This window comes from Lytechinus variegatus, chromosome 12 (assembly GCF_018143015.1).
Source record: "Lytechinus variegatus isolate NC3 chromosome 12, Lvar_3.0, whole genome shotgun sequence".
In the NCBI taxonomy this organism is placed as follows: Eukaryota; Metazoa; Echinodermata; class Echinoidea; order Temnopleuroida; family Toxopneustidae; genus Lytechinus; species Lytechinus variegatus.
Window position 1 is genome coordinate 18,474,490 of NC_054751.1, and position 121,896 is coordinate 18,596,385.

The 121,896-nt window shown below is 35.8% G+C and overlaps 2 protein-coding genes across 2 annotated transcripts; both read left to right on the top strand.

Moving 5' to 3' along the window:
- The first annotated feature begins 54,611 nt into the window (after window positions 1-54,611).
- On the top strand, window positions 54,612-85,378 carry LOC121425407 (G-protein coupled receptor GRL101-like). Its single transcript, XM_041621452.1, has 15 exons — window positions 54,612-54,708; window positions 57,813-57,943; window positions 64,986-65,205; window positions 66,724-66,852; window positions 67,544-67,654; window positions 68,808-68,970; window positions 69,435-69,506; window positions 71,431-71,502; window positions 73,093-73,164; window positions 74,114-74,185; window positions 77,943-78,017; window positions 79,620-79,691; window positions 82,012-82,083; window positions 83,005-83,076; window positions 84,081-85,378. Exons 1-15 carry the CDS (start codon window positions 54,660-54,662, stop codon window positions 85,135-85,137), a joined length of 2,439 nt encoding a protein of 812 aa, XP_041477386.1. The 5' UTR covers window positions 54,612-54,659; the 3' UTR covers window positions 85,138-85,378.
- A 7,384-nt stretch (window positions 85,379-92,762) lies between these two features.
- LOC121425507 (ornithine aminotransferase, mitochondrial-like) lies at window positions 92,763-110,942 on the top strand. The gene is made up of 9 exons (XM_041621582.1): window positions 92,763-92,854; window positions 97,059-97,268; window positions 99,403-99,627; window positions 100,838-101,061; window positions 102,949-103,071; window positions 105,028-105,156; window positions 108,032-108,145; window positions 108,869-109,013; window positions 110,721-110,942. Exons 2-9 carry the CDS (start codon window positions 97,082-97,084, stop codon window positions 110,882-110,884), a joined length of 1,311 nt encoding a protein of 436 aa, XP_041477516.1. The 5' UTR covers window positions 92,763-92,854; window positions 97,059-97,081; the 3' UTR covers window positions 110,885-110,942.
- The last annotated feature ends 10,954 nt before the right edge of the window (window positions 110,943-121,896 follow it).

The window sequence follows — 121,896 nt, forward strand, 5'->3', positions numbered from 1 at the left end:
CAAAATTAGTCGATTTATTTGTTAATATCTTTCAGAATCTGGGTTGATATTGGCCTTCTTCATCGGTCTGACACAAATTCACCAACAGATTCTGTGACTAGTCCTTTTTTAAATTATGGGGGTAACGGTATTCTGTCTCTTCTCTCTCTATCTCCCCCTTTCTCTCACTTTCTCTCATTTGCTCTCTCTCTCTCTCTCTCCCTCCCCTCTTCCCCCTCTCTATCTCTCTCGGGGGGGGGGGGGATTCATAGGAACTGATGTAAGTTAAGACTAACAAAAAAACGATTCGATCTTCACTTATTTTTTTCCAGCAACATGAAAGACAACGATCAGCTGATGTAATCGTTGTTATTACAAAGTGTACAATGTGGGGAACAAAAATATTAATGAATGGTAAGAGCTGGATCATTATTATTAAAAGTATTCTATCTTGAGACCATGGGTATACAACCAGTTTTACAATGTGATGCATTTGCAAAAAAAAGGTTACGCAATAGATCCATTTTATTGGATATTTTCTCTTTTTGTTGTCGTTTTTATTGTTTTTGTTTTTGTGACGTAATGTTTCAGTTAAGTGTATTTCACATTGATATTTGGTGATAAATTCAATTCAATTCTTTGTCCATGATTGGGTGTATAAAATTTTGTACGAATCCTTACATGCATGGTGTACATTACTCCTGTTTATCATTATCCCATAGAACGTTTTATAAGTATGAAATTGGATTTAGCACGATAAATTGGCAGGAATGATAATGTGATAATGCATTTACCTTGCAAAATCATGTCAGAATGAAAATGACTGTGTAAAAGCAAATCTAGGCGTAAATTTATTAAAAGCAGTCCCACGACGACCAGAAACTTAACATCTGCACGACCAGGAAATATTCAGCGACAGACATTTAAATAATGTCAATTAAAAAACGTCTTATAACCGATGCTGTGTTATAAATCAAGACTGCTCTCCGGGTGCCATCTTTTCTTGGGGGAAATTATACCTATGTCGCGCGGTTAATGCAGATCTTTTGGTATTCAATATAAAGGTCAAGTCCACTGTGATAATGCATTTACCTTGCAAAATCATGTCAGAATGAAAATGACTATGTAAAAGCAAATCTGGGCGTAAATTTATTAAAAGTAGTCCCACGACGACCAGAAACTTAACATCTGCACGACCAGGAAATATTCAGCGACAGACATTTAAATAATGTCAATTAAAAAACGTCTTATAACCGATGCTGTGTTATAAATCAAGACTGCTCTCCGGGTGCCATCTTTTCTTGGGGGAAATCATACCTATGTCGCGCGGTTAATGCAGATCTTTTGGTATTCAATATAAAGGTCAAGTCCACTCCAGGAAAATGCTTACTTGAATAAATAGAGAAAAATCATACTGGCGTATTGCTGAAAATTTCATCAAAATCGGATGGAAAATAAGAAAGTTATGACATTGTAAAGTTTCGCTTATTTTTTCACAAAACAGCGATATGCACAACTAGGTGAGTTAGTCGATGATGTCCATCACTCACTATTTCTTTTTTATTATTTTGTATTGTTTGAATTATACAATATTTTTGTTTTTTATAGATTTGACAATAAGGACCAATTTAACTGAACTATATAGTATTAAACAATGCTAATTCCACATGTTTAGGGAGGAATTAACCATTGTATCACTTGACAATGAGGAGAAAATTAGAATATTTAATATTCATATAATAAAATACAAAAAAGTAGTGAGTGATGTCATCAGTTCCCTTATTTGCATACTCGCCAGGATTTGCATATAATTATTTGGTGAAATTAAGCGAAACTTAAAAATGTCATAACTTTCTTATTTTACATCCGATTTTAAAGAAATTTTCCATGTTATTCTTGTTGGATTTTTCTATTTTTATTCAAATCAACTTATTGCTGCGGTGGAATTGTCCTTTAATCTCATGTTGGGGCGGGTGACATTGTCATTTTTATTTACGAATCGTCTAACGACTGCGCGCATGCATCTCATGATGACGTCACAATACTTGTTCCTAAAATCACAGAAGGTAGATTGACATTTCGTGCGCCATCTGATGGGAATTTGGGTATAAAATTTGATCACTCAAGAAAGCTCAGAAGATGGCCATGCTTTTACATTAAAAAAAAAAGAAACTTTAATCGGAAATGAGATTTATGATGTTTATAACCGAGATATATAACACAGCAAAAACTGTGGTGTTAACCGGTGTACATAGAGGACCACACCAGTTATTTTACACCGGTGTTAAATTGGTGGTGTTAGTTTTACACCTATAGGTGTTATTACAACACCTATGGTTGTTACATTTACACTGTTTGGTGTTATGTTCAATTTCTAGGGTGTTATTTTAACACCTCAAGGTGTGGTCCTCTATTAACACCAATTGGTGTCAGTTTTAACACCACAGTTTTACAGTGTACCTCTCCAGACTCCAGGGTATGTAATTCCGATGACTTCCAATAAAAAAAAACTTTCTTTCTTCGAATTTCGGCAACGGATTAAACGAGTCGGCTGTTACTTCTGTCGTTCTGTCAACACGCAGGATCTATTATAGCTACACGAAAGAGGAATTCCCAACTTTCTTCATTGTTTATATATACACATCAAAACAGGAGGTGAATTTGATTTATTTTGAGTTATGTATCATCGAGCATGCCAAGCATATATAGACCATCTATCTACAACGTCAGTCAAAACAATCAAAGCATTTTTAATAAACAGTATGATGTACGTGAATTTATATTCATGGCAGTGCATGCATGCTGCCAGTATGCCGCGCATCGTGTATTCAATAAACAGAATAGCATGGCATATACAAAGCAAAATAAAATGGGCTTTAACTACAAAATGCGTAGTGTGGAAAGAGCTTTGGATATTACTAGTATGCAAAAAGTGACTAAGAACTCGTATGATTTAGAACAAGCCTTTGCAATGAAATGAATAAGAGGTGTGATCACTTACCTGAGGTGTATATTAGAAGGATGAATAATGTAAAAAGGAGAACTAAAGTCAGATCTGCGATTGTAAGCATTTTCCCTTCTCTTCTCGTTTTCACTGACGACCTTTGCCTGTATTCAAGTTGTACATACATATCCGTTGTTTTACCAAGAGAATCAAGTTTTTTAGTGGCCTGTCTAATTTGTTAACATGTATTCCATCAAAATGTACTTCCAGAATCATGAATTATTCCCAACGAATATCCACCACTGGCTATTGCAAATCGTGTTCATCGGTAACACACCATGCATCACGGGTGAATTCATACAATAGTTCTTTCACGCAGGAAATCTTGCAAAATGTTTTGATTTGTCATTACATCAATGGCGTGACTTGTTATTACCAAGAAAATCATTAAAAAGTAAACGCAAAGATGAATTGCATTGATACAATCTGACCGTTACTGTCAAAGTCCCAAGGCGGAAGTGCATTTTGATACCTTCTGAAAAGCACACGGTCAAAGAAAATTGTGCTTTGTGGTCAAATGTAAACATCGATTGTCCTGCATGTGCGGAGTTTTCTTGACACGTTTTTTGGATTCTTCCTAATCACGTCAGCTCTTTTTTAGAATGACAGTTGCACTGTTCCTTTCCTTTCTTGACTTCAAAACAATCCATAGAGCACCATGTGATAGAAACAACCTTGAAGTCACACTGGCACCTTACAAAAGTAAGAAGTTCCTTTTGTCTCGCTCCTTTTCAAAACACCCTTTGTTTGCCGGCAGGAAGGCGGCTTTCGGTCAACCATTCAAATCTGCCAAATAAATTCTGAACTTCGAAGCTCCATGGAAATGCGAGTAGCTTCACTTGCGTACACTTTGAAATGTTATTGGCTGGAAATGTCTTTCATTTGAATTGGTAATTCACATGCATGGATCCACTGCCAAAAGGACATCTGATCCACAAGTTTGAGTCCAATCGCCCAACTTGTTCGTAAAGCAAGCGACCGAATAAAGTGATTATACGCGTGGTTCGAAAGTACACACGCCAGATAGTGTCCACGTAATCGGCATGCTTGTCATCACAACATGTGGCGCTGTATACATGCTACACTACGCATAGTATGTACACTCGTGGCGCCTTTCTGCAAAAGAATGCTGCATTGACTATTTACAACAATGGAATGGGGTAGGCCAAGATTTCAATTTTGATCTCATTCTGAAACAGACTTTGAAAAATCCAAAGTATTAATCATCGTCAAAATGAAATATAATTGTGTGGATTATTGTGTAGGCCTTTACTCATATTGTTATTGTATGATAACAATAATTGTTTCAGATCATAATCATGCATATCGAAAAAATGATAAGGATTACTTGATTCAATTTTATTGAGTATTTATTGATTATTGATGAACAAAATATACATGCTTTTACGTTATTCAAATCATTTCACACCTGTCACTTATCATTCGTGTTCTAACTGTTGCTTCATTCGTCTTTTCTTTCTAATCGATTTATTACATTTACTACAGGGGACGCTTTTTCGACGGCGACGTCAAAATTAATCTTAACCTAAGATTAAGTTTTTGAAATGTCATCATAACTTAGAAAATGTATGAACCTAGCTGATGAAACTTACACAGAAGAGTAATAAAGTATTGCTTAACATCTTGCCTTAGTTTCAGGTCACATGGCTAAGGTCAAAGGTCAATTAGGGTCAATGAACTTTAGGCATGTTTGGAGTATTTGTTGAATTTCCATCATAATTTTACTTTTTTACGGAACTTGTTCATAAAACTTGGACATAAAGTATCACTAAACACCCTATAAGAGTTTCAAGTCACATGACCAAGGTCAAAGGTCATTTAGGGTTAAAGAACTTTGGTCATGTTTTAGGTAGAGACTTTAATGAGCAATAATGACAATTGTTGAAATTGTGTGTCCATTGAAACATTTGAAGGTCATCATCAATCGAAGCCAGGTCACTGAAAAATGACCAAAGATAACACTAGCCGAGCTTACCACTCCTTATACTGATGAATGAAGTACACAAAATAAATAAATAAATACATTAAAAAAATATTTAAAAAACTCTTCCAAATTCGCAATTCAAGTTGATTAAGATTTGAGTTGTTTCAATCATTTAATTAATAAGTAATCCTACACCATTTTTCTCTTTTTCCCATTCTGATAAAAGTTAATCAATTTTGGGGCCGTGCTCCATTTTGTTATATTAAGTGATTTTAAAAATGGCGACAAACGGAAATTTTAATTTCTTTTGTTTTAGCTAAATTTCGGAACGTCTAGTAAACTTTAAGCTATTCACCAACGGAATAAAATCTTCAATATTCTAATCTATGACGAATCTAATCTTTGTAGCATAGAAAATCATATATGTTAAGGAAACTGTAAACATTCAATTTACCTTTGAAGGATTTAGTGACAATATATATGGGTTATATACGACCAATTTTAGAATATTATGCTCCAGTTTTCCATAGCAGTCTTACAGTAAAACAAAATAATACTATTGAAAGAATACAACGGAGAGTATGTAAAATTATCTTAGAACATATTCACATCACATACACAAATGCGTGTCAGGTATAATTTACGAACACTTGAGGAAAGAAGACTGGCACTGTGTAAAAAAATTGCGAAATCACTTTCAACTCATCCTCTATAAAAGAAAAAAAAAATTAAGTGTATCGACTAGGAAAGGCAATGCACAATGGTCACCCCCACCCCAACATACAATTATTTTTTTTTTCATTTAAATAAGTGCCAGTCTCCTCTCCTTCAAGCCTGCCATCATCATGTTAGTCATTCATTCAGTCATTGCCTTTTATGCCTTATCTAAATTGTATTAACTTTAAATTGTGTAGCCTCTTTAATGCATTTTACTGTACTTTTTGCTGTTTATTTAATTGTGCCAACACCAACTTGTAAACATGATTTTTCCAGCCCCTGCTGTTTTTTCATGTGTGATTGTTAACATGTTTGATAATCAATAAGGACTATTTTGTAATTGAATTGAATTGAATTGAGCATTTTAAGTTTTTTCATCATATGATTAAATACAACAGATGTACAAATCATAACATCTTCATATCATGACCAAAGATTGATAACAATGAAGAGAGAGAAAAAAAGAAGACAACTCCGAAGGAATAAGGTATAGGTAACATACATGGGGGGCAATATAGGTAGGCAAAGAAGCTGAATGAGATGTTTGGGATGTACTCTGAAAGCCGGAGATATAGTTGAAAGTAGAATATTTATTTAAAATAAACCATATAATTCATTCATGCTATGCAAAAAGATTTTGAAATTAAAATCCAAATCAAAATAGAATACGGTAAGCTCAAGCTTCATCAATATTAACTATAAACCACGCTGATGAGTACTAATGGAATGTAATGTGGAGACAAGGTGGAGAAAAACAGTCACTATGATGTTAAAAAATTTGTGATTTTAGGTGTATTTTTTTCAACTAGAGTGAATAATTGTCAATTACTCTCTGCGATTTCCCCTTTCCGTATGAACCTGTATATAAACTATGTTTAACAATTACATCAACTTGTATAAAGTCATTGAGGGCTATTACACTTGAACTTTTGATCTAGCCTATGCCAAACGTAGGTATGGAAATCCTCTTTGTGCTTTAATCCTATTCCTCGATATACAATCAATAAATAGGAGTAAATGGCAAAACGGACATTCACCTAAAACAATCATCACACAAGGAGCAGAAATTCGTATTACGCAATAAGATTTTGTTCATGATGCGATTTAGAAGGGGAAATCGTTCTCTATCCATTAAGTCGTTTGCAGAAAATACAGGATTCTTTTTGCCTAGCCTAAGGGTTGACAGTAAGATATTTGATTACCGGTATGTAGAGATGAAACTAATTTCTTTCATTTTACAGTTTAATTTGTTACTTTGTTATCACCCTACGACCATTTCGGGTGTGGTGAAATAACGTCACAGACGGCGGAAACACAGCACTTTTTTTTGTCACGTCGGTCTGGTATCATTCTACTGAGGAAAAATAGTCCTCCCCATTTCTATCATTATCTTATATTGTTATATTGTTGTCGAAGACATATCAAAGAATATAAATATACAATCATATTATGTCAAGTAAGTTTGTATTCACAGGTATACTATATTTTCAATGTAGTACAATATGGCGTCATGAATTTTAATGCGGAGCTTTATCGGGCAAGTCTTTGTATCTGGGTAGCAACCTTATCCCGCGCACAACATTCAACGAATTCGTCAAGACTGGTAGTTTTTGAAAGCTGGAAAGCTACACCGTTTCATATTCGAATGTGTGTTCCGGGGTGTTTTCGCAGATAGTAATTTATTCACCAGCCGCCGAGGCCGTTATTTTACAGGATGCTGGCCATGGGCGCAGCTGACCAGGCGGCGCATGTAACTTTATCCTGGGCAAGTAATAAACGAGGGAGCTTCGGTTTCTGTTTATTGTCAAAAATAAACGGTATATTTACATCGACTTTGCTACCACCTGATCTGCGCCCTCTGTCACTCTTCTCTTTCGCTTCTAGTGTGAATGAATGGGTGTGGTATAACTGGCACCGCCAAAAATATATACACAAATACAGAACTAGAGCCTAGAATTTTTCTTTTCCCCCAATACTAGATTGAAAGTTTTTGTAAACAATCTATTGGTTGTCGATATGCTGCCGCACACACGACTTTAAAGGAACGATACTCCGTGACACAATTAACAGTTTATGGGATTATACCAAACAAAAAACAACACGCACATGCGAGAGTAACAAGTATGTGCGCTTGACCTTTGGAGTACTTTCAAGAGTTTCCGGCAGCCTCAAAAACAGCGCGCCGTTGCTCTTTCCATAATTTTTGTCTCACCTGCGAAGCAAAGTGAGACTATAGGCGCCGCTTTTCCGACGGCGGCGGCGGCGTCAACATCAAATCTTAACCTGAGGTTAACTTTTTGAAATGACATCATAACTTAGAAAGTATATGGACCTAGTTAATAAAACTTGGCCATAAGGTTAATCAAGTATTACTGAACATCCTATTAGAGTTTCATGTCACATGACCAAGGTCAAAGGTCATTTAGGGTCAATGAACTTAGACCATGTTGGAGGAATCAACATCGAAATTTTAACCTGAGGTTAAGTTTTTGAAATGTCATCATAACTTAGAAAATATATGGACCTAGTTCATGAAACTTGGACATAAGGTTAATCAAGTATCAATGAACATCCTGCATGAGTTTCACGTCACATGACCAAGGTCAAAGGTCATTTAGGGTCAATGAACTTTGGACGAATTGGGGATATCTGTTGAATTCCCATCATAACTTAGAAAGTTTATGGATCTGATTCATGAAACTTGGACATAATAGTAATCAAGCATCACTGAACATTTTGTGCAAGTTTCAGGTCACATGATCAAGGTCAAAGGTCATTTAGGGTCAATGAACTTTGGCCGAATTGGGGATATCTGTTGAATTCCCATCATAACTTTGAAAGTTTATGGATCTGATTCATGAAACTTGGACATAATAGTAATCAAGCATCACTGAACATTTTGTGCAAGTTTCAGGTCTCATGATTAAGGTCAAAGGTCATTTAGGGTCAATGAACTTTGGCCGAATCGGGGGTATCTGTTGAATTACCATCATAACTTTGAAAGTTTATGGATCTGATTCATGAAACTTGTACATAAGAGTAATCAAGTATCACTGAACATCCTGTTCCAGTTTCAGGTCACATGATCAAGGTCAAAGGTCATGTAAGGTCAATGAACTTTGGCCATGTTGGGGTTTTTTGTTGAATAACCATCATATCTCTGTAAGTTTATTGGTCTAGTTCATAAAAAGAGGACATAAGAGTAACCATGTATCACTGAACATCTTGTGCGAGTTAGAGTAGTATGCAAAGTCAGCACTGCTGCTATATTGAACCGCGTGATGCAGGTGAGACGGCCAGAGGCATTCCACTTGTTATATCGATGACTCCGTTTTTTGTTCACAAAGATTATCATTTATTTCATAATGTTTGAGGTACAATGTTATTTCAACAAACAGTCATGACAATTGCAAGCTTCATATTCATGTATGTTAACCAAGTTATTAAAAATAGTTTGGAGAGTTGTAGGCCCTACTTGTCATGATTTTTCATAATCATCAGCACTCAAGATATCGTAAATGAGTGGAGTAAACCCCCTCTCTCTTAAGAAAGATAACGCACTAAGGGCATCCAGAAGCAAGTTACCAATTACATTTTCATCAAGATCAGAACAAACTTTAGATCAATGAATCTGTCAGGTTATTCAATTTTCAAAGTTTCGGTAATTTTCACAAAACATACGACCTGGGAGGAGTACGAATCAGTGAGCTGAATGGTTTGTTACGATCATCTGCGTTGGCGGAGCGGGGATGGCCACACCCTTTTGAGAAAACCGGTGAGCTTTTCTCGAAAGGGTGGGTTGAGGGAGGGAAATTTAAAAAAAGGGATGGTCCGGGTTGAAAATATTCATATCTAAATAAATAGAGTAAAATTCACAGAGCAAAATGCTGAATTTTTCATCAAAATATGATAACAAATAATGAAGCTATTGAATTCAAAAGTTTATCAATAATTTGTGAAAACGGCTATAATTATGTGCATCGTCATAAAATTAATATTCATTAGGTTTGGCTGATGATGTTACATCCCCACTTTCCCTTTTCTTATTTTATTACATGAGGTCATATAGTTGTTTATTTTTTTCATAAACGTGTAAATGATGTGTCTCCAATATGATGAAATAAGTTGCGGTAATAAATAACTCATGCTCTTAATCAGTTGTCAATCCAAATTGTTTTAGTTCTTGGTAGAAACATTTTAATGAACATAATTTCACACAATAAAGTACAAAAGAACAAGTGGGGATATGACATCATAAGCCCACCTAATGAATATTACTGAAGACATGCCTAGAACTATTTCACTGGAATGATGCAAATCTTTGAAATTCAATAACTTTGTTATTTGTTATCCGATTTTGATCAAATTTTCAGAATTTTGCTCTGTGAACTTTACTCTATTTATTGATAAATAAATATCCCAAGCCTCAACCATCCAACGCACCTTTTCGAGACAACCGGGGGAGCTTTTGTACGAAAGGTTGTGCTGAGAAGTCTCTTGTACCAGTTGGTTGTGTCTGTGTCATTTTGTGTGAGGGTATGGAGGCCTAATTGAGGTGAGGTTGGGGGGTATGTAGGTGTTTGTATGTGTGTGTGTGGTGGTAGGGGTCAGTGCGTGTGTGTGTACTTGAGAAAGGAAAGAAGAAAAATACATATTTTGTGTATTTTCATTACAGGCTCATTCATTTTTAATAGTTTCGGCGGTGCATGCGCGGCGCGGCCACGTCGTGTCCGTACCGACCAAAGACGTTAAGCCTAGCGCACACTCTTTGTAATAACATATGATATGAACGTTCCAAAAGTAGTAAACGAACAGAGTTCAAAATCGAACAAATAGTAGTAGAATAAACTGCAATTGAAAATCATTTAAGTCTGTTGAGTCTGGGCCTCTTTGTGGAAATAAAAGTTCAAGTTCAATTTCAAATCGTAATGACGTCACCATCGGCTGCTAGTTTGAGCAGGTTTGGATTCTACTCCGACCACAGGGCTTGCCTTAAAGTAAAATTATGATTTTATTATTGCTAACATTAGGCTGGAATTCAAATGAAATAATTTTACTTCTAAATGATAATTGTATATCTGATTTGTAATGCGCCAAATCCACTCGGCCTAAGGCGCAGAGAAAGAAAGAAAGAGAAAGGTACAAATATAATAGTAATAGATTCAGGAACAATTAAGAGTAGGAAGGATGGATAGATGAGTCTTAGATCGGAGGCATCTGTATCCTTTGAACACGTCACATTTCTTGATATGGCGTAACAGGCAAAATTATTTAATGTTATGAACGAGCGAGCAAAATTTCGACATTTTATTACAAAAATCAAATTTTGTGCCAGATTATGACATATTTCACGCTTCTCTCTTTCCTTTTGTTTCTTGGACGTTAATAAACCCCCTCCCATTTGTACGCCACTGCTAATAATCTATTGGTATTATATTGTTGTTATTTCGTTAAAGAGAAGGTCCAGGCTGAAAATATTTATATGTATAAATAGAGTAAAATTCACAGAGCAAAATGCTGAAAGTTTCATCAAATCGGATAACTAATAACGAAGTTATTGAATTTTAATGTTTATCAATATTTAGTGAAAACATATTTATGCATATCATCATGAATGTTCATTTGTTGGGCTGATTACGTCACATCCCCACTTTCCTTTTTCTTATGTTATTACATGAAATCATAAATGTTTCATTTTTTCATACATGTGTTGTGACTCCATTATGATGGAATAAGTTGCGGCAATAAATAACTAATACACTTAAAATCAATTGTCAATCCAATTGTTTTAGTTCTTAGTAGAAACATTTTGAATAAACCTAATTTTATATAATAAAATACAAAAGAACAAGTGGGAGTATGACATCATCAGCCCACCTAATGATTATTCATAAAGACATGCCTAGAACTGTTTCAATGGAATAATGCAAATGTTAAAATTCGATAACTTTGTTATTTGTTATCCGATTTTTATCAAGGTTTCAGAATTTTGCTTTGTGAATTTTACTCTATTGATTGAGATGTAAATGTTTCCAGCCTGGAACATTTTTTAATTAATTTTCTTAGAAACGACTGGTTCAGAAAAACTACTTAACACAGCCTTTCGTGGAAAGCTCCGCCGGTTGTCCCGAAAGGGAGCGGCCGCCCCCAGCCCTGCGAACGCAGGAGATTGTAACAAGCCCTACATAATCTGCCCCCCACATTTGCATACCGTAAATGGTGTGAATAATTTTGATATAAATAAAATAAAAATGAATATAAGTTTTAGATTTATTTCGAAATTTTATTTTGATAAAATGTCCACTGTACTGCATGTATTTTTTTATTTCTTCTTTTTCGGTGTTCACCCTATTCCACTCTCGTTTTTTGTTATGGGGGTGTTGTGCTCTCTTTTTAAAACATGTGACTCAATTTGCTTGTATTACATTGCCAAAGTTTCTAGTGTTAATTTAGCATGAATTTGATGTTTATATCTATGTTTGGAAACAACATAGGTTTAGTTTTTGGCTTACACCAAATGTGTGTTTGAAATTACACCAGTCGGTGTAAATACAATAGTGATTTGATTCTAAATTGGTGTTTCAACATTTTTTGGAGGTGGTCATATAGATACCACCCTGGTGTTTAGTGCATGTGTTATGAATTATCATATCCTTGTTCGTCATGTTTGTTCTTTTGTTCTTTTTTTTTGGGGGGGGGGTCGTTTGTTTGTTGTTGCCTTTTTTTATTCATCAAAGTATATATTCGTTATGCAACTGTCTTTTTATGTAGATCTTTATATTATTAATTTGTTTTTTTAGATGAGGTTTTTTTAAAATGTATCAATTTCATATTGTTTATTTGATAGTTAGAAAGCACGCAATCATTCATAAAAATTATGAATAGCTATAAGAAATAAATATATTAATTCTTTTATTTACTTATGGGGACATTTTAGACTATCGTGACGTCACAATCATTTGAAGGATAATGACGAGCTTCAGTCTCCAGAAGGGTCTCATTGGCATTAAACTAAAGAGTGGTACACACGATACTCTTTGTTTCTTACGCCCTTTTTACCACCTGGGGCCCGTTTCACAAAGAATTACAACTGTTGGAACTTTGCCATTTTGGCAACTGCCATGGTAACAGGGCTCAGCAGCCAATCAAAATCAAGGTTACCATGGTAATTGCCATTATGACAAAGTTGCAACAGTTGCAACTCTTTATGAAACGGGCCCCTGATGTTTATTTTTCGGTCTGCAGCCTATAATTACAATTCAGTAGAAAAAGGAAGCTTATTTCCAACATCTTGTAATGGGCAGCACATCTGATCTATATAGTAACATGTTTCGAATGCTTAAATTGTACGATAATGAAAGGTAGGTCTGGGAAGTTGAAACGTTGCTGGTTAAAAAGCGCCGCAGCTTGTGGGGTTGACGTCTCTCGGAGGCGACGCGTCTTATTAACGTCTCCAAGATGTCCAATTAAAAAATGACCGGGGAGTGTTTCATGGAATGAATTATCTGACGTTTCATCCGACAAAGTCTTTTTAATCGACATTGACCATAGTAAGTATAGTCCATTTGGACGCCAAAAGGTCGTTGAAGAGTAGCCGTTCCAGCGACGATGCTGCCCTGTTGTCGAAATAATTCTAGTCTCTAATAATTTAAGGGACGTTTCAAAATTGCTGTTGCGGCTCACCAATTTTTTCACAAAGACCTTCTAGCTGTTCATTGTCATTTGATATTTTAGATACATTTACAGTGTGTTCTTGAACCAGTCCTGCGTCACGGTGCAAAAACTCTCTAATATGAAATCTAAAACGCAATATGAAGAAGCCACCGGTTGGAGGGGAAGGTATTCTCACTGATGTCCAAAATATCGGTCTTGATTCTTGATTGCGGGAATAGAACATTATTATTATTGTTATTTACGTTATTGTTGTTATCATTACCATCGTTGTCACAACTATTGGTAAAAAATAATCATCATAATTTATCATCATCGTATTCGCCACTAGTGTTTGTTGTCATAATAGTATATGTGGTGATGATGGTGGTAGTAGTATTAGTAGTAGTAGTAGTAGTAGTAACAGTAGTAGAAGTAGTAGTATTAGTAGTAATAGTAGTAGTAGTATTGGTATTTTTGTTATTGGTATTTATTTTCCATATCACAATGTTAAAAAAAACAATACAATGTAAATGTATGTACATAATAAAAAAAAATCAAAAGTGAGATGGCTGGATATACCCACTAAGCTTTGTTAATGTAACAAAACTGTTCTTCCCTGGGGTCCAGAAAATATGTAACAACAGTTACTGTACATAACATATGACATAACAACAGTTACTGTACATGACATATAATAGAATTAAACATAAGAAATAATTGGGCTAAACAATAATGAAAAACAACAAAAAGAATACAAGAGAATACATCCATACCTTAACGTGACCCCCCCCCCCATCCCCACCCACCCACTTGTCGCTACTATTTATTTTAAAGGTCAGGGCAAGACTGAATTAACTGATTTAAATTTTTATCAAAAGTAAATAGGCTATTTGACAATTTTATTGTAGATGGTAGGTTATTATATTCTTGTGATCCTCTATATAAGAACGTTCTTCGACAGCATTCACTCTTGGGTTTGGGAATTTTAATATTTCCTTGCGATCGGAGAGAATACGAATGATTACAATATTGAAAAGACTCTTCTAAATAAGGTGGGGCTAAGTTATGAAAGGATTTGTATACCATTATGTTTAAATGTGATTTACGCCTTGATTTGAGAGACTGCCATCCTAGTTTTATATGAATATCATTGTTTGAAACGTGATTAAACGGATTTATTTTTAAAATGAGACGTCCGGCCCTATTTTGTAATTTTTGCAAACGTTCAGTGTGTTTTTTGCTTGCCGAATCATAAATAATATCTGCATAATCAAAAAGTGGAAGGATAATAGAATTGTAAACTATCTTAAGATTGGATTCTGATATAAAATGTCTAAGACGGGCCAGAAAGCTGACTACCTTACTAATTTTAGTGCACATTTCGTCAATGTGTATATTCCATTTTAACTTTGGATCAAGGTACATTCCCAGATATTTAACAGTATTTCGTTGATCAATACGTTTACCAGATATAGTTACATTTAAAGTATCACATTTAGATAGCATTTTCCCAGTTCCAAATAACATGCAAATGGTTTTATTAACATTAAGACTTAGTTTATTACAACATAACCAGTTATGAATTTTACGAAGATCAAAATTTCTATGAGAAAAATACAACACTGTATCATCTGCATATAAATGCAATTTGCAGTTTTTTACTTGTGTTATGAGATCATTTATGTAAATTGTAAATAAAATTGGTCCAAGTATAGAGCCCTGAGGAATTCCATAATTTATATATGATATATTTGATATTACAGAATCTATTAAAGTACACATCTTCCTATTGTACAAGTAACTTTCGAACCAGTGTAAGGCGTCCGTCGAAACGCCAATTCTTGAGAGTTTTCTAATAAGTATTGTAGTATCTACGGTGTCAAAAGCTTTTTTCAGGTCGATGAACACAGCACCAGTATAAAAGCCATTATCCATTTCTTTCAACCAATCATCAGTAACTTTCAATAAAGACGTTACAGTCGAATGCTTTTCTCTGAAGCCCGACTGCTGTGTACAAAGTATATTGTTTTCTTTCATGTAAGATTTCAATTGATTACTAACAAGTTTCTCAAGAATTTTCGAAACAGTTGGTAAAATTGAAATCGGTCTAAAATTAGAAGGGTCATCTTTGTTACCAGATTTAAATAATGGTATTACTTTAGCAGTTTTAAACTGATTAGGAAAAACACAGTCTAGTAGTGACTTATTAAAGAGATAAGTTAAAGAAGGAACTATAACAGCAGAAGATAATTTTAAAAACTGTGCTGTTATTCCATCAATTCCATAAGAAGGTTTATTTTTCAAGAGATTTATTTGTTTTAAAACAGCTGCCTCTGATAATACTCTAAAATTAAAAAAAGATACGGCTTGATACTCTTGATTAGATATGGATTCATTTGTAATAGGAATTGTGGATGCTAAATGATTGCCAACGTTTGCAAAACACTCGTTAAATTTTTCACTTTTTTCGAACAAACTTTCAGTATCTGTTTGAATTATATTTTTATTACTATTGGTGCGTGGTAATAAAGATGTCAATACTTTCCAGGTGTTACCAGAATTTTCTTTTATTTTCAATATCTTTTCCGAATAATATTTTTTTCTCTCTTTTCCTTATCTCAAAAGTAACATTATTTCTCAGTTTTCTGTATTCTTACATCATTTTTTCATCTTTATTTTTCCAAGCTTTTCGCTTTAATTTATCTCTTTTTCTTATCAATTCAAAAATATATGAATTCATCCATGGAGACTTCTTATTACTAATTTTCTTGCTCTTGATAGGCATATGCTGGTTAACAACATTCATAAGTAAAGCCTCCCATTTACTGACTGCTTCACTGATACATGTACAATCAAGAATTTCATGCCAAGGTTGATTACTTAAATCATCTAAATAAGATTCTAAATCAAAACCAGAAAATTTTCTATAATTAATAACTCGAGAAGAATTTTCAGTCTTTGACTTCCATATTAAATAACTTAAAGAGTGATCACTCATTCCAACATGCAAAACACCATGTGATTTTATTTTCTCAATTGAGTTAGTTAACATATGGTCAATGAGTGTCATTGTTTTTGCTGTAATCCTGGTATAATCTCTTGTATTAATTTGCTGTAATGAAAATAAGTTATGTATATCACTTAAACGTTTTGAATCGGACGATCCAGATATTTTCAGTAAATCACAGTTTGTATCTCCCATGACAATAATTGAATAATTAAAAGTATCCAAGAATGATAACAAATTTTCATATTGAAGATATAAATGAACATTGCTATTAGGTGGTCTATACCAAGTAAGAAAAATGATTGGATTAGAGAATTTTGGTCGAATTATTAATGGGATGATTTCTAAGGAATTTACAACAACATATTTAACAAGTTCAAAAGACAAAGAATTACGTATATACACGGCCACTCCGCCACCATTCCTATTTCTGTCTTTTCGAACAAGGTTAAAATTATCAATATTTAGTTCACTGTCAAAAATAGAATCGTCAAGGAATGTTTCATTTAATGCAAGAAGATGAATATCGTTACTATGTAAAAACAATTTGATTTCATCTATATTACGGAGAAGACTCCGGACATTAAGATGAGCAAATTTAAGGCCTTTTCCTTTCAAACATTCAACATTTAAAGGATTTTGAATATTCATTACATGGGTGGAATCATAATCAGATATATCATGAACATTTTGAATATCATTTAAAAAGTCATCATCAGTACCAAAGAAGGGTAAATGGTTAAAAAGACATTTCGAACATTCCCAATTAAAGAAATGGTGAGAAGGATCATTGTAAGTTTTAATACTTATATCAGTAGTAACAGTAGTAGTAGCCGGAGTAGTAGTAGTAGTTGGTAAGACAGATAGACAAGTGCGATTGGTTTACAGCGCGTCACGTGATGTGATCAAAATCGGTGTATTTTCCCAGCTGGTCCACCTTATTGACCAGTCGGTCGATGAATATTTTTTTTTCTTCGTGTATGGCGCCCCCTTGTGGATTAGATGTTACCAATTACACGGAAATATGGGAGACTAAAGTGTTTGCAATAAGACGATCAACACTCGAACAGACCGCGGAATTTAAGTGAGTCCGACCACGACGTAGGACTAGGAGCCTACTTTGAATTAGGTTTAACGTTAGATCTAACGTTAGGCCTTCTTCAGTTACTAAAATGGAGCCTATATTTTTTGTGTATAGGCCATAGACAGGAATAACCGTCGTTTTGAGGTTCTGAGGATTTTTCTTAAACAATTTCTGGATGTGTACTGGTGAGTGGAGCCAACGTACCGGTAGTTTAATAGCAGATAGCCCAGATCTAACAGTTAGATAGAGATCTAGAGACTGAAGCTTAGGTTTAACTTAGCCTTATTAGGTCTAACGTTAGACCTAACTTAAATTATAGCCTTAACGTTCGTTTTAAAACTTTTAGTTTTGGAATTGGTGTAACTTCATTCCTCAAAAATTTGTGGTGATGTCTGATTAGCAATGACGAATAAGATCAGCCTTTTGACGATAAAATTTAGTAGATCTAGATCTAGGCCTAACGTTATCTATAGATCCAAGTTAGATCTAGATCTAACTCTTTAACATGTTAGATTTACGACGACATGCATCATCTAGATCTTGGCCTAGGCTAGATTCTAAAAAGTTAGAGAAATCTAACGTTAAATCTTGTTAACTACAATGTAAGTTAAACTAGATCTAGTGCTATCGAAAACATTAATAAAACTTGGTCCTGGACATGGTTCGACAGCAGAAAGATCAGGACCATTGCCAACAGTACAGTCGCAACCTAGTCTGACATGGACTAACACTTCAGATCTAGATCTAGAGAGACTCTATAGTCATGTTTTTATCTCATGCTAAATTTAGATCAGAATCTGCACCTGATCATTGCTCAACATTCATTCTCGCCATCTCGGTCTGTCCTGGACCTGGACCGGACTCTAATTCAGATCTAGGCCTAAACAAACTCGATTTTTATTAGAAAAGGTCATTCACCAGGCGCGGATCCAAGAGGGGGCCGAGCCGGCCCCGCCCCCCCCCCCCCTATTTTTTTGACAACCTGCAGAAAAATTGTACACTTTATCTTGATAGAAACTACGAAAAACAGAAAGAAAAGTAAGAAAGAGGTATTATACCCATGATGTGTAACTTACAGTCTCGCAACGGCCGGCCCGACCCCGAAAGGAAACAAGAAAAAGGTTAGGGAAACAATTGCAAAATAGACTTTATATGAAAAATTTCGCTCGCGCTTCGCGCTCGCATTGCCTGTGTAATGAATCCCATTCAAGAGGATTAAATGACACTTCCTATTATATCCACTTCTGAAATCAATTTGCACACAATATTCGCACATCAAGCTTTCATTATTTTGTTTGATTTACACAAATTGTTATATCAAAATTCTCAGCTCGCGCTGCGCGCTCGCATTGTTTGATTTGTGAGATACCTATCTTCTTTGGAAATTATTTCCAAAATTTGTCAAAATGCTCTTTTATCATGTCAGTATATCAAAAAATTAAGCTCATATGCTCGCGCTCGCATTTAATTGCTTGAGACACACAACTTGTTCTTTATTTAAATAAAAACGCGCTTAGACAGTCCAGTTTTCAGGTCGGAATATCAAAAATTTTGAGCTCGAGCTTCGCACTCTCATTATTTATTGCTGATAACCTCTTCATTAATCACTAAAAACAGTCCTAATTGAGTCCCTTTTCACAATACTATAATCAAATTTCGGCTCGCGCTTCGTGCTCGCATTGTTTAGTTGGATACTTATCTGTTTTTCATGATTATAAAAACTGCTCAGAATCTTTAGTTCTAAGGACATAAAATATCAAAGAATTTTAGCTCGCGCTTCGCGCTCGCATTATATATTAAGACCACATGAGATACCCTATCTTGTTTATAACAATAAAAACTAACATATATTTAAAACTTCAGTCTTTAGTTAGGACTACCCCCTGAAAAACAAACAAAAAATCAGATTATAGCGGCTAATCGAGAAAAATTTTGATGAAAATATTTTCGGCCCCCCCCCCCCCCTATTGGCGAAAGCTGGATCCGCCCCTGTTCACTGTACCTTGCGTTGGACTAATGTTTCTCATATCAGTCACTGTAAATATCACAAAAAAATCTTGATCTACTGCTTGCATCCTATACCTAACTTTAGATCTATCTCCATCATTCTAGGCTATCAGTAACAGATACTGACTGATAAGGTGTGTAAAAAACATTCTTGGACCGCCGAAAAGATTTATATTTCCCTCGTGATCATATTTTCCCTCATTTCTGCGTGCTTCGGGAAAAAATAACCCCTTGCGGGAAAATATAAATCCGATGGTCCAAAGAATAATTGTATTGCACACCATATCAGTCAATATCTGTATACTATGTCACGACAAAAACTTTTAAACAACCATCGATAAAATGTGATTTACCTTGACTGCCATCCCCGAAAGTGATATTTAGTATTATCTACCTGTTTCATATACCGTCGTATCGTACATGTACCCCTTGATGTAGGCGTGTGTAATTTTCTACTCAACATACTCCTCCCCCCATGGGTGTCGATCACGGGGGGGGGGATGGGGGGATATATCCCCTCCAATATTTCAAGTGGGGGATGGCCTGTATTGTCAACCCCCCCCCCCCCCCCCCAATAATTCAGGGTATAAAAGTAATGATAATGATGAAAAAATGAAAAGTTTGATCATGATGATTATAGTATGTCATCAATCAGTTTGTTTCCCTCGCAATGTGTGTATATTGTTATAAATAAAACCTTCTTTTCTAGGACTTTAAAACAGATGGGTGGAGGTTCAAGATGAAAAAAAATGAAATGCTTATGTATATGATATTTTTAATACATGACATAAAGGACCCCGACGAAAAACAACTTTTGTCCGATTTACCCCTCCCCACATCCAAGTGCATGATGTTTGTCCCATTTGAATCGGCTCGCGGTTCTGAACCGCGAGCCGATGCAGCATCGGCTTTTTCATAGCGTGTAAACGCGAGTAACTTGTATCGGCTCGCGGTTCAGAACCGGCAATTTGCACCACCAAAGTAGTAGGTTCTGAGCCGCGAGCCGATGCAGAATCGGCTTTTTTACTACGTGTAAACAGAAAGCCGATTCTGCATTGCAATTTGTGCGAATTTAATTTACTTTACCAATTTTCAAGAACATCATGCATATTAACCACTCCCAAATGTCCTAACTTGTGATTTTAGTGGGGGTAATGTTGAAAGATCCCCATCCACAAGAACAATTGTGTCAATTATCCCCCCAACCAAGAATACCGATCGACACCCACGCCTCCCCCCCCCCCCCCCCCATCCACTACTCGGACCAAGTTTTGTCACCGACAATAAACATGATTTTGATTAAAAATAGAGATTTTGATTGATATCTCGTATATATGTAAATCGGAAGTCTTTAAAAATGTCAATGAATGAATGCTCTTCTGTTATCCATTTTATCCATTGTGGGCATTAATCGTGGATAGAAAGAGGGCGCTGTGTTGTTATTAAAACACAACAATATTGCAAAGCAAAGGCTCTTTTGCGAAAGCTGTAAGAAATTGCTGCAATATGTGAAGGGACTGAGGTTCAAATCTCGTTTTTTTCCGGGATTAAAAAAAACAAAAAAACATTGCAATCTGTCTTCCCATTGCGGTGACTTCATTTCTCAGAGCTGACCCGAACGATATCCATTTATGTGTATATTTACCATTATCTCAGTTCAGTTATTGACCGTACGCACCTCAACCCATCCTTGTAGATTTATTTTTAATGGTTGACCTGTGGATTTTCATTTCTATTTTCATTTTTTATTGTGTTATTCATTCAGTCATTTCCCAACAAACAATAGGGTCTACTTCAAATGTTGACCGCATGTAATAACTGCCACAGCCAAGGGGAGGGTGTGATGACTTGTTGGTCAAGTGGCAACTTCTTAGATACATAACTCAGACAAAGTAACAATGGAGACACTATTTTGAGGAAATTAGATTTGATTTCAATCTTCAATTTCAAGTGTTCCTTGAACAAATTACATTACTTCAAACATAAATATGGAAAAGTGTTCAATACAAAACAATCATCAAATTCAACGGAGATTGTATACCTTGCAATACAATCCAGTAATGCAACCATTAACTATTCCTGATCAATTCATTACATAAATGATCAATGTATCCAAATATAACCAGACAGTTTACTTTGTTAAAGCTTAAAGTCTAAAAGTTCTTTTATTTCTATATCTTCATTTCTTTAACATATGGAACCTGATCTGAAGAACTTCTTGGGAATATTGGAATCAACTCGTTGACCGTCTAACATGGCCGAAGTCCTTTGACGCTCGCCTTGACTGGCTCAACTTGACTAGTGTAGACTTTACATCATACTGTAGTTTACATCGGGTTTACACCTCTAATGCTTGAGAAACGCCTTCACTCAATGGACATCATAATGTCGTCCTTATAACTGTCGACATCAACGTCAACGTGGTCAACGCCATCTAAAGATAATGCAATACCAAGGCATAAAAACTACCTATCCCTAATAAGACATAAGCTTCACCTTTATACTATCAATACCTCAAATATCACAAAAACAATCAAGAATATTCAGCCTCAAGCTATTTCCATAAACATAAAACAATTTCTGATTTCTAGTTACATCATGACAAGCAAAAGTTTATACTAAGCAACATCAATTTTTGACAATTAAGGATAACAATCGAAATTATAAGAATATAATTTTTCAAATGTTTGCAATAACATACCTCAGCTTCAAGTCAAATGACCTTCTAGATATCTATAATCTCTTTAATCCACTTAATGGAAAGCATTATGTATTACTACAAATTCAAATCAATCATTAATGATTTGAATGATTGGAATGTACCAAAAAAACTTGATTTCCTTCTTCATAAATATCTCTCAGCAATTTGCCTAATAAAACTATTATAAAGAAGTAACAATTCAAATTCACTTAAAAGTTTAACTGGTGACAAGAAAGCTTGGAAGACCGGAGCAGCCCATGTCCAGTACAGCCAAATGTGGTGCAACATAGCTAGAAAAATATAAGAAACTGCCACGCCTTGTTTCTAGATGGACAGCCTAAACAAGCTGTCGTCGCCCGACCATGTCGACCTAGCTGATGTTACCAAACCCTTGCAGGCTAGCTGCTGCGACTGCTCTTAGAGAAAATTTGGAGGTCTTGCCTCTCAGATTCCTAAGCTTCAAGTGACAACTATAAATTCTAACTAGGGCTCCTCCCAACTAAGAATTCTAATCTAAACCCTAGACCAAAAGCTTCAGTCTCTGTATTTTGGTTGTTCCGCTGAACTACGTTGGCTCCACTCACCATACATAATGGGGATTACAGTAAAATGTCAGAAATTGTTGAATAAATCCCCAGAAACGACGGTTATTCCTGTCTATCAAAACCCTAGCTACCTAAATATTGCATTCACCTGCTAATAACAAAAACCTTGCAAGAAAGCTATAGCTAAATCATCCTAACATTGAATAGGGATCAGAATTTAGAACTTGCAAGAGAGTCCATTTAAAGCTGCCTAACACCGACTTATGCAAGGTATGAAACACACAAATGAAAAAAGTGCTAATAGCCAACTGCACTGCATAACTATGGACAAAAGGAAAAGATTCATGACCAAGACAAAATATTTGGGTCACTCTCATAGATAGACATGACCAAGACAAAATATTTGGGTCACTCGCACAAATAGACATGACAAACAATCACGGTGACCCGACAATTGCTCCGGACAGTTGCTCTGTCGACACTTGCTCCGCTGATATTGCTCTGTCGACATCTGCTCCGCCGAAAATTGCTCCGCCAACATCTGCTCTGATTATACGAGAATTGCTCCGTCGATATTTGCTCCGCCGACATCTGCTCCGCCGAAAATTGCTCCGCTGAAAATTGCTCCGCGACAATTGCTCTGCCGATGCCGATGTCTGCTCCGCCAAAATCTGCTCCGTCAATATTTGCTCCGCCGACATCTGCTCCGTCGTAAATTGCTCCGATAATGCGACAATTATATATCTATTTATGTAGTCGTACTTTCGTACACAACAATTGTAGCACAGGCTGAAGACGTCAATTTGTATATTATAATATACTGCAAAGTGAACCTAAACTATGCTAGCATGATATATAACATGACATACACAGGGGCCGCGGAACGGTTTTCAAAGTGGGGGGCTGACCATGCTAAAAACCACAATATGGTAATTTCTACGTTTTTGTACACGGTTTTGGAAAAAAAAAGTAGGGCTGAAGCCCCCCAACCCCCGGTTCCGCGGCCCCTGATACATAACACAGAAAGAAATAGAAAAAAGATAAGCACAAAGAGGGGAAAGATATTCTTAATTCTTATTCGCGGGGGGGGGGGGGCATTTGTGTAAGTGTTACTACGTGCCTGGTCACTATTTTTTTTCCTGAATACTCGTGTTCATGTAATTATTATGACATATGTTTATTGTCGGCAAATTTTGTCCCACACAAACATGACCAAGACATTCAGTAAGTAAAAATTAATATTCACGAAAATACCAACTTGTGAAAGGCTTCATGTCATGTCACCTTCTCGACACACCCCTCCACTCTGGTTTCTATATCATCTCGTATACACAGTGCTCTGGTCTCCACATCCACATCATGTCATATACACCGTAGGATCAGGGGCCGCGGAACGGTTTTCAGAGTGGGGGGGGGCTGAGCCAAAAGTGTGGGAGCTGACCATGCTAAAAATTACACAATTATATGGTCATTTTTACGTTTTTGTACACGGTTTTGGAAAAAAGTGGGGGGCTGAAGCTAAACTATGCTAGCTGAAGCCCCCCCCCCCGGTTCCGCGGCCCCTGTAGATAAATATGATAATATGATAATATATATTATGTATATATAATAGTGAGTTGCTTTTGTGTTTTATGTTGATCATGATTGTATTCTTCTTCAAAAAGGATAACTAAATTTTTTTTAAATCCAAAAATAAAATCCGTTCGGTCCGCCAATAGTCGAAATGTATCATTGTGATGTTATAATTGAAGTAACAATTTGTTGTTGGTGGGGAATATAATTTCACACGCAGTTTCAAAAATAATTCAAATCAATCAAAGAAGATTTTCTTCTGTAAAGGATATACCTTCATCTGTATATAGCCGGCTTTGTATTTTCCAAGAATGAACTTTATGAGAAGAAAACGTGTGTTCATGTACTTATTATCATTATCATTGTATAACCATTATCATCATCAGCATCATTATCATCATCCTCATCTTCATCATCACCATCATTATCATTGTCGTCGTCGTTTTGCTTATGCGGAAATCAAACAAAAATGTGAAAAGGGTTATGGAGGGGAAGAGAGGGAGAGATAGAGAGGGAGAGACACAGAGAGGGTGAGAGGCGGGGAGGAAGGGGAGTGAGTGAGTGAGTGAGTGAGTGAGAGCTTGAGAAAAAAGGGAGGTGTATGACTTATTATTTCTGAATATCGCGATTTCTGTTTATTCATGGGGTTCGAAATAGAAGGATAAACTTAACAAGTTCTAGTCTTTCTCATTTTTTTTTATTGTCCTGTTTGTAAGCTTCTTTTTTTACGTAAAGAAATCCTTCATGTCCGAGTTTGACCCCCACCCTGATGTTTTCGATTATTTCCATGGTGTATGTACACTGTACCAACCCCTTGTCTTCATGTAAGACGTACACGCTGTGACTGTGTAATGAAAATGACTCGGCTCCCCCCCCCCATCCGATATAACACTCATGCCTATATCCCATCATACGTTCCTTGAGAAAAAAAATCGCAGTGGGGCGCCCCAAGTTCCAGGGAATATCATGGGCGTCCAATGGCGTATAGATGGGGGAGGCTTGGGGGGCATGTGCCCCCAAATGTTTCACGACCAAGAAAAAAAGAGAACAAGAATGAAAATGAAATGGAAAGGGTGAAATGGTATATTATTTTCTGAATATTATGTCAAACTCTTTTTTTTAATCGATTTCTGTATTTAAAATGTCAAAAAAATTGCTCTCTCACATCATTTTTAGAACTATTGTTCCATCATCCATTTTTTGGCTCATTATGCCACTATGAGCGTCAGACCAGTAGGTCTATAAATGATCCCAGCTCGCATATCGCGCTGTTTACTAAGATAATGAACATCATTGTGTGTGTTGGTTTTTCATATTCCGTTTTCATAACCTATGAAAAAATTGGCGATATGCGTATCTTTTTTATTAATTCCTGGAACGGATATCAAAATATTATGAAATATTAAAAAACAAAATAAAAAGAAGGAAAATGAAATGTAATACAATTAATACTACTACTAACAGTAATGATAATAACATCGGCGGATCCAGGGAATGGCGCAGGGGGCGAAGGCGCCGCTCAAAAAAATAAACAAAAGTAAAAGAAAGAAAAGGCGCCGCTTGAAAAAATCAAAATAAAGGGAAAAAAAAGAGAACTACCTTTTTTCCAACAACTTCGCCGGTAGCAGTGCGCTGCCTGCATATAACTCGCTCCAATCAAGAATAATCAGCGCCACCTAAATCTAAATCGACGCCGGACAAGAATAATCAGCGCTATTTGGTTATAAATCGGCGCAAGTCAGGAAAAATCGACACTTCCAGAGTGTTAACCGGCGCCAATTAAGGATAATCAGCGACACCTAAATCCAAATCGGCGCCAGTCAAGAATAACAGGCGCCAGTCGATCATTAATTGCCGCCGCCTGAATCTTACGTGACGTCGTCAAAAATAATCAGCACTACTTGTTTAAATCGGCGCCGGTCAAGACAAATCGGCGCTGCCTTTGTCTTAACCGGCGCCACCTAAATTTAAATCGGCGCCGGCCAAGAATGACCAGCGTCCCCTGGTTCCAATAAATAGGCGCCGGTAAAATAATGAAGAAGGGCCTATTGCCAACCAAATCTATACACAAAAAAAAGTAAGTCCCCCCCTAAACAAACATCAATAATTTCCGAACCAATGCGAGTTTTTGATATATTTTTACATGAACGTGTAGGTAATTTTATAAGCTACCCTCTGAGTAAATATTGTGGACGTATCTTACGTCATGCTTCAGTGTGCACCGTCAAAAGGCAAAAATGTCACTTTTCACAAGTCACAAGCAAAATATCATGACTTTGATTCCATTTTATTAGAACTAATTCCACATTCTCATCATGAAAAATAGTCAGAAGGCTTGTAAAAGGTACTTTCTAAAAGACAATACAACTTTTTTAGCTAAATTTCACGATTGAATAAACTCAAGTCTAAATTTGCTATACGTTGGATTTTTACATATTCCTAACAATAAAAATGCTAGAATATGATGAATGTTATTTTGGGGAAGACTATCTTCAACAATGTTCATCGTTTCACGGTTCAATGAACATTTATTGGAAACAAAAAATGCGATTTTCAAATATCGTAGGCAAGTACTGCTTCATTTTGGTAACTGAAAATGATCTTTTCTCAACTTTTTTGTTATGTTCATGACCAATTAACATGCTTCAATGATTCAAAGGTGTCAAATTAAACATTTACGCTTGAATGAACATGTGGAATGTGATTAGCTCTTTTTACGTTATTGGAAAAAATGCAGTTTGTAACTATGGATATCTGTCACAAAACTCCTTGTACAGTTCATTTGATTTGATTTTTATGAAAATCCCGATGTTTAATGCATCAGTGAGCACACAATATTCGAAAATTATGCAAATGAGAAGAAAGTTCAAGGCCTTGGCCCCACTCTGTACCGTATCGAATGGTTATTTTGGTGTGCGCATCTTTTGGATAGTGTTACTCTGAAGCCATGTGCGAAGTTTCATGAAATAACTGTTAGCAGAAGTAACAAAAACCGTCCATGAAACAAACCCTCATTTCATATCTGTTAAAATTTTGACTTCCTCTCTCATAGACTTGTGTACATTATGGGTGCATGTGTTTAAGCATACGTAACCCCTTATTCAATATGGTGGAACTTTTTTTCAAGGCTGTCTTTAGCAATGTCGTTTGGCAGTAATGTTTATCAACCTTTGGGCAGAATTCTGTGCGAAAATGAAATCGATTTGTTTAGTTATGGATGAGTGAGCACGCATGAAAGTGGGAAAATTGGTATTTTCAATGTCACAAACTTGGTTTCAAATGTGTCTTTAATTGCTATTGTTTTTATCATCCATCAGTTCAATCACCAAACACTTTCCGAACTTTAACCATTTTCATGGTTGAGCGAGCACATTCGAAAACTTAGGAATGAATACTCTATACTGCATAAATCTATTCTTTTCCTAACAATTTCTCAGGATCAGCTGAATGTATGGACAGATCAGTGGTGGATCCAGAATTTTAAATGGGGGAGGGGCCTATAATCGGGGGAGCCATCAACATTTTCAAATTTTAACATGATCTAACAAGTTGTAGAAGATACTACCCCCCCCCAAAAAAAAAAAAAAACTATGATGATACGTCACAATACAGGCGCCACAGAGCAGTTTTCAAAGTGTGTGGGGGGGCTGACCATGCCAAAAATCACAATCGTATTACATTTTTGCACTTGCTTATGGAAAAAAGTGGGGGGCTGAAGCCCCACAGCCCCCCCCCCCCCCCGCTTCCGCGGCCCCCGCAATACATCGTGCTCACTCAACCATGAACATACGATATCAAAATTTGGTCTGAAGTGGTTAAATGATGGATAGTAAAACAGCATAACACCATAAAATTCACCTAAAAACATTTTTTGCCCATTTTTTTATTTGCACAATCTGAAAAACGACACTTGTGACTTTCAAAAATGGTCATTTTTAATTCAATCTTCAATTACTCATGCATGACTCAACCGATCGATCTCATTTTTCCCCAGGAGTTGCTTAATGAGTGTAGAAAACCTCCCGTGAAATATCATATCTCAAAATAATTTGGTTCAAAAGTTACAGCAATTTGATTTAGGGGGGACTTACTTTTTTTGTTGTGTATAGTTCGGCGCCGGTCAAGAATGATCAGCGGCACCTAGCTGGTTATACATTTTATTGTTGAATGGTCATAACGAATAACAAAGCTTATCGCATGCCCTTACAGAGTGGACTGGGGCGGGACAGTTGCCCACAGATGTCATTAAATCTTTAATTTGTTATTAAAAAAATTCCCATGTAGAATCATAAAAAAGTGTAAAACAAATCCTTTAATTTTGATCTTATTTTCCAATGCTTTAGTAAAAAAAGGTCAGTCACTTTTCTACTTTACACATTCCACATTGTGCCACCTCTATGGCCTTTAGTGTAAGACAGCTACTATAGTGTTTTATGAAGATGATTTGATATTTTAGTCCAAAACGTTGCTTATACCGGGAGTGTATAATTACGCAACCAGACGAATATTCGTTAGACCTTAAACTACTAAATATCATTTTCAATGTATAAATACAGTTTGTCAATACCTTTGTTTTAACGTTTAAATGTTAACGCAACAAAATTTGATTTATTTTCATCTTCCATTAAGTTAAATATTGTCGCCTGAGAAGCATAGTGACGTATGATTTCACCCGCGCAAAAACGATTTCGAGAAAATAGCATTGAAAGTTTGTACACAACGTTTGAAGATGGATTTCGCAATGTTATCGTTAAATATTTCCTTTAATTTTTCACATGAGAAAACTAGAAGATGTCTTCAAACTCATATCAAGAAATTACGAGCAAATATAAGCAAGTCCAGATAATACAGTCGATTGAAAAGTTAGTGCCCTTAAGCTTCTTGAATCTTTGTGGATCAGTGGGTGCGCGTCGGGGCGTAAACTGCTTAGCGCCCTTATGATTTTCAGTGATTATTCGCTTCATAAGAATTTTTTAGGGCGGAAACCCGTACAGTTCATGCGCATTTTGAATCGAGTGGTGTATACGGGCGAGTATACCACATGATTATCATTGTTCCGTTCTCCCTTTTTAAATTTTAAATGTCAGTTGTATTTTCTGTTTTCTTTCTAATCTTCATCTCCCTATTTTTATCTTTCTTTCTTCCTGAATTTCTTGTTTTTATTCTTCATTTTATTTCTAACATGTTCGTCTTATTTTCTTCTCATTAGTGGTAGACTTTTTCCCCATTTATATTCTTCTCTTCATTGTATGGCTTCGCCATAATCCCACTTATATAATTTCCCTCTTAACTTTTTTTGCTTTGTTTTCATTCTCTGATATATAACCTTATGTTCTATTTGTATGCTTGTTATTATGTTTCATTTTTTCTCCTCTTTTCACTCTCTTTCATACTTAATATCTTTCCTATATCAAGTCAGTTTTTTTTCCTTCTCACATTCCTTTTGATGCAACGTTCTTTTCTTTTCTTGATTTCAATATCGTTTCTCTTACGTACCCCCTCTTTCTGAAATCTGAAATACAGATTATTCTCATTGTAATTGATAACATCTCATAATATAATGCAAATATTTCGGAACTTTTTTGTTCTTTCATAAATACATTCAAGAAATGAAAATAAGCTAGCTGAAATAAATACATCATTTCAGCTATTTTAAAGACATTGTCCAGGCGATCCAAAAATAAGGTGTCCTGTATAGTGTCATGTATACCTGCACATAGTATACAGAAATGTGAAAGTGCATCAATCAACTATTGTATAAAAAATGTCTTGGCGCGGGAACTATTAAGGGCATTCCACAATTAGAATAAAATTTATTTCATTTTCACCAAATTTTGTACAGTTTCTTTAGCAGCGGAATATTTAATATATTATGCAAAAATTGATATGGGTTGATGAGCTTGATTTTTGCGTATTTAGCTTTTATTTCTACCGAGTTGAAACTTCTCAATATTTTTTTACTGCGCATTAAGAAAAAATTGGCATTTGTATCAATGTGAGGAAATATTCCAAACCACTCCACCATTTTGATTGATTGATTGATTTTCTTTGGCAAGTCACCATAACATATATACAGTAGCATTTAAACAACAGGCTTGCACAGGATGACCCACGAAAGCTCGAAAGCTTATTTCCAGTGGGGTCCTCACCGGGGGTCCTCAATTCAAATTTATTTGAATACGAGGTCATACTCGTCAAGCTATTTCACACTTAAGATCAGAGTAACGTATTCGGAAATTGCATTTAAAAGCATTGGTCTGTGGATCATTTTCGGCTAATTAGCTAAAACCGATCTGCAGTTAGATTGCAAAACATGTGAAAAATCAAATGATGCCTATAGCTGAATACTAGAAGTCGCATGTTCAATCGTGAAGTCAGTGTAGCATAGCGTAGCATTGTTTGTGACGTCAGTGCGCGTAGCGTAAAATATGCGCAGAACATGATGCGCACAAACATATTGCCAGTTAACATCAGTATGCTTCTCAGGAATTGTACGAAAAAAAGAGTTAACGTCAATATGTTTTTGATAGATATCTTGATAAATATTTGAATTCGTGATTTATTGATTAGACCAAACGAAAGAGAAATAAAATATCTAAAAGATGATATGTAAAACAAAAAATCAACCAGGGGACGAAATTTTTGAGTTAACGTCTCTATTTTTTTTCCTTCTCAGGCGACGATTATTATTCATCTGATCACTCAGGAAGAAGTTTAAAACAAAGATAACGATACCTATAAAACTGGAGAACTATTTCCAAAGCTCTATTTCGAAGGATCTCTTTCTGAATTCAGGTCATAAGCATTATATCCAGTTTCATCAAAGTAACTAGATAAAAATTACTCATCATTACAAATTGCATTAGATTTAGTGAAAAGCATCACAATATTTACATACCAAATTCTGTATATAGGATTATACATCATGTACATGAAAATTGAATGATAATAAAATTTATGTAAACCTGGATTGGTGATGTATTACAAATGATTCATGATGTAGTATCATTCTATATGCAGTGGCGTCGATCCGGGGGGCAGGGGGCGATCGCCCCACCAATGAAAATATTGGGGGGAGCAAACATATCGTTTTGCCCTCCCCAAATAGTTCCGCATGTGCAAAAATAAAATAAGATGGTAATGTTACACAGAAATCAGCAAGTGAGATAGAGCTACACAACTCGTTCGTTATTTAAAATCGTGCAAATTGTCCGCTTTTCAGATTGGAATCTAAAAATTTTCAGCTCGCTCTTCGCACTCGCATCATTTCTGTAGCAAAACCCCGTACTTTTCATGATTAAATATGTGAATTTAATGTCTCGTTTTCAGTTCTAATCAAAAGAACTCCCACTTCGATTTGAAATAATCTTTTGTTGGATATAATCTTGTTTATTATTAAATACCTCAATTAAAAACTGTCATTTTTTCAGATCGAAATATCAAACCATCTTAATCAATAGTACCAAAAATGCTTAGAATATCATCCTTTCTGGTCAGAATATAAAGAAATTTCAGCTCGCCCTCGGCACTCGCATTATCTGTGTAGTGAGATACATGTAGGGGAAGGCGGGGTAAGTTGAGCATAGGGGCAAGTTGAGCCACCAGCCCCAGGCCAATAATGAATGAGTCAGACATTGTGGTGGTGTCGTGTATTGATGACCCATAGCATAACCCCTAACCCCACCACATTGTTTTCAACTTTGAAACAAAAAGTAGTTTTTTAGAGGGAAAAATATGAATTTCAGCCAAAAAAGTAAAAAAGAGTGTGAAATAGATAAGTGCTTTATAAACACACACGTCTTTAAATATAATAACGACATGATAACAACATTATTAGTCCAGGTATGGATCTTCATTCTTGTCATAGTCTTTTATATGATGGATGCATAATAAATGTGTGGATACATAATTATCGCACTAAGTTCGGACTGGGGTAAGTTGAGCCAAACAGCATGGGGCAAGTTGAGCCATGGTAATTCCTATGGTAATGTATCTTAAAAAACAAACAAACCATAAAAATCGATTGAAATGCTGGCTGAAAGGAGCAAATTTACATGACTGCTCTTTTCCTTTTAAGGGATGTTAGTATTTATAGAGAATTAGCAAGTGAAAAGACTTTAAACAAAAAATTGACATGCTGGTTCTCCCCTCATACATTTTGTACAAAGTTTTTGTGGCTCAACTTACCCCAGAAGGTGGCTCAAACTTACCCCATATATGGGGCAAGTTGAGCCATTTGACATCGTTTTTTTCAAAGGTCACGATGACTTTCAGTGTGGGGATAGAAGGTTATATATAGGTGGAAAATATTTCAGAAGAATTAAATTTCAAGGCAAGGTACTTATTTCGACAAGATTATTAATCATATCAATTCTAACATGCAAAAAGCAAAAACTGTCACAACTTACCCCGCCTTCCCCTATGTATCCTCCCCATTAGTTACTACAGTCCTAAGTCCTAAACAGGCACCTTTTTCCTGTTTTCAGGTCAGTATACTATACAAATTTCAGCTCGCGCTCGCATTAATTTGGTGGTGAAATATATGTGTCTCTATCTCATGAGTCATATAGATAAATAAATATATATATATGTATATATATATATATATACTTAAATGTTATGTTTTCATTTCATGTCATGTTTTCTTTTATTTCTTTTTCCCATATCATTGTCTCCTTCTCATCACTTAGTTATATCTCACTACACACATGCAATGCACTATCTAGTCCCTATTTCCAAATGTTGGGATCATTATCTGGCTTGCTCAATTTGAATTTGAAAGTATTTATAACCAAAAATATTTATGTAGTATTGGGATTCGTTCCTCAGTCTCTCTTGCGTTAGCAACAGAATTTCCTTTCAATTCTATTGACGACGACGAGTTTTTGCTCCAGCTTCATGCAGATAGAAAAATCACTAGAGCTATACATAATCCCGAATACGACAACAGCATCTCTTATGATTTAAACACAAACTCAGAAGAGTTGTCCCTTAACTTTGATGACAATGACCCAGTACAATTTTGCTTCATCTAAATACTATACGGTAAATGAATACAAATCAAATAGTTTGAACAATGTAAATGAAAACACGTTTCTTTTACATTTAAATATAAGGAGCCTGAACAAGAATTTTGATCAGCTTGATCTACTTCTAGAACATTTTAATTCACATAATAGCCCTATTATTGGTCTGACTGAAACGTGGCTCCAACACTCTAGTAACTCTCTTTTGAATATTGATGATTATTATTTACTCACAAACAACAGACCTAATAGACCAGGAGGCGGTGTTGGTATGTATATACCGAACCGACTAGATTACTCTTGTTTAAAAAAATCTTACCCACATGAATGACAGTCTTGAATCACTTTTTATAGAGGTTAAAAATAAACACAGTAGGAATGTAATAATAGGGGTGATTTATCGTCCTCCTCAATGTCCCCATGATGATTTCTTAAGAGATATCCAAAACATTTTACAAAGTCCAATTATTCAAAATAAACACTGTTTCTTAATGGGTGACTTCAATGCCAATTTGTTGCAGTCCAATGCTCAAGGATTTCCTCACGATTTTCTTGAAATGATTCTTTCGGCTTCTTTTTTACCTACCATAACTAAACCTACGAGAGTAACAGATCGATCTTCCACATTAATTGATAACATTTTTACTAATATGCAAGCTATGCCTTTAGAATCAGGAATCGTTATTTCTGATATATCTGACCATTACCCTATTTTCTGTAGAACTACTCTTTTAAACACACGAGATGAAAGTCGTAATTCTAAAATAAAAACTCGATGTTTAAATGCCAGAAATTTAGAGCGCCTGAATGAAAATTTAAGTACAGTTAACTGGCAACAAATTTATGATTCTGAAGACGTGAATGAGGCTTACAATAATTTTATTGATATTTTAAAGGATAAATTTGATATTTGTATACCATTTAGAGAACGAGTGAATAACTATAAAAAATACCCTAGATCTCCATGGGTGACTAAATCTATCTTAAGATCGATAAACCGGAAAAATAATCTGTTTTATAAATACAAAACTAATCCAAATAATAAGACTCGTGAAAAAATACACTCGATATAAAAATATTTTGACCAATTTACTACGACAAGCGAAAAAACATTATTATGCAATGCAATTTAAGCTTAATAAAAATAACATGAGAAACACATGGAAAATAATTAACAGAACATTAAACAGAAACAGTAAAACGCAAGATATTATCAAAATTAAATCAGAGACTAACGATCTTATTGAAGAACCTCAAGCGATAGCTGAGATTTTTAACTCGTACTTCTCTCAAATTGGAGAAAAACTTGCTGAAAATATTCCGACAACTGGCAGTAAATTTGATAATTATCTGGGGAATAATAACCAATCTTCTTTGTTTTTTGTCCCTACTGACCGTGAGGAAATTATCGGTATAGTGAATAGGTTAGAAGGAAAGAAAAGCTCAGGACACGACGAAATTGATAACTGTCTCCTCAAATCCATAATCTTAACAATAGCGACTCCGCTGGCCCACATTTTTAACCTATCACTCACTAGTGGCATTGTACCAAATAACATTAAAATTGCGAAAGTAATCCCGATATTCAAAAAAGGAGACACATCTGAAACAAAAAACTACAGACCAATATCACTGTTACCATCCTTATCCAAAGTTTTGGAAAGAATCGTATTTATTAGAGTAACAGACTTCTTAAACAAACACAATATTTTTTGCGAATCACAGTTTGGCTTTCGAGCAAATCACAATACAACTCAAGCGTTATTGAAATGCATCGTTACATTATCACATGCCGTTGATCAACATTTACATACAATTGCAATATTCCTGGACTTTTCCAAGGCTTTCGATACAATTAACCATGATATCCTATTAGTAAAGTTGTCACACTATGGTGTTAGAGGGAAAGCCTTGGAATGGTTCAGGAATTATTTATTGAATAGAAAACAATTCGTAAAAATAGATAATCACAGTTCTGCATTGCGACCAATAAATTGTGGAGTTCCACAGGGTAGTATACTAGGTCCCTTGTTATTTATAATATACATAAATGACTTTTATAAATCTTCAGATGTTCTATCTTTCACTTTATTTGCAGACGATTCGACCTTATTTTATTCCCATGCGAACCAAAATACACTATTGTCTACTATAAATCGTGAACTGAGACATGGAGTTGAATGGGTTAAAGCAAACAAATTATCCCTTAACATCCTGAAGACAAACTTTATGTTATTTAGTAACACTTTGCAAAATCTACTTGGAGACATCCTTTTGGACGATACTGCTCTAAATAGGGTCTCTTCAACTAAATTTTTAGGTCTCATGATTGACGATAAATTGAAATGGAACATTCATATTCAAAATATATCCAAAACTATATCAAGGAACATTGGTATAATGAATAAAATAAGACACTTTTTTCCAAAATCAACACTTTTTACACTATTTTCCTCCCTAATACTTCCCTATCTGAATTATGGAATAATGACATGGGGTAACGCCAACAAATATCTTACAGACAAAATTCTCATCTTACAAAAGAACATTATAAGAATTATACATAATGCTCCTCCTCGTTCTCATAATAACAATTTATTTTACAAGTCCAATATTTTAAAACTTCCAGATCTATTTCTTTTTCAAACAGGGCAATTTATGTACAAATTGAATTCAAACGAACTCCCAAACATATTAATTAACATGTTTACAAAAAATAACGCCATTCACAATTACCCAACAAGACAATAACTCCGTTTTCACCTTCCCCGTACCCGCACTCAACTCGCACAAAAAACAATTTCCTTTTACGGTCCTAAATACTGGAATACACTCAGTCACGACATCATTAACTCCGTAAGTCTGAACTGTTTTAAAATCAAGCTAAAAAAGCACATTCTCGAATCTTATAGAGTAAGTCCAAATTGAGCGCTCAGGACCCAACTTCTCTCTTTCTCTCTCTCTTCTTTCCTCTATGTCCTTCCCTTTCATCTGCCATCACCCTTATCCCCCCCCTTCATTCTCTTTCATCCACACAGGTGCACCAGTCTTTCTTCTCGGTTATCTATCTTTTCACTTTCATCCATTATTTCCGTACTCCATCCATCACAATAGCTTTCTTACGATTTTTTTTTCTCGTTCTTGCATTTATACTTATACCTACAAACCTGTCTTTTAACTTATTCTTTGAGGAATCCACACTCAACAAGCCCTGCTTTTTAGTGGATCCCTCCATTTCCTCAACATTTATTTAAATAGTAAAGATGAATAAAATAAATCATATGCAAAACTCTTTAACATGAATAGTCTGCAGCTATTATGATTATCTAGTTCATCGTAAATATCATTATTATTATGATTATATTGTTTCGTGTCTATTGTATATATTTACTTATATATGCCACATTGTCATACTGTATATACTTGCATATTCATTTATATTTTTGTAATGATTTCTTTTGCTGTTAAAATTGATTTGAGTTGAAATGAAATAAAATAATATATATATATATATATATATTATATATATATATATTTATATACCTTTTTCAACATTTTCTTTTATGGCGCCGGTGAAGTGCAAAATATGTGCGCCGCTCGGCAGTGCGCCCCCCCCCCCCTTCGCCAAAAGCTGGATCAGCCTATGAATAATAATTATGATGAAAATAATAATAACAATCATCTGGTTATCTATAATGCGCTTACGACATTGTATGTATCTAAGCGCTTACATATTTATCACCCCAGTCATCATTTTAATCAGCTATTTCCGCACATAACGTATGCACATCCTCCACTCCCTGTGGAGTATTCCAGCCTGTCACCGATGACATTGCAGGAGAAGCTACAATGACTTTCACATCTTACTAGCACCTGGGTTCATTGGCGGCGGAAGCCAAAAATTCTAGGGGGGACACAGGAAACAAAATTGGCCATAAAATAGGTTATCAACCATTTTTTTTAACAAGCAAAACAAAAAAAAAAGGTTATCATCAACCAAACTTTTTTGACAAGCAAAAAAATTTAAAAAAAGGTCATCAACAAAAAATTTAGGGGGGATCGTCCCCCCACCCCAAATTTAGGGGGACACCTCCCCCCCCCCCCCGCTTCCGCCGGCTATGCCTGGGTTGAGAATGGCAAAGTGTGGATTAACGACTTGCCAAAGGATGCTACACCGCGATGGGATTCGAAAACACGGCCCATTAAGTACAAGCCAAGAGTCAGAACCGCTACACCACACCACGACGCTTCCACTTAAAACTTTAGTCTTCAGTTAGGAATAACCCTAAAAAGAATAATAATAAAAATCCACTTTTATCGGCTGATCGGCTGAAAATGTGGATGGATATTTTTTTCCACCTTCCAACACCATTGGCGAAAGCTTGGTCCACTGAAACCAATGATAATAGTACACAGCAAAAACTGTGGTGTTAACCGGTGTACATAGAGGACCACATCAGTTATTTTACACCGGTGTTAAATAATGTGGTGTAAGTTTTACACCTATAGGTGTTATTACAACACCTTTTGGTTACATTTATACTCTTTTGTGTTACGTTTAATCTCTAGGGTGTAATCTTAACACCTCAGGGTGTGGTCCTCTATTAACATCAGTTGGTGTCACTTTTAACACCGCAGTTTTTACAGTGTATATGAACAAAAATCCAGATTCACAATTTCAATGGGGAGTGTGTCATTTCCCTTCTCAGTTATAGTTTGTCAAGTGGCAGCGGCAGGAGAACATTTTTTTAAGCAGAAAGCTGTGATGATAGGGGGAGAATGAAAAAAAAAATAATAAAACATTAACGAATAACAAGAGCAAAACAACAACAAAACAATTTGTAAGATGTTCATGGAATTGTATCATCGGAGCAGATGTCGGCTGAGCAATTTTTGGTGGAGCAGATGTCGGCGGAGCAAATATTGGCGGAGCAATTGTCGTATAATTGAAGCGATTTTCGACGGAGCAATTATCGGGGGAGCAAATATCGGTGGAGCAATATTTGTCGTATAATCGGAGCAGATGTCGGTGGAGCAGTTGTCGTATTTTGCGTAGCAAATGTCGGCGGAGCAATTGTCATTCAACCGTAATAACAGCCTCTGGTATTTTAGCAAAGGTCAGTCCTGGATATGTGCATTTAATTTAGTGACAGTTGATGATCACCTTCCAAAAATGTTACGAATACAGTTGTAAAAGATATACAATTGGAAAAATTAAACCAAAATCCGATTTATTAAATCTCATAAAAATACTTCCTGCATCCGACAATTGGCCGAGGATTTCCGCAATGTAAAAGATACTGTTATTTCTTTGAACTGGGGGTCGTTTCATAAAGCTGTTCGTAGGTTACGAGTTACTTTAAGAATTAATGACTGGTGATCCTTTCTTATGGTAAAAGATATTCTTCATTAAATGTCTATTGGTGATTATTTAGCGCGTACGAAATGTTCACCAGTCGTTCTTACCCCCCCCCCCCCCCCCCGTATTACTTGATTAGAATGAAAACTGAAGACAATAAGCTTATACCCGTATGTAATAACGAACATGTACTCTGCCGAAAACACTTGAACACACATTGCTTTTCATTCGAGAGTTATAGGTAATGACATTTTGAAGGATTGATTTTTTCCTCATGATACTTGATAAACTTGATGAAGCTCTAAGATATTATTATGACTGTATCACAAACTTCATATAACGAAGTTTTAAACAATATTCTTTTTATAAAACCAAAGTGCTAAAGAGGCTGGATAAATCATTTTACAATAACAATAAGTAACTAAAGCCACTATGAAAATTTAATCATAATTACGACATATTCTGGTTTTCTATTAAATTGACTCGAATGTCGCAGTAACACTTGAAATTCAGATATAATTATCTTGCCCATTGAAAGGGAACTTAATAGAGAGGCACTTGTATAACTTATTACAATTGTCATTAATGAACATGTATTTTCTTCGAATGTGCCAATCAAATTGGGGGTGATGTTGATGTTCAGATCCCGCAAATTTATTATTTTTTCGATGGACATGAGGAAGTAGAAGCATACTCTCATTTTTACTTATTGGAAATCAGCTTTGAATAAAGACATCCTGAAGCTTTAGTTTGTCAGTGTCCAATGCTATTTTCTCATTATTTCAGGGTATCTGGTCATCTGTATGAATTATGCATTCATAGTGCGTAAGGGGTCAAAACGATCAGCCACACGTTTAGTTGGTAAAGAGATATTATAAGAACAATAAAAGTGGTAATTCATGATCCGATTATTGATTTTATAAAGGACTTACGTGACTACAGGCGAATTATCATTACCCCGGTTATTGGATTAATAAGTTTGACAAGCTTACTTATATACAGTATCAAAGAGCATTCCTATTCTGCGATTTTTGTATTCTAACTAGACACGCTTCTTCCTCTAATCAACCTTTGTAATAATCTTTTATCCATTTCTTTTTTCATGTACAGTTATGTGCAAAAGAGATTATTTCTATTTCAGGGAAAAAAGTCATCTTTTACAACATGTTACAAAGCTTGTTTTTAATTGTCGATTGATATGATTTTTTTTTCTCTCTGATATTACATTGTTAGGGAAGAGAAATTGTGCAGTTGAATTAATTTGTATTAATTCTGAAAAATTGTAATCTCATTGATATTGATACATTTCTTTGTTTCGTACAAAATATTGATTTAGATGAATTTTTACTGTAAAATTATTGATTTGAAAGAGGAAGAAAATTATTCAAAACAAAAAACATTGTACTCTCTCTTCCCCGTGTGATGTGTTAATTTCTCAGAGCTGACACGAGTGATATTCATTTAGCATTAATTTTTGTATATTCACCATTATCTCAGTTCAGTTATTGACCGCATGCACCTCAAACCCATCCTTGTATTTTTTTCACTGTTGACCTGATGGATTTTCATTTCCATTTTCATCGTTCTTTATCGTTTCATTTATTCAATCATTTCCCAAACAATATTTCAAATGTTGACCGCATGCAATAACAGCCTCTGTATTGCATTTTCATTTCATTTACATGACTTGTACTTAATTTCCAACAAAATTCAAATCAGAAAAATAAAGTTTGGTCAAAAGAATTAAGCCAATGCGATATCAAAGTACGGTCATCATTACAATTGGAATACTAAATAGGATTATTTTAGTTACAATCAATAACTGAAGTATATATGATAAAATATAGATTTTTATTTTATGAAAATTTAGGGACCCACTGAAAAGCAATGGCCTGTATTTTGTGGGCCCCTCAAAAGTAACTCAACATAAGTTATATTGACATCTATAGCCACAAGGCAAAAGAGCATGATGTTTGCTAACAGTGACAATGACATAAAAACATGAAGCAACAGAGAAGTACACTAAATGAAGAAGGGGGGGGCAATTGAAATAATTCAATTCAATTCAGTATTCATTTCCAAATTCATTGTAAAAACAAAACAAAACAAAATGAGAACAGGTCTCAGATAAATCAACAACACAGTAACCATAATTGAGTTGATGAATAAGAGAATGAAAGTGATCCACATTCTTATTGAGACTTCTCACATTATGGTGCATGAGAAAGAGTTCGTCCTTTGATTTTTGAGTTACTGATGACGTTGTCAACTGAAAAGTATCTGGACGATAATTTGTGCAAGGGTACATCGTTGGAATCTCAGTCAAATAGAAGATCAGGTGTTTGGAGGTTTAAATACCGTGAGAGATCACCACGGTCATAAACTCATTACCAACTACAGCTAGTTGAGATTTTTTCCCAAAAAAGTTTCAAACCGCCTCGATCATAAGACGTTTAAGGTGTCATGGTCACAAGATCTAGGAGAAGAATAATTGTGCAAATAAACTTGGGAGAGGAAAAGAATGGGGGAAAATCAAGTGATTTTGGAAAAATGAAACTTCAACAATAATGCAGCTGTCGCGTAAAAATGAGAATCACACCATATGAAAACATTGATTCGTGATTACCAGATAATCAGAAAATACAAAAGCTGAAGATATACCTCACAACATAACATTGAAGTTATGTTTAGAAGCCAAATTCTACAGTGCGTATCAAAAAAAAGTTTACACTTTGAAGAAATCCTGTAAAATTACACATTTGTAATATCCTAAAGATTTTTCCACATTTTAACATTGGTACAGATCCATTTAAGCACATGACATTATAACTGTCGAAAAGTATTTCCGCTTGAGTGAGCACCAGTTACTTTTGAAAAGTTAGTGAAAAATGATTTGCGCAGAACTTTAAAATAGTTATGCAAATAAAAGTAGACCTTAATCATGAAGAACACATTGAATTTAGCTATTTAAATTGATTTGAAGATATCTTTTACCTTTTAAAACTTGTTTCCTTGCCCAAAATACTTCGAAGAGTGCATTGCGCCCCACCCCACTCTCCCACGCACCGAGGCCATCGAGACGTTATTTGCTTTACACTGAGCTGTGATTTACATGAAATGGCTTAGGTTTAATTTTCATTTAGTTAATCATTGTCAAGCTTGGGAAAAGTGTGGAGAAACAAGTATTACATGAAAATGATATGTAAACCCACTCAAAAAACTGATAAAAATTAGTGAAAACGTGCTGGAGATGTCCAATATAAACTTTCGTTCAGATTCAGTTATGTCCTCAGATACAGCTGGCACAAAAAGGGTAAAGATTGTGCTTACTAAATGTTAAAATTTCAGTTTGGGTGGCAAAAATGCTTGAATGTATCCGTTTTACTTAAATTGACTAAAATTGCAAGGGAAATGTATGAGAAATGTTTCGCAGGGTAAGTTTGATTTCGCCCTTTCCCTTGACACAGCATGAAAACGAGCATCTCTGCGCAAACAGATTTCTGCGAGCTTTACAAAAATGGACAGTGCTCACTTAAGTGTAACATTCTGTCAAAACTTTTACTTTTATTGGATAAATGAGACCCAAACCCAAGATCATAAGTGAGAAAAATACCAACATGTATATTTTTTAATTCCCAGGGCTTTTTCAAAGTGTAAACCTTTTTTGATACGCCCTGTATAACAATTTTCAGGATTGATTCTTTTTAACAAGCTATGAAGGAGGGATAAATACTGTTATTTGTGAGAAAATCGTTATGTATAGTCTCAACACTTCAAGAGCATTAATTGAAGTTCCATTTTACAAGCAATACTTGATGTTAAAAAGAAATATGCCAAATTTGCAGTGTAAAAATCGCTGACCAATAATTGCCAAAATAAGGGTTCCAAATCCTTGTAGGAAACAAAATGGTCAAACTGTTGTAATTTACAAGAAGTATTGAATCGTTCTGAAGGAAGCTTTTATACAGGCAATAATATAAACTAAGAATTAGGAAAATCATGCAAGTAGGAAGATTCGGAACATGGCGGCAAGCTGAGGTAGTCTCGCACGGTGGACGTCTGTTTTTATTCAGCCTTAGTTTATTCTTTTTACACTTTCACGGACCTTTGACTTATTAGATATATTCTGTTAAACATCATGAGTCACCTTAAACACCAAAGCCAAAGGGATCCAGGTTAGTCACCTGTAAAGAAAAGACCTTCTTTGAGTTGTGAGAATCGCTATGAGATTTTGGGGGATTTACACGATGCCAACAACGAGAGCGCTGGCGCTGCTGTGGAGAATACTCCCCCTCCTTGGTTTGCAGAATTCGAAAAGCGGCAGCAGGCACGACTCGATCGTATTGTTGATTTGTTTCGACAAGAACAGGCAGCCTTGAAATTCGAGATGGATACACTGAAGGAGGAGGTTACTGAAGTTAATAAGAAGCTTGCCTTGGCGGAATCCAAGATTGATGACTTAGAGAACAGAAGTAGGCGCAACAACCTGGTTAACTACAATGTTCCTGAAGGGCAAGAGGGATCTGATTGCAGTAAGTTTGTATCAAATTTTCTGAAGTCATCCAATGCCGTAGCTACTATTCAGAGAGCTCACAGAACTGGACCAATGAATGATGCCAAGTCTGCAACATCCACGGGAAAAAACCAACGTTCAAGACCAATTCATGTCGGCTTCTCTTCTTATGTGGAAAAGGAAAAAAGTAAAAAGGCCCTAGTGGAATGCTTCAAGAAAGAGAAGGAAAATAGATTCTTCGTGTCTGATGATTTTTCTCGGAGAGTTCAGCTGCTAAGGAAAGAAAAACTGCCAGAGTTAAAACTACTACGGGAACAAGGAAAGAATGCCTTTTTTGTGTTTCCAGCGAAGATTGTGGTCCGAGAATCAAAGCCTAAAAAATGAACTTTGTTTCGCTTCTTAAACTTTGTCAAGTAGTTTTGATATCTAAAAATCACACTTCCACTCAGTGAAGCTTCATATATGTTTTTAGGTGCTTAATTTTTTTTTTTCGTTTGTTTTTAACTTGAAAATTGTTTCCGTCAAAATATGCTCTGTAGGCCTTATTTGGCTTTGATCTAATTTTCTTTTTGGATGTCTAAATTTTCTTAATTGTAACTTTCTCTGACTTTCTCCCCCCCCCCCTCCCCAGGCTGGCATTGTAGATTTTTACTTGTATCTATCTTTTCTAAACCATTATCAATAATGTTTGCCAATGTGACTTGATTTATGTCATTCTAGATTAATACTTTTTCTATTTCACTGCTCGATGCTCTACTTTAAAGATGTGTTCTACATGTATAATGTTTTAGCTATCTTGGCTCAAATTCATGGTGCGCATGACAACTATGTTTATAATCTCTATATATCATGTTTCTATTTCTTGTCATATGATTGTGCACACTCTGGTCAATGTGTTTGGAAAGTCCGTGCAGGTTGTTTACTTTTTAGAGACGTCGACCTACTCTGAAAACATGAGTAATACTTTTTTGTGTGCAGATTATGCTGCGCGTGCGAGCGGGGCTGTGTTTGATTTGAAGCCCCGCTCTCCATCCTGCACGCTTGCGTTTCTTTTTCTTTTTGTGATTTTAATTCACTTGTTATGTTTTTTACATATCTATTGTGTTGTTACATTTATTATAGCGGAATTTATTTTTCATATCTATATTTTTCTACTCAGGTTTATAATAGGTATCCTTGTGATGTCATAGGTACATGTATGCACTTAGGTTTTTTCCTGACTTTGCTGTCCATTAATGAGAATGGATGCAGAATTAATTTATCTAAAACAGAAGCCATCTGGATTGGTTCTAAGCGGGGTTGCCAAGAATTTCCCCTTGCTAACCGGGGAATAACGTGGAAGACAAATACATTTAAATCTTTGGGAATTCATTTTTCACTTAATTTTGGTTCACTGTTTGATCTCAATTATAAGGTAAAGTTGAAAAGAATGGAACAGACTATTAACTGCTGGCAAATGAGGAATCTTTCTCTGATTGGTAGAATTTGTATTATCAAGTCTCTTATTTTGCCTCAACTTTTATACCTTTTTTCTGTTCTTGGTATCAAAGTTCCTTCTAAATTTTATAAGGACTTGAATAAAATGTTTTTTTTAGATTCATTTGAAAAGGAGGCAAGGACAGGGTTAAAAGAAAACTGATGTGCAATGATTATAGCCAATGTGGCCTTCGAATGGTAGACCCTTATGCATTTGCCCTTGCTCAAAGGATGTATTGGGTGCAATATCTTCTTGATGACAGATATACTTCGACATGGAAATATATTGAATTGTCCTTTTTGGAATCTTTTCATCAAGATTCAAATATTCTTTGGAAAGCATATGCCCCTGAATGTGTTTTAAGATCTCTGGGATGTACACAACTTGCTGATTCTTTACGCACCTGGTATATATATCGAGAACAAGCCACTTTTGATATCTTTGATTGTAGTTTCTCTGACTTAGGGGCATGTCAATCATTATGGTTTAACAGATTGATTCGTTCTAAATCCAAACAATATTTTTATTATGGTACATGGTATGATAACAATGTTCACACGATATCAGATTTGCTTAATCCACCCCTCCCTGGCCATAAATTGAACTTATCTTGGACTTTAATATACCTCGTTCTGACAGAAGAAAATTTAATTTTCTAATCCAAAATATCCCTAAAGACTGGCTTATTCCCAATCTTCAAAAAGCTGACGTCCATGACAATGATGATGTTCATCATATGTTAATTCTCAAATTGATAGGTATTAAAAAATTACCCAGCTACGCCTATAATATCTTGAGTGGCAAATCTAGCCCTGACGCACGTTATGAATATTGGAGCAGTATCTTACCCATTCCTGACAATATTTCATGGGAGAAAATACATTGCAATAACTTCAAATGTTCGATAGACACTAAAATTCGTTCCTTTTATTTCAAAGTTTTTCACAAATGCATTGCTTTTAATGATTTTCTTTTCAAGATTAAAAGGAAAGATTCCCCTTTGTGTGAATTTTGCAACAAATTCCCTGAAACATCGGTTCATATATTTTGTGTTTGTGAAAAGGTTTTACCCCTGTGGCAAGATTTATTGACTATTTTAATACAGAAGTTTGATTCCAATTTTACTTTATCTAATTTCAGTAAAATGTTTGGTGATCCGGATGACAAGTTCATTTTTATTGTTGAAGTACTTCATTTTCATTTGTAAATTCAGCAAAGTTGATCCAAACTTTGGAGCCTTCAGATCATTTGTTAAAAAGCAAAGGGAAATTGAATATTGTGTGGCCAAAAAAAGACATAAACTCACGGCTCATTTTAAGAAATGGAAGTTTGAATTATAATTTTTGTCATCTTTACATGTATCATTATATGTATCATGTTTACCCTGTATATATGCATACAAATACTTGCCATCAAAGTTGTATAAGATATCATGTCTGTGCCATTGCATAAATCTTTCCGCTCTTTTTTTCTTTATTATTTATTTTTTCTTATTTATTCTTTTTATTACTATATATGTTTTTTTTTCTAATGATATTATGATCACTTGTAAATATTTTAATTATGTCTGATTTGTTATTTTTGTTTATTTTTGGTCAGTGTGGACCCAATAAAACATATAAATACAAAAAAAAATCATGCAAGTACAAAATCATAAAACCTCTCAATTAAGAAAAAATAGTAAGTACTTTATTTTCATATGAACATCTTTATGAGATATAGCTATAATTGGTATAAGAAAAAGAAAAAAAGGGATGCGTAAACAGTGAGCATGACAGGCTAAGAGAGCCAAACAAGATAACTTGGCGAGCCGAAGAATTTCGGCAAGCAAGGCTTATCTGTGATGAGAATATAGATGAACAAAAAAATATGAGAATATAGATGAACAAAATAATGAATGGAAATAAAAGGTGCAGTAGAGAGTTACGGAGAGCTGGGGGGGGACTGGGAGACTTGATACAGCGACAATGAAAGAAGGGACCCCGTTTCATAAAAGAATTACGACTGTTGAAACTTTGCCGTTATAGCAACTACCATGGTAACATTTGTCAACAGCCAATCAGAATGAAGAATTTCATGGTAGTTGCCATATAATGGCAAAGTTGTAATTTTTTATGAAACGGTCCTAAGGATTGAAAACGAAAGCTGAATATAAATTACAGAGAAAAATAATCTTGTAAAGAGTAAGCGCACAAAACCAGCGAGAAGTTCGCGAGGGAGGGGGGGGGGGCGATAACATGACAGGGACTGTGATGACGATTTTTTTTTGACATGATTGTAAGACTTGAGTAAGATTTTCTTTAATTCACGTTTTTAGGTTTTTTGGTATGTATAGATGGGGATGCTTTGCCAGTGGCGGCACCAAGGGGGGGCATGGGGGGGCATTTGCCCCCCCACTCAGAAACTTTGCCCCCCCAGTTGCCCCCCAGAAATTTTGAGGACTTAAAAGAAAATTATACAGTAATTTGTAAATAAGTAGATGCTGTCGTACTACATATTCAAGCTCAGCTGTGAAGTGCTCTAAAATACCATTTTCTGCTCTTCAAAACTTGAAAATTTTCTCACTTAGTCGCTGTTGGCTTCCTCGCACACTATTAGTTTGTAATAAGTTTATATCGCTTGTTATATCTTGCATTAAGGCAGACATTTCAATGTGTGATACACAAGCTAATGTAAGTGTTAAACTACAGTACATGGCGCGTATTCTGTCGTCAGCAATGTTTATTCTTTGGGGGGGGGGCGTGGAGGACAAATACTCAAAGTCTGCCCCCTTCCTTGAAATAAATATGCATCTACTCATGTAAAATTTGGATTAAACTCATCGATTTGCTTCATTAACAAATAAGAATGCTTGAACTCTTCGTTCATAATTTGTCACCGTCATGGTTTTTAGTGAAAAAGTAAATAGGCTATGTAAAGATGTGCAATCTGCGATGGGTGTTCTGTCCCCTCCCTCTTAAATTTTCGACCTTTCCACGAGGGGAATGTCTGTATTTATTAGGCTATATTCTCATAACAAGACACCCAACTATAGTATATTTGAAAATAAACTTTACCCTGTGTATTAAAAACTTTCCTGTCTTCGGAAGAAAATTATTAGGCCTATGTATGAAAAAAATAAGATATGAAAAAGAGAACAGAAATTAAATATTGAGGTCTTTTACAATGCGATCAGCATTCTTCAATGGTACATACAGTTTGTGATGAAGGCTAGTCAAGAGTGAAATGTGGCTAAACTACTGAACTACACACGTGGCTGTACGTGTCAGTGTTTACGTATTGACTATCTACTGAAGATGGCAGCCAGAGAATGCGTTGAAATTTCATGGAATATTGTGCATTTTTTCTGATGTGATACAAAAATGTAAAAGTAGAATAGGTCTACGCCTTAAGATTACATATATGTAAATGTTCAGTTCATGATCTAGTTTTGATCAATAACTTTGCCATCGGCGGATCCAGGGGGGTGCGCAGGGTGCGAGCGCCCCACCCCCCCTAATAATTGAGCGGCGCCGAAGGCGCCGCTCAAAATAAAGAAAATAAAAAAAGTAAAAGAAAGAAAAGGCGCCGCTTGAAAAATTAAAAAGAAAGGAAAGAAAGGGAAAAGGCGCTGCTTAAAAAAATTATACACTGATATAACATTAGCAACAGTAAAGGAAAGACTATCCCCAGCAAAGCGTAATCATATCATCTTCCTTATATTTTCTTTTAACTACCCTTTTCCCAACAACTTCGCCGGTAGCAGTGCGCTGCCTGCATATAACTGGCGCCAATCAAGAATAATCAGCGCCACCTTAATCTAAATCGGCGCCGGACAAGAATAATCAGCGCTATTTAGTTATAAATCGGCGCCAGTCAAGAAAAATCGGAACTGCCAGAGTCTTAACCGGCGCCGATCAAGGATAATTAGCGCCACCTAAATCTAAATCGACGCTGGACAAGAACAATCGGCGTCATCTGGTTATAAATCGGCGCCGGTAAAGAAAAATCGGCGCTGCCTGAGTTCTTAACCGGCGCCGATCAAGGATAATCAGCGCCACCTATATCTAAATCGGGGCTGGTCAAGAATAATCAGCACCACCTGGTTAAAAATCAGCGCCAGTCAAGAATAATCGGCGCCTCCTGGTTCTAGATCGGCGCCAGTCGATTATGGATTGCCGCTGCCTGAATCTTACGTAACGTCGGTAAAAATAATCAGTACTACTTGTTTAAATCGGCGCCGGTCAAGATAAATCGGCGCTGCCTTTGTCTTAACCGGCGCCACCTAAATTTAAATCGGCGCCGGTCAAGTATGATCAGCGTCCCCTGATTTCAATAAATAAGCGCCGGTAGAATAATGAAGAAGGGCCTATTGCTAACCAAATCTAGATCGGCGCCGCGGTCAAGAATGATCGTTTTGCCCTCCCCCAATAATTCCGCATGTGCAAAAACAATAAGATGGTAATGTTACACAGAAATCAGCAAACGAGATTGAGCTACACAACTCGTTCTTTATTAAAAATCGTGCTCAAATTATCAGATTGGAACATAAAATTTTTCAGCTCGCGCTTCGCGCTCGCATCATTTCTGTAGCAAAACCCCATACTTTTCATGATTAAATAGGTGAATAGAATGTCCCGTTTTTAGTTCTGAACCTCAAAAGAACTCCCGCTTCGATTTGCAATAATCTTTTGTTGGATATAATCTTGTTCTTTATTAAAACGTACATTAAACTGTAATGTTTTCAGATCGAAATATCAAAATTTTAAGCTCGCGCTTCGCGCTCGCATTTTTTTTAGATACCCATCTTAATCATTGGTACCAAGAATGCTTAAGCTTTCTGGTCAGAATATAAGTAAATTTCAGCTCGCCCTCGGCACTCGCATTATCTGTGTAGTGAGATATGTATCCTCCTCATGAGTTACTACAAACAGTCCTAAACAGGCACCTTTTTCCTGTTTTCAGGTCAGTATACTTTAAAAATTTCAGCTCGCGCTTCGCGCTCGCATTAATTTGTCGGTGAAATATGTGTCTCTATCTCATGAGTCATGTATATCTATATGATATGAGTCATATATACATATGTATATATGCATGTGTGTGTGTGTGCGTGTGCGTGTTATGACAGGGTCAGGCATTACCCCTTTTTCTTTTTCAACATTTTCTTTTATGGCGCCGGTGAAGTGCAAAAATATGTGCGCCGCTCGGCAGTGCGCCCCCCCCCCTTTCGCCAAAAGCTGGATCCGCCTATGTTTGCTCCATTAAGCATTACCTGATTTTACAAAAATTTCTGTTTATAACAAGTGTAACAAAAAAATGTTTATTGGGGCCACTAAAACTCGCGCTTCGCGCTCGATTTTTCCACACATGCAAAAAAAATTTGACTGCCCTTGCCCCCCCAATATTTTCTTTTGCCCCCCATTTGCCCCCCCACTTTGAAAATCCTGGTGCCGCCACTGTGCTTTGCAGACACTATCGACGGAATTCCAAGATTTAGGACCTTCATAAATATAGCTTTGAATGTCCTCAGAGGTAAATGGAATTCATCTGGCTGTCTTGTTGGGTATTTATAGACGCTCTGATTAAAAAAACATATCGTGAAAAGCTTGTGGTAATTGTTTCGAAACATAAATTGGCCTATTTGGTAGAACGGAAATCCTTTACTTTTAGAATGGTATTTTCAAAGAATAAAGGATCAGTATGGGAACGCTGTCTTGTTGGGTATTTATGGACACTGATTTAAAAATCATATCGTGAAAAGCTTGTGGTAATTATACCGAAACATGAATTGGCCTAGTTGGAATGAATGTAAATCCTTTACTTTTAGAATGGTATTTTCAAAGAATAAAGGGTTAGTATGGGAACGCATTGAGACATCGCAAATAATACGAATAACCCTTTTTGTAAGATCAAAACTTTCGATTAATGTATGATGTGTATTTGCCTAGACCAATAGACCGTAAAGTAAAATCAGTGAAGAATAAAGCATAATCAAATACGATTTTGGTGACAGAAATTTTAGTCTATTGATGACATCAATGTTTCGTGTTATTACCTTGCAAACATTATCAATGTGGAGTTTCCATGTAAGTTTGTTGTCAACTATTACCCCTATGAATTATTTTGAGAAACTTGTTGTAATGGAGCATTATCGAAAAGTATGTCGGAGGGTAAAGAGTCCGAAGAGTTGCTGATAAGCATGCAACTAATCTTTTGAATATTAAGTGAAAGCTTGTTACCGCTTTTCCACTGCGATATATTTGACAACTCCGTATTAATTATATTCACTAAATATTTCGATCTTTATGTGAAATGAAAAGATTTGTATATTTCAGAAAAGGATAAAGTGTGCATTAAATTTATTCACTGTTGATAAGTTTTCTTTTAACACCTTCCAAAATGCTACGACTACAGTTGTATAAAATATGCAATTGGAAATCTTAAACCAAAATCCGATTTTTAAATCTCGTAAAAATAGTTCCCGCATCCGACGAGTGGCAGAGGATTTCCGCAATGTGTAAGATATATGTTTAAATATTAAGTTAAACTTGTTAGTTATTATCCACTGCGATATATTTGACGTCTCGGTATTAATCAAAACATTTGTATCTTTATGCGAAATAAAAAGATATGGCATATTTCAGCAAAGGTCAATCTTGGTCCTGGATAATATGTGCATTAATTTTATTGACGGTTGACGATGTTTCTTTTATTAACACATTCCAAAATGCTATAGACTACAGTTGTATAAATTATGCAATTTGATTTCCGCAAATCATAAGATGTCTCTGTTATTTCCTAGAACTGAGGGCAGTTTCATAAAGCTGTTTGTAAGTTGAGAGTGACTTTGAGAACGATTGGTGATCCTTTCTTGTAGTAAATGATATTCACCATCGTTCTAACTTAATTTTAAAAATTGCGAGCGAGAAAATATTTCGTCATTTTTATTACAAAATCCCAATTTTGTGGTAGATTCAGAAAAATATATTTCACCCTAGGCTTCTCTCTTTCCTTTCCTTTGGTTTTCTTTTGCTTCCCCGGTCGTGATTTTTATGGAGAGGGGGGTGGCCAGCCACAAGCCCCCCCCCCCCATCTGCACCCTACTGATTATAATTGACAAATCTCTAAGACAAAAATAATTATGTCAGGCGTATCTGGTCATCTGTATGTATCATGCATTCATAGTGTGTAAGGGTCTAAGCGATCAGCCACTCGTTTAGTGGATATTATAAAAACAATAGTAATTATTCATATTATGATCCGATTATTAATTTCATAAGAGGCTTACGTGACTACAGACGGATTATTATTACCGCGGTCATTGGATCAAGAAGTTTGACAGGCGTACAATGTCTATTCTACATGTACGCAATACAATATTCAGGTAATACTTCGATTTTTTTTTTTAATTACAACTGGACACGCTTGTTAGTTTGTATATTATTTCGCCAAACTCTTTCATCAAATTTATTTCTATTTTGGACCTGACCTTACTTCCTGCATTCTGTCTCTCTTTCACACGCACACCCATGCACACACACACACTCACGCGCGCGCACACCTTACACACTCTCTCTCTCACATACACACCCTAACCCTCACCCAATCTCTCACTCAAACTTTCTTTCTCTCTTTTTTTTCTTTGTATCTGAGTTGTTCTCTCTTTGTGTCTCTTCCTCTCTCCCTCTCCATCTGACCTCCTCTCCGCTGATTCTTTTGTTTTCTATTGGTCACCTCTCGCCTTCCTCCAGTGTGCCAGAATTATATTGATAATATAACTATAATGATAACTATATCATTTATAAGATTTATATCATAAGGGAAGTTCCCCCCCCCCCACCACCAAAAAAAAATACATGCCACTTGACAAAGATACGCATTAACTTGAAAGAAATGAACTCCTAACAAGATTGATATACAGAGTCGTTATATAGAATAAATAATCAATGGAAATCAGCAAAAAGGTTATTCGAATTCTTGAAAAATAATTTAAAAGGGTAATTAAAAGTTCGACAATGTAACCATTCTCATGATAAAACGACAAGAACAATTCTGCAAGGCGCATTTATTATTCTTAATAGCTCTCGTTGCTGTAAAAAAAACCCCAATCTACCCTGAGTGTTCTTTATACATTTCGTGTAATAGGGATGTCCTATATAGATGGTACTCAATTATATAATACAGTATTACATAAGACAAACAAAAAAGAATTGTTTGGTTGTCCTACACCAACAGACCCATTTATTTCATTTTTTTTTTGGGGGGGGTGGGGGTAACCGACCGATTTTTTTTCTTTTTGTTTTCTTCTAAATCAAGTATCGTCAAAACTTACGCCGATTAAAAGACAGTCACTGTCAGCGTACTCAAAACCCTGAAATGAAATACAGATCGATCTCGAAGCTTTAGGTCTGCCAACTTACCGTGAAAAGTGATATGCTCTCTTTAAACGACAACCAAATATTTTTTTTTTGCATTTAAACCCCGGTTTTCGCATTTACTACGGTGAAACTCTTTCCAACGCATCGATTCCTTTGAAATGCAATCAAAATCACATTGGAGCGCTGAGAGGCTTTTGTCGAAAGATGGTCGACAGGGACAGCAGATCATCCAAAGATTTGCACCGGACGAACAATTGCAAATATTTATGTCGTTGTCCAGAGTCAAGAGATTCCGGTGGTGTACCGGCCCACTCTCCATTGTTATTTGACGTGCATTTTCAATGTTTTTATGCGGTTCTAGAAAATACTTTGACAAAGAAATCAATATATTGTATATAATAATTTATATGTTAATCAGCACATTATACTAAATATGCTTACAATGACAATTACATTGGTTAAGCTGAAAACTAGCGTCATAAATGAATTCCTCGTCATAGAAAAAAACATGAGAAGGGCTGTAATATCTATGTTTATACATAGATATTTCTAATTAGATCATTATTTTTCTGTGTAATTCATGTTTTATTGATCCTTTTCATCAAAATATACATAACAAAACATTCATGAAATAGTGGATCACATATAAAAGTTAAGATGACATCGGCATATGAAATAACATGTCTAATATACAAAAACAGTATAAAATAAATAAAGCATATATGTTTGTTTACAAGAACGAAAAAGATCAGGCACTTGGCCTATAAAAAAATAAACATAACAAAAACAGCCTTCTGCTTGATTGGCTCATTAGCTCATTATGCTAATTATACGCTGATTGCGATAATTGCATTACTTAAATATAAAAACTATAACAATTGATTTCTTGTCACAGGAACCCTTTGAAAAATTGTATAATTTATGTTTTCAGTCTTTCTGATTTAAGATAAGTAGCATATTACATTTTGTTTAGATAGATGATTATGCTAATTAGGCTAATTAATAAAAATTATCATGGTTGCCAAGGTGGCAACCAAGCTAAATTTACTTCAAAACCCCTAGACTTAACAATTTTTCCAGGTCTTGTATAAAAGGCCTATGAGACAGTCTACTGGACTATATATTGTTTAACTCCTCCTCTTTCATCTTTCCCATAATCTTAATTCCTATTTCATTGAGGAATCGATCATTTATATTGGGATATTTTTGTCTAATTGCCTCCAAAATCAAAGTAAGAAACAAATTTCAAGACATTTCCGAATAAAAAGAACGAACAGGACAATAGAGTATGATAGACCCTATGATTTATTCAACTATGCTCTGACGTAAACCGTAGGTATCATCCAATCACAACAGACCAGGTAGTGATAGGTCGCTATAATACTGCAGTCACATTTTCCCTATTTGGTGGTCGTACAGCGAGTCGAAAATAGCCGTTTGAACATTTTTTCTTTACCAGCTACACATAAATGGTAATAGATAAATGGTAATAGCTTTCGACTCGCCGTCGGTAGCCGTAAAGGAAATATGACCGAGCTATAATTGGCATGGTATATAAACCTTTACTCTCATACGATAAGCCAAGTTGGCAGTGTTTCAAGCACGATTAAAACACGACTTCTTTGCCCAGTTGGCTCACCGGTTCTTTTTCCGCTATCATTGTGGTTCTTGATTGTGAGGAGCAGAAAGAAAAACAAATATATTTAATGAGGAATGGAATCGGTGTATAGTCTTTTCGTCGTGTTCTTTTTATCTGCATCAGGTAAGAAAGAGTTGTCTCCTTACATCCCGACATGAAATGTTTCATTTCATTGTTATTCTTTCCATTCACATTTAAATTCATTAATGAGCTAAGATCAAGGGAAAAGGCGGTTTCAGGTAGGGGCAAATACGGCACCTGTCACCCTACCTACAACAAATGACTTCTTAGTGGAAAATTTCTTATATGCAGACCTTTTTCTTGTCATTTTTTTTCTCTCAACAATGACTCCCCCCCCCCCCGCACGTTTTGAAAATGCCTGACTGCCCTTATTAATGGGATCCGTTATATTATTTCAATACCACAATAGCTCAATTTGATTTTGCAGGTTATCAAAAGTTGACATTAAATAAAAATGAATGTTTTATTTTGAAACATAGGTGCTGATTTTCGGCAAACTTTGTTTGTGCACACTTTGGTTCTTAACAGAAATACTGATAAAAGATTTGACAAAAAGTAATGTTTGTCAGTGGAGTAAATCCATGCACCAAATAAGCTTTGATTTCTCATGCCTCACTTTGTTTATTTGTATAAACATGGCAAAGAGGTTGTTGTATACATCACTAATTGTAATGCCACATCTTAATTGTGTCTGTTCACAACCCTAGAATCCTATATTCCAATCCTATCCTTTATACGCATTCAGTTGATGCAGAAAGTGTCAATTAAAATGTTCAATAATTCTGCGAATATGTTTCTGCATTTTTGTTCTACTTGTATATATATTTCACAATATATTTTGTTTTAACTTTTTTATTCAATGTGACAAAAGTGGGTACTCGTTTCACTCCTCCAGCATGTGCATCGGACGGCCGATTGTACCTAATGAATATTTCATTCCAGGCTTTAAATTGTGACATAATGATCTGTAATGCCAATATAATTTATTTTCTCAACTCTGTACTATCAGGGATAATAATGTATTATGTGTATTTTGTCATCTCTGACCATGCGTACGCCAATGTGGATTTCACGGGCGTAAATACAGGGGATCGGGGATATATCACCCTTGACTTTTCGTTAGAGGGGGTGGCCAGTGTAGTCATCCCCCAAATCGTTTTTCCGTCGGACATCATAATATATATTGTGAATCATAATGAAAATTATAATGATAATATTGAAATTGATATTGATATCATATAATAATAATTCAATAAGCGGGACTAAAGTGATTGCCCCCCCCCCCCCCTTATTGGTGGCGCAACAAATATAAAGGGGAGAAAATGGGGAAAGGAGGAGAGAAAAAAGAAGAGATAAAATAAGAAGATGAAGACAATTGAATATAATAACATGGTAAGAGAAATACGTAGAAAATATATTCTTCCATATCATATGAAATTTTTGGCTCGCTCTCCGCGCTCACATAATTTAATAAGGAAGATATCCATAATGTTCATCATAACTAAATGAGTTCATTATGCCCCGTTTCTAAGTCTAAAAGGAGAAAGAATACAGCTCGCGCTTCGCGCTCGTATTGTTTGTCGAGTAACACAGATTGTTCCATACTGAAAATGTGATTAAAATCTTCAGTTTCAAATCGGAATATCAACAATTTTCACCTCACGCTAGTCGCATATTATTTTGAAAGAAACCCATTATTTTGAATGTTACAAATATGAATGGAGTGTCCCGTTGTAAACAACAAAAAAATCAGATTGATTATAAAGCGAAAAATCACTGTTAGGATCACCCCTTCAGAGACCCCAATAAAAACAGCTCATAGCGGCCGAGCGGGTTAAATGCGGATTAAATCATTTTTCCACCCTCCCCTTATTGTTGAAAGCTGTATCTGCCCCTGACAGTAGTAATACTACTATAGAAGTAATGATTATCATAACATTAATAATAACAATCATAGTAGTCATGCATGTAGTATAGTTATAAAAATCATCATAGAAATAATAATTAAAGTATTTATAGGTGCAGATCGGAGAGTTCGCGGGGGGATTTGAAATCCCCGAGCAGATTTTTTTGTGGCGAGTGACGCATCAAGCATAGATCCTATCCATTTGCGGATCGAGCTTTTGCTTATGTGGGAGGGAGCTCGAGAATTGTTCATTCGTTTGTATATCTCCTGCAGGGGCCGATCCAGCTTTCGTCAATCGGGGAGGAGCAATATTTTTACCCATATTTTTCTCCGATCGGCAGCTCAAAGTTGATCTTCTTTGAAGGGGTAGTTCTAACAGTCACTTCTCAGCTTTATAATTTTTACATCAATATGTAGCAATCTCAATAGCCCTATTTAAGCGAGAAGTGCGAGCTATAATTTTTTTTCATGTCTTTTGTACAGAAAATGGAATATTCTGAGCGATGTTTTTGATCATGTACAAGATGCGTATGTAACTAGATACTGCGAGCGCGAAGCTGGAGCAGAATGATCGAAAAAGGACCTGTAACTGTAGTTAACCATGAGGACGATCAATTTTTTAACAATTAAATTTTTTAAATGATATGTAGACCTAAAAAATAAACATTCCGCTCTACCGACTGTGCTATAAAAACGAAAAAATAAACGAAGCGGCTATGAGACCAACTGGTTATTAGACGGGATGGTAATTAGACGAAATGGTTATTGGAATATGTTGATAGTTGACTAACTAATGGTAGACGAAATTATATCATATCATGCGATAATGGGGGAAAAGTAGACGAAATGGCAATAAACCGATAAATATCCATACAAATAGTAATCCTAATTTCCAAATATAATTCTCTTTCTCGTGTCTCAAGATTCTTAGTGAAAGCATATTTTATATCTTATCTGTAGCTCGAGTCCTGAAGAAAATACCGCTGCGACATTATGCGTTGCGACATGACTATGCGTTAGAAAAACTACGACATTATGCGTCGGACGTATGGCAAGCCGTCTTATCATTTAATCCTATTTCTTGATATCAAGAAATGAATTCTTATTCTTGATATCCAGAATTTGATTTTTTGATATTAAGAATAACCATTGCTTAACTACACAAAACCATTTCTTGATATCAAGAATTCGATTTCTTGATATCAAGAAATGAAATATTGATATCAATGAATTCTTGATATCAAGAATTGAATTCTTGATATCATTTTTCCAACATTAATTCATCCGTCTCTCTTCTCAGGTTCGTTTGGCATAAACACCTGCAACAATGATGGCGCCTATATCACTACACTAGTATCACCCGACCATCCGGGGAACTATCCTGCTGACACCCAGATGGAGTGGACAGTTGTGACCGAGCCTGATCAGACAGTAAGCCCGAGAATAAGTAGTTGTGTTTGGTCCTGACCTGCGATCCCGGGGCAGTACAGAGGCCTATGGGAAAGGGTCGCCCCCCCCCCCCCATCCACCACTATAGAAAGTACCAAAAATCATCGGGGAAAATGCGCACCTTCGTCCCATTAATGTTCGCACGCACATCCACACATACCTGTATAACAGAATAATGTGAGCAATGATGACCATTGCAGAAATATACCTTTCTATTTAATCCTTATTACCGTGTTCACACGGTGTCACGGTCCTTGGAAGCGGGGTGCTGGGGGTGCTGAAGGACTCCCCAAATTTTGCTTGAGGGTGTTGCGTGTATTATTCTCCATAGGCAGCATCCACTGGAATTTTGTTATGATTGGTGTTGAAAAATGGAGAACTGTAACCAAAACGACCTATATTATGTAGTGAAACCTTTTTTTCTTCTTTTTCTTCTTTGGCTTGTCAAATTTCTCGGAACCCAAATAACCCTCATTTTGTAATGAAACTTTTTTTTTGCTCATCAAATGTACTTCAGAGCCCCTACTTAAAAAATTGTTTGTAACATGGCCCTGCACGCTGCCCTGCACTGTAAAAACTGTGGTGTTAAAACTGACACCAATTGGTGTTAATAGAGGACCATATCCTGAGGTGTTAAAATTACACCCTAGAGATTAAACATAACACCAAAGAGTGTAAATGTCCCGGGGGGGCCACTTCCATTCACGAGTGGATACCATGCGCGACCATGGGGTCTCAAAAAGCACCCTAAACACGTAATTTCCATATTCTGAAAATGCACCCCTTAACAAGTATTGGCGTGTGAAACCCTACCCTTGACAAGTATTGGAAACAAAACGATACTCTTGGCAAATATTCCCTGAAATGAACCCCTAAACAAGTACAGGAATGTTTTATTGTTACGGGTCCTTTGGTTGTCGGCTTTACCTTATTTGGTTTAGTACGACCCAACCTTCTACACCGCGCGCAAATAGGACTCTAAACACGTAGTGTTGGGGCAAAAAGGACATCCTTTATAAAACATTTTAATTTTGTTTTATCATCCCCGCAAATTCTACCCTAAACACGTAAATTTCCTAGCGAAATAGATACCCTTTTTTCATTATTTTTGTGTTTTTGACACCCTTTTCACGTTACGTACGTAACGTGCCCTATCGTGAAAAGGACATCCTTTTTACGTGTTTTTTTGGTCGCGCATGGTATCCACTCGTCAATGTAAGTGGCCCCCCCGGGTAAATGTAACAACAAAATACTGTAATAACACCTATAGGTGTAAAACTAACACCACCAATTTAACACCGATGTAAAATAACTGGTGTGGTCCTCTATGTACACCGGTTAACACCACAGTTTTTGCTGTGAGCGAGCCGGGGCAGCGTGTAAACACGGTTATATGCCAACCAAATAAATCAAACGCGTGGAATGTGGATTCATCGTGATAGAATGAACTGAACGACAAAGAAAATTAATCTTAAAACATAAAAACGAGGGACAACGTGAGACATTAGAATTTCAAAATTTCATTGGCAATTACTTTGCATGCATATTGTGTGAAACCTAATTTATTGGTGTGACCACAGTCCTGCGATTCCGAAATAAGCGTAGCAAAATTATATTGCTGGACAGTTATTGTCAGTACTGGTATTCGCATCAAATGCACTGAGGCTCTTGATCACGGAGTTCTGTCAGAAATAAGTAGGGGAAGGCAGGGTAAGTTGTGACACTTTTTGCATTTTGCATGTTAGACTTGATGTGACTAATAATATTGTAGAAATAAGTACCGAGCCTTTAGATTTGATTCTTGGGAAATATTTTCACCTATATATAACTTTCTACCCCCACACTGAAAGTCATTGTGACGTCTGAAAAAAAAGATGTCAAATGGCTCAATTTGCCCCATCTGTGGGGTAAATTGTGCCACCTTCTGGGGTAAGTTGAGCCACAAAAACTATGAACAAAATGTATGCGGGAAGAAACAGCATGTCAAATTTTTATTTAAAGTCTTTTCACTTGCTAATTCTCTATAAATACTAACATCCTCTAAAAGTAAAAGAATTGCCATGTTAATTTGCTCCTTTCTGCCTGCATATCAATGGCTTTTTAAGTTTTTTATCATCATACATTACTATAAGAATTACTATGGCTCAACTTGCCCCATGTTGGCTGGCTCAACCGAACTTCATGCGATATTTTCACATCCACACATTTCTTATGCATCCATCATGTAAAAGACTATGACAAGAATGAGAATCCATACCTGGACTAACAACATTGTTCTTATTTCTTTATTACATTTAAAGACGTGTGCGGGTAAAAAAAACATATTTATTTCACACCCTTTTTAAAAAAACTTTTCGGCCGCAATTTGTATTTTTCCCTCTAAAAAAATAACTGTTTGTTTGAAAGTTGAAAATAATGTGGTGGGGTTAAGGGTTATGTAATGGGTCATCAATACATGACACCACCACAATGTCTGACTCATTCATTATTGGCCTGCATGGGGGTGGTGGCTCAATTTGCCCCTATATATGCTCAACTTACCCCGCCTTCCCCTACTTATGGTTGGTGTTTCATACAACTGTTCATAAGTTACGAGCGACTTTACGAACGACTGGTGATTCCTTCTTGTGGTAAATATAATACACACGATATTTTCATTGGTGTTGTTTTATTTCCTAAGAATGGGTCAACCTGTGCTCCGTTTTTCTTTAAAATAGTGAAACATGTTTTCAAAAAGGCTTTGCAAATAGTCATTAAAAATGTAGGATTTTCAGATTTATATGAGGTTTCACGCGAGCAATATGCCCATGTACACCCTAATGTGTAATACAAAAAGCTTTTTCAAGGTAGGTAGGAACTTAAGCATTGTTTTATCACAAAACTTTTTTTTCGTAAAGAATCATTTTCCCAAGTTACCGAATAATTACTTTATTTGGGGTATTTAAAATAAACCCATGTTTTTGTGCTAGCTTAAGGAAGGATATATTCATTCACAATGAACTATAAAAATGGCAATTCAATTCATGATTACTACATCAGATATTATAAGTTGCTACACTTCACGCGCTCCAGAATTGTTTCCTATACCTTTTCTGTTTTCTTAAAATCAAATTATCCGCGCGGGGGGGTGTATCTCTAATGCCAACTTTAGTCTCGATTAAAGGTCATTTCTAAGCTTTCTAAATCTTTCAATTTCGAAATCAGAAAAATATATATTCCCACAGTGAATAAATAATGTTGAATAATAATTCTGTAAGTAAAAATCATAGATATTTTTCAAAAAAAAATGGCCTTTGAAAACTATGATTTCAAATATTATCTGATGATCTAAATAAATGAGGATTGTTATAGAACTACACGAACGGGATATTTTCCATAAGCTTTTTGGTTTGATGCAAAATAATTAATTAAAAAAGTGATTGGAAAAACGATTTAACCGTTTTTAGGTAATGCATACCTTCATAGATTTATCTGACTTTGGAGGAGGAAATATCATGGTAGGCCTATAAATTATGATCTAAATTAAGAAGGGAAATCCCGATCTTGACGTTTACACAGTGAGAAAAACATCCTTTCTAAGGAAGGGGGCATGTGATCGCATGCAATACTTACCAAAATAATGCTACACCTTTATATGAAATATATCTACCGCAACGCCCTGGGTAAAACCCAATATGAATAAGAGTGCCAAGCATGCGACATATTTATTATTAACTAAAAACGTATTATAATATGATAAATGTGCAACATTTATATAGCGCTTAATACAAATGTTTCCTAACGCTGCATACTATTACCCGGCTTTGCCACGGCTACCCTGATTGGGCGCTCGAGCATTCAAGGAATTCCTTCCTATCGATGATCTGGGTGGAGAGTGGCAAATGTAGATAAACGCCTTGCCAACGGACGCGAGTGCTGCGGTGGGAATTGAATCCCGGACCTTGCGATGCAATGTCTGGAGACTTATCCACTGAGTCGCAACACCTCTCCATAATGATCATGGTGATTTATTACAGGTGGGTGTTTCATAAAGCTGTTCGTAAGTTAAGGGCGACTTTAAGAACGATTGACGAACCTTTCTTACGCGCTAAGGAGAGGATACCGTAGACCATTGTAATACGGGGCAAATATAACCGAGGCTCCTATTAATAGCAGAAAGAATACGAGGACAAGCTTTTTACAGAGCATGCGCATTTCATCGATCCACATGCTGTTCGAGTGTAAGCAAACTTTCTGCACCAAAATAATTGTTTTTAGTAGGAAAGTGATATCTCACCATACATAATGTTTTTCTTCTGGACAAATATGTAATTCAGCTATAGCTGCCATTTTTATATGTTTAGAATGTATGTTCCTAGGCCTGTATCTGACCAACATTTCAACGACGAATACCCATGATAAGATGGGAGGGGGGAAATATTTCCAAATGTGGCCACCCCCCCCCCCCCCCGGGGGGGGGGCAAATGTAAAACCATGTTACTATTGCCTCTGGCACTTTATGAACTGACAAAACTAAAGCTCAGAAAAGAGAACTGCATAACTTGAAACGTATTTATTTGTTTACAAGGAAAGGGTAGCGTTAAAAGCTACCGTATATACGTTTAGAAAAAAGAGTCTACATAACTTTCAACATATATCTGTTAAATTTGTTTTTTTTTGTTACAATACAAAACATGAAGTTTGTCTAATAAAGTTTGCGTATTATTTGTTAAATTATAATCAGAAACTTCCCTGTTTTTTGTGCTCATTTCTATTTTTCATAATCTTTATCACTTTACTAGAAAAGAATACGTTAAATACACGAAAAGAGTGTACTATTATTGGTTCTTAGGCCAAAATTGTAAATCGTAATAAAGGCTAATTGGAAATAAAACCACAGCACAGAGTAGCCTCGTCGATATCAAAGATAAAACACGAGAACGTTTTGTCAATTATAATGCTTTGTTCACAAGGAAAACGACAATCTTTTTCTACACTGTAAACAAATTAGTAGTTAACATTTAATGAATATAAGTAGAATTCATTGTTTTTAATTATTTCTCGATTTTTTTCCAGTAGATTTAACTTTCCTTTTAATTTACTTGATTAACTTGATTTATTTGGGTTTACGAGAATTCACGTATTGCTAGCTTGCTTCGATTATGTAAATTTTAGTTCAAAGAGGCAAAGATAATTATTACCTATAAAATCATGTAGAATGAACTTATATTTTTCAATTAACGCCTTAAATAGCACCTGAATACTCATTAAGAGCAAAAAAAATATTAAGAATTTTTAATTGATTTCATATCTATTTGTGTTTGAAATTGGTTTGGATTAGGGTGTGCAAAATATTGTATTCTTTTGTTGAATCAAAGATAGAGCAACATGAAATAGTAACTCTTTAGAAAATTTCCGATTTCTTTTTAGGTTTTCGGAAAATTTTAATATTATTCTCACTGTTTTATTTGTTAGGATGAACCGGTCGCGTATCATAGAAAAAAAAACGTCCGGCGAATGATGAAAAGCTTTACTTTTGATAATTTATAAGACATGTCTTAGTTTATCATAGACATAACCATTGTTATTACATATCAAATAATATTATGCAGTGCTTTGCACTTTTCCTCCTCATCTTGTGTTTATTAACGGCCTTACTTCTCAAATCTTGAAATGTAAGGCCTTATCTCCTGAAAATATTAAAGTGAATACATTTCTTGACATGACGATTTCAGTGATGGTTCTACTTAATTGAATTAATTTACTTGAGTAAAATGGATGCTAACAAAAATAAATCAATTTTACTGAAAATTGCAATACTTATAAATACTTGGAAAAATCAAGGCAATTTTTTGCCTCAATTTCATTGAGGAATTTCAAATAATTTGTTTATAGTTTATAAGCTCAGACATGAGAATTTAAATATAAACATAATTTAAATGAGTCACACATTGTCATATTTCATTATATATGGAGCTTGTGTTGTTTAAAAGTAAATGTTAAAAATCTTGCATCTGTCAAGTGCATAAACTTTGATAAAGAAACACAAAAATGTTACAATTTCAAGTGTTACAATTACCCCGTGTTGTGGGGCAAAATGATACTAGCTTCTAAATCATTTCTTTTAACTTAGTCCAAACATATTCATATGTCAAGCCAAGATATGCATCTTTCGTATAGTTTCAGCAGGTATTTAGCTTTAATGAAGGGATTAACTCGAATTTAGTAAATTTTGTTACAATTGTCCCCAGTCTTCCCTAATCATCAATGAACATATAATGGTGAATATCATTTACCACAACTAAGGATCACCATTCGTTCTTTAAGTCGCTCTTAACTTACGAACAATTATGAAACGGCCCTCGGTATATGTTTGAACGGTATGGTTTGTTTGAGTCCCTACTTAATAAACGGATGGTCTGGGCTGAAAATATGTATAGCTTAATAAATTGCGTAGAATTCACTAAGCAAAATGCCAAAAATTTCATCAAAATCGGATAACAAATAACAAAGTTATTAAATTTTAAAGTTTAGCAATATTTTGTGAAAACAGTCGTCATGAATATTCATTAGGTGGGCTGATGATGTCACATCTCCACTTGTTCTTTTGTATTTTACTACATGAAATTAGGTTTATTCAAAGTTTTTGAAAAATTGGATTGACAACTGAATAGTGCATTAGATATTTTTTGCTGCAATTTATGTCATTATAAGGGCGACATATGATTCACACAAGTATGAAATAATGAAAAAATATGGTTTTATCTAATAATATAAGAAAACGGAAAGTGGAGATGTGACATCATCAGCCCATCTAATGAATATTCATGACGAATGTTTTCACATAATAGTGCCAATCTTTAAACTTCAATAACTTTATTATTTGTTATCCGATTTTGATGAAATTTTCGGCATTTTGCTTACTGAATTCTACTCTATGTATCAAGCTATAAATATTTTCCAACCCGGACCATCCCTTTAGAATAGGAAATAAAATACCAACCTAACGAATACAATCTCGTCACTTCCATCATTTTGCGATCAGGTATTGATTGACGTCAAAATTCTGGAGGTTGAGTTTCCTTGGGATAGGGTGCATATTCGCCATACCACCTCCGAAGGGATAACTGCTACCAATCTCTCATTGGCCAGTAGTTCTGTGACGTCACTTATCCTCCCGGGAGGGTCCACAGTCGTGAGTCTGTGTACTGATTCCATGGAGCAGCGCCAGGGTTTTGCGATGGAGTTCACGTCATACAGTAATGGTAATATCTCGGGCATATTATGACGTCAAGGCTTGTATGTTTGGACGATTAAGAAAATCCTATTTATTTATTTCATATAACTGCATGCTTTCTTAATTATAGGGAAAGAAACGAAGTCAGAATGAAACACTTATTGATTAACTTTTAAAAAAAATGAAAATCCATATTTTATTGTTCGAAATAGACATGAAATGAAATGTTCCGAAAATTTGCTTTGCCTAATTGATCATGGGCCCGGCAGCCACTGTGCAGCGCCAGATCGACGAGGCACTATCCCTTTAATCGTTGAACGCCAAACAGGGTAGCAGCAACTCCCATCTTTTAACGTCTTTTGGTCTGACGCGGCCGAGGTTGAACCCCCGACCTCCCGGTTGCAGGGTGACCAGATTTCACAAAATGAAATACGGGACAATCAACAAAGCACGCTACATGACCGGATGGTCTTAACAAAAGTAGATCAACAAAGAAGGCTACAATGTTAGACTTGCGAATAAATATCAGAGAAAAACACAAAAGACCGGGGGAAAGGAGGAAGGAAGGGAAATATAGAAGAAAAGATAAAAGAAAGAGAGGGAGGAAAGAATAAAAAAAAATAAAGGAAAAAATGAAGAAAATGAGAGGAAGGGAGAAGAAAGCAAAGAAAAGTTTAAGGATAGAAAGATGAAGGAAATAAGAAAGTTAAAAAAGAAGCCGAAAGTAAGAGAAAGAAGGAAAGAAAGAAAAATGAATAGAGGGAGACAGATAAAGGACCAGGAAAGAAAGATAGGAAATGAAGAACAAAAAAGAGCAATCAGGATGGATAAAAGGATGAAGATCGAAAGAAAGAAACAACTATGAGAACTTATAGTAAACTTGTTCCTCTGATTACATCTCCAAATCAGTAATCTGATAATCCATAATATGATTATGAATATTTCCCGCCGATTTTGTGATTATTTTGGTGGAAAAAGTGTTTATCATGTGAGATTGTTTGCGCCATTGAGAATCTGCTCCGATCCTACATGCCTAGCTAGTAGCCTGTCACACACAGGCAGAAGGCCAGTTTGTTTGCGATGCATTAAGTTCAGAAAATTACCGCAGACCTGCCAAAATGTTTACAGGAGTTCTCGATTTTATTGTCTGCTTCGTCATAATTATTTTGGTTATTTGATGAAAATTTGTCACTTTTAAATGTATTGACTATATTTTGTTCAATATTCTGAAATACGGGACAAATCGGCGTCCCGGGAAGGTTTGTCGGGACGCCGAGACAAAGGAGCAAAATACGGGAAGATCCCGGGAAATACGGGACGTCTGGTCACCCTGCCCGGTTGTGAGACGGGCGCTCTACCAACTGAGCCAACACACCGGACAGGTGAAGATAATTTAGGTTTTATTACAGTTATCTACCACTGTCATTGTTATAGTGAAACGGATTTCAGGCCTATACATGTACTTTTACATGTTTTATATAGAAAATGATTATCAGGAAGGCATACCTTTACAGCTATTTAAAATTGTATATTGTTGTATCCAAAGAAACATCGTTGGTTGACGCTCTGGGAGATTATTTCTCATGTAACTCTAGTATTGAATACATCCGGGTCTCTGCAAGGTGTGATGGGATAGTTGACTGCCATGACTTCTCCGATGAAATTGGATGTGACGGTAAGACTGAAAGCATTTAAAGACATACATATTCATGCTGATGAAGAACATATAGATGATGACCCATATGTACCATGGTCCAACTTTGGACTTCAATTATTGGCAGCTGAAAGCTATTAGATGTTCATTATGTCTACCATGGACCTAGGTCCATGTGTTTACCAACGAAGAAACCTATTTAGGCTACCATTACCAGACAGGAGTGAGACCAGTGCAAGATAAGCTGACAAATTAAACCTACAATGTTAAATATCTGTGTAAACTCTGACGCTCCATTGATAAACCACAAGTTTAGACCAGAATTTTTAATCAACCCCGAGTTCATAATACAGGCCTAAAAGTATTGATTAATGTTACAGCTGACATTAACCTAAACGCTGCATTTTCAAACCGAGGTGTAAAGGTAATGCATACTTAGATATAGCACTATTTGCTTGCGCTCAATATAGAGACTCCATGGGCTCGAAACATTCGATTCTTCTCCAACAATTCAAAGTCACGTATTATGGAATAAATTTGGATTGTCATGTGACATCTGAAACGTGATATATACGTTTCGAACACTCATATGGCAAAAGAAAATAGCCCGAATTGTATGATTCCTTAAACATGTATGCTACAATATTATGAATAACACGAATATTCATGACTAAATGGTATTCCTTTGTTACATCACTTTTTCAATCCCAAGAATGCAATTCTGCTTCATACCGATGTAACGGAAGTGATATTTGTCTTATTCCCACATTGCAATGCGACGGAAAAGTCGATTGCCCACATGGAGACGATGAGATGCTTTGTGGTAAGAATGAATTATTCAAATCAAGTTTTTGTTGGGGTGGACTTGTCCTTTAAAGTTTAAAATATTACTCGACAATGCAACGACTCCGGTGTTGATTTAACACCAGCCCGGAATCTATATATGTCTACACCAGAGAATTATTGAAACGACAGCAGTTGGGAATCAAACCGATGCTGTTTTAATACTAATTTGTGTGTATATATCGGGAGGGGGGGGGTGCGTTTCATCAACATTTTTGTCCGACAAGTTGTCAGATCTGACATCTTTCCTTGATTTTGATTGGCTGAGAAGCACTGTAACTATGGTAACTGTCGGATAAAATGGGACTTGTCGGATAAATCATCTGACATGTCCTTTCATGAAATGCTCCTCTGGTGTTAAACTAATACCAAAACCGGTGTTGTTTAACGCCTCTCTGGTGTGGACATATATAGATTCCGGGCTGGTGTTAAATCAACAACGCAGTTTTGAAGTGTATACATCTAGGAAATTTAGATTATGTCCAGATCCATACAAAGATTTAAAGTCATGGGCCCGTATTCTGAAATGTTTAACTTAGAACAAGGTCTAACTCTGTGCTAAAATTATGGGAAGCCAAAAGTTCAAATATTCTGTTTTGTATTGTATATTTCTTACGTTTACTATTTTGTTTCCTTTTGCTTTCATAATGAAGAAAAATACTTCATTTATGATTCTCAGACAATTATGGACAATGTGGGTGTTATTATGAGTTAATATATTGAATGTGTGTGTAGGGATTTGTGTTCCTATTGGCTCTCCTTACTTAAACCACAACTTTGAACTAGGGTTTAGTTTAAACCCGAGTTCAGAGTACGGGCCATGGAACATAAGTATATCTAGGATGGTGACAGATATTCACCTTTTTCAATGAAAAATAACATCTGAATATAAATATCGTTATTACCCGTCTACTTTACGAATTCTTTCATTTATGCAGAGAAACCCCTCATAAAATACCCCAACACCGCCCCTGATGATGACGGTGATACTGACGACGACGATGATGATGATGATAGTGATGATAATGATTATGATGATAGTGTTTATGATAATGATGATGGTGTCCACAGCACATGTATTCGCTGGTAATCCATTTATGTTGTTGTTGATTTCTTTTGCTGTCTCTATACAGATACACTTCGATGCCCGTCGACTTGTTCTTGCGGTGAATCTCAGAAAACGCCCCCGTTATCTTTTGGATGCACCGATTCTGAATGGGTTCCATTTTGGGTGAACTGCTCGGTTGACTGGAAGAAAGACTACGCCAAAGAAATTGCTCCAAAGGCTGTATTCATGTAATCGGGATTTTTTAAATTTTCATTTAATTATATCATTTTCATTTATTTTCGTTTATATATTATTTGCTTATTCTTGTTAACCGGTCATGTTGGCTCAGTGGTAGAGCGTCCGCCTCATAAACGGGAGGTCGTGGGTTCGATCGCTGGCCGAGTCATACCAAAGACTTATAAAAATGGGACCTTCTGCCTTCTTGCTTGGCGCTCAGCATTTAGACTGGAGAAGGGTAATAATAACATATTATGTTATGCAGGGCCCGCTGGAAGAGCAGTCTTATGATTGAAGTGGCTACCCTGGGTAAATAAAACGTTATTATTATAGTTCTTTTTTTGGGGGGAGTATTGGTTTTGATTCAATTATTTATAGAAAATGGGCAGTTCTTCCATTTTTCTATGTTACTTCAGAAATATATTAGTAGATTCATCAGAATCATCATCACCCCATTATCATATTGTCATTGTAGAAATCTTGCTGGTGCTTCCATTGGACATCTGGAGAAGGGTTCCTTCTCCGAACTCAGCAATGCATATGATTTGTAAGTATGTTGATTGTTCTTATGCAATTACTCAATTTTGTGGTGCCGATTTGACAAACTATCCCGAGTGCAATATGGTTTGATATTTTCTTGTGTTTCAGTATTTATTATTATTTTTATTATTATTAATTATTATTATTCTTTTCATTAATATTATCATCATTGTTATCATTATTATTATTATCATCATTATTATCATCATCATCATATCATTAGTTTTTTTTTATCATCATCATTATTATTATCATTAGTAGTAGTAGTAGTAGTAGTAGTAGTAGTAGTAGTAGTAGTAGTAGTAGAAGTAGAAGTATAGTAGTTTTGTTGCTGTTGTTGTTGTAATGATGCTCATTTGCAATTTGCTTCTCCATGTTGGTGACCTTTGATATTGTTATTTGCTTAAAAGAATATTTTATACACCCCCCCCCCTTCCCAGCCAATCCGGCATCAGAACTTGGTTCAGTAGTCTATATTAATTGAAATACCTTATGAATTGATTCTCATTTTGAATATTATTGAAATAGATGAAATGTGATTTTCAAGGTACATTAAAACATAATTTGGGAATTTCACAGGAATTAGAATATGAAACTACTTGAATGACCATTTCCCTTAAGCACACAGCACACATGCACAAAATCGAAAGATTTACAAATGGCGGTAAAAGAAAGTTTATTTTTTAATTAATATTCAGGACGCCCTCAGCCTGAAAAAAAAGGGCTGAAAAGGCTCGATATTGAACACTCTTCAGGGTTAATGTACTGAGAAGAAAGACATTTTTATTTTAAGTACACTTATTGAATTCGAATAGATGGGAAAAGCGATTAACGAAATATGAATTCGTAATAAAGAGGTGATGCGTGATGGCAAATGAATTTTAATGATCCGGAGGGAGCTATATGAAATTGTACATGCATGACAAAATAAGGAAATGTAATAAAAGATATTTACATTTTTTTAATGAATGGGCCATATTAAGCAAAGTAAAATAAGCGTTTCGTCAATTGAAAGATATCACTTGAATAACAATATTGAGCTTTATATTGGGGAATGAAGTGGAATAAATTACCAGACAATAATGGCTTTATCATGTTTATGACGGCACAACTTACTATAACAGCTTTTATTACATTTTTGGCCAATTCAAAGATATTTTTTTATAGAGAAAGCAATTAATGAAAGTTAGATACTGGATTCTATGAAGGGAGTAATTACCACTAAACTTCTTAAGGAACATGGAAAAGACCATTCGTATCTAACAAAGCTATACTTACCCAAACAACTCTATTTGTTTCATTCTGTGTGGAATAACAGTCCACCCCCCCCCCCCCCCTCTCCGTCTCTTGCTCCCTTTCTCGTCCTCTTCCTTCCTCTCATTACATCTGCACTCTATGTCTTCTTAAAAGCGTTGAGTACTTCTACCAATGTGGAAATGGCGCTTCAGTTGAAAATGCCATTATCATTGTCATGTTGATTATAAATCATTCTAATGCTGACAACATCTTTTAGAAATAATATTAGGTAAACGATGAAATGTTTTTCAGGGGGTATTTCTAATAACGATAAAGAGTTTTAAAGAAAGAAATATTGCGGATGTGTTATAGTGTACAGGGGTTTTCAGACCTTTAACAGTAGGTATACACACAGGGGGTTCTCTAATTGCTGTTTAGAATATTAAGAAAAGCAGTTGAATTTATTTCACAGACTTGAACGTACTAGGTACTACCAATGTTCTCATGGGGACTTCTTCTGTTACAATGATGTTAATATCTGCGTTGTTTGCGGGCAAACATTAAATTGAATTGAGTTTAAAAGAGGAGTTGGACAAGGGGGGGGGGGGCACTCCATATTTAGTTATTATGTTGAAAATTGCTTCAAAATAATTGCGATATTACACAAATTTCTTCCACTTTCATTTTCTCTCCAGGGAACTGAAATCGACTGGACTAAGCCATTTACCACCTGGTATTTTTGTTGGACTTCATCGTCTTTGGAGATTGTAAATCGGCATTTTTGTAAAATCATACTTTTCATGGCCCTGGGAAGCGGGAGTGCTGGGGGTGTGTGTATCATTCTCCATTGGGAAGCTCCCCTGGAATTCTGGTAGATGTGGAAAATAATTGGAGAAATGCAAAGGAAATGACTAACATTTTGTGTTGAACCACCCCCCCCCCTTATTTTCAAATATATACATATTTTTTTTGCCTGTCAAATTTACTGCAGCACACCCTGCGAAAAATTTACTGTCAATAACTGGGATATACCCATTTGATTTGCTAGTTCATTACAATGAACCTGCGTGCCGAATATAGAGTACACAACTTTTCCTGCGCGCGCGCTGCATCTCCCTATCAATTGCTTTTATCATATATACATATATATGTTCTGTTATTATCCTTTTGTTGCCTTCATTTATGCCATATTAGCTTTGTCTGATTGAGAAATATGTCATTACAATTTTGGCCTTTAATTCAAAAAGAAAATATGTACCACTTTTTCTTCCAATAATAGAAGACTATTTACGGCTTGACGGGCGGGGCTTTAATCAATCTCACTGAGATTATAATAGTGCGCGTACTCACAATTAGCAATGACCTGTAATATTATCACATTTAATTAATAATTTCTCACCCGAAGACTGGGATTCCTTATTATTCATTCATTTACATTTCCGTCGATCGGAGGCTTGGTAAACTGTGGTCCCCTCAGTGACGGGAATGCGACCATTATCTTTCGGGGCTGCACCCCTCAGAAAAATAGTCTTATTTCGGTGTAACTCCGGGAACCACAGTCCCAACCACTTCCTCTGACAGCCGTATTATATTTTGTTCAATATCATTTCCAAGGCAATATCGCTGAGGTATGCGCTATTTTTGCTCAGGTTTGCTTTTGGAAAGATATAGCTACATACATATCGTTTGGGAATTGGTACACAGCAAAAACTGTGGTTTTAACCGGTGTACATAGAGAACCACACCAGTTATTATACACTGGTGTTAAATTGGTGGTGTTAGTTTTACACCTATAGGTGTTATTACAACACCTATGGTTGTTACATTTACACTCTTTGGTGTTATGTTCAATCTCTATGGTGTTATTTTAACACCTTAGGGTGTGGTCCTCTATTAACACCAATTGGTGTCAGTTTTAACACCACTGTTTTTACAGTGTAGCGTCTCCTGTTACCTTCATCAACGATAATTATCAAGATCGTATGCTCGGGATGCACTTGCACCCACCCGCTGAGGCAGAGGAGTTCCGACACTGTTAAGCAAAACGAAATCTGCTACCCCTTCTGCTTTCAACAGTTGATTTTCCAAACTTTACTTCCACCTCCCACGAAAAAAACCAGTCTAAGCCCTTGCTTATTATCTTAACTTACCTCAAAATCTGAGCACATTGGAAGATCCACAGTACATGTACGCTACAACCATTTTGAAATTTATTATATTTTTACATTTGATATCGGATATCCTCAACTAAAAATAGCAGTATGAAGCCAAATGAAGACGGCAAACATAATTATTGGAAATCGGACGATGCTAGCTGTAAATTCAAATGGTTTCAAGATTTATTTCCTTTGTTACAGGTCACTCAAAAACAATAGTCTGACTGTTCTTGAGAAGGGCACATTTGAAGGTCTTCGTAATTTAGGGAGATTGTAAGTATTCGTCAGGCCTGCATAAATGTTAACTCCCTAATCATTGGTTTTTCCCTTTTCACCATAAATCTTATCAGAATTAAAACTATACATTGTGGGAGAAATGTAGTAATATCATACCAAAAAACAGCTGACATCCAAATAGTTTTACATCATCACTCCGTTACAATATATTTTGTTCACAAAACAAACATGTGCTATACCGCTCGAAGTTGCCTTCAGTGGAGTGATGGGCCAACAATTTTGAGGGGGAGAGATTTGGGGTATCCGTAAAAATAAAATTAAAAAGTCGCGAGCGAGCGAAAAATGTCGACATTTTTGTCAAAAATCAAATTTTGTGATAGATAATATTCAAGAAGTAATATCACATTTCACCTTCCTCTCTTTCGTTGTCTTCCCCATTTTTTTTTTCTTTTGTCGTGAAAAAAAAATGGGGGGGGGGCAAGCGCTCCCCTGTCTGTATACGCTACTGGTTGCCATGGTCAGTGCACACTTTGGCAACGGAACCAAAACATTCAATAAAGATAAGCAAGCATAGCGTTTAAAATGTTATTCATTTATCATTTGAATCTGATTTCGATGAAATTTTCATCGTTGCTTGTTTGATTCCTTTATGTTCATTCAAATCAAATGCTGAATTTCACAATTTGTTCCTCAGAAAGTTAAATATCGAAGAAAACTTCCGAGCCCCAAAATATTGGATAATCACACCTTTCGGCATTGACAACGTACTAGTATTAGAGGCAAGCGTCTAAATGGCAAGCCAGTGAAATCTTTATCAGAAAATAGCAGTAACTTTATTAATACACGGTAGACAGACACTGCCTTTGCTGATTATAGATAATGTATTTTGTCATTCATATCCTTTTTAGAAAAGGAAGTTTGCAAACTAATTATTTATTTAAAGAAAAAAATATCGTTATGTACCTATTTCTGTCATGACATTTAGACGGCTGGAAATGAACCGGATTACTCAGTTGGATGGCGGCTGCTTCACAGGTCTGGATCGACTCTCTTTCATGTAAGTTGGAGGATTAAGTTATGAATTACAATGTAGATCCATCAACCCTGTTTCCATGGTTTTAATTTCAATTACAAAGTTTTCAGTTCAGATACAATTAAACGACGTAATATTTTAAATGTGGAAATACTGGGGGCGGGTGTGGAGCCATCTAATGTGCAAAGGCCGGGACAGTGGCGTAACTACGTGGGGGCATGGGGGGGCACGTGCCCCCCCAATCGGATGGCCAAAAAAAAAAAAAAACGGGGAAAAGGAGAAAAAGAGGGAAAAAGGAAGAGAAACGTAGTGGGGGAAAGAAGAAATTGTTGTTTATCATAGTGTTATATTATGTTATATAACATAAGAAGCATTTTTCACAACTTTATGAAACATTATTTGCTTAATTGTGTCTTCATTGTTTCTGGTGCTCGCATAGACTTTTTATAGAGACATATAAAACTGCTGTACTAAAGCCTCCCGTTTTCAAATCAATATACAACAAAATAATATATTTCCTCGCAATTAGAGTAATTATTGTTTTAAGTAGTGATATATTCTTCTTTTTCATGACTACTGAAAGTTATTGACCTATTTCAAGGTCTTAATATAAAACATTTCCTGTCCGTGCTAACGTTCGCATTAGTGGATTGGTGAGATTTCTGCTCTTCATGAACTCCTAAAATCAGTCCTTAAAATGTCAATTTTTCTGATCTGAATATCAAAAAATTTTAGCTCGCGCTTCGCGCTCGCATCATTTGGTTAGTGAAATACGTGGGGTCTTAGTGAATTCCTACAAACAAGCCTTGGAATGCCCCTCTTCATGTCTGAATTTCCTAGATTTTCAGCTCGCGCTTCGCGCTCGCAGTATTTCATTAGTGAGATGCGTATGATAATCATGATTACAATGACTTCAAAAAGTGCTCCATGTGTTTAGATGTAATTCTAACAAAATCAGCAAGCGCTTGGCACTCGCATTAGATGACTATGGTGAGATATGTATACTCTGACTTAATGGATTCGTAACTATAGTCCTTAAAATATCCATGTTTTGAGGTCAATATATACAAAAATTTCAGCTCGCGCTTCGAGCTCGCATCATTTGGTTAGTCAAATACGTAGGGTCTTAGAGAATTCCTACAAACAACCCTTAGAATGCCCCTCTTTAGGTCTATATTTCCTAAATGTTCAGCTCGCGCTTTTGCGCTTGCAGTATTTGATTAGTAAGATACGTATGATAATCATGATTACATGACTACAAAAGGTGCTTCATGACTGTGTTTAGATGTAATTCTAATAAAATCAGGAAAGGATGGCACTAGCATTAGATGACTATGGTGAGATATTTATACTCTTAATGGATTCTAAAATATAATCCTTAAAATTTCCTTGTTTAGGGTCAGTATATACAAAAATTTTAGCTCGCGCTTCGTGCTCGCATTGTTTGTTTTAACGAGACAGTTAAGTATCATGATTACAAAACAATTTCCTTATAATGTCAATTTTTAGCCCTCAATATCAAAAATTTTCAGCTCGCGCTTCGCGCTCGCATTATTTAATCGGTGAGATACATATTCGTTTGATGGCACTCACTGCATGTCCTTAAAATATCTCTATTAGGTCAGTATACCTGTCATCTGAGCGCGCTTCGCACGCTCCCTAAGTGACCCGAAATTTTTGCTGGTGCCCCCCCCCCCCCCAATGCCGTGACCCACGGTACGCCACTGGGCCGGGATATGTGCAAAGAACGGTATGTGTGCAAACGCCACGCCGGGAAATGTGCAAATCTGTCAAAATTTATCAACGGCATCTGTGCAAATGAACAATTTTCAAAGCAAAATTGCAAATCTGCAGGATATGTGCAAATCACTGTTTTATCAACATTAAGGCTATTTCTCATGAAATGTTTCATATTACATTACTGTTATAATGATAATATAAATTCTGTACATATTGAAAGAAATGCGTTTTGTTCTGTTAAACCAAGCTTTTTACCTGACTGCTAAGAAAGCACGAATGCCTGTGAGCAAGCAACCTGGGGACCAACGGCTTCCCTTTGAAACGTAGAATTTAGCACTATACAGATTGTATTTAACATTGGATTAGATTAATATATTTTGTTGAAGTTAAATGACCATCTCTTGGCAATAGATATAGAATTAATTTATCATACCGATTGCCCCCCCCCCCCCACCAAAAAAATCTTTTGAAAAGACCCGAAATGAAATATCATTTAATCATTCTTGAAGGAATTTTATAATGATAGAAATTTGATGCTTTCTATTCTCATAATACCAAAATGAACGAGGATAGTTCAAGCTTTGCTGAGAAACGGCCATGAAACATGACCTGATCAGGAATCGGATTTCCAATTAACTTCTGCAAAACGCCATCCAACTTTAAAATTGCTCTTCGTAGGTCTTGATGGATATGGGACTTAATTTAATATGACTAGATTCATCATGGCAATGAAGGAATTAGTTTATCGTAAGGTGCAGGTCTAAATTTGGTGTTATATGTTTTTTGTGTTGTATTGTATTTTTTTTTGGTCAGTGCTCGATCATTAATCTTAAACAGTTCAAAATAAGTAATGTAATACGCGTACGCACAATCATTTGCATACTATAGTTCCAGTGGCGGAGCCGGGGGGGACATCCGGCCCATGGCTCCCCCCCCCCCACCTTGAGAGCCATATGCCATTCTTACACAAGTTTCGCCCCCCCCCCCTTTGAATGATACAGCCTATATTTCAAATGGAAATATGTCATTATTACAGAAGTGAGGACCCTTTTTTATTTGCTGGTCAAATTTTCCTAGGAAAAATGTGCCCTGTCCCCTTTGGAAAATCTTGGATCCGCCCTTGCATTGTTCATTAGCAATAACTATTGTTTTTTCCTAGTTCAGTAATTAAAATCCGCCTTGGGTCGTTGCAAGACTCACATCGCCTTTCAAGTGGATTCAGTCCAGTTCGGCAGTTAAAAAAAAACAGTGAGCGTATGTCCAGACGCCTCCGATCTTTCGGTCATTCGTCACAAGTGTGTCATATCATGAGCGTCTTATTGTGAGAGAATATTGTAATACATGATCTGTGCAACATGCAAGTTATACCAAGAAAAACGACTTCTGACCTACCAAAAGCTTACATGTTATGTTAATGTTGTATCATTGCTCGATTCTGATCCGGATTCAATGGTGTGACAGTAACATTATTATCACTTATGATTTTTTATCTTGTCTTTAGTAATCTGACAGTCGTATCGTCAGTATTGCTTGCCCATAAAGGATCGCATAGTTTTCAAAATTCTTCTTTTGGTTCATCATATCATCAATAGATCCGCACCCGATTACAACAAGTCTCTTATACACCTGCACGCACACTGCGATCTTGCATATATCCCGCTATCTAAAAAATCCTGGGGCGATCGAGCCTTTGCTCATGCAGGACCAGCCATGTGGAATTCACTACCACAGGAGCTGAAGAACTCAAACTCTGCAACATCCTTTAAGGGCAACCTTGAATTGCTTTTGTTCACCAGCAGGTACTAGGTTTGAAGACAGTCATTTTTCCTCATTTTTAAATTTGTCCTTTTTTGTACTTCTCTTATATAGTTCTCTTTACTTTTATGTCTTACTCCCTTCAAAGCGCCTTGAGCATTTAATAAAAATGGAAAAGACGCTATATAATTCATATGTATTATTATTATTATTATTATCGTATCTTGTAGGATATGTCGGTGTGAGAATCATAACAAATGTGATCTTTGATATGATTAATTTTTAGAGATTTTGAACACAATGATTTGGCAACAATACCACCTGGAGCGTTTGCTGAAGTTGGAGACAACCTTAAATTTTTGTGAGTAGTGTAAAATAACGTAAAAATTCGTTTTTTCCATTATAAAGTTTGTTCACTATACTTAGGTAATAATACTGATAATGGTAATAACCATAATAGTAAAAATGATAATAATGATACGAATAATAGTAATAAGGTTAATAATAATAATGATAATATTACTAATAATAATAGTAATAGTAGTAATAATGATAATAATAATACTCACAATGATATTTAGCATTAATGAGGCGCCGATAATCTATATGTCCATTCAATGATGCTCAGTGTATTACCCCGGCTTTGGCACCAGCTGCGAAAGGCACTTGGTGCATTCAGCACGTTCAGGGAATTAATCCCACCAGGGAGCCGTTTAATAAAGCTGTTCCTAAGTTATGAATGACTTTACGCACGACTGGTGACCCTTTCTCGTGCTATATAATATACACCTATGTAGCTGACTTATGTATAAGAACATGTTCCAGTCGTTAGTAAAGTTGTGCGTAACTTTACGAAAAGCTTTATGAACCTCCGCCCGGGTTCCCAGTCACCCCACCTGGGTTGAGTGCAGCACAGTGTGGGTAGATTTCTTGCTGAAGGAAAGCACGCCATGGCTGGAATTCGAACCCACGTCCCTCTGATTAGAAGACGAGAGTCGTTACCCCTACTCTACAGCGCCCCAAAGATATTTTGTATAGGTCACAATGGTGATGACATTTTTTGCAGGGTAAGGACAGGATAGTCCTCCATTTTGCCAAATACTTAAAGGACAAGTCCACCCCAACAAAGACTTGATTTGAATAAAAAGAGAAAAATTCAACAAGCATAACACTGAAAAATTTCATCAAAATCGGATGTAAAATAAGAAAGTTATGGTATTTAAAGTTTTGCTTATTTTCAACAAAATAGTAAAATGAACGAGTCAGTTACATCCAAATGAGAGATTTGATGACATCACTCACTTACTATTTCTTTCTTTTGTATTTTTTTATATGAAATATGAAATATTTTCGTTTTCTCGTCATTGTCATGTGAAATGAAGTTTCATTCCTCCCTGAACACGTGGAATTCCATTAACATTTTGTGCTTCAGGCAATGAGGTCCTAATCATCAAATTCGTAAAAATTGAAATATTGTATAATTCAAACAATAAAAAACAAAAGAAATAGTGAGTGAGTGACGCCATCGACTCTCTCATTTGGATGTAACTGGCTCGTTCATTTAACTATTATGTTGAAAATAAGCGAAACTTTGAAATGTCATAACTTTCTTATTTTACATCCGATTTTGATGAAATTTTCAGCATTGTGCTTGTCTGATTTTTCTCTATTGATTTAAATCAACATTTTTCTGAGGTGGACTTGACCTTTAAACTTGCCTAATTATCTTTTAAAACTTTACTACAATTTTATTGATGAGCACAAACCCTGTTTCTGTAACCGTACATTGCAGATTATGATTGTGTCACTTATATCAGTTTGTTATGTCTACTATTTTCATTTATTCTGTTACAATAAAGAGTAATCAACAGTAAAGAGCTCTATAAATGACATAAACATGATAAAACTACTAACGAAGGATTAATATTGTTTGAATTTTTGTATGTGCTTTTATTTTTTGCAGGATTATCACTCATAATCGTTTGACATCACTTAATTCATCCTATTTTTACGGGCTTAACAATATTGATATCTTGTAAGTATCTGACCAAATTTCGACCAATGCCTCCCTCTCTGCTTTCTTTCTTTATCTCTCTTTTGCTGTTGCCCTCTTTCACTCCCTTAAACCTATTCTCCCTCCGTATCTCCTCCCTATCTCCTACAACCTTACCCCCTCCCCCTCTCTCCCTCTCTACCATGTCTACCGCTATCCTTTTATCCATCTCCAGACCGATTTATTTCTCTTTCTTCCTCTCTCTCTCTCTCTCTGTCTACATAATCTCCTTTACTTTTCCATAATCATTAATTTGACTATGCCAGGCAAAATTCATCCCGTAGCTTAGTGCTGATAATTTTATCAAACGAAATTCTGACTATTCCAATTGTTTCGGCTCAGATTACTTTCGAGAATAGCTGTCATATCAGAAGGCCAATCACTCAGTTTGTAGTCTGTGATAAGTCCCAATCTTTGAGCGTCATTTGTGATGCACACATCGTTTAGTATATGAAGATATTGGTCTAATGGTGTGGAGAAAATTCCAAATTGTGGACAATTCTACAGCTTAAATGTTCCTAGTGTGGTCACAGGATCACGGGCTAGATGTGAAAATATAACTTCACAGGTAAAACGCTCAAAACAGAGGGTGAGGATGATTGTGTTTCATACTGTGAACACACTATAGGGCCTATGACACTATTAAATAATGTGTTTCATACTTTGGTCACAGTAGGTAGCACACTGTAAGATAATGTGTTTCATACTGTGGACACACTATAAGATAATGTGTTTCATACTGTGGACACACTATAAGATAATGTGTTTCATACTGTGGACACACTATAAGATAATGTGTTCCATACTGTGGACACACTATAAGATAATGTATTTCATACTGCGAACACACTGTATGACATACTATAACATAATATTTTTCATACTGTGGACACACGGTAAGATAATGTGTTTCATACTGTGAACAAACTGTATGACATACTATAAAATAATATATTTCATACTGAGGGCACACTATAATATAATGTGTTTCATACTGTGAGCACACTGTATGACATACTAGAAGATAATTTGTTTCATACTGTGGACACACGGTAAGATAATGTGTTTCATACTGTGAACACACTGTATAACACACTATAAGATAATATGTTTCATACTGTGGACACGCGGTAAGATAATGTGTTTCATACTATGAACACACTGTATGACAGACTAGAAGATAATTTGTTTCATACTGTGGAAACGCGGTAGGATAATGTGTTTCATACTATGAACACACTGTATGACACACTGTAAGATAATGTGTTTCATACTGTGAACACACTGTATGACATACTAGAAGATGGTATGTTTCATACTGTGGAAACGCGGTAGAATAATGTGTTTCATATTGTAGACACACTGTAACAGAATGCCTTATCAGGGGGCACTTGATATAAGTTAGCAGATTCTTGGAAAAATGTTTTAAAAAATCTCTTGAAATTTAAAACAAATCTTTTCTTTCTGATGAGACTCCAGTTATTTTTTAAAATTTTGATCTGGCAAGGTTTGTCTTCAAGCTTGAGTACTAGCATTTTTTTTGTAACTAGGTTTATGCGTATAGGCCAACCCCTTACTTTTCATAAAATAATTAGACATTGTCTTGATAACCATTTGGTTTCATACGTATTTTCAAATTGTTAATATATAATTTTGTTTAAACAAAATATGTCGCAAAGAATAATGGAAAAACTGTCATTATTCAAGTGGGTTTATAAGACTATGCATGATCAAAATTATGCATTCATGATAATAAATCTCGGACAGTGTCCATGATGTCAGTGGTTTCTGAGTAGTTCGGGATTCGTAGAGCCAGTTTTATTTAAAAGAGTTAAACTTTAGAGCAGACAACTAATGAATTCTATTTCAGGATTAAGTAAATGTTTGTAGGCTCGTGTAACATTAACCTAATTTTGAAGTCAACTAGAAGATTTTATGAAATGATTTAGAGAGCCATACATTAGAGTGATGCATATATTTATTTGTTTATTGTTTCAAAATGTATCTATCGATCTTAATCCTCTCTCTGCCGGGCACCATATCTGTTCCATTACAAATTAAAGACACAGTTTCTGTTGTGGACTTCTTTGATATCCACGTTCCAATCGATTCTGTAATTTTATGAATTATCAAAATGCAAAACAAAAAAATCGTCAAGTTTCTATCATTTTATATTGTTTTATTGTTTAAGTGGTCTCATTCATTTTTATTGTTTAAGTGCATCTTCAATATCATTAACAGAAGATATATGCGCTGTATAAATCTTGAATCGTGATTAATATTTTTGATTTATTATCCACAGATCAGTTCAAGGGAATCCAATCACAAACATCGAACCAGGAGCCTTAAATGGACTGCCTACATTACGTGATGTGTGAGTGTTATGGAATAGTCGCTCATCCTAAAGGGAAATTGAAAGGGGGAGCATCAGTATCGAGATATTTCCGTAACTATTGGCATTTGCACCTGATTTTTCTGTTATGGTTTTGTCGCCATTTATCTATTTCATGCAAATGTTGGGGAAGGCGATGTAGGTTGATCCGCACTAAATTAATTTCTTATTCAAAGAACCAAATAAATAAACAATCGTTAACGTTTATAGATTCTGCAAGGCTACACAGTCATTCCTTAGAAAATCAATGTTCAAATCAGGATCATATTGACATCTGAAAAGATGCGACTGAATATTGCACTTGGCACACCTCGATAGTTAAACATGGCATCAAGGAAGAACTTCTATTTAGGTGCGACTTAAAAAGAAATCAGAAAAGGCGTGATGTTTCTTTTGTTTTTATAATTTGGCGAGAATGCGAGTAAAAATATATTTCTACGTCACGTTTGGTATTTGTAGGATATTTTCCCCCCAAATCGGTCTTGATTTCAGTGTTATCATGTGACCATGTTAACTATTCCTTATACGTGTTACACTTAGAAGATCTCGTTCAAAAGAAAACCTGAGGAAATACATTAAAAATTATCACCATCTTTTACATGTATGTACAGTTAATAATAGTAACGACAATAGGTTACTCTTAGGGGTGAAATCTAAAAAAGATGGTAAACGATATGACCAAATTTTGTATATCAGGACCTCTATTAAGAAAAAAATAATTTCAGCAATATGCGGTCTGTTTATTGTTCCTACGCTTTGTGTCGTCCACTATCTCTCAGAAACACAATTGATCCATAGCTATTTTGTTTTCAGACTCATTTCAAAAGTTGAAATATACTTACCCTTACAGTTTTGTCATATCCATTGGTTATCTTGACGCCGTGGCATTATTTCTTTTCCCAGGCGACTTCTTTCATCAGACAGAATCCGTCTTCAACCCGATACATTCGTGGGCCCCTCCAAAATTGAGCTATTGTAAGTACAGGTATCAAAAGCCAGGAGACGATTACACGAAATGGTCGTTACAAGTATTTTCTTTCTTGTAGCCGACGATGCGCCGTGTATAAAAGACGCCTTTTTAAAATACCTTCATTTATTTATTCATCCGTCAAATTAAACAGAAAAGTCATTGCCTATAAATGATTCGTATCTCAAGTAATTGTTTAAAAAATAATTGAAAAGTGAGCTAAATAGATTTGGACCTTTTTTAATGCGTCTTCTACGACGCATCATTATATATAGATCGGCGACGCGAAAAGACTGTCCTTGAAATACCCTTTCTTGCAATGGGGCCTGTGATTCGTTTACACATCATTAAAGTCATACTTTTTATCCTAAACAGTCGCATATACAGAAATAAAAAAAAGCGCAAAGGAAATTTATGTATATATTCTTAAATCATGTCCCTGATCAATTTATCACTAAAATAACACGAAAGAAAAGGGTTATTAGATATGACTGGCATGACTGAAGCAAATTGATTTGGTAACTAAGGGTAAGAAATGCAATTTGCTATAAGTCACTACTGATTGCGTGCTAGAACAGACCCATGTAGGCTTATACTCCAAGAAAGGACAATAAAGCATAAGTTTCACTGGTCCCAGTATTTGGAATAGTCACCCCAGCAACATCCGTTCAAGTTCTCCTATATATACAAGTACATGTATACTGAAATAAGATAAGAACATCTATTTTCTCAATAATACAAACTTAATATATTGTAAGCACTTGGAGGGCAGAATGATCACTTGTTATATTGTTAAAAAAATGAGTGTTTACATGAAGAAGTGCCGTGTACATGTATTATGTATAAATGTATGTATGTCCTGTCAAGAAAAACAGTGTTTCACAATGGAAACATGTTTTCAAATAGACCTACCTATGTAACATTATTTGGTGACGTATATTGAACACAAAGCAATGTCTTCATATCACGAGAATTACTTTCCTTACATTTCCTTTGCTTTTTTGTTACACAGGGTTGTTCGAGACGAACGAGTTTGTTGCATTGCTCCTGAAAGTTTCGGGTGTATAACGCGAGAACTGCCAGATCCACTCTTCACATGCCGCAGAACGTTTCTCCAAAACAGAACCATTAAGGTATTCATCTGGATCCTTGGTATCAGTGCACTGCTCGGTAATGGCTTTGTGATCGTCACGAGGTTGAGGAACAAACCTTCAACAGTCACTGGTTCTGTGCAATCAACCTTGATCAGCAATTTGGCCGTTTCGGATTTCCTGATGGGTGTTTACATGTTGATCCTTGCAGTCATGGATATGTATATTGGCGAAGCCTATTTCTGGGATGGCATCGGTTACGAGTGGCGAACCAGCTATCCTTGTCAGATTGCAGGGTTCATCTCGTTACTCAGCACCCAATCGTCCGTTTTCTTGTTGACTCTGCTAAGCGTTGATCGCTTCATTGCAATCCAGTTCCCATTCAGTCCGAAGCGTCTGGGTATCAAGTCCTCCCGTATCTCTGTTGCGATTGTGTGGGCTATGGCGTTGATTCTCAGCGTAACCTCTCTTCTCTTGAATCAGCTGGAGCTTGGTGCCTATGGCCTGAGTGACGTTTGCGTGGGCCTTCCCCTCATCCGGAAGTTTTCTTCGGTCTATTCGGAGATTGACGCCTACACCTTGTCTCGCTTCGGTCAGACCACCCTTAATTATCTTGCTTCTGGAACAGCATCGACATGGCAATTCTCCATTGCTATCTTCCTTGGAGTGAACCTAATCAGTTTCCTAGTCGTGTTGTTCTGCTACGCCGCTATCTTTGTCAGAGTTCGGTTAAGCAGGGAGGCGGTAGGACAGAAGAACAAGGTTACCTCAGAGGTAAAGATGGCGCTCAAGATGTTTTTCATCGTTGGAACCGACCTTTGTTGCTGGATGCCAATCATCACGATGGGTATATTGGTCCAAATCGATGTAATCACTCTTTCCTCCAACGTCTATGCTTGGTTGGTGGTCTTTGTCCTGCCTATTAATTCCTCTCTCAATCCTTTCATCTATACCATCGTCGAAAGAGTCACGAAATAGACGACATTGTTTAATTTGTAAATCGTGATCATTGTGATTGAATTTTTATTCGATATTTTTGTTTTGTTCAGAGTTTACAATCTACTATGACTTGCACACATCATAAATAATCTGCTCGTTCATAATTTTCTCTTGATTTTCTTAAGTAGATTTTATTTCGAAAGGGGTAATCCCCTTACACTTTCGGATGCCTCTCCTGTATTGAATTGTCCGTGGGATCGAATTCACTTGATATTTTATGTATTGATTTATTCAAGAACAATAAAAAAGGCTTGTAATGTTTTATTGTTATTTTTTCATCATAAAATGATGATATAAAAAAAATGAAATGTTACATCAAATGCATTTTCTTACAATTAAGGGAATACTCGGTAGAAACATGTTTATGATTATATGATTGAAACAATTATTGTTACATTATGATAAACACAAAATGAACAATACTAAATATTCTCAATGATTAGTCACATATTCATACAAATAAAGAACAACATTGAATAATGTTTCAATTTTAAGAAGATTAAAAATTAAAAATTCAAGAGAAAAAAAAGTATTTTATTAAAGATGCGCCACTAATGCCAGATCAGTATCCAGTTGAATGAAATGATTCGAATTCACTGAGAAGTAGTCAAAATGACATGATTTTGACCCCCCCCCCCAAAAAAAAAATATATATATATATATATAAAATATATATATTAACGACAAAGATTTTGAGTACGATTTTGCTCTTTGAGTATATTTTACGTACTCATATTTTATATATTTACCATTTTCACTTGGAGTTTAAAGAATGCTTTCGTTACACTCTGCATACTAATAATCTTGCTATATTATTGGTCAAATGAAAATCACAAGATAAAGTTTAGTTTCACCATTCACTCACTTACACTGATGTAAGGCTTTTTGCATTTCGCTGATCATTTCAGCACATAGGATTATAAGACGTCCTCAATTATGTAAGACGGCAAAGAAAATCCCAGTGGTATTGCTTGCACGCGCACGTGACATATTATTTGTTTGACATTATCGGTGATGAGCGGTCATTAGTAAAGAATTAATTACCGGTCATAATTTGGGAGAGGATGGCTTATCAACTTAAAATTCACATCCCTATCTTTATGATCTTAGGAAAAGGAGACTATATAGTATTGGCTAGCTTTTTTAAGTCAATCGGGTAGTTGGCTAAACCTTGCACTTCGTTTATTTGCACTAGTACATATACTAGCATTAACTATATAGTTAGTTGCCAATACATACTTGTAACATTTTTAATTTGATCAGTTAGTTTTGAAGTTTCTCATTATTCTAGTACTATAATCTGTAGATTTATATGTTGATTCGACTTATGTTAAAACTGCTTCAAAGAAGCAATGAGAATAAAGGGAACCACCGAACCAGTCAGGTCAATGTGCAGTATATCTATGACAACTATATGGTTTGATGATTTTGTATCACTTTATTCCATTATTAAGTAAAGTATCATAGTATATATTTTATATATGACCTTCATAAAGCAATTTATAGAGACAATGAACAGAGGAAGTAAAGGTACTTTGCCGAGGCAGGACATACAGTAGAAAACATATTACAAGACAAAGAATGGAGGATAACATATCAATTAATATCCTAACAAAGATCATGATTACGATTAATTGTATAATTAATAAATTCTGTAGTCAAAATGAATAAGTCTTGGAAACAAGAAAACGAATGAGTTACTGGTTGTTTTCAGTACACAGTAGTTATTAATTTTATTGTTTGTTTTATTATGCACGGTCCTTGTTATCGTCGTCATTATTATTATTTATATTGTTGCTATTATTATTATTGTCATTATCATTTAATATTTTTATTATCATTATTCATTGCTGATGTTGGTGTTATCATCATTATCACAATCATGATTACTATAAATGATGCTATCATTGTTATCAACATGATGATTATTATATTAGCAATATTTTTCTATGTATAACGTAATTTATGTGAAACGGTATAATGTAAGTAATCACTCTCTTGACAGCTATGGCTGAATAAACATCACTTATAATTTACTCAAGACGCCTACTCTGTCTTATTATACCAAAAGGGAAATCAAACCTATCATGTTCAAACTGTCAAATGAATAGATAAAGGGATGGTCCAGGTTGAAATTATTTATATCTTAATAAAATAGAGTAAAATTCACAGAGCAAAATGCTGAAAATATGATCATATTCGGATAACAAATAGCATGCAAAGTTATTAAATTTTAAAGATTTGCATTACTCCGGTGAAATAGTTCTAGGCATGTCTTTATGAATATTCAGTATGTGGACTCGTGATGTCATATCCTCCTTGTTCTTTTGTATTTTATTATATAAAATTAGGTTTATTCAAAAAATTCTACCAAGAACTAAAACAAATGGATTGGCAACTGATTATGTGCATTGGTTATTTATTGCCGCAACTTATTTCATCATAATGGAGACATCATCTACACATGTATGAAAATAGAAACATATATGATTTCATGTAATAACATTTAAAAGGAAAGTCGGGATGTGACATCATAAGCCCACCTAATGAATATTCCTGACGATGTGCATATAATTGTTTTCACAAAATATTGATAAACTTTGAAATTCAATAACTTTTGTTTTTGTTATCCGAATTTGATGAAATTTTCAGCATTTTGCTCTGTGAATTTTACTCTATTCTTTAATATTTTAATCCCGAACCATTCCTTTAATTCATTGAATGATAAAGACAAGTGCGTGTAATAAGATATTCATTTGAATAAACAACACTCATAATTTACCTAAGACGCCTAATCTGTCTTATAATTATATCCAAAGCGAAATAATAATAATAAAAAAATAATAACGGTATATTTACCCAGGGTAGCCACTTCAGTTCCGAAAACTGTTCTCCTAGCTATTAATTATTACCCGGCTAAGCTAGGCTACCTATTCAGGGGAACACAGCTTTTTGAGGAATTGCTTCCTACTCTTTTACCTCACCTGGGTCGAGTGCAGCACACTGTGGATGAATTCTTTGCTGAAGGATATTACGCCATGGAATTTTAACCCAGTGCACTACCCTCTGTTTCAAAGTCCAGATAATAATCCACGCTCCACGACCTAAATTAAACCTATATCATGGTAAAAGGAATGGTTAATTCGTTGGGTGATAAAGTACGTGTAATAAGGTATTCATTTTCTCCAACAGTACCACTTGGTTAAGACATAAAACTGCTGTGCGAGGTCAGCCTGTGAATGAAAAAAATCACAGCAGACCTGGACGGGATTCGAACCCACGACCCGGTCTACCTGTGAATTTGTTCACAGGTTGACTTCACGAAGCAGCTGCATGTGTTACCCTTGTGGTATTGTTGGGAGAGAAAAAATGAATACATTATTACCAGACCTATCATGGTGTTTGTGGAATGATAAGAAAAACATTATTGTTAAACTTTGAAACGATTTGGACATCGAGTAAGAAAGTTATGGCTTTTGAAAAATGAGATCCCAAATATTATGAACAATTCAATTAAGGCAGGTCGATAGGTAAGCCATGATACGTTTTAGGGACAGTTTTTTTTCATATGTTGTGCACTTAATTATCAGGAATTTGTGAATAATTATTCATCTGGAACTATGAATAGAAAAGATATGGTGGAGTATATTTTTACCCTAATTCGGAGTTTTAAAAAAAGGGGAACAGAATTTTAACCAATTCATCCATCCAAAAAAATCTAAAGGTAGACGTCATTCTACATCATAATGCCATCATAGACATTGATATCATAATAATTATCTCTGACAAATCTTGAACATGTAATGCTTTCTTATTTTTGCCCGAAATCTTAACTTCCATTTATCTGACCGTCTGTTGTTAAAGTTCCCCTTCGAAGACCATGTTCACTTTGGGTTAGATCTCTCCCCCCCCCTCCCTCTTTAGTTTTTCATTATTTTAAATTGCTTGTCAAATCTTCAAGTTCAACTTTCAAATCATGTTTTATCACAAGTCAAGAGAAAACATTTTAAGAACAATTTCAAAGTGGTGCCTTTACTTGAAAAGGTGCGAATGTGTTTGTCTGCAATGCACGTAATTGTGATTTTAGTGAAATAAGTGGATGAAAACATGATTGCTAACGAAATGTATCATTTTTTATGTCATGTAAGTAATAAATGAAGCATTTTAATATTCAAAAAGCCACCTAATTCCCTAATAGTTTTATTTACAATGTTAATGGGGTAAAAGAAAATCACAAGAGTGCGTACTAAAATGCATATTACTAGTATTAAGATAAGCGAGTGGAATACTGGCTGAAACATAATCTTTAATGAAGTATAAATGCAATTTATGTGATAAATGCTGTATTTTGACATTCAAAATGGCCGCCATGTAGGCCCATTCTAATTATACAAATTATGCATGCAGCCGAGTGCGTATAGTGGAAATGCAGAGCACGCGAGGTTTCTTTAGATAGATGCTGCACTCTGCACGAGCCGCTTGCGGCGAGTGCCCAGTGTGCATCATCTGAAGAAACCGAGCTTTCTCTGCATTTACTTTAACGCACGACAGAGCGAGTGCATTATTTGTTTTATAAAATAGCAAAACAAACAAATTTTTAAAAAGTTACAGTACAGTTTTGTTGTACTTCTCCCGGGACTTTTCAGACATTACGTTACTCGGTGATCACAATTACATGCATTTTTTTTAGTTCTAACTCTTGTGAAAATTAAAACAGCTCTGTATTTTTAAGCATCGTGATTGCACTGGTTTGCTCGAGCGTGCAATATCAATTTTCGTTGCGCACCTTTTACACTGCCGTGCAGTGCAGTGCACCAAAAAAGTTGGATGTCATGTGACGCGTATTGGCCAATCACGATGCTTAAAAATACAGAGCTGTTTTAATTTTCACAAGAGTTAGAACTAAAAAAAATGCATGTAATTGTGATCACCGAGTAACGTAATGTCTGAAAACGTGTTTTCTAGCAAAACATTTCATTTCTTTTGCCATCATGGTCATGCATAAGATAAATGCTGTATTGTGAAATTTAAAATGGCCTCTATAGGCCTTAATAGTATTATCTACAGTGAAAATGGGGGCATGTAATAAAAAAATTGGATTTACTTCACTTTGAAATCCATAAAATCCTGTTGTATCATAAAACATTATTTGCAAACGTGACGATTTTTATGAAATATAGCATTTCTTCTGCCATGTAAGTGATAAATACTGTATTTTGATATTCAAAATACCTGATACAAGCCCTATCTAAATTATGTTACATGCGTATAGGGAATCTACTTTTTACAAGAGTGAGAATCATAAAATGCATGTAACTGTGATGTACGAGTAAAATATTGTCTTAAACATGATTTCTAAATAAATACATCGCATATTGGTCCTGGAGGTTATAAATGCTGTACTTTGAAATTCAAAATGGCTGCCATAGGTCCCAAAAGTATGTACATTGTAATTTGGGACATACAATTTACACAGAATTTGGCTTTGCTTGACTATAAGTATTACATAGAACTGTGATGTTAGAGTGATATATTGTCTAAATGCATGGTTCTTACAAGGTATATCATAATGTGCATTTAAGGTGATGAATGCTGCATTCTGAAATGGGAAATGGCCGCCAAGGGCCCTTATTGTATTATGTACAATTCGAATGAGGACACATAATTTTCCAAAAAGGGCATATGGCAGCCATTTTGAATTTTGAAATATAACATTTATCACCTTAATTTTAGATTATATGATATATTTCGTTAGTAATCATGTTTTCAGACAATATTTCACTTATACAACACCATTTAGTCAAGCAAAGCCAAAATCTGTTAAAATCATTTATCCCCATTCGCATAATACTGTTGGGGCTTGTAGCTGCCATTTTGACTTTCAAAATACAGAATTTATCACCTACCCGACAGAAGAACTGATATATCTTGTTAGAAGTTATGCTTTCAGAAAATATAGATCACAAAAATGTGCATTTATGCTGCTCACTCGTGTAAAAAAATATTTCCTACTTTGCAATGTATATGATACAATCAATGTCTACGGCGGCCATTTTGAAAGTCAATTTACAGTATTAAACACAAAATTTAAACCTGAATGACATATTTCGTTAAAAATTATGTTTTTAGACAGTATCCCATTTATTCTTCACAAATAAATGTATTTCAGCGCTCACTCTTGTGATTTTTTGGTCCTCTTTATCATGATTGTACATAAAACGGTAAGGGCCTTTGGCGGCCTTTTTTAATATCGAAATGGTGGTGTTCTTTATTTAGGTGACATCTCATCCTACATGTATATTATATAATTATACAACTACCAGGCCCGTCTTACAAGGAGTTGTGTTGAGCTAATCAATTACAACTATGGACGGCCAGCAGCGTCAACAATTATTATACATGTTTGTTCAGAATATGATTTATATTCATGCATTCATTTTTTCTTGAAAATTCACTGTAGTTCTTTTAGTTCACAAAGGACATTGTGCAATTAAATTTCAAGTAGAAAAAAATTATGACACTGATGGATTTCCATATACAGTTACGATCGATTGGATCAATTGTAAGTCTTTGTAAGACGGGGCTCAGGTGTCCTGCAATTAACATGCTTGCATGCAGTCGACTACAAGATATGTCTGTCGCAAAACAATCGACAGGTTTACATAGAGCCTTTAACAATAAGTATCATTACAAGAAGCATATCAATGATTCATTGCTAGTTTGCAATTAATTGCAAGACAGATGATTGCAAGTATTTTGTGACAAGTAGGCCCTACCCCAATTGTCAATAATTAAGGACGTCGTCCAGATTCCCAATGGATTTTTTTTAGAACTAGAGTTTAATCAATATTTTTCTATTTTTGTCCCGCATTACTTTTCTTGATTTTAATTGGCTGAGAAGCATATGGTATCTGTTAGAGAAAAGTCATATGAAGCATATTTTTTGGATAAAATGTCCAACTTTCCTAGGCCTGACTTTTACATGGTTTTTTTTGTGGGGGGGGGGCAAAGAAACCAGTGTTAAGATCCGTCAGAAACAGTGGACTATTTAGGATTTTCCAAAGGGGGGGGCAGGGATACGACCCTTGCATGGGTTGTGACTCGTCGGGGGGGGGGGCAGTCTGCCCCCTCTGCCGCCCCCCCCCCTCCATAGGTACGCTAATGGTCAGAATCCATTGACATTAATTTTAAAATGTGATAATTAGGCCTCTGTTTGACGCCTGGATCGATCAGTGAGACTCGACGTCAATCACAGAGATACGATCTTACCTAGACGCAGGGATACGACCCTTGTATGGGTTGTGACTCGTCGGGGGGGGCAGTCTGCCCCCTCTGCCCCCCCCCCTCCCCCCATAGGTACGCTAATGGTCAGAATCCATTGACATTAATTTTAAAATGTGATAATTAGGCCTATCTGTTTGACGCTTCCAATCGATCAGTGAGACTCGACGTGAATCACAGAGATACGATCTTACCTAGACGTGAATCACAGAGATACGATCTTACGTATACGTAAGCTCCCGAAGGGAGCGACGTGAATTTGGAAGAGCGCCAGCATCGGTAAGATATATGTCAATTACGTCGTCGATCGTACTCGTCGTCGATCGTACTCGTCGACGCAATTACACATGTATCAGCTACCTTTCGCATACACATCATTGCACGATTTATCTGTTTCTCTACATTTGGACTTTTGGTAAGTTAAATATCAGTTGGATTAGCCCATTAGCTTACATGAACGTAAGACAGTGCCACAGTTAATCGTTAGACTTTGTAGAACTATAAATATTTCATTTGATAATTGATTCCTAATTATTGAGTGAGTGTGTGAGCAGCAGCGGGAGCCACCACCATGACCATGTCAGCGCCAGGCACCGGCCAGCCACCGCAACCGACCCCCCAGCGGTACCGGTCGTACGTACTCGCGTCCCACTGGCACTGCACTGGTCGCTGTCAAGGCTGGACTAGTCGACTAGCCAGGGGCCGATTGCACGAAAGGGTCTTTGCAAGGACCGTCCTTCGTGTCGCCCATCTTTTATGATGCGCCATGTGAAACGCATTTTAAATAAATCACCTGCAAACATATTTCATTCGTCCGTTAAAATTAACAAAATATTTGTTTATAAAATGATGTGATATATCATGAAATTGTATAAAATTTGATTTAAAAGCAAGCTAACAAATTTTATTCTTTATCATAAATTTCAGAAACACCCCACTTATAGCGTATCATAAAAGATGGGCGACACGAAAGACGGTCCTTGGAAAGACCCTTTCGTGCAATCGGCCCCAGGAGGCTTCTAGAGAATGAAAGTCATTTACTAACCTAGCTTACTCTCAATGAAGCCAGGTATTCCTTTCCATTCATATGCACAAAGGGCCCCAAAACCTGAAACTCTCACCTCCGATGATTTGATAGAGATTTTAAGAAAGGCAGTGTATACAGCCACACGCGTGTGTCTTTACCATCCAGCCACACGCGTGTGGTTATATCCAGAACACCTATCTGTGGATACCGCCACACACCGCCAGTAATAACAGTAAAACGCGTATGTAGGTCTGACCGTCTATATCACGATCAAAATAACCTCATTTCTTCATTAAATTCTTACATTCTAAACCACTCTGATTTCTTTAAATCGTTTCAATTTCATTCTCACCGTCTTCTCTCCTTGCTTTTCTTGTCTTGTTACAAAAGGCCGCCTGTTAAATAGCAAATTCTCTTTTTCTACTTGTGTCGATTCTGGCTTCCTTCGCGGTGTCAGACCCATACAGAGTTAGCGCAGCACAGTAGTTGACATACACAGTTTGGGTTTACGTTTGGTACGAATTATGAATATTCATAACTTAGTACTACGTCTTGGTAGTGCTTGCATGAATATGCATGATTTCATTTTTACGATCTCCTGCTAACGATATCGATAGCCTCAGGAGATGAAATGAAAACGAATACTTAGTAGATGGATAGACAGATAAAATTTAGATAAACAGGAAACAGAGAGTGATAGACATATAGATAGATAGATAGAAAGAAAGATAGATAGAAAGATAGATAGATAGACAGAGACACCGGGGATAGTGAACAGATAGATCTGACAGAAAGACAGAATATATAGGCCTGGCATTAGAATGAAATATGAAGAAAATAAATGAATCTATAAGTATTAGATTTATAAGTACCTACATTACTACTAAAACAAATGATTGGATAAATAAATAAATAAATGAAAAAGTAGACCTAGGTAAACTTAGACTTCTGGTGATGGTAGAGGGTCATAATGTATACATCATAACCACTGGCGTAGCCAGGAATTTTCAACAGGAGGGGGGGGGCAAGGAGAATGTAAATTCAAAATTCCTGGCTACGCCAGTGGTTATGATGTATACATTATGACCCTCTCCCATCACCAGAAGTCTAAGTTTACCTAGGTCTACTTTTTCATTTATTTATTTATTTATCCAATCATTTGTTTTAGTAGTAATGTAGGTACTTATATAGTTATAAATCTAATACTTATAGATTCATCTATCTATATGTCTATCACTCTATCTGTTTCCTGTTTATCTAAATTTTATCTGTCTATCCATCTACTAAGTATTCGTTTTCATTTCATCTCCTGAGGCTATCGATATCGTTAGCAGGAGATCGTAAAAATGAAATCATGCATATTCATGCAAGCACTACCAAGACGTAGTACTAAGTTATGAATATTCATAATTCGTACCAAACGTAAACCCAAACTGTGTATGTCTACTACTGCGCTGCGCTAACGCTGTATATGGGTCTGCCACCGCTCCGCGAAGGAAGCCAGAATCGACACAAGTAGAAAAAGAGAATTTGCTATTTAACAGGCGGCCTTTTGTAATAAGACAAGAAAAGCAAGGAGAGAAGACAGTGAGAATGAAATTGAAATGATTTAAAGAAATCAGAGTGGTTTAGAATGTAAGAATTTAATGAAGAAATGAGGTTATTTTGATCGTGATATAGACGGTCAGACCTACATACGCGTTTTACTGTTATTACTGGCGGCGTGTGGCGGTATCCACAGATAGGTGTTCTGAATATAACCACACGCGTGTGGCTGGATGGTAAAGACACACGCGTGTGGCTGTATACACTGCCTTTAATTTATTTGAATTCGCATGCATTTTTCCCATTCGTCACCCTTCGTCTGCCTACAACATTTGGTCAGGTGTGAGGGGGCTTTAAGATACTGAACGCGTCTGTATCTTCAGGGAAGCACAGTACGAAACAAGATGGCGGCGTAAACATCGGGCAAGTCTCTTCCTTTTTTTTTCATAATATTCTGAATCATGTACATGGGATAAAACTTCATATACGGTATATCTGACATTTCTACACTATCAATTTTATTTTTGAACAAGAATTCATCAAAAAAATGAGAAAAATATGAAAAAAGGAAGAGACTTGCCCGATGTTTACGCCGCCATCTTGTTCCCTATTGCGCTTCCCCAAAGTTACAGACGCGTTCAGTAAATTAAAGCCCCCTTACATCTGACCAAATGTAGGCGGACGAATGGGAAAAATGCATGCGAACTGAAATAAAATCTCCATCAAATCATTTGATCTCTTACTATTGTAAAATTTTATCAATGAACGGTAAGCGAAGGATATCAATATATTGGTTCACCCCAGAAAAGAACAAACAGTGAGCTATGGTTAGGTATGGCATGTGATTAGAAACGAAGACGAGGGAATATATCGGGCATTCGTGTACGTTTATGTGCATTCCTCGGGGTGTAAAAAAGTGACCAGGTCTGTCCGGATTTCAGTTCGGCCAGAGAAGTCATCCACGCAACATGCCAAATTATTTGTCTGGTCATTCGCTCGCATTCACAATCCATAGTTTGTCTTGGTATCTCTTCGCCTTGCCTTGGTGTATGTATCGCTACATGTATTTAAATTTAGTAAAAGTTAGTATTAGTTTCCCTTTGCATAGGAGATGGCAAGCAAAAGTCTGTTTGTCACAGTATCTTCGTTTCCATGTGCAACTCATATTTCATTACGTTCTAGAACAGACCCTTTTCTTTTACAAGTCCCAAGAATGAAGTCCAAGAAAGGTCAACAATGCATAGGTTTCACAGGTCCCAGTATTTGGAATAATCTCCCTATCAACATCCGCTCATGTCCTTCACTGCAATTATTCAAAAACAAACTAAAGACCTATGTATTTTCTTTGTAATATCCATTTGATTAATATTGTTAGCCATTGGAGAGCGAAAATTATAATATGATACTGTAAAGCGCTTTGAGCATGTTTACATGGAAAAGCGCTATATAAATATTAAATGTATGTATGTATGTATTTTGTCTTCGTGTTCGAGACAATAACCCATGAACGATAAACTAACGACTACCCCAGACTAAATGAGATGCGAATTCAAAAAGACGACCAACGATATTTCAATTCATCAGGAAATTTGAAACGTTCAAAATTTCCACGCGAATTTGAATAATCACAGCTGTTATTTCAGAAGGCAGGTGTACGAACTTAAACACGAAGAATGAATATGATTTACTATCAGTTACCATTGAAAATGATTTTCAAGAAAATGCCTTTCGTCAGCCATCGCAAGGCATATTTCAGGCAATTTGGTTAGGTGTGAGGCGGCCTTTAGCCACAGCGGCATGAGAGTCTCCTTTGAGACTGACCACCAGAACCACCAAAACATTAGAATATCTAAGAACAACACAAGACTTAAAATCTCCAAACCTCAGTTTTAGCTTGTTCACAGCTTGTTTGACAAGGTATAACCAAGTACACTTGATGAGGGGCATTAAGCTAGTTTCAGGCACATTACTCTAGGAGCGTATTACTGATTGAACACTTTCAGTGAAGTGAGCTCTGAAAATGATGTTCTGTTCTGTTCTCTATCAGAATCTCCAACAAAAGTCACAACCATGATGTCTAGGTATTGTAGCCCCTTGCTTCGGAGGATCTCCTCGCAGCAGCTGGTCCGATCCCAGTCTACTGTTCCCAGCCAAGCAGCTGTGAGCAAACTTACATCAGACCAGGTCTTCGAGAGGGAGTCTCGGTATGGAGCTCACAACTACCACCCGCTCCCTGTGGCACTTGCAAAGGCTAAAGGTGAGATCTCTCACTCATTGAACAAGACTTGTTTTCAGTATAATCGACCTTTATAGCCAGAGGTATCTTTGGCAAGCATACGGTGCTTCTTGAGTTAAAGGGGAGCTGTTGTTGTTGGAAAGATGTGTATATTGATAATCGGAATAATAGGAGATGATAGTTGTTTTTTTACTAGAGCCGTTTCGGAGTACTACATCTTATAGTAAACTTCATTTTTTGAATGAATTATGCGTTTATGAGAATACTTGTCATGATGATGGCTTGATGATGATGATAGTGATGGTGGTGATGATGATGATGATGACAACATGATGATGATGATGAGTCTATGATGATGATGATGATGATGACGCCGACGACGATGAAGATTATGAAACCCTGATTTAAGTATGTGCATTCTGAACATTTTTTAAACGAAAGGGAATTCAGTGCTTGATTTTTTGTTCTGTCAGTGTTCATTAAATTCCTCCTAATTTCCTTCCTTTACTATTGTTTTGAGCAGGGTGTACCTTAGTCAGTTTTTGTCTCACCTGCGAAGCAAAGTGAGACTATAGGCGCCGCTTTTCCGACGGCGGCGGCGTCAACATCAAATCTTAACCTGAGGTTAAGTTTTTGAAATAACATCATAACTTAGAAAGTATATGGACCTAGTTAATGAAACTTGGCCATAAGGTTAATCAAGTATTACTGAACATTCTTTTAGAGTTTCATGTCACATGACCAAGGTCAAAGGTCATTTAGGGTCAATGAACTTAGACCATATTGGAGGAATCAACATCGAAATCTTAACCTGAGGTTAAGTTTTTGAAATGTCATCATAACTTAGAAAATATATGGACCTAGTTCATGAAACTTGAACATAAGGTTAATCAAGTATCACTGAACATCCTGCATGAGTTTCACATCACATGACCAAGGTCAAAGGTCATTTAGGGTCAATGAACTTTGGACGAATTGGGGATATCTGTTGAATTCCCATCATAACTTTGAAAGTTTATGGATCTGATTCATGAAACTTGGACATAATAGTAATCAAGCATCACTGAACATTTTGTGCAAGTTTCAGGTCACATGATCAAGGTCAAAGGTCATTTAGGGTCAATGAACTTTGGCCGAATTGGGATATCTGTTGAATTCCCATCATAACTTTGGAAGTTTATGGATCTGATTCATGAAACTTGGACATAATAGTAATCAAGCATCACTGAACATTTTGTGCAAGTTTCAGGTCTCATGATTAAGGTCAAAGGTCATTTAGGGTCAATGAACTTTGGCCGAATCGGGGGTATCTGTTGAATTACCATCATAACTTTGAAAGTTTATTGGTCTAGTTCGTTAAACTTGGACATTAGAGTAATCAAGTATCACTGAACATCCTGTGCGTGTTTCAGGTCACATGTCCAAGGTCAAAGGTCAATGAACTTCAGCCGAATTGGGTGTATCTGTTGAATTACCATCATAACTTTGAAAGTTTATGGATCTGATTCATGAAACTTGTACATAAGAGTAATCAAGTATCACTGAATATCCTGTTCCAGTTTCAGGTCACATGATCAAGGTCAAAGGTCATGTAAGGTCAATGAACTTTGGCCATGTTGGGGTTTTTTGTTGAATAACCATCATATCTCTGTAAGTTTATTGGTCTAGTTCATAAAAAGAGGACATAAGAGTAACCATGTATCACTGAACATCTTGTGCGAGTTAGAGTAGTATGCAAAGTCAGCACTGCTGCTATATTGAACCGCGTGATGCAGGTGAGACGGCCAGAGGCATTCCACTTGTTATTAAAAACACATTCCTTCTTCAAATTTCTTTTAATTTTCAATATTTTTCAGTTGATTAAATTATATTTGTGGTTGATTTTTTTATGTTCTATGAAAAGAAGAACATATTTAATTTCTGTGTATGTGTTTCCTCAGGAATTTCTTATCTTTATTGAACCAAAATATATCAGGACCATGTTGGATAAAAATTTTATAAGTATTTTTTTCAAGAACATTTTTCTGCCAAATTTTGGGGTATATGGAATTATCAGATGTTAGTGACATCACCTTGATCTTTAATTCTCATTCAAACATCAAACATGTATTACAAAAAAAGTTGAACAATTTTTTTTTACTCTTGAATTTATCAGGTGTGCATGTGTGGGATGTAGAAGGGAAGCGGTACTTGGACTTCCTGAGTGCATACAGTGCAGTGAACCAAGGTCACAACCACCCCAAGATAGTCAAGGCCATGCAGGATCAGTGTGAAGTCCTCTCCCTGACATCCAGGGCATTCTACAATGATGTCCTGGGAGAGTATGAAGAATACATCACCAAAATGTTTGGATATGACAAAGTACTTCCCATGAATACAGGTAAGTTGATTATGCTACCCTACCCTGAGAGGGCCCACATGGCAAAAGTGGCATTTCCTGTAGGAAAGAGAGATTTTTTTTTCACTTGCTCGGATAATGATTATTTAGCACAGGTTTACATATATTAATATTAATAATCTATTTTCCTGCACTTTACACTTGGTATCATATTTCGTGATGTGATGTCTTACACAACACATTTCTCGCCCCACGAGATAGAGACCAAAACATTAAATATGAAAATTGTAATAAAATATTATATTGTTAATTTAGCACTGAGAAAAGATCATCTCCTTTTGCTGTTTGCCTTGTGAGAATGAATGTAAGGAATGAACGGGGAAGAAATTATGGGTTCTAATATATGTAATTAGATGATGGGAAAAATTATGGCTAAGGCCAGACTCTTACATGTATGTAACATTTAATCTCTCAGTCTCAGTTGAAATGATTTCTGTATTGTCACTTGCTTCCTTTTGTTATTGTAGTGTGATCATCTGGATAAGACAAGATAAATTGATTGCTTGAGCCTACTGAGTTTTGGCCATAATGCTGAACTTCAAGTGATTATCAACATTTTGCAATCTTCTGATTTCCTTTGAATTTGTTAAAATATAATACAGGATCTTATGTGTGAAAATTCAATCACTTGTAAAACAAGATGAAATATTTAGTCTTTGTATGCAAGTTGGCTGAAGGTTCTTTGTTTTTACCAATCAGAAACTGTTAAGAATGAAGATGGTGTAACTAGTGATTAAGTCCTGCTTTATCCTTGTATTAATCCTAAATAGACTTGGCTATTCTGACGCCATAGAAGACTGGGGAGGGATGATTCTTATGATCCCGGCTGTCGATCGCGCGATCACGTCGACGAAAATTGGCGAATGCGTTACCCATGGCATAAACTACAAACCTATATGATCAAATTCTGTGAAAAATCTCATTGTTAGTCAATTATGCTGATTTATGCGTAAAATCAAATGTATGCTCTAATTCACTAAACAATGCCCCTAAAATGCTAATTTTTGGTTCACAGACTCTTTATAGGAATCTCATCAAATTCACCCTAGTAAACTTTGAACATCACCTTTATTTTTTTATGTATTTGATTGTTTTCTAAATTCTTATGTATTTCTTTGTTTTTTACTTTTTGTTTGGTATTGTATTTTGTATTGGATCATATGACTCACTATCCTTATTTTGTTCCTTATAGGTGTGGAAGGGGGCGAAACAGCCTGCAAGCTGGCCCGCAAGTGGGGCTATAAAGTGAAGGGTGTCCCCAATAACCAGGCTCGTGTCGTTTTCGCAGAGGGTAACTTTTGGGGTCGAACAATGGCTGCTGTCTCAAGTTCTACAGATCCAGATTGCTACGAGGGCTTTGGACCCTACATGCCTGGCTTCGACATTGTTCCCTATAATGATTTGGGAGCTTTAGATGTAAGTTTGTCATGTTATCATTTCACAAATATTCAATAGTTGATCTGTTTGCCAAATGTTATAGATAAGTATAATGACATGTTGGATGGAGCAAAAAAAAAACACCCTCAATGAATTATTTAAATTAGTGGAGATAGGGGCTTAATTACTTGGACCTTCCATTGAGTGGGAATCTCTGGTTATTTGAAAGGAAATCATGGAATCAAAACAAGCTAGCCAGTAAATGTTACATACAAAATATCTTACTTTATTCCTTTGTGCTGTATACCCCTATAAGTTGAAGGTGAGAGTAGTGGATTCAAATGGTGTTCATTCATTGTTGGTCACAAACGTTACATTTTATTGGCAAGACTTCCTTGTGACTCCTCTAAACTTCACATCAGTTGCTCAGATAATACCAAAACTTGGATCGCACATGTAGATGCACTCGTTTGAGATCATGTAATTGATGGTAGCCCTACCTCTGTATGCATACAGTATTATGCATCCTAGGTTACTATGTATACTTGCCATTGAACCCATTGCCAATGAGAACTAGATATTAGTCTGTAGGAACAGACCCTATATTTCAATGCACTACAGTTTTAGAATGCAATGGGTCCTGAGAGACAAACCTAGTCTGTGTGCCCATGAAATTTCCTGGAGCTGTCGTAGTCTAATGTCATTACTAATGATTCCTCTTTAGTCTGAAATTCTGACCTCTCAAAAATGTTACAAGAGAGTTGTTAAAAAAATAGTAATGTACATTCATTGTTCTGTATGGTATGAAACAATTTTCTGCGGTAGGGGTCAGGATAAACATGCCGTACTCTGTGGGCAATAACTCTTTGATTTTGAGTCTCACAAAGCCTTGCGCTACTACATATCTGTGATATTGATGAATCAACAGTGAGTAAATTGGTTTGAAATATGACAATGAAAGTAGGCAATTTGCCAGCTTCCACACTACGTGCCCATAGGATCGGATGTGTTTGTGATGTATTATTACTTCACTCCAAGCCTAGGTGTACACTTTATGGAAGTCAACAAAGACGGTGAATGTAGGCAATTTGCCAGGATCCACTATGCAACATGTTCACCAGATGTATTGGGATGGTGGTGCATTATAAGCCCATTGCATGTATAATTTACATGTATGACTATGATGCTAGAGAAATTGGCTTGTCTGACATTTTACAACTCCCAAGAATGTTCTGTAATCTGATTGGTCCAAATCGGATCACATGATATTCACCGTATCACACTATTGCATCCAAAAATGCACTATCCTGCACCCTGACGTCATACTATTAAAAAGTACTATCCTGCACTCTGACGTCAGAGTGCAGGATAGTACGAGTTCAGGAGTTTTCTAAAATTTTCTAAAATTAACTAAAATTTAAATCAAGTATATCGATCGGGGCAACTCAGAAACATGGGTGAGGTGGAGGGGTTGAATAAAACAAACAATACACGCATTCTTGTGCATAGAGGACCTAAATAATTAATTCTGTGCTCGACTCTCCAAATGGATATACCGCACTCGGTCCGGCAGACCTCTATGCAGTATATCCATTAGCTCTTCTCGCACATTGTTTATTATTTGGCCCAGCATGCACGCGTCTACGTGCATTATTTGTATACTGTTGCTCTCCGCTTACCCAGACTATGAAGTCTTGATCTAAAGACATTAAATCATTACTCTATTATGATTTTAATTTATGGTTGCGAACCTTTCAACAACATTTAATTTTGTTTTAATGCAGTGAACAACATTTCAGGCAGAAACGTGGCTGTTTGCATTCTGGAAATCCCAAGTCTTAATTTTCTTCCCCAATGTAATTCATTAATCAAAGGGTGGATATAATATATCTCTTATGAAATCTTAATTCTTCTTTTGGCCTGTAGAAAGCGACTCAGGATCCGACTGTCGTAGCATACATGGTAGAACCAATCCAAGGTGAAGCCGGAGTCAGGGTCCCAGATGCAGGCTATCTTCAAGGTGTCAGAGATATCTGCACAAAGAATAATGTGAGTTAATGTCAAATCCTGTTTGAAGGATTTTGTTTTAAATGCACATTTTAGTAAATTCTCCTCCTTTTTTTTAGTGTATGACAATGACAATATTCACAGAGTCACTTCACTGACAAGTTTTTATTCTCTTACATTCTATAAAGACTTTGAACACGAGATTGAGTCCAGAATAGCAACAGAGACTCCAACCCCAAGCACCTTCTGATCTGGAGATTCTCCCGCCTGGATCCCCTAGCAAAATGGAGACTCCAACTTGATGTACATTAAGCGCACATCACGAGCGTGAAGTCCCTTAAGGTTGGGGTCCGGGGCTGGCTTAACCCTAAGAAGACTGGGGTGATTCAGCCCCCTCCCAACATTTTTCGCAATAAATCCGCCACTCGAAATTTTTTGACCACGTAGCTCGCTGAATTTTTACTTTAAAGTCTCGCGCAACTTTTGAGACCAAAATTGTGACCCCCCGGGTACGCGGTTCCAAAATTACGCAACATTTCGTAAGTGCGTGCAGACCCAAACATACTCATGAATTAGTGTACAAATCCAATGCAAATAGTGTTTTAGCCAAAATTCATAAAATGTATCATTATTTTTCCTTTTACTGCTTATAATAAATTAAATTTATCTTGTTTATGGACAAAATAAAATATTTCCATTTAAAAAATAAAAAACTAAAAGTCGAAAAACAAAGAAATACATCAGAAATTATGATAACAAAAGAATAATAAGAAAATAAATGTGATGTTGAAATTTTCGAAAAAGTAAATTTGATCAGATGCCTATCTAGAGTATGTAAAACAAAAATCAACATTTTAGGGGCATTATTTTATTATTAGAGCAAACTTATGATTTTACACATAAATTAGCATGATTAAATTTGAGCAATGCGATTTTTTGCAGAATTTGATATTATAGTTTTGTAGATAATGCCATGGGTGATGCACATGCCAATTTTCTTTGCGATCGCACAATCGATGGCAGAGATCATAAAGGGGGGGCTCAATCATTCAGCCCCCCACCCCCAGTCTTCTTAGGTGTCAAAATAGCCCAGTCTATTTAGGGTTAAGGGCCTGGAAGCTCTAGTGTTCTAGATGCTCTCTTGTGCTACATGTATCTCAGGCTATTTTTTCAGTGGGGGTGTTTCACAAAGAGTTAAGCGTAAAATCATGCTTGAAAGCCAACAATCACTATTGTGGCCCAGTGGATAAGTCTTCTAACTTAGAAACAGAGGGTTGTGGGTTTGAATCCCAGCCATGGCGTAATTTCCTTCAGCAAGAAATTTATCGACATTGTGCTGCACTCGATCCAGGTGAGGCGAATGGGTACCCTGCAGGATTAATTCCTTGAATGCATGAGCGCTAAAAGGCAGCTCGAGCTAAAGCCGGGGTAATAATAATAACAACGCGCCTCGGAATAGAATATTTCTAGATAGATGTCGCTATATAAATGCCTATTATTATTATTATTATTATTATTGATGGATGCGCATCCTATGCATGATCTGACCAATGCAGTGATGTGTAATATACCTCATGCAACTGAAATTTATGTGCGACTTTTAAGTCACAGTTCAATCTTTGGAAACACCCCTGGAGATATCTGTTATGTTCCAGCCAGCCATATTATATGATTTCACTCGCTTAAAACTTCTAATAAGTTAATTATTTGTGAAAATGAATAAGGAGAACCTTTAATAAATAAATGATAAATTTTGTCATTGAGAAAAGAGGTTTTCTGAATCAGTACCCTGGTCAGAATAATGTAGACTTAATTTTTGTTGTATACATCTATCAATTTGAAATGTTATACTTTTTATTTCATGCTGAAAAACAAATTATGATTTGCCATCACAACCCGCCCATTTTCCTCTTAATATTTTTTTCTACATAATTACTTTGTTTCATCCTTTCTCTCTCATAACCTGACTATTTCTCTATGTTTATCTTGTATGCTAAGGTTCTGTTCATTGCTGATGAAGTACAGACAGGGCTAGCCAGAACAGGGAAGCGTCTGTGTATTGACCATGACAATGTTCGTCCAGATATTGTCATCCTCGGCAAGGCTCTATCCGGAGGCATGTATCCTGTAAGTGAAATATCCTCTAAAAATTAGGGGACCTTACATGAAATCCTTTGCAATCAATTGCGAAACAATTATTAATTGCAAATTTAGCATTACTGTGGAAAAATTTATGACACTGATGGATTGCCATATAGCTACGATTGATTGGATCAAACGTAAATCTCTCTAAGACGGACCACAGGACCCTGTTGTACAAAGAGTTACGATTGATCTGATCAATTGCAACTATGGACGGCCAGCAACATCAACATGTATTATGCATGTTTGTTCAAAATATTTTCTAGCTGTGATGTATATTCATGCATTCATTGTTTTCTTGAAAATACACTGCGCATCTCTGTGCATAAAAAGGACATTGTGCATATTTTTCGTAGAAAAATGGATTTCCATCTCCTGATGGATTTCCATAGAGTTACGATTGATCGTAACTCTTTGTACAACAGGGCCCAGGTCTACTTTTTGCTGCAACAAATTGCAATTTGATTACAAATATTTTTCAGTGAATAAGCCTTTCCCTACCCTTTCCCTTCCAGCCTAGTTAGAAGCTAAAATAACCCAGTCCTTTTATGGCTGAATGTTTACTAAAATCGAGTAAAAAGAAGAAATTTTGCAATTGTATACTATAGTGACTTGACAAGATCTGATCATGTGATTTGTCCTCAGAATTTCTCGAGCCGTGATGAAAAGCTCCTAAATATTATTTTCTTATTCATTTAAAAGAGAAATAAGCATTTGATGCTTTTCAGTTGAACAAACACGAAGTTGGTGTAGGAAGAAACTATTTTCAGTGAATAAAAAATTCCTGCTGCAAATTTACAAAGGACATATCAATCGTATCTTTAGCAGAATTTATTTGTACTTCTTGCTGGAAGAAACACACCAGGGCCCCGTGTTACAAAGAGTTACGATTGATCCAATCAATCTCAACTCTGGAAATCCGTTAATGTCATAATTTTTGCTACAGGAAATGTGCACAATGTCCTTTGTAAACAAAGAAAAGCACACAGAATTTTCAAGAAAACTATGAAATGTACGAATATACATGCATTTCCAGAAAATATTTTGAATAAACATGCATTTTAGATGATGACATTGCTGGCTTTCCTTACATTTGTAGTTGTGGTTGATCGGACCAGTCGTAACTCTTTGTAAGTTAAAGGGGAATGAAACCTTTGGAACAACTAGGCTTGTGTAGAAACAGAAAAATCAAAGAATAAGAATAAAGAAAGTTTGAGAAAAATCGGACAAATAATGAGAAAGTTATGAGCATTTGAATATTGCGATCACTAATGCTATGGAGATCCTCCCATTGGCAATGCGACAAGGATGTGTGATGTCACTGATGAACAACTTTCCCTTTGGTGGACTATAAAATACCCTCAAAATGTATCTTTTTGCTTTTTCTAATGATGATACAAACTCTTTATCCATGATGTATTCTTAAAAAATATGTAATACATGCCCTCATGTAGAAAGAACACATGATCTATGAATAGATGTGATAAAAGAGGCAATTCAAGTGAAAAATATACTAAAGTAATGGGGAGAGTTGTTCACACATCTTTGTCGCATTGCCAATTTACTATCTCCATAGCATTATTAGTGATCGCAATATTCAAATGCTCATACATGTTGTAACTTTCTCATTATTTGTCCGATTTTTCTTTAACTTTTGTTGATCTGTTTCTTTGATTTTTATATTTTCACACAAGCTATCTTGTTCCAATGGTTTCATTCTCCTTTAATGCCCAGCAATCAAGAACGAATATTCAATTAATTTTTTAATAGTGATATGATTGATATTGGAAACTGAAATTGATTTGCAATTTGATTCAAAATTCCTTGCAATGCCCCATTGGTGCAGGAGATGTTGGTCAGGTGAATGCTATTTGATTTACAGGTTGTATATTACACAGGACATGCCAAATATGTGAAATTCAGAAACCCTGGTGTGTAATTGACTTCAGTATGAGTGTAATGCACTGAACAAAAATGTAAAACAATAGCAAGGTTGTTGATTACAGGATCTATGAAATATACAAGAAACAGGTGGTGATTGATTTGGGAATAGAAATTTGTAAACAAGTAGGAATGTAATTCACAATACAGAGCTCTCTTTAAACAGTTATATATCAGAGTCCTGCTCAAGTGTAAAAGTCCATTTGATAGATATTTCAGAGATTGATTAATTTAATTAGCTATGGGTTTTCAACTTATTTCCTTTTCTTTATTACATGCTGCTACTTGAATACTTCTTTTTTTCGTATTGTTTTTCTTCCTCTTTTCCAAGCTACACTGCCTCCTTCAATTCTTAAGATTCTCACAGTATTGTAGTGCAATATACAGACAGACATCCTTCTTTCTCTTTTATGAATTGTGTAATGTTTTATAAACATACATAGGTTGTGACTCACTGATAATCAGGACCAGCATTAAGGTCCTTTTCTATGTTTGAAGTGTTTTCTATGTGCATTCACATCTGTACTGAATACAGTGTAAGAGCACACTTACACACAATTCAAGCATTACTTTTATAGGTTGTCTTTTAGCATTGGTGGGATAACCAATTTAAAACAAAAATATTAATCAAATCATTCAAAGAATTCCGTCATGAATTTTGCTTAATTTAGCTTCCATGTCCTATTCGTTCCTAGGATAGGATGTTAAATAGAGGCCCTGTGTACAGGAGAGTTACCACCTTTGCATGTTAAGAACCCACTATTCGTATAAGAGTAGGGGAAACCCCGGTGTAGTGGTCCACCTGCACTCCCCCAATCAGTTATGTTGGGAGGAGAGTCCTGCGGGTCAGTGCTTCGGTTTGCTTTTCACCTCCCAGGCACAAGTGATGCCAAATAAATAATAATAATGTTTATTTCAGGTATCTGCTATTCTTGCTGACGATGAGATTATGTTGACCATTAGACCAGGTGAACATGGGTCTACATATGGAGGTAACCCGCTGGCATGTAAGATCGCTATGGCTGCTCTTGAGGTGAGTTATCATAAAGGGGAATTCAACTCCCAAAAATTACTTTCATGCAGAAACGTCAGAGTTGAATTTTTGAGGGACTGCCAACAATTTGATTGCTATTTGAAATCCACAAATTGTTGAATATTTGGAGATATCAAATGGGCAATATTCTTAATATAACCAGGTGGGTGTTTATAAAGCTGTTCGTAAGTTAAGATCGACATTAAGAACGACTGGTGAACCTTTCTTACACAATAAATAATAACCAATGAACATTCAATGGTGAATATAATTTACTACCAGAAAGGATCACCAGTCGTTCTTAAAGTCACTCTTAACTTGCGCACAGCTGTATGAAACGGCCCCCAGATGAGAAAATATGCTGGTACTACCCAGCTGCTTCAAACCCAGCTCGTATAATCCAAATTGTTAATTCTAAATATTTATTTATATATTTTTTCAAGGGGATTGAATAATATAAGATAAATACATTCCGTTATGTAAGCTAAATATTAATAATTTCTTCAAAATCAATTTCAAGTATGTAGACTGCATATAATGTATTTCCTTCTATAAGGATTTTATGACTACAGTGACCATTTTGCCAATTCTGATGGGGATAGGGCAACGGCACACCCCCCCCCCTCCTCCCCCTCACTAATATACACATTACAAATGCAAAATTCATCAGTTAATTCTGCATCAGGTTTCCAGAACTTAAACCTAAATCCTATTTTTCCCCAGGTTCTTGAGGAGGAGAAACTGGCAGAAAATGCAGAGCGTCTTGGGAAGATTGTACGATCTGAGCTGAGCCAACTAGATGATAACATTGTGACAACAGTGAGAGGCAAGGGTCTGCTCAATGCTGTTATTATCAAGGAAACACCACGTAAGCCTCATTTATTTTGTTTGCTTTCATATGTATTTTTGTAAACCAAGATCAAAGTCAGACTCATGTATTCACAGCGAGCAATATGTTTGAGAAGAAAAATGAATGATTATGTAAAGGAGAATCCAATATTGGTAATAAAATGATTTTAGTAAATCTGAAAAATGAGAAAACACGATAATGAAGTTTGACATGATTCTGATTAGGAATTAAAAAATTATCAAAGGTAATCAGAAATAAACTTGATTTAATAGACATAATGTCAAAGGAGTTGTCGGGGATGCAGTAGCAGATCACCAATTCATGTTAGGCGATGTTTCAGCCTCTAAGATGGCTGCGCAATGATATCAATGCATAAGGTCTATAGGACTGGTATTATGCTTCAAAAGCTGATACAATGACCTCGGCAATTTGTCAAGTACAACACTACCTTCGCCACTGTGCTGAAAATACAATCTGTATGTAATTATGAAGGGTATACATGTAGTGTATAACTCCTTATGTCGTGACATAGCACAATTCGCTGCAAAGCATTATAAAGGGGATTAAAATCCACAATTAACCTCCAAGGAGGGATTATTACATCTTGGTTAACAATCAGCACTTGGCTTGTCAATAGACACAGCACATCCTGTTCATTATTCTAAACTCCTAATTGAGCTTCAGAGTTCTTTCAATGAGGCTAGAGCTTTCTGTATAAAAATCCCAATCGATCACTTGATAAAGTGTTTTATGATTTTTGAAAATTTGTTCCTTACAGCCCAAGTAAAAAAAAAAAGAGAAAGAGTCTTGCTATATTCTTTGTTGATTTCAATTTGTGTTTCCTGCTTAAGTAAAGATCATTGCCCCAAATTGTAGTTCAAACTCATTGGAATTGGTTTTTTTTTTCACTGTTGTGGTGAGTGGATCATAATATTATTAATAGTGAATTATTTCTCTCATTACATTGTTCATATACATCAAAATAGAAATGATACAATGTTGAAACATTTTGAAAAATGTAAATGAGTAGTTTTCAAATGGGATGCATACTAGTTCAATGACAGAAATAGAGAGGAAAGTTGTGAGCCATTTGTCAGATTGTATTTATAATTTTTCATTCCCCTCATAACAAATACAAGCAATCATTTTCATAAATTATTTTGGGGATTAAAGAGAAATGCCAGTAGTTGCAGTAAACACTGATTTCATGAGAAAGTCTGTAAAACCAGGCTTAATTGTCAGAATATAATCGAGGATCTAGATCTGGTCCCTCTGGTACAATTACATAAACTGAACTTTGTGAAATCTTGAAATCTACGCTGAAAAAATGTTCACACTAAAGATCACCAACACAGATAGACACACGTGGGACAGTGTATTAATATTGCTGGAATAAAGACCTGACGGAAGTGACCGAATCCGCGCTTCTTTTGCTTATTTCTCAGCAATTACACAATTTCTTCCAGAATCCTTTGGCACATATTTTTTATTCATACAAACAGACACTTGGGTGGTCATTATATCAGATTCTGTCAAAAGTCATTTTGAGATCGTTACCAAAACTGGAATTTATCTTTAATCAAGATATAGCTTATATCTTTGCTTGTTTCATTATGATACATACATATATATCTCGTCATTTATATTTTCTTGCTGTTACTGCACAATTTTATTAGTACATTTGAGCTTGTGTATACTAACATTCATTTATTACCTCTATTCCAGAATATGATGCATGGCAGGTCTGTCTGCGTCTCCGTGACAACGGTCTCCTGGCCAAGCCCACTCATGGTGACATCATCAGACTGGCTCCACCTCTTACTCTGACTGATGCTGAGCTTGAAGAAAGCCTTGGCATCATCAAGAACACCATCCTTTCTTTCCTGTAAATGGCTTTTTGGTAACTGTCAGGCTAGGTTTCACAATACCTTATAGACTGTAGGATGGACACGGAAAATGTCTCTAGTTTCATTTCCGTGGGGCGGCAAATACAACCACGGTTCTTGGACATGATAATATGTAAAATATTATGAGTGAATACATGCACAATGTTGCCATCGGTAAATTCTGCTCCTGACCTCAAAATTAAAATAATAATATGCAAAATCGTACCATTGACTCGACTGGAAATTCCGCCATTCACCCCGTGTGTTAAGGACTTCCGTGAACGCGCGTAAGCGTGCACAATGCATGTAACCTCGTTCGCGTTTTATTTTTTTTATTCACTGTACATGATATACGTTATATACAGAATATACGATGGCGGATAAGCTGTCGTCGTCTTCGTCGTGTTTTGACAGCGAAAATGACGATTTATCACTAGCAAATATATGCTACATGCACGTCTTACCCAAGGAAAGAGGGCCAGTAAATTCCTTTCAAGTAAAGAGCTAGAACAAATTTAAGCCTTTGCTGCATTTGTTGATGTAGACTACATGGGACTTCAGAATAAAAATAGCTATTCGTGCAGCAGAGAAGTTTGCGATTGACTTGCATGCAACCCGGCCCATCCCAGGGAGCAGTGGCTTAACAGTGCAGGGGGGGGGCAAGCTATCCCCCCTGGCGGAGTTCACCGGGAACTTAAAGGGGAAAAAAGAAAAGGGGGAGAATGAAAGGGGAAAAAAGAAAAGGGGGAAAAGGAAAGGGGAAAAAGAGGAACTGGAAAAAGAAAGAAAGAAATACAGAGTCATGAAAAGGTGATTTTACTTTTTCTAAAAATAAGCATGCAAAATCATAAACAAAATCTTGTTTACCGTGGCGTACAGACCAAGAAAAAAAAGGAAAAGGAAAGAGAGAAGGGTGAAAAATATGTTATCTTCTTTAACATTATGTCAAAATCTGAAATTGGATTTTTGTAATAAAAATGTATAATTTTTTGCTCACTCGCATTGCTTTTTGGCCGATACACCATATCGCCCCTCAAAATGTTGCCTCCCCTTTTGAGAGGCAAAATACTAAAATTTGTAATGTAAATATGCCATTAAAACAAAGGTGTGCCCCCTCTTTTGAAATTGAAGACCCTTTTTTTCGTGTACGAAATATACTTCATTTGTGGGTGAAAACCTTTATTTTTTTTGCTTGTCAATTGGTTGAAAAATTTTTTTTTTTTGGGGGGGGCTGGTCGAAACTTTCCTCTGAAAAATTAGCCCCCTTTTGGAAAATCATGGATCTGACCCTGATAAGACCGGAGATTTTTTTGCTCTTGCCCCTCCTGCATGGCCACCGACCCGTTACGCTCCTGCCCAGCCCGACAAGCATTGCAGCAAGATCCGAATGGATCAAACTAACGTTATAGATGTAACGCGTTACATCTTGCTCAGAGCCAGGTCAAACATCGTTCGTATCACCAGCATTCCAGCAATCAAGCTATCGAAGGTGAAAAAGATACAGAGGATGATTTTGAGATGGTGATCCTTGTTATAGCGATCTTTGTCCATGCCAAAATTGTTTCACTTTGTGCTTTTGCATTTCATTCTCTGCAAAAGTGAAGCAGTACAAGCTTTGATGATATTTGTATAGGTCTAGATTTCTTAATTGAATCGATACATAATGTGACTCATGTCATGACTTACTTCACCGCCACATTTACAAGCCTATGAATAGAAGACGAAGTAAGTCATGAGTCACATTATTCATCGACTCAATTAAGAAATCTAGATGTAGACCTATACAAAAATCATCAAAGTTTGCACCGCTTCACTTTTGCAGAGAGTGAAATGCAAGAGCACAAAGTGAAAACAAATTACCTTCGATCGCTTGATTGCTCAATGCTGGTGATATACGAACGATGTTTGACCTGGCTCTGGGCAAGATGTAAACGCGGTAGGCCTACATCGAACATCTATATTTATTTTGATCCATTCGGATCTTGCGGAAATGCTGGTCGGACGTCAGGCTGGTCTCCCGGGGCCGGCTGCATGCAAGTCAATCGCAAACTTCTCTGCTGCACGAATAGCTATTTTTATTCTGAAGTCTCAGGTAGTCTACATCAACAAATGCAGCAAAGGCTTAAAATTGTTCTAGCTCTTTACTTGAAAGGAATTTACTGGCCCTCTTTCCTTGGGTAAGACGTGCATGTAGCATATATTTGCTAGTGATAAATCGTCATTTTCGCTGTCAAAACACGACGAAGACGACGACATCTTATACGCCATCGTATATTCTGTATTATAACGTATATCGTGCACAGCGAATAAAAAAAAATAAAACGCGAACGAGGTTACATGCATTGTGCACGCTTGCGCGCGTTCACGGAAGTCCTTAACACACGGGGTGAATGGCGGAATTTCCAGTCGAATCAATGGTACGATTTTGCATATTATTATTTTAATTTTGAGGTCAGGAGCAAAATTTACCGATGGCAACATTGTGCATGTATTCACTCATAATATTTTACATATTATCATGTCCAAGAACCGTGGTTGTATTTGCCGCCCCACGGAAAGTCACAATTTTAGCGACCATCCCACAGTCTATTAGTAAGTTAAAATTTAATTCCATTGTTCATAGAGTTAAATGGAATGTCCAACCATGTTTATACATGTACAACTTTCCAAGACTTGCATATAAACATAATGCGGAGGTTTAGTTGGATAAGAGATTCACAAGACCTCGTGTGGTGACGGAAAGAAATGTTATCCCCTTGGATGTTCATCATTAAAAGTCATTATTCGTAAAATTGTTAGAGCAACTATTTCAATGCCTTTAAATCGATGCTGTCACCGTAATATCAAATTTCTGATATATTTCATTGTTTTACAAGGTTATACTAACAGATCTGGTGTTGAATTGATTATAAATGTTGATTTTAGGATTGAAGAAACTCCCAGGATTTTGTCATTGGAAGAATTGTGGTGGATCATATGCCAAGTGGTATTTAGACCAGAAGAAAAACCTACATTTTTTCTTGTACATTTTAAGTACCTCCCTGATGTTCGGGAGCAAGGATATTTTATAATCCAAATCATTGGAAAACAATTCGTTTGAAAGACTTGTAAATTCTCTTTTAAAAATCAACTAATCGAATTTCAATGTGAAAAAGCCTTGTATGACAAGGTATGTTTTATTCACTGTTTTTTTTTTGTGTGTGTGGATCAAAATCATGTGGATTCTTTCTTGGGACAGTAAAATGAATCAGAGTATAGTGAGCTTTACATGAGGAAGGCCCCGGATTGATGGTACTATCTGTATTTCATTTTCATTGACGTCTATACTCTTGTTTATATTGTTGTTGTTGTTGGATGTTTATTATTCAAGAATCGGCTATGGTAATTTGATACATACAACCCGGCAGAAAGCAAAATGACATTTAATCATATTGACCTGAATTTATAGTCCAGTTTACTTAAGGCCATGGTATAACCCTGTACTGGAGAGAATTTGGAAGCAAAAAATGTCAAAATTTGGTTTACAGGGTATGTTTCTCATCTTTACTGTGCTCTCATGCTTTAATGGAGAAACTATTTTAGCTATTTACCAGACATTTTTGAATAATTTCAGTGTCATATTAAGCTGATAAATTTAACCTGTAAAAGAGATTTGCGTCACAGTTGGCTATTCATAGTTAAGCCACATATTCGGACCGGGGGAGCGTTTCATCAGCAGTTTTGTCCGACAAGTCGTCAGATCTGACATCTTTCCTTAATTTTTGATTGGCTGAGAGTCACTGTTTCTTTGGTAACTGTCGGACAAAAGGGAACTTGTCGGATAAAACGTCTGACAAGTCCTTTCAAGAAACGCTCCCCAGATGACATTAAAGTCAAACCCAATATCAAAATATGGGTCATGAACTTAAATGTTTGAGATCATTAAATAGATTTTTCAAGGCAGTCACATTCCACACCTCAATACTAGCAATAAAAGGATAAATACAATTTATTTTTGATAGTCAAAGTTACATTATGTAGTAAGACAAACAGGAGTTAACATTGCTCTGTAAAACAGCAGTACACACTTAAGGGTCAAGTGAAGGTGTTATTTTTTTTTTTTCAAAAAGTAATCTTGACTTGAAAAAAAAATACATGGTTATGAGTGAGCATGACTCCTTGTGGCCCAACTTGGAAAAGTCCTCTCTCTCATTCTCTTTCTCCCCTTTCTACGCTCTGTCTCCCCCTCCTTCTATCTCTCTCTATTTCTCTCTTCATATCGAAAGAGAGAGAACAAAGCCTGTCAGCTGATCTAAATATTATCTAGCGCATACTGTCACAGTGTATAGCAACATTTGCAACTATGTGGCAATATTTCTAATGTTAAATGTTTATTATCTATTATTCATACATTTATCATGTTTTTGTGTGATAATTCTCTTAATGTCTTGTATTATAGTGTAAGGATTCTACATCTATTTTTACAACATATTTCTTTAACTAGCATTCTTACGATTTTTATTGTCAATGTTGTCTTAAGAGGCATCTATGGCTACGAGAGTAATGACTCCTCTTTAAAAAAAGAGGAGTCTTAAAGGTCAAGTCCACCCCAGCAAAATGTTGATTTTAATGAATAGAGAAAAATCAAACTAGCATAACGCTGAAAATTTCATCAAAATCGGATGTAAAATAAGAAAGTTATGACATTTCAAAGTTTTGCTTATTTTTAACATAATAGTTATATGAACGAGCCAGTTAAATCCTAATGAGAGAGTCGATGATGTCACTCACTCACTATTTCTTTTGTTTTTTATTGTATGAATTATACAATATTTCAATTTTTACGAATTTGACGATTAGGACCTCCTTGCCTGAAGCACAAAATATTAGAATAATGGAATTCCATGTTTTCAGGGAGGAATGAAACTTCATTTCACATGACAATGACGAGAAAATCAAAATATTTCATATAATAAAATACAAAAGAAATAGTGAGTGAATGATGTCATCAGTTCCCTCATTTGCATACCGAGCGAGATGTGCATATAATTGTTTTGTGAAATGAAGCGAAACTTTAAAACGTCATAACTTTCTTATTTTACATCCGATTTTGATGAAATTTTCAGTGTTATGCTTGTTGAATTTTTCTCTTTTTATTCAAATCAAGTTTTTGTTGGGGTGGACTTGTCCTTTAAAGATAAGACTTGTTAGTGTGATTTCCAAGCTAATGTTGAACCCAAACTTGAATCATGCTTTAGAAAACATTTATGAAATCGTCAATGATGTACATAAAATGAATCTTTACATGCTTTGGAAAAATTGATGTGAATCAATTTTCGCTGTTAGATGCAGTATCAAGCATGCATCAAAAATGAATTCGTTCATTTTCTGTGGAATCAATTTACGTTTTTAGTAGAATTCAAATTAAATCCAAAATAGACGATTGCATCATTGTAAAGGGGATCCAGCCCAAGTGTAAGAAAGGTTTTATTGATCTGTAATAGCTTGTTTTCACCTGAAATAAAAATTATATGTTTATCAAAAGAGTACTGTAAGATGAATTAATAAACGGTTTTGCCTTTGTAGTTTGCAGTCCATTATTTTTTTGTATAAATATAGAGATGACTGGATATTTTTGTGCACTTTTATTTATTTCATGTTATATATATTTTTTCTTTTTTTTAATTAAAACACAAATTGCTTTATTCTATTCAGACATCTCCCACAAAGCACAATGTAGGTTAGAACTTTACAATTTAGTAGGCTGACTATGTTTGGAAATGTAGACAGATACTTTTCAAAATGTGTATTCATTATTTGTGTTTATTCTTGTTGCCATTACATAAAACCTATTATCGCATTGTGCATGGTAAGATGAGTCATATATAGCGTAAGAATTTGCTAAGATACAAAAAATTATGGCATTGATGGATTTCCGTATACTTACGATTGATTAGATCAATCATAAATCTTTGTAAGATGGGATCCAGGGCAGGGTTATAGTTGAATTAGCACATGGGATTGTATGATCTATGTAAGGCCTCTGTATGGCTTTGTGTTTGGCCCTTTTAACACACACATCGCAGCCTGCAGCCACCTACACCGAATGTACAATTCCATCCAAAAATCGTAGACTAATACATTGTACAATAATTGTAGCAAACGTAAACGAGGTAAAGTCTTTAAAGCTTGAACACATTTTGTCTTCTTGGTTCTGACACTTTTCACACTAACTATTATAATTTGTATTTGAAAAATACATACTCATGTATATTAACAGTGTATTCCACTCTAATGATATTGCATTGCAATATGACTTGCATGCATCTGCTTGATAATAAATAATGTTGGTAATAAATTCAAATTCATATTTTTGGCTTTAAACTTTTTTTCCTAGTTGTATTCTGTGTATGGATGGGTGTGTGTGTGTCTCTTTCATGTTTTTATATGAATAGGTTATTAAATATGCAAAAAACAAGTTTCCTCTAGGCTTAGACACAGCTCTTTTTCACAGAGATGCATCAGACCAACCTCCCCTCGAATGTAGTCGAGAGATAGATAGATGGATAGATAGATAGATAGAGATAAATTTTATTTTCACACGGTAAAAAACCCAAACAGATACAGAGTCTGATTTACATTGTGGCCATGCCATGAGGCATCAAATCTTAGTATACATGAATGATACAAAAATATAATAATTGTAATTATTACCAGATGATAATACAAAAAGTTAAGTTTATACAAATAATAACAAATTGTAATCAAATGATAATTTGGAAATATACAGAATATCTACAATATGAATGCATAATACAGAAAAAATAGCATTATTGTAGGGTGAAATATTACTCAGATACATAATTATAAATGGATTAATATAAATCATTGAGAAAAAACTCTAACAACACTGCACACTCACCCTTACACACAGATACACACCAAACACCCGTCATCATTAGGTCTCATCATCCCTGTGACGTAACGCTTACAGGCATAGTGGGTAAAAGCATGTAAAACATAAAAGAAAAAAAGGCGACATACCCCCCCCCCCCCCCCCCGATCTGTAAACAGCTTGAGATCCAAATAAATATTGGAACTCTAGAAAAGCGAAGTTTAACCCGAATGAAAATTTTGCCTGTCCATGTTCAAATGCTGTACAGCGCCATTAAAATATTGTTAGGAATTCTTCATGAGAAGTCGAGAGACAAATATGCTTAAACATTAACTGCCTATTAGTTTTTTTAATGATACTAAAGTGGATTTCAAAAGAGGTATGTGCTATTCACAGGAATATGTTTTAATATAGGGTGTGGAAAGGAGGTTTAAGTTGAAATGCAGAAATGAAGATTATTTATGAGCTGAATGAAGAATTCATACCACTAGAAAAACTTCAGTCTATAAATGAGCAATTTAGATCTCCAAATTTGGATAACATTAATGGGGTTGTTTTCCAGAAGTTTGCTTATTCCTTGTTTTATTTTTCCTCAAAGATTCAGTTTTAAGTCCATGTAATATATTTCAACAAAACAATACATTGCCAGTCACATTTTTATAGTACTTCATAAATATTGTTTAAAGTGCAAGTCCAATGTTGATTTGAATAAAAATATAAAAATCTAACAAGCATAACACTGAAAATTTCATCAACATTGGATAATAAAATAAGAAAGATTTGACACTTATAAAGTTTGGCTTAATTTTACAAAACGGTTATAATTATGGGCATCCTGGTAGGGTATGAAAATGAGGAGACTGATGACATGTATTTTATTATATAAAAATATTCTCATTGTCAAGCGAAACGACGGTTAATTCCTCCCTGAACATGTGGAATTAGCATTTTTAAATCCTAGGTCAGTCAAGTTGGTCCTTGTTGTCAAATACGTAAAAAATGAAATATTGTATAATTAAAATACAAACGAAATGGTGAGTGAAGGACACCATCGACTGTCTCATTTGCATTTACTGCATATCACTCGCGGATATCATTGTTTGTGAAAAAGAAGAGAAACTTTAAAATGTCATAACTTTCTGATTTTACATCCGATTTTCATGAAATTTTTAGCGTTATGCTAGTTTGATTTTATCTGTTTCAAATCCACCTTTAAGTTTGTATATAGGAGACAAATTTTGCATTGACTGAATAAAGGGATATTTCCTAATGAAAAGCCAACACTGTGTAATTTTTAGGCAACGTGGGATGTATTAACTATCTTTGAAACGTTGAAAATTGGTGAACTATAGCATGCAACATAGTGTAACAACTGGGTCCCGTTGCATAAAACTTTTTACCTGATAAAACTCAGGTTGTTTTTACCAGAGTTTTTTGCCGTGTGTTAAAGTCAATGGCAGAAATCAGACTAACCTTAGTTTTCAGTTTTTACCAGAGTTTTCTCAGGTAAATTTTTTTTATGCAACAGGCCCAGGTTCTTTCACGAAACGCGAACATAAAAAACGCAGATGGCGCTATACAATTTGTTTTAAAATCTATTCAATGTTTATATACAGTTATAAATCACGCTAGACCGCAGGTCCCTGTGCTAATGAGCAAAAAGGCCAGATTCATCCAAATCATCTCGTGGCAGAATCCTCCTCCTTGCAAAATCTCGTGATTCGTGAGATTTTCTTTCTCTTAGAATTTACCTGATTTAACCTCAAGTAAAACGAAATATCATTGCACCATCAGATAGAGTAAATGTTACTCTTTCATGTTGGTCATTTACTTTGCATACAATATTTTGATAAATAAGTGAATTCCTGCCCTGAAAACATGCCTCAAAACTGAATTTTCTTCCTCTGTTTTCTTTTGCAAATTGTGCAAAACTTTTTATTTTGAGCCTCAATGATATATATATCACCGAAAAGCTGAACTTCTCTACTTTCTCACTATGCCACTCTTGATATGCGGCACCTTTTAATCGGGTCAAGATCACACTTTTCCCACCAAGGTACAAGACGAGATTTATGAAATTTGTAGTTGCATGAAATCCAGAGTTCTGATTGGCTGGATAAGGTTTGCACAACAACAGGCGCGGGTAATTTGAGGAGATTACCACATGGGGAGTGTGACCTTCTCATGAATCCATGCACTGGAACCGTTGGAATTTGCCAGTGTGTGGTCTCTTTGACCAATCAGAGTGCAGTATTCTTGTTTTCAAGCTGCTTTTTGTACTTGGCCAATGAAAAGTGTGATCTTGACCCGATTAAACCAATTGTTATTTTGAAACCTATACCATTTTAAAGCATACATATTCAGCTTTATCATGATCTAAAAATATTTTGGGCTCAAACAAAAATAAAGAGTAAAAATTGCAGATTTTGTCAGGTGAAAATAATTATTTTGTAGCATGTTTTAGATCAAATGTTTAACCTATATTACAAAGTCTTTGAATAAATGCAAACACATGACCTAAAAGAATGATTCTTCTTCTTTACAATGATACCAAAATCATAAAATTTGATGTCCAATTAAAGCAGCAATGACTAAATGAAAAGAGGTGTGTTGGTCCGCATCAAGCTCATTAAATATGCAAAACCCCTATAGTCATGAATATCACTTGGATGAAAGAAGCCTTTTTCTTGGGACCTGCCGACTGACTAAAATCCACCTCAAAATGGTTGTTACTTTCACCAATGAAAAGGTTGATTGATGAACTCAACCAGGTTCTCATTATTACACTTTTCAAAAATAAATTTTTCAATCTTTAAAAAAAAATTGTTTGAAGTAACCTTTTCAGTTTTCCATACACTTTTACGTCTGTATCTCGGGCTGTAGGGGCTGTTACCCAGGGGCGGGGGCACTTCCTTTGACGAGTGGATACCATGCGCGACCACGGGGTCTCGAAAAGCACCCTAAACACGCATTTTCCATATTCTGAAAATGCACCACTCACAAGTATCATTGGCGGCGGAATCCAAAAAATGAGGGGGGGGTCTGCATGAAATTTTGTGATGGACACTGTCATGTAAACAAATGTGACAAGCAAAAAAAAAAGGTTAATCAACCTAAATTTTAGGGGGGCAAGAGACATTTTAAGGGGGGTCCATCAGAATTTAGGGGGGACGCAGGAAAAAAAATTGGTCATATGTTTTTGTACACGATTTTTGGGGGAGGGGGGCTTGAAGACCACCAAGCCCCATCCCCCCCCCCCCCCCCGGTTCTACGGCCCTGATATAGAGTATTAGCAAGATTCAGACCTATCATTCTTCTTTCTTAGTTCTTTCTTTTGCACTAGGAATAGGGGAAAGTCATTGCAAATAAATATAATTCGCTGCCTTCCCTTGTCAAATATAAATACCTAATAATTTTAAGCAGCAATATCACTCTTATTCAAAGGGAAATTTTGCTTTAAAATTGGAGACAAAATAATGATGAAGGTTTAATGAAAATCTGCAAAAAAAGGAAAGTTATGAATATTTAAGGTTGTTGACTTGTGACATCATAAAAATGCAAGTATTTCCCAGTCATATATGATTTCAAATTCCACTTTTTTAATGGAACGTATTAAATAAAATTATAGATGGGGCATGATGTGACTGATTATTAGAACCTTTACGGTTCTAACATTTTTTTTTAATTCATGCTTAGTTGTTAGACTATGTTTCATGAAAATTTGCTATTTTTTCTTCAAAGTGAAAATTCTTCAGCATGGCGGGAAAATACAAACACATGAATTAAAAATTTTCAATTGTTTGAGATAATTACAGTTTCCAGATTCAATATCACCATGATGACACGACCTGCGGAGGAGCTACTAGTCTGTGACGTCACAAAGTCAAATGCTTTAATATTCATAACTCCGTTATTCTTTGGCAAAATTTCATCAAACATTCACATATATTTTTCCCTACTTTTTGCTGCTTTTTTAAAAATCTTATCATTTCCCCTTTGTGATGCATGTCTATTATTAGGGGCAGATACATGATTTAAAGGGGGGGGGGGGCACATTTTCCAGGAGGAAAAAAAAATTCTCTTAAAATTTAAGGTAATTAATTCGTCCACGATAAATTTCACAAGAAAAAAAAGGTTTCAA

What these genes read in the sequence shown, in the direction of transcription:
- LOC121425407 (XM_041621452.1), top strand. Translation starts at nt 54,660, where the DNA reads ATGGAATCGGTGTATAGTCTTTTCGTCGTGTTCTTTTTATCTGCATCA. An exon ending in CTCAGCAATGCATATGATTT is followed by an intron (nt 69,507 to 71,430) that starts GTAAGTATGTTG and finishes TTTTCTCTCCAG; the next exon opens with GGAACTGAAATCGACTGGAC. An exon ending in CTTAACAATATTGATATCTT is followed by an intron (nt 79,692 to 82,011) that starts GTAAGTATCTGA and finishes TATTATCCACAG; the next exon opens with ATCAGTTCAAGGGAATCCAA.
- LOC121425507 (XM_041621582.1), top strand. Translation starts at nt 97,082, where the DNA reads ATGATGTCTAGGTATTGTAGCCCCTTGCTTCGGAGGATCTCCTCGCAG. An exon ending in ATGATTTGGGAGCTTTAGAT is followed by an intron (nt 101,062 to 102,948) that starts GTAAGTTTGTCA and finishes TTTGGCCTGTAG; the next exon opens with AAAGCGACTCAGGATCCGAC. An exon ending in TATCCGGAGGCATGTATCCT is followed by an intron (nt 105,157 to 108,031) that starts GTAAGTGAAATA and finishes TGTTTATTTCAG; the next exon opens with GTATCTGCTATTCTTGCTGA.